Source organism: Macrosteles quadrilineatus, unplaced genomic scaffold, assembly GCF_028750875.1.
Source record: "Macrosteles quadrilineatus isolate MER2022 unplaced genomic scaffold, UCM_ALF_1.0 Scaffold_8__2_contigs__length_117827958, whole genome shotgun sequence".
In the NCBI taxonomy this organism is placed as follows: domain Eukaryota; kingdom Metazoa; phylum Arthropoda; class Insecta; order Hemiptera; family Cicadellidae; genus Macrosteles; species Macrosteles quadrilineatus.
In genome coordinates, this window is record NW_026542601.1 from 61,741,567 (window position 1) to 61,858,648 (window position 117,082).

The 117,082-nt window shown below is 36.4% G+C and overlaps 3 protein-coding genes across 3 annotated transcripts; 2 read left to right on the top strand and 1 right to left on the bottom strand.

Annotated features, from left to right (window-relative positions):
• The first annotated feature begins 8,251 nt into the window (after positions 1-8,251).
• Positions 8,252-21,957, top strand: LOC128999203 (multiple epidermal growth factor-like domains protein 10). Its single transcript, XM_054425591.1, has 7 exons — positions 8,252-8,294; positions 10,375-10,479; positions 11,241-11,379; positions 15,447-16,975; positions 18,193-18,275; positions 19,454-19,594; positions 21,772-21,957. The coding sequence occupies exons 1-7, from the start codon at positions 8,281-8,283 to the stop codon at positions 21,858-21,860; spliced, it is 2,100 nt and encodes a 699-aa protein (XP_054281566.1). The 5' UTR covers positions 8,252-8,280; the 3' UTR covers positions 21,861-21,957.
• Positions 21,958-28,983: 7,026 nt separating this feature from the next.
• On the top strand, positions 28,984-71,900 carry LOC128999209 (centromere protein S-like). Its single transcript, XM_054425600.1, has 3 exons — positions 28,984-29,037; positions 32,124-32,193; positions 70,645-71,900. The coding sequence occupies exon 3, from the start codon at positions 70,646-70,648 to the stop codon at positions 71,015-71,017; it is 372 nt and encodes a 123-aa protein (XP_054281575.1). The 5' UTR covers positions 28,984-29,037; positions 32,124-32,193; position 70,645; the 3' UTR covers positions 71,018-71,900.
• Positions 38,540-72,248, bottom strand: LOC128999205 (uncharacterized). The gene is made up of 5 exons (XM_054425594.1): positions 72,197-72,248; positions 66,966-67,554; positions 48,218-48,499; positions 42,759-42,890; positions 38,540-41,074 (listed from the first exon to the last, which is right to left on the bottom strand). Exons 2-5 carry the CDS (start codon positions 67,479-67,481, stop codon positions 40,859-40,861), a joined length of 1,146 nt encoding a protein of 381 aa, XP_054281569.1. The 5' UTR covers positions 67,482-67,554; positions 72,197-72,248; the 3' UTR covers positions 38,540-40,858.
• Positions 72,249-117,082: the final 44,834 nt, after the last annotated feature.

Consider the following 117,082-nt stretch of genomic DNA (forward strand, 5'->3'; position numbering starts at 1 on the left):
AAGGGATAATGGGAGACTGTGTGCATCGAGTTTTTCAACACTTGTGACATGTGATGCTGGGGACAAACACCTATATGGTGAAAAAATTTGTACTGTATGTGTCCAGTTGTCCATCACTTTGTGACACATAACCCTTCTTTCACACAAGTGTGGTCTGTAGATTGAACTGTTTTGACTCTTGAATCTTCTTGTGTGAGCTTTCAGACTAGTGCAGTTTTGCCCTGAGGAGCCTAAACCTCTGGGTGCAAAAACGCCTGTACAATCCTAAACTTCCAATGTGCGCCCGAATTTGAGGGCTAATTACTACATTAGTTCTTATATGTAAGAGCTTAAAAAAACAATTAAATTTAGTATATAAAAGTATTTTTATTCGGTTAATAGTAACGGAGAAAATTTAAAAAAAATTGTAAATTTAAAATTCCCATGTGATTGATTGATTGATTGTAAGAGGGTGGACTCATGGTCCAAGCACGTCAACCGAAGCTTATTGTGCATCCCGCTTGCCACTAACTGGGTAAGCCTATGCCTGTGTCCCTAACTAGGTGCAGGAGCTTTTGCCCAATGTTAGCGTCTGGTTCCTCACCTGGCTGCTTTAGACCAAACAGAGCCCTTCTCCTAGCCCGTAGTCCATCGCAGTCCAGAATAATGTGTTTTGCAGTCTCATCGGACTGGTTACAAAGTCGACACTCCTGCTTGTCATTGACAATTCCTAGAGTGTGGAGATGTTTCCTGAATCTGAAATGGCCGTGTCCAGTGATAAGAGCAAGTACCTGCTTGACCTGCCCTCTCCCCAGCTTTAGCAGCCAGCGAGTGAAGAGGGTGCTAGGTTCTGAGAGCAGTTTTTTGTCAAGTGATTGTCCAGGATAGTTACGCCAACGCTCAAGATGATGTCCCCTGGACCATTTGTTTATTACATGTTTAGCAGCCGCTTTGCTGATGCCACAAAATGGCTCTGGTCCAAAGAGTGGCATGCTCGCACCTTTTTTTGCCAGCTTGTCTGCACTCTCGTTGCCGCCAACGCCTCCATGGCCTGGGACCCAGCCGAGAGTTACAGAGTTCTGTGATGCAAGTCTGCAGAGGGTGTTGAAACACTCCCAGACCAGTTTTGAAGTGACTTCATTTGAGTCAAGAGCTTTGAGAGCAGCCTGACAATCAGATAAAATCACTATCCTTTTGTCTTGGTACCGTCTGGCTAGTCCTAGGTTGGCACAAGCCAAGATGCCATAGATTTCTGCCTGGAAGATGGTACAGTATTGTCCCAGACTTCCTGATAGTTCTGTTCTGGGTGATCGACAGTAAACCCCAAAACCAGATTTTCCATCGATTAGGGAGCCGTCTGTGTACCAGACGAAGCTCTCCATATCTTGGAGATGCCCTTCCTGATGTTTCCACTCATCCCTGGAGCGGAATTCAACATTAAAGGGTTTGGTGAAAACTGCTTCCTTGCTTAGGAAGTCCGGTCATGTCAAGCACAGGACACTCAGCCAAAGTCTTAGCAATGGCGCAGTGGCTTGCCCCTGACAGGCCTTCCCTCCACAGATTTGCAACCCTCAGACGGTAAGCTGCCTTGAGGGCCTCAGATCTGATGAAGATGTCCAGTGGTAGCAGCCCAAGAGCGACTTCTAGAGTAGCTGATGGACTGCTCCTGAAGGCTCCAGTGGCCTGTAGCGTGCCGAGCCTTTGCATGCTTTCTAGCTTGGCTATGACAGTTACCTGATTCACCTTTGTCCACCAGACTAGTGAACCATAGGTAATCTGAGGCCTGACCACAGCCTCGTATAGCCAGAGTGCTATGTGGGGTTTAATTCCCCAGGTGGTTCCTGCAAACCTCCTGGACGTCATGAGCGCCCATTTGGCCTTGTGCAGCGCGTTATTCAGGTGGCTGTTCCACGTCAGCTTGGAGTCAAGTGTCAGTCCTAAATACTTGACCGCACTCGACACTCCCAGCTGAGTAGTGCCAATTTTCAGCCTGGAAAGAGAATCCAGGTTCTTTTTCCTGGTGAAAGGAACAACGACTGTCTTAGAAGGATTAATGTTGAGTCCCTCTCTGAGACACCATTGTTTAACACATTGTAGGTTGCCGTTCATGACGTCAGCTACAATGTTTGTGAATTTTCCTTGTACCATGAGGACTACGTCATCTGCATAGCCCTGGACAAAGATGCCCTTGCTGGTGAGTTCAGTTAGAAGACCGTCCACCACAAGGTTCCACAGTAAGGGTGAAAGTACACCTCCCTGTGGACATCCTTTTGTGGGTGCGATCACAATTTTTTCACCAAGAAAGTCGGCTACGGTGTGTCTTGAGTTAAGCATAGACTCTGTCCATCTACACAGAGATTGCTCGAGTCCACGCTCACAAACTCCCCGCACCATTGCTCCGTATGTTACATTGTCAAAAGCTCCTTCAATGTCCATGAAGGTGCATAGGGCTATTTCCTTAGCAGCCAGGCTGTCCTCAATTCTGCTGACCAACTCGTGCAGAGCGGTTTCGCAGGACTTGCCTGGCTGGTAGGCGTGTTGATTGCGATGAAGAGGTGTGTTGAGAAGTACACCCTTTCTTATGTGCCTCTCCACCAGCCTTTCCAAGGTCTTGAGGAGAAATGAGGAAAGACTGATAGGACGGAATGATTTAGCATCAGAGTAGTCTGCTTTTCCTCTTTTGGGAAAGAAGACCACCCTGCTGAGACGCCAGGCCTGAGGGATGTACCCGTAGGCCAAGCTCGCTCGGAAGAGTTCACATAGGAGGAGCTTGAGGGCATCCGGTCCTTGCTGAAGCATGGCTGGATAGATGCCATCTCCCCCGGGAGACTTAAATGGACCAAACTTATTGATTGCCCATTTAACTTTAGAGAGAGTGACAACCCTTCTGGCTGTATTCCAGCTTTCACGATCAGTTCTCGGCCAAGAACTTGTATTCGTGCAACCGGACACTCCTGTGTCGTCACTCTCAAAAATGCAACCAGGGAAGTGAGTCTCAAGGAGAAGTTTGAGACTTCCTCCAACCCCAGTGGTATATTGCCCTCCTGGTACCTTAAGAGATCCCAAGAGTCCAATAGGTTTGGACGCTAGAACCCGCTGAAGGCGGGCCGCAGCACTGAGACTGTTTACCTCCTGTGTAAACTGTCTCCATGAATTTTGTTTAGCTTTTTTTATTGCAAGGCTGTATTCTGTAAGTGCCCTTCCATATGGTTCCCACATACGGCTCCGTTTGCATTGGTTGAATAGTTTCCTGACACCCGCCCTCATGCGAGTCAAATCCGCAGTCCACCATCTAGTGCTGGTACTGCGTTTTCTCTGTCCCAGAGGGCAGTTGTCATGGAAGCAAGTGATCATTGCGTCCTGTAAGTCGGTCGCAATTTGGTCAATGTCTGCAAAGCAGCTGACCCTCCTACTCACGGATCCCAACTGGAACTGTAGGTCAGAGTTATACTGTGACCAGTCTGTTCTCCTGGGATTACGGAAGGAGGATGTGACAGTGTCACTTAGCATGCTGAAGCAGATGTATTTGTGGTCAGATAACGAGGCCTCCTTACTTACGTGCCAGTTTTCTATGACTCTGTGAATGCGTTCCGTACTAACAGTAATGTCTATGACCTCCCGCCTTGTTCTTGTGACAAATGTCGGTTGGTTGCCCACATTACAGATATACAGATTGTTTGAAATTAGATATTGAAGGAGAGACTCACCTCTTGGATTGATGTCCGAGCTTCCCCATCCGTTGGCGTGGTGTGCCAGAGAATAAATTCCCATGTTATTCTTATGGAGAATATTGTCAAATGTTGTAGTTTGCTTGTTTATGGATATATTTTGTATTTTTATCAAATTTATTTATTTTGTACTAAGCTATCAATATTTTACAAAAAAACACACTTTATTAGTTTCCTTGTAGCAGCAAACCTAGGTACTCGTTAAACCTAATGTTATTAAAATATATTTAATTGGAAATCAATTAAGACAAATGGAAATTCGCTTAGTCGGCAGGTTTGCTGCGGCAGAGGTATTTTACAAAACGTATGAAAACTGTATGTAATAATAAAGAAACTAACATAGAGCACTTGATTAGTTTGGGGGCCTTAGCGATGTGGGACAATACCTCCCTGCAGCAAACTATTTTTATTTGCCTAGTTAAATTTTTACAAAAAATATTTCACTAAACATATCTTTGATTTATTCCATTTTAAATTACACAGTGGTGTGTTTAGAGTTGAGATTGCCATGGACATTCCACAGAAGTTTAAGATCTTTCTCTTCGTCACCCCACAGATGTCACCATAGCCTTAGAAAAAATGCATCCAATCGGCATCCAAATAACGTCTTTAAAACGAGAGCATTCTACTTTATTTTTGAATACAACTAGTAAAGCATAACCACTTTTCTTTTATTCCTTTCAATCACAAAGTCACTCAAAACTCACAACATTTCAGCCTGGAAATGCCTGTATACCGGCAGCTAATGTCATATGGCCTTCAGGACCATTTATTATGCAGGATCACACGGGCCCGCACCACACTGGTGTGAAAGAAGGCTAATAGTGACAAACTGTGTTGTCCAGTTGTCAGTTGTCCAACACTTTGTGACACATAAAGGTGACAATCTGTGAGCACATGAACCTAGGTATCTGTTTTATTTTGAGAAAATCCTATGCACAGTTTCTTTTTTTAATTAAAGGTTTTGAGTTGTTACTTGATGACATTTAAATTTTGTTCATTACTCTATTCCACTCTAGAATTTTATTTATATAGTTAAATATAGTTTTAGTTTTGTTAAGTCATTATAGTTATTTGCTTAGGTTAAATGTTGTTTGATGTTTTTATTAGGGATTTTTAAAGGTAAATTAAAAAGTTTGTTTTTAATTTCAGGGTTTCCAAACTCAAGCCCCGAAGAATCTTGATGTCGTACTTATTGGGATTGGTGTTGTGATCGATACTACTATAGTTCATATCAGTGTGTTAAGACACGAATAAATAGAAACTTTGTAATTGAAAATGAGATAAAAAATGTGTTATAATTTTGTTATAAATTTGTTATAAATTGCTATAAATTTGTTAAATCTTATTCTTACAATCTTAAATCTTGTTAACAATCTTGTCTTGTGTTGTTGTTTAATCTTGTTACAATCTTGTTAATCTTAATCTTATTCTGTGTGCACGTTTTACATATTTGATCTTGGTAGTCAGTTGAAACCTTATAATCACAACAGCAGTTGGTTTGCATATTTAGTGTGCATTTTTTTCTAGATATACAGGCAAATCTCTGTATACAGCACTTTTTAGGGTCTTTTCCAGGTTATCAAAACTCAAGTACAATTTGATACACACACATAGAATCTCCGGTTAACCACATGAATGATGCCTAGAAATTTAATTTAATTTACAGTTATCTATTATTGCACTTTCAATAAATTAAATCCGTTATGTAAGGCATAACGTTTTTAATCTTACTTAATTTGAGATTTTCTTACAAAACGTGATCGGAAATGGTTGCCGTATTTTGTAAACACCATTTAGTAAACATATCAGTGACAGCTAGAAAAATATACTTAATCCAAACAGCTGCTCATTATATCATAGAACGAATAAGAAAACTGAACTGACAGTACTGTACTGTTTCTTTCTTGAGTAATCTCAAGTTGTATCAGTCAGTGAATTTTCAAACAGTAAAAATCTTTTAATTAATTCAAATAAATCCAATTTTTTATCATTCAAAACCAAACAGGATAGATTAAAATTACAACCAAACATTCAGCTAGATGGATCAAAAATTATTCAAGTAAACCATACAAAATTCCTTGGATTGATTCTAGACGAGAATTTGAGTTGGGATAAGCATGTTGATCATGTAGTAAATAAAATGTCAACTGGCATACATGCTTTGAGACAAATGTCTCATGTATGCAATATTGATACTCTCAAATCAATCTATTTTGCCCTGATCAACTCGCATATGGCTTACGGTATTGCTATATATGGCGGGACTAGCAATAAAAACCTTAAAAAAATTCTGAAACAGCAAAAGAAAGCATTACGAATTATCTTTAATATAAAAAATAGAAAATCTACAAAACCATATTTTTCAAAATTAGGTATCATGACGGTTTATGACCTATATATTTGAAACCATAATGTAAAAAAATTAAACACACAAAAATACAGTCAAAAATCACATACATACAACCTGAGAAATAAAAGATATGTAGAACCACATAAATTACAGATTTTTGAAAATAAAACAACTTTTATTGGTACTAAATTTCTTTATAATCTGCCTAAGAATATTCTTTGTGAAGAAAAATATAACAGTTTCAAAATCCGCCTTAAAGAATACCTATTGACTCATCCTATCTTTTCAAGTAAAGATTTTTTTAATTTAAGGAATGTAAAATATAAAAAAAACTGTATTAGTGTCATTGTCATACAACAACAAAATACCCCCGCCGCAGCAAACCTGCAGACTAAGCGAATTTCCATTTGACTGATTGGATTTACACTGAAATGTCTACTTAAAAATATAACATTTATTCTTGATTTAAATAGAATTAGTTTAACAAGTACTTAGGTTTGCTGCATCAGGGAGGGTAAAACTTTTTTTTGTAAAATGTGAATAGGTAGTGAGAAATAAAAACATTCTCCAAATTTGATCAAAATATGTTCACAAACAAGCAAACTACAACAGTTTACTTATTCTCCATAAGAATAACATGGGAATTTTAAATTTACAATTTTTTGGAATTTTCTCCGTAACTATTAGGCGCATAATAACGCTTCAATATACTAAATTATTTGTATTTTTAAGCTCTACAAAATGGTTTGGAAAGAAATTGCTAAATTTTATGTTTTTTGGGTCATAAATAGGAAAAACCTATTTTTACCCCATAAAACCCCCCGTAAACCCCCGTTCCCATGGTCCGATCATGCTGGATCGCGAACTCATTCGAATAAACGTAGGTTTACACGTTTGTACCAAATTTCATCCAAATCGGATCATTTTTGCTCGAGTTATCGTGCTGACGGACACATATATATATATAAATATATAAATATATATATATATATATATGAATTTGAACGGATGGTGTTTTTGGCCTCTAGGGACCTCAAAACGAAAAAAAAATCGGTCCCGCGTCCAGGTCTTACCATGAGTACTACGGTAATAGCTTATTCCCTATATGGGAAATTCGCTAAAACTGGTCAAAGACATTTAATCTGTGTTCCCATTCAAATCAAGTGATTTTAGAAGAATAGGACTACATCCAAGAAAATTTAACAAAAACTTTGTTGAAGAATTCATTTATATAAAAAACGAATCACCCGAACAACATCAGACCTATTAATTTGCATTTTTACAGGTAAATATAATTGACGTCATTACATCAACTAACCAAAAGAATGCCATTTGAACCAATAAAATTGTGACAGACAGACTATGCAGGAAATTGGGTAGTATTTAAGTAATTTGAACAATTAAAAAAAATTATTAAAAAGTAAAAAATACTGGCGACAATGGTGGTACCATGTAGGCTACAGTATCAGTGACAAAGATAAACATAAACAACTTTATGCGGCTATGGGTAAGTCGGGAATCATTTTGGAAAACACTAAAAAAAAGGCCAGCTTCTGAAAAATGATAAAATATTTACGAGAAATCTTGATTAAGTTATATTGAACTGTTATGAACAGGGTGAGTTATTTCCATTTGTTGTCCATTAGTAAGTGGAGTCTTTTAAAATCTTTAAAAGTTATTAGTTTTAAAATAACTTCCTGTAATATCGTTACTTTTCAATTGCTCAATTTCGAGCAACAGGTACACTAGTTCGTACTAGTAAAATTAAATTGTTGGGCAGGTCATTCATCAATTGAGTCATAGAAACAAACTACTGTACATTTCTGGGAATTTGAAAATTTAGGAGTGTTCCTCAAGAATTTTATTCCCAGTATAAATTCCTGATTTTTCCTTCATAGTAAACTTTCTGGGAGCTTTACATCACAACTTCTAGGGGGTTATTTTATTTTTCTGTATAATTAATTGTTATGCCAATGTAACTTGATGAGATTTTAAAACCTTTGACATTCCTTATAATGAAGATTATAGATTTTGGTTCCTAATTACTAATCGACATGTAAAGGAGGCACCTTATAGACTTGAAATAGAAAATTCCACTGAAGTTATATCTCTGTATGATTTGGTCAGTTTCAGCAGGATGAGTGAGTGTCATCCAGGATACAGAGGAGATAGGATTAACTGTTATCTAAACATCATTTCACTGCTCTCCCACTCATCATCATGGGACCAACATCGTAAGTATCCACGTATTATTGCACCACATTCTTCCGATAAAAAGATCAATGATTTAGGGCTTGTCCTAAAAAATTTAATATTTTGTTGAAGGCATCTCATACACAAACTATAGTCTATAGGTCGTTGAATCATTCAAAGGGGGATGTTTTAATTTTTTACTTTTTGAATTTACAAAGCCAATATTTCGAGGCCTAATAGTATCCATAGTACACAGTTAAGTTGATTGTGTAAGGTGTAGGTGAGTGTAGCAGAGAATGACCGTTTCGTATAAAAACCGTCATATATGAAGTTTTCTGTTTTAAGTCTATCAAAAACTGTCTTAAAAGAAGCTTTGTAGCCTGATTGGATTGGCCCTGTTACTGATAAAACAAGAAGAACATTTTAGTGTTTCTTTTATAACACAACCAAAGTGTTCCATTCAGTTAAAAGCTTCTCACTACAGCTCTTGTACAAAAAAATGGTTTCTTGTACTTGTTATGGCTCTTGCATTATTGATTGAAACTGCAATGTATTATATGCAATTTCCAGTAAACATAATTAAGGTACAATTTTATACTCATTTGATCAAAATCCTAACAAACAATTATTTAAACAGTCCCTTAGTTTAAAATTTAACAGGTAAAAAAAATTGAAATAGGCAAACTTAACAAACTTAAATTATGAATAACAGTTTATTAAAAAAGGTTAACAATGTATATCACAGGTGTAACAATGAACATGGGACAAAATTTATATCCTTAAATCACAGATGGAAAAATTGTTAAAACCATATCAAAATAGCCCAAGCAAATTGGGAAAAATAGAGGAACAAATCTATGTATTCCCAATTTTTTCAAAAATGTGTCGGGGAGGGTCCCCTAATGAATATATGATAGGTGAGAATAAAATCACCCTGCCCTCTCTGGTGGTGGGAGGTGTAAATGTCCCAATTTGCGGTTTTTTGCTTATACCTTGAAAACGGCGCATCGTAGCTTAAATTGTTCACTGTAAAGGTTAAAGCTCATTAAATTTGCTACAACATTGATCATATACATTATTAGTGTATGACGCATAGTTTCTGAGATATCCGCGCTCAAAAAAAAAAAAAAAAAAAAATGTTAAAAAAATTTCATCTCAAATTTTTTGTTAAAATCTTGTTTGTTTCTCCTTCTCTGTTATTTTTCAGAAATATTGACGGAAAGAAGGTTGTACTAATGTTACCTTAGCCTTTGTTTTTGCAAGAACAAAGGCTCAGTCAACATTAGTTCCATAATTAAATATGAATTTATTTTGTATGTTTTAACTGTTTTAACTTGGATCATCAAAATAAATAGATAACTTTTTTATTTTGTCAAATTGTGATTTACATAACTATTACCAATTTTTTCCTTAAATATACTTATATATATGGCCTAAACAATTATCAGAAACCATACAAATCGTGCAATGATAAAAAATCAAAACTTTGCAACTATTTGTGTAGTTCATGAATTTCTCTTTTAATCTTAAAAACGCTGTAGCTTTATACCTACATATTATCTATTTACATTTTGTATATACTATTGAAGTAAATTTAATTATCTACAACCTTCTTTCCGTCAATATTTCTGAAAAATAACAAGGAAGGAGAAACAAATAAAATTTTACAAAAAATGTTATATGAAAATATTTTTTTGAACTTTATTATTATTATTTTTTTTTTGAGGGCGGATATCTCAGAAACTATGCGTCTTTCACTAATAATGTATATGATCAATGTTGTAGCAAATTTAATAAACTTTAACTTTTACATTGTACAATTTAAGCTAAGACACGCCGTTTTCAAGTTATAAGCAAAAAACCGCAAATTGGGGCATTTACACCTCCCACCACCAGAGAGCGGCAGGGTGATTTTACTCTCACCTATCATATATTCATTAGGGGACCCTCCCTGACACATTTTTAAAAAAATTGGGAATACATATATTTGTTCCTCTATTTTTCCTTATTTGGACTTATTTGCTTGAACTAACAGTGAACATGAAGATGAAATGTATGCAAATTAATAGTATTGCAAAATCTTACAATCCTTAATTTCTTATCAATAATCAATGATTTCAGGATTGGTTGGTTATCAGTGAGAGGAATAATCAGTATTTTTCTCTATTTTCTACTCACAAAAGATGCATCTGGGGAAACCAATGGCATTTGTACTAGGACTGAAGTGTAAGTAAAGTTACGATGTAAACATAAATCTTGACAATATAAATAGGTTACATACCTTACGTCGTCAATCCTAAAAGCGAAACTTTTTAAAAAAAGGTGTGTTTAGAGTTAAGATTGCCATGGACATTCCACAGAAGTTTAAGATCTTTCTCTTCGTCACCCCACAGATGTCACCATAGCCTTAGAAAAAATGCATCCAATCGGCATCCAAATAACGTCTTTAAAACGAGAGCATTCTACTTTATTTTTGAATACAACTAGTAAAGCATAACCACTTTTCTTTTATTCCTTTCAATCACAAAGTCACTCAAAACTCACAACATTTCAGCCTGGAAATGCCTGTATACCGGCAGCTAATGTCATATGGCCTTCAGGACCATTTATTATGCAGGATCACACGGGCCCGCACCACACTGGTGTGAAAGAAGGCTAATAGTGACAAACTGTGTTGTCCAGTTGTCAGTTGTCCAACACTTTGTGACACATAAAGGTGACAATCTGTGAGCACATGAACCTAGGTATCTGTTTTATTTTGAGAAAATCCTATGCACAGTTTCTTTTTTTAATTAAAGGTTTTGAGTTGTTACTTGATGACATTTAAATTTTGTTCATTACTCTATTCCACTCTAGAATTTTATTTATATAGTTAAATATAGTTTTAGTTTTGTCAAGTCATTATAGTTATTTGCTTAGGTATAATGTTGTTTGATGTTTTTATTAGTGATTCAAAGGTAAATTAAAAAGTTTGTTTTTAATTTCAGGGTTTCCAAACTCAAGCCCCGAAGAATCTTGAAATCGTACGAAGAAACTTATCGGGATTGGTGTCGTGATCGATACTACTATAGTTCATATCAGTGTGTTAAGACACGAATAAATAGACACTTTGTAATTGAAAATGAGGTAACAAAATGTGTTATAATTTTGTTATAATGTGCTATAAGTTTGTTTAATCTTATTCTTACACTAGCTGTGTACCCGTTCTACAGATGGGATCTTTGGTAGTCAGTTGAAACCTTATAATCACAACAGCAGTTGGTTTGCATATTTAGTGTGCATTTTTTTCTAGATATACAGGCAAATCTCTGTATACAGCACTTTTTTAGGGTCTTTTCCTGGTTATCAAAACTCAAGTACAATTTGATACACACACATAGAATCTCCGGTTAACCACATGAATGATGCCTAGAAATTTAATTTAATTTACAGTTATCCATTATTGCACTTACAATAAATTAAATCAGTTATGTAAGGCATAACGTTTTTAATCTTACTTAATTTGAGATTTTCTTACAAAACGTGATCGGAAATGGTTGCCGTATTTTGTAAACACCATTTAGTAAACATATCAGTGACAGCTAGAAAAACATACTTAATCCAAACAGCTGCTCATTATATCATAGATGTCGTATTCTCCAAACAGATGATTGGTATTTCATAAATGACGTATGTGGTAAACATTAGGAGAAAGCTTGACAAAAATTGGGGGTTTGAACGACCGTTATTTTATTTTGAAAAGTAGTGAGGTCGTATTTTAATGGCTAAAGACACTCTCGCCAATCCAGTGAATACAAAAAGACTATTTTTGAATCCCGATCGATGCTCTTGTTTTTCAGGAGAAGGCTGCGTAAAATGCTTTGTGGGCTGTGACAGACAGACAGACAAAAATTGAGATAAGACTTGTTTCGGCTTCTATAATGTATAAAACGTAAAAATAACCAAAAAAGTTTCTTATTCTGAGCAATGTACAGTCAAAAATCTAATTTTATTTAAATAGACTTATAGGTATGTTACTAATTTTACTAATATTATAAATGTGAAAGTTTGTGTGTTTGTTTGTTTGAAGTTCAATGACGCTTTAACTACTGGTTGGATTGGGCTGAAATTTGGTATGATAATAGCCCATATTCCCGATTAACATATACCAGTAGACATATTCTTATCTCAAAAATCCTTTCGGGCTCCGCCCCAGTGGCTCTGGAGTTTCCCATATGTTAACCTTAAAACCTTATGAGTATTCATTGAGCGAAGCTTTGGTATCAACTTCAATGCAATCTTTATAACACTTAAGCTCAATAACGGCTGAACATATTTTAGCCAAACTTACCGAGGTTGTTTTTTTCAAATGATTGGATGGTTTGGACGTAACCAATTTCAATTTTTGATAATCTATATTATTTTAACTCAAAGTTTTTAAATTTTAACATTGGCCTTATGGGTTGCTAGGATGGTTACAAAATAACGACATAAATGTAAACAAAACAAAGAATCATAGCATATGTTCAAATCAAGCCACGGCCTAAACACAGTACAAAGGAAAAAATCCGGATGATGACAACTGATCAAATAATACAGAAAATGTCTTAGGTTTACATTTTAACCGATTAAAATTAATAGAAAAAACACAAAAATATATGGGAAAGAAATTGTTTAATAAACTGCAACCAAAATATAAAGATTTAATAAACAAAACGTCTTTTAAAAGCAGCCTTGCCTCATTTCTTGTAAACAAAATATATTATAGTATTGACGAATTTTTGAATGATGGTAATTTTTTAAATTAGCAAATATTATGTTTTATAAAATAACCCAAATAATTATTTGTAAGAATCATTGTTCATTTTTTAGTATTTTAGGTACTTATTATGATATATGATTATATTGACAATGTCACCTGTTTTTGTAGCTTATGCTATGTAATCTGTAAAACGTTTATGTGACAATAAAGATATATTTATTTATTTATTTAAGTCGCAATTTGGCAACCACCACTGATCGAATAGACAGTCATAGATAAAACATTCTTTCTTAGTACAGTATTTAACAGATTTGATTTACGTAGCTAAATAAGGTTGAAACGAATAACATTTTATCTTAAACAATTAATTTGTCGGTAAATCACATTTATGGATCCATCTCATAAATGGCAATCTTTAACAGGTCCACAACGTAGGAAGTGGTGAAGGAAGAAGTAAAGGCGATAAATGTGGAGTGTGGAAAACTTTTGTGGCGTGGCAGTTACATAATTGTATCTAAAATACTAAAATACTATGGGAAGGGGGGAAACAAGTCCATGACGTAGGGAGTGGTGAAGGAAGTAGTAAAGGCTAAAGGTGCTGAGTGTGGGAATCGTTTGTGGCAGTTATTATTAATGTATCTGTAATCTTAAAATTCTGTAGGAAGGGAGGAAAACAAGTCCACGACGTAAAAGTGGTGAAGGAAAGTAGTAAAAGCAAAACATGCTGAGTGTGGGAAACCTTTGTGGCAATTAGACTAATGTATCGGCAATCCTAAAATGCTATGGGAAGGGAGGGAAACAGGTCCATGATGTAGGAAGTGGTGAAGGAAGTAGTAAAAGCTAGCAATGCAGAGTGTGGAAAAATTTGTATTTTGTATTATATCTATAAACATTTGTTCATTTATTATGGCTTTATTAAAACCATGAAACATGATTGCTCCGCTCAAATGGCTTTCACTGCTATGAAAGCAAACCTAGTATTTAATACCGCCGCCACAGCAAACCTGCAGACTAAGCGAATTTCCATTTGCCTGATTGGATTTAGACTAAAATGTCTCCTTAAAAATATCAAATTTATTCCCTGTTGAGATGGTCTACAAGCTAATAGCAATATTCTGTGTTAAGTGATAAATCAATTACCTGTCTGCTTTGATACTGCATTGGTTTTAATTAATATTTAACCCAATACACTAGTAAACTTTGGTGAGATGGTCCTGACTTCAACTATTTTCTTGGTTTCAAATTTGTATATCACATTATCTATTCTGTGTATATAGTCAATGTTTGAACCAAGCTGCAACAAAAAGCTGTGATGCACAATGAGAACTTAGGCTACGGGGAATAGAGGACATCCCCCACTCCTCACGGATCAAACTAGATGTTTCAAGTGACCCCATTTTCTACCTGCCAGATTTCTGGATCAGTTTGTATGATAAAGAACTACCCTCTGACCGCGAATCTTGGGACACACGTACTGTGCATTCATCCCACATTAAACGGTTCCAATTGTGAATGTCCAAAATCCGCTGACAAGAAAGGTGAAATTTGTTTCCTGAGGATCTATTGTAGCTTCTTTCCCTTTCAGATTATTTATATTCGCTTCAGAGGTCTTCCGCTTTTCATTCTTAATCTTGTAAATTAACCATGAAAACATTTAACAGTAATACTCGTATATTTCTAAAATAAACTGAATATAACTATTCTTTAAAACGCTTAGTCCAAACTAACCAATTCAGTTATTTTTGTTTACACGTACTGTAAATCAAAATTATGACAGTTAAAATAATCTATATCAGCTGTTTTTGTTAAGTTCAGCTACAAAATGGTAGCCTATTGACGATATCATGGGCACTTTCAAGGGCTGTAGGACGGAAACTGAATTTTCCCAGCCTTGTGACCAACACTAATCGATTTCTCGTGACCAAATATATAGACATTAAAAATCCTCGGACAGAAAAAAAGTTTGCTTGTACATGCGCTTGTTTTAGATTATAGGATACTGATAATAAAATTAAGTGCCAACGGAGATATTTCATTTAAAATATTTGTACAAAAATCAGACTATTCAAACAAAATATAGGATATAAATACACATTATCTATTTCAATTTTATTTGTTTATTTTACCGTTCAATCATTATAGAATCACGCTGTACCATTTGGCTTTATTTGATGTATTTTATATTAATGGTGTGCACATTAATTAGTTTATAGATTTATTAAATCAAGGTATCTTACTGTCATTGGTGTTCACTTTATTCCACGATCCTAGAGGTCCTCCACTTAGCAAGTAATTTACTTTTGAGCAAAATTTTACCTTTGAATTGTAACACTTTTGTTTGCTTAGTTACTCTTTACAATTTTTCTTTAACCTCTACAAATGAGGAAACAATGCGAAACTTTACAATGACAACAAATTTTGTGTGTGTATTAAACTGTAAATTTTGTTGCAGAGTTACACCGAGCTTGAAACAAAACACTTTTGCTGTCCTGGTTATTCTATTGAACAAGAATCACCACTCAGATGTGCCCCAGTTTGTGAATTTACCTGCTTAAACGGAAAATGCACTAGCCCAAATTATTGTGAATGTGATTCTGGTTATAAGAAAAACAACAATACGGAAAATATTTGTGAACCAGTTTGCAGTGAAGAGTGCAGCAACGGTTATTGCAGCAGCCCAGAACATTGTAAATGTGATTTGGGCTATGACCACATCCCAAGTGTATCAACGTCAAAGTTTGTTTGTTCTCCGGTTTGCTCAAATTCATGCATTAACGCAAACTGTGTCGCTCCTGATGTCTGCCTTTGCTTGCCAGGGTTTGCTAAGACTCTTGTAGACCCCTCCAAGTGTCACCCAGTATGTAACCCACCTTGTAAAAATGGAGTGTGCTCAGCCCCTGATGAATGCATTTGTTTTGAAGGGTACTCTCAGAGTGTACCGTGGTATGATTGCAATCCTGTTTGCACAGAATGTGTCAATGGAATATGTAGCGCTCCTGAACAGTGTTCTTGCCTCAATGGATTTCGAAAGGTCGCCAACGTCTGCGAGCCAATATGTTCCAACGGTTGTTCAAACGGAGATTGTATATTGCCAGACACATGCTCTTGTCTTCCAGGTTATGAAAATTCCTCTGACCCATTTTCATGTATCCCCATTTGTTTCCCAGAGTGTGTCAATGGCAACTGCATCAATCCTGACCAATGTGAGTGTTTTCCTGGTTTTGAAGAAAACGATAAAAACGTTTGTCAACCGTATTGCAACAGTTGTGAAAACGGGTTGTGTTCCGAACCTGAAGTTTGCTCATGTTTTTGGGGGTTTGAAAATGAGAATATATCTAGTTGTTCCCGTCAAAACATTAAACAAATTGATTGCACCTTTTCAAATATAATTACAAATTACAAATTTGACAAAAGCTGCTTTACACCAAATACAAGATTTCCAATGAAGATGGCAAACTGTGAGATTCTGCAATACTTGACAGTGTTGTATGAAAACGAGACTGTACTAGAACTGTTTTGTAAAGAGGTTTCAAATATAGAACTAGTGAATAATATTCTTTACCTTTCACTGGAATGTATGCTAGGGCTACAGAACATTGAGGAGACTTACACTGAAGAAATCTCGACATCATATGAATCCTCAAGTACGTCATCCACTCTCACCAACTATTCTGACACTGAGTCAACAATTGATTATAGCAGCTGGTCATCTGAGCATACATGGCCTACATCTGAGAGATCAACAGAATTTTCTGATTTGGATTATACAAGTGAAAATATAGAAAGTGAACCCGAATTTCACATAAAATATGACACAATAATGTCTAATGCAACTAAATTTACTGATTTACTGCTTGATGTAAATATAACTTTGAAATTCCTCCCTCTAATTGCAAAATCAAGGATTATGGAACACCAATTTGACAATATCACAGTTTCAGAGAAGGATTGGTGTCTTTGCCACAGAAATGAGGGCAATTGGTAAGTGATTTATAAAGTGCTGTTACATAGTAATAATAGGATATAGTGTCTATAGACTGGTTTGTTTTGTTGTCCAAGATAAATTATTTTCTGAGCTGTAACTTAACCTTGCTGACAAATTTCAATAGTGAACCATGACTGATACTGTAGGTGAACTTTATTCATTTCAACTTTTTAGGTTTCATCAGTCCTACGTTTCCATAAGTTAAAATAACGACATTCATATATTCCTCTTATTGAAAAATACAATTCGTAGAAGGCTTAGTTATTTGACCTAATGGACATAGAATGCAAGAGATTAGTATCTAATCAGATTAGTAAAACAGTACAAAACACCTGCCTCAGTGATCAAAAAGCTGTTTGAATCAAACATACTGGTACCTGGTACCGGTACAGTACTCTTCTAAGTGCTGTATGGGGACGTTGTTTGTCCTACCACCTGCACACATATGTAACTGCTACAAATTTCAGATTTATGCCCACTGTCAATGCTGAATTTGGATGTTTATTTTTCTTATTTGACAACAGCAGAAACTACCAGATCAATTGAGCTTAGCAATTCTTAGAATAGCAAAGAATGTTCCTTGGTTCGTTAGAAACAACCACATACACGAAGAGCTTTAAACAGAGTCTGTCTCGACCTTCATTGAAAAATCCTCCTTCAAATTTCTAAAATCTCTAGACAATGTTCCTGCCACTGGCATTCAATCTTGGCGAAACCACTGAAAGTAGAAGAATGCGCTGAAGGCTTCCCCAAGACTTCTTGTTGGACGAAGCCTAAAGAAAATTGATCATGTGACCTGCATCTAAATTTACTATGTTACTGGGTGTCTCAAGTTTGGTGAAGAGCAGCAAGTGCTGCTGTGAGCCCCTAGTATACTGAAAATTAGTAAGACTTTTGAAGGCGATTTGTGCTTATTTCATTAATCTGACATTTTTGAAATATTATTAGAAACAACTTTGTGTTTATTTCCAACCAACAATACAAAAATTATACAAACTTTTAGGTTCTAACTCTATGGTAGCAGTATCAGGCAGTATTCAAGACTTATGAAATACTTGGGCTAGTAATAAGTAATATTACTGTTCATGCTGTTTTGTAAGGTAAAATCTGTTGAGTGATTTCTAATAATTGTGTATTACAGTATCTAACTTTAACCTAAAATTAATCAACAATTTTGGTTGTAGTTTTGGCATTTTATAATGTTTTATTTCAGGAGCATCTGTGTCTCTTCGCCAGTGCAACTATACATGTGCCCATGTCCACCAACCTTTTCAGGGTTATCAGTAGAAGGTGAAGGTAGGCATTGTTAAGTACAAACAAAAACAAACCAACACATGTATACTTCTCATCTCATTGTAAATCTTGAAACTCGTTTTTATGTGTAAAGTTCATGTCCGGTGACACTATCGCTAGTGTCGACGAAATTTTGTTTCTATTATTTTAGGGTTCATTTTATAAATTTTGCTTTACTGTTTGGCTGTACTGTGTGCCGTTTATATAAATTGGTGACAATTTATGTTTATGATTTGTTTATATTTATGTTATGTTTTATTTGGTCAAACGAGGTTTTAAATAACTGAAGTAACAAGAAACAAATATCTTAACAAAACACAACCTCTACAGAGAGTACCGGACAGAACTAACTATAAAATTGGCTTCAACTGATCCTTAAGGATGAGAAATCTACTTAGGGAGTATGTTTTATCAATAGACAAACCATACTCCCTATTACATATAGTCATAGAAAAAAAGAATTAAATATAGACCGTCAGCCGTGCTGCGTTTACCATAGTTACCATGCATAGATTCTGGCGCACACTAATAATTAGATGATGACTAGTCTGGACACATCACATCAGTTATTGAAACACAATGCTTTATTTACACAAATTAAGGCTTATCATAAGGTAAGGAGTGCATTAGTGCATAGCCACTAATACTGTAATACTGACATATAGTTAAGTTAACATACAAAATACTTATTGTTTGTATTTGTAGATAAAGAAAAAAAGATATTGTTTGTACTTAATATTATAGCATAGACAAAAATAATTAAGTATAGACCGTCAGCCGTGCTGCGGTTAACATGGTTACCATAGATTCTGGCGCACACCACTGGGAGCACCGTGTAGTTTCCGTAGCGTGCACGCCGTATCTACATGCACTCACAGCAGTGTGCTCGCTACGTAACAAAATGACCCTTTTCAATAACAACATTTCAAAGTCCTATAACATTAACAAAAAAAATCGCAGGTGCATGGGACTTGCACTAAGTGATTCAGAATTTAATAAAGAATTCAAATATGTATATAACTCAAAATCGAAAATTCCCGACAAGAGGTCTCTATTCGCTTTCCACATCACATTTATGCTTTTTGTCCGTTTCTAGAGTATGTTTTAAAGCATGTGAAAGAAAACATTATTGTACCCTCAATTATGATACAATTTACATATGCCTAAATTATCTTTTACAGGATCAACATTGATTGGTGTATTGAAAAACTTGATATTGTTGGTGATATTTTTAATGGCAGCCCTAGCAGTGGTCTATATCCTTCATAAAAATAAAGACCAATCTGGATCTTACTCAACCTATGGACCAGAAAGAAAAACAGGTATATGAAAATGTCTCATTTATTAATTTATTTGTCTCCCTGAAATTCATTTATTAAGAGTGTGTTTTACTTCTGAGTTGAAATAGTACAATTTAACTCAGGGGAGGCTCTAGAGGGTAGGCCGGACATACCAGAAATTTTGATAGATATCTCAAAATTATAAATAAATAAAGACCTTTAATTATATGTGTAAATAAAGGGAAAGCATTAAAACTTCTTATTTTGCATTTCAATTTTGAAATCCCCCCTTTTTGCTGGGAAACTCCTCAAAACTCTCGTTCCCCAATCAAACTCACATGCATATGTGCATATGAGAAGGGTCCCATATACTTCACCCCATTGCCGGTTAAACGACACCCGGCACCCGACAGCCGGGTAGATGTGAAACATCCCATGCTACATTAGACCCACAATGCATGTATGAAAAACTTCTGTTTTGGCTGCACTATGACAAAATCTTATATATTTAAAAAAATTAGTTTTTCTTTTCTGAGTATGTTTCGCTTTTCCACCCGTCTAATTTTCATTATTGAGGTCAAGAATTGAAAGTATTCAAGCACAGATTTCACATCAAGTATCAGCATATATTTATCTACAGTCCCACTCGGCTTATACGTAAACAAATTTGCTACACCTGTATTTCTTATGGGAGTTAAATTTGGTCTTTTTTCTGAGTTCGTTTGGCTCTTCAACTCGATTGATTTTCATTATTGAGGTCTCAAATTGAAGGTATGCAGGCACAGATTTCACATCTAGCATCGATCGGCATATATATTTGTCTACAGTCCCACTTGGCTTATACATAAACAAAATTTGCTACACCTGTATTTCTTATGGGAGTTAAATTAGGCTTTTCTTTTCCAAGTTCGTTTGGCTCTTCTACCTGACCGATTTTCATGATTGTGGTCTCAAATTGAAGGTATTCACTCACAGATTTCACATCAAGCATCAGCATATATTTATCTACCGCATTACTCGACCAAAAAAAAAAATAAATATGATTAATTTTTTCATTCTTACTTCAGTTTAAGATGTATTTACCACGTTATAATTAATTATAGGTTTTAATTTGAGCTATTGATCGTTTGAATCAGTTAAATAAAATATACTGTATTACTCAATCAAAAATCTTAAATTTGATTATTTCTCTGATATGATATTTATTTTAACACTGCGGGGCTGCATGGGTCCTAATAATATATAATATATAATAATATATAATTGCCTCTAGTAATATATAATTTCATCTCTAGGGCACAAAATGACACTTTTCGACCCGATTTCATGTTTTACGAATAAGGAAGGGAAAATGAGGAAGGTTTGAAAGGACACTTATTGTCCGTGTGATGAAATATTTTTTATGTTAATGCTCATATTGCACCATTATTTAAGCAAACTTAGTTAGAAAATGACAAAACTTTTCATATAAAGATAAAACTCTCATTACAACTTCTAACCAATTTAGGCTAGCTGATACAAGCAGATGTTATATTACATTACAAGTCATTCAATCATTTTGATTATTTTAGTATACATATTTTTTGACTAAAAATGTTTTTTGCTACACAACTGTGAAATGACCTGTTTTCGACATGTTGAACACCTGCGAAAATTCATCATTACATTGTTTATTACGACAATGTTTACTATGCAAAAGTAAATGTCTACTATCTTTTTGAATTTTGCCGACGTACAAACAAAGATTTGTTATTGTTTTGTCATCTGTTTCAAATTTCAACAACAAAATCTGTACAACCCAAGTAAATATTATTAAATTTAAATTGAAAGCAAAACCTAAACAAATTATATGAGTTTTGTAATGTTCCTAACTGTAATAAAGAATTATCCAATGTCTGTTTTAATCGAGAAAGTAATTAGTCTTTGTGGTGTAGGGAAAAGTAACGTTCAAAACACAAGTGAAAGTAGGTCTATACATATTCTCGACCATTTTAAGGTGCTCGATAAATCTCATACCACTTCAAACATGGTCTCAAATATGTAATGACTCACTTTCTACTCTTGTTATGAAATATACTATTTCGTCATATGCATGCGTTTGCGTTGCGGGTCTAAAGTAGCATTTTACAGCCTTGGTAGTAAAAATAAACATACAACAACGCTTCAATATACCTACTAAATTATTTTTGTTTATTTGATGTCAACAAATGTCTTTTTAGATGAAAGTTCCAGCACACCACTGCCAATAGACTTAGTAGTCTTAGATGGAATCCCAGAGGACAACACTCAACGGTTGTGTGAAGAATAATTATCATTATCAAAAGTTGGAGAAGAAGGATTCGGTTTTTTTTCTACTTCACATTTGTCACATGATTGCCTACTGATTAAAGATTGAATTTCATAAAAAAAAATTTCTGTAACACAATTCACATCATTTAAATTTTGTGATATTAGTTGTTCTTGCCTGCGCTTTTGTTTTTAACCCAAATATAAGTGCAGTGGTGGTCCAAGGATTTCATTTCAGGGGGGATGATCGATGATCACCGGGGGGTCATCCCTGAAAAATGTGGAATCTAAAGCCTAAAAACGTATGGGTAGACTTCCGTATCTCTTGGTACAAACAACCGAATGAAAATATTGATTAATTGATTGTTTCATTTGATATATGGTTTAGTTAGTTATGTTAGGTTAACCTTACCTAACTAACCAAACCATATCTATCAATATTTTCATTCGGTTGTTTGTGCCAACAGATACGGTCTATCCAAAAGTATTTTTATACGTATTTGAGCTCTAAAATATGCTCAAGCCAATCCTAAATCTACTATGAGCAATGTTTGCTTGTATGTATGTATGCTTGTTTGCTTTGCTTGCACAAAGATCTCAAGACAAAAACGGTTTCAACAATTTTCTTCAAATGTTGTAAATAGTTTATTTCTGGCCTAAAAACAAGTTAACTGCAGTTAGAAATGCCAACAAAAATCTAATTACGTAGAAAAATGAAACTCAAAGTCACATTTTAATTGAGCAAAGATTATACTGAAAATTACTTGATACATTGTAGTAAAGACTAGCAGTGCGGAGTGTGGGAAGCGATCTGTGGCAGTTGGCTTAATGTATCTAGAATACTAAAATGCTATGGGAAGGAAGAGGAACAGATATGCAACGTAGGAAGTGGTGAAGGAAGTAGTAAAGGCGAGTAGTCCAGAGTGTGGGAACTGTTTATGGCTATTAGATTAAGATATCTTCTATCCTTAAAGCAGTTTTAAGCTGCACCGAAAAGTAAGTGAGTCGGTGGCTCAGTCGGTAGCGTCGCGGATTTCAGGCCCAAGGCAGCGATGTTGTGGGTTCGGATCCTGGGCACTGCCGAAAACATTTTATCAGTACAGATCACCTTTATACTGTACCGGCTCATTCCTTGCTTTGATGTATATGATCCACGCACGGGCAGTTATAGTGTGGACGGGTAAATGCAAGGTTAAAAGAGCCCACCATAACCTCTTTAAAAAAATAATAAAATCCTAAAATGCTATGGGAAGGGAGGAAAACAGGTCCGCAACGAAGTGGTGAAGGAAGTAGTCAAGACGAGCTGTCCTGAGTTTGGGAATAGTTTATGGCGATTAGATTAAGGTATCTCCTAAAATGCTATGGGAAGGGAGGGAAACAGGTCCGCGACGTAGGAAGTGGTGAGGGAAGTAGTAAATGCGAGCAGTCCGGAGTGTGGGAACTGTTTATGATGATTAGATTAAGGTATCTGCAATCCTACAGTGGTAGCAAAACGGGAGTGCCTATGGAGACCAGGTCAAGTCCCTTTAAATGCACGCACCCCCACAGGTCTCCATCGGCACTCCCATTTTGCTACCACTATAAAATGCTATGGGAAGGGAGGAAAACAGGTCTGAAACGTAGGAAGTGGTGAAGGAAGTAGTCAAGGTGAGCTGTCCGGAGTGTGGGAATTGTTTATGAGGATTAGATTGTGGTATCTTTAATCTTAAAATGCTTTGGGAAAGGAGGAAACAGATCGGCAATGTAGGAAGAGGTGAATGAGGTAGTATAAAGGCGAGCAGTGTGGAGTGTGAGAACTGTAAACCGTTTGTAGCAGTTAGATTAATGTATCTGCAACACTGAAATGCTATGTGAAGGGATGGAAACATGTACTTTATTACGTTTCATTGAAATGGCGACCATATACAAAGTATAGGTATATTAAGCCAAGTATGAATGGAGATGAGTGTCCACAACATAGGAAATGGTGAAAGAAGTAGTAAAAGGCTAGCAGTGCAAAGTGTGGGGAATGTTTATGGCAATTAGATTAATGTATCTAAAATACTAAATGCTATGGGTAGTGATGAAAACTGGTTCACAAATCACAACGTAGGAAGTGGCGTAGGAAGTAGTTTAGCATTGCAGAGTGAGGGAACCATCTGTGGCAGTTAGATTAAAGTATTTTCAACCCTAAATTGCTATGAGAAGGGAAGGAAACAGGCCTACAAGTGGTGAGGGAAGTAGTAAAGGCTAACAGTGCAGAGTATTAAAGTATTAAATTATTAAAGTAGTGGGACCGTTTGTGGCAGTTAGATTGATGTATCTGTACTACTTAAATGCTATTAGAAGGGAAGGAAACAGGTCCATGACGTAGGAAATGGTGAAGGAAGTAGTAGGCTAGCAGTGCAGAGTGTATGGAACTCTTTGTCTGTATGGCAATTTCATTAATGTATCTTCAATCCTAAAATGCTATGGGAAGGGAGGGAAATAGGTCCAGACGTATAGGGAGTTGTGAAGGAAGTAGTAAAGGCGAGCAGTGTGTGGAGTGTGGGAATGTAATGTATCTGCAATATTAAGACTGCTTTCAGAGTAAACTATAATGATTTTCCCTGAACAAAGCTTGGTCCTCAGGTACTAGTATTTATGTTAGCTAATAAAATATAAAATAAACGGGGGTTGATATATCCCCCATCCCCCCCCTTGGACCGCCAGCAATGTATAAGTGTAAAGGTGGTGACCCCTGTCTGCACCGAGGCCTTATCCAATCAGACGTAATGCTACGTCTGTCTGGAGTATGCAGAGTCTGTCTGCGGGCGGTGGGGTCACTTTCCATTTGAAACAACGATATAATAAGCGATCTGATAAGAAAGCAGTCTGGAGGGTAACTTATAATGTTACAGCACAGATAGGCCAGTCAAATTAGATAAAAATAATACATTTTGAGGAATTAATTCCCAGCAAGCTGGAAATCGTTTTAATACCTTCATTTGGTCCCAAATAAGTGTAATCTGAGTTTGCACCGTCCTATGAGGTGAGCTTACATTATGGCAGCCTAAAATAAACTAAATTTTAGCACTTTTTTCAGTTTTTTCCGAGTAGCTCAAAAACAGTGTGTCGGACGCAAACGACGTGCTTTTAATATCAAAGAGGATTAAATTCTGCGTAAAATGAGTATATAAATATCCAAATTCGGTTAAGTAGTATAGCCAAAATCTTAAGTTTTAAATTTATATTTTTTTTCGTTTCATTGCATTTTACATTTTGTGACTTTCCAGAACCCCATACTATCTTTGAATGAAACACACCCCTGACTATTTCCTTCTTCATACGAAGTAAGAGTGGGGAAAACAGCTGATCAAGTATTCCCAGCTGTTTGTAGTTGTATAGTACAACAATATCATTGCTCAATGGCTGTCATCAGTTACTTTAGCAGTGATGTTGGTTGAGTATACGTAGTTTAAAAATAATTGAGGGCGTTTACCAATATTTGTATTCGTTCAAGAAATTGTTAAACCGTAGTGATCTGTCATCTTTATGATGTTAAGTTGTGTGTTCAACATGTTCAGACATGAACGATACTGAGTATTTAATCTGTTTAATTTTAACCAAAAATTAGTACACCAGACACATATATATATTCAAATCCGGTACAGTAGCATAGCCAATATCTTTGTTAAGAAGTAGATAATTTTTTCATGTGTTTGTAAACCACATTTAGCCCTGGAAAGTCGACACCCCAACATACCACTGACCCCCATAAGGAAAAAATCTATAGAATGAAAGTTGTTGAGAGTATATAACACGTTAAAAAAGCATTTCTAATGAAAATTTCCCTCATTTTGAAAGACTTAGGCAATAATTTTGCATAAACCTTAAAATCGGGTTCCGTGAACTTTCCTCTTATGGCTGCACATCCTCCGTAATTGTGAGGATTTATCTTAAGCTGCGGTCTAAGAGACTGTCCTCACCTGGTTCTGCTCCTACGTTGTTCGGTATGTGGGACACACCCTCATCTTCAAACAGCTGAATTTGAGCATGACTGAACATGACAGCTAAGGCAAATTGTTGAGCATTCCATGTCTACTTTACGGCAGCTGCACTTTCCTGTACACCCTTTTGTACACCTGCATGACACTATATTGAGGATTTAAGTTAAAGCTGAATTCTTTGTGTTTATGGCTGGGAGTAAGCCATGTTCCGTCATCCTCCTACCCCAGTTGAATGGATCCACTGGTCTATCATACCAGATCTGTATTTGATGGTAGACTCGTAGAATGTGTTGGGCAACGTGTTCTTCTCGAGGAGTTTTGTAATCTTCAACTTCACTTGGCGATAGAATGCAGATGGTATTTCACCCACTGATTGCATATAGGAACGGAAGGTACTCTTTGACAGGAGAAGAGAAGTTGAAATGCCTGGGAGAGTAGAACATGTTCTAAGAGGTCCTCTTTCCAGTTTTCCTGAGGTAAAGGTTTGAGGAATTTGGTGCTTTGGTGGTTAATAGGACCAATAGATCTGTGTCCTTTCCATTTATTATAGCTTTCGCAAAGCTCTAAGCCATTTGAATGGCATTGTTGACTATGAGAATATCAGCATCCTCAAGAGCTTGTCTGACTTGAAACCCCTGGTGCACTAATTTCTCACTCAGCATGGAGATAAGCCGTCCTTTGTTGTTGTAGTTAGAGAGAAATTGTTCTTTCGGCATGGTTGCAGTCAACGTTTTAGTGAAAATTACATTTGCCAAGGATTGCTTGCTTATTATTATTATTATTATTCCTTGTTTTTTCACAGAAGTTGAGGCCTCAACATGTAACGGTCTATCACAGATAAAGTACTCATGATCATTCATGTCTGAACATGTTAAACACACTTAATATCATAAAGATAACAGATCACTACGTCATAGCACTTGCTTGAACGAATACAAATATTGGTAAACACCCTCAATTATTTTTAAACAAGTCGTATACACAACCAACATCACTGCCAAAGTAACTTATGACAGCCATTGAGCAATTTATTCATTTATTTATTTATTTACGGTTACACCATTTTTACAGGGTTGACATGCTGATGATACAATTACAATATTGAAAGATTGAGATGATTTACAAAAAGCAATAATGAATGCAAGTGAAATGTTAAATAAACGTGAAAGGAGCATAACTACTTGCCTAATTAAATTTGCTTCCCTTCTGCCTTTTCTCATGCTCTTTTACTTTTTTTTTATTTTGCAGAATTTCTTGAAAGGCAGATAAGGGACTAACATCATGCTAATAGAAAAGACATGGTTGAATAGGAAGCACAACAATAGATAGAAATTTGGCAACAATAACAATCGATAATATACTACAAGAAAACATGCGACTAGATAACAAACAAAGATATACATACATCAATAATACATGCAATAGCAATACACCAGTAAAAGCCGACAATATATATAGCAATGATATTGTTGTACTATTCAACTGCAAACAGCTGGGAGTACTTGATCAGCTGTTCTCCCCACTCTTACTTTGTATGCAGAAGGAAATAGTCACGGGTGTGTTTCATTCAAAGATAGTATGGGGTTCTGGAAAGTCACAAAATGTAAAATGCAATGAAACGAAAAAAATTATATATTTAAAACTTAAGATTTTGGCTATACTACTTAACCGAATTTGGATATTTATATACTCATTTTACGCAGAATTTAATCCTCTTTGATATTAAAAGCACGTCGTTTGCGTCCGACACACTGTTTTTGAGCTACTCGGAAAAAACTGAAAAAAGTGCTAAAATTTAGTTTATTTTAGGCTGCCATAATGCAAGCTCACCTCATAGGATGGTGCAAACTCAGATTACACTTATTTGGTACCAAATGAAGGTATTAAAACGATTTCCAGCTTGCTGAGAATTAATTCCTCAAAAATTCTTATTTGACTGGCCTAAGATGGGTGTACACCGCCTTGAAGGATTAGTGTACAAAGAAGAGAGTATGATTTGTAGCTGTTTCTGACTAATAGACCAGCTGTTTCAATATCCAGGACCATTTATTAAAAGCCCAATGATCAAGAAATTTTGGGTGCAGTTTTGATACCATCATAAAGCTATACAGTAAATAGTTTTCTCGGGATTGAACCGACCTTTTTGAATACTAGGTGAGCACTATAACCACTCAGATACCCAGCTAGTACAATTAAACCACTTTATTCAGGTTAAGTAGAGACTAAAGTCTGCGTTGCTGTATAAACAATTAAATTGAATAAAGAAATTAAAAGTTTATACATAATTGATCGTTGAACTTTATGAATGACTATGGAAACTTACTTCCCAATAAATGAGTGGTTGCTGATGAACCGATTAAGTGACTTTAGTAGAAGTTGTGTGAGCCAGTCACAGATTGCGAGTGTCTAAAACTCTATTTTGTACCTTATTTTTCGTTACTGACATAGTTGGTGGGTCACAACAGTTGCTATAGCTCATAATAAGTCATTCCATCAGTTTGACTTGGTAAAAACCATCATGTAATCGGCAGAAATCAGTAATTTAGATCAGCGCAATCTGTAGGTGGCTCACATCAACTGAAACAAATTTTATTAAAAACCTGGCTACAACTTTGTAATACCATTGACTTCATATTGGCAACACGTCAATAATAATTCGGGAACAGCTGTTTTACCAATTGTGTTTGAAGAATAAGAATAAACAATGCCTTAATGATTGATTATTTGACTTGGCTTCCAGCTGTTTTGTGGCTACATGCATTTTCCTAAATCCTAACCTATAACGAAAAATGATGTAATTTTGATAAAAAAAAGGAGAGGGAATCTTAATCTTACTGTAAAACAAACAATAATATTAGGCTAATAATTCTTCCATTCTCTTATTTTGTTGTTATTTTAATTTTAATTCTGATTTATGATTTATGTCTGTTCCTGTTCTGTTCTTGTTCGAAATATTGTAATCTGATCCGAAACCAATTCCTGGATTGAGTAACTTATTTTACACATTTACTAAGTTTAGGCCTACCTATTTTATTTTGTATTAAGTTATTAATGTGCTATTGTGCAATTGACTGAAGAAAAGACTCTGATGAGATGTGAACATGTGATGTGAATTCAATTGAATTGAATTAATTCCCTCCCTCCCTCAGCAGAGTTTCGAAAACGTTTGCTTTAACTGTCACTGGATGCTAATGTACTGATACATTTCTGATGAATTGCTACTAAGTAACGGTAAGTAACTTCAATTTTTTAATTAAATTTAGGCTACCTTGTTTAAGAGGAACCTTGCTTGTAGCTAGGCCTAACTTAGGCTATTAAATAACTTAGGCATTTTCTTAGAAACTATTACCGTGTAGAACTAGGCCTGTAACTACTGTAGTGGGCAAAGTAGCACTTTACTGCACTTGAGAGGGGTACACTTCCGTATCTGTTGGCACAAACAACCGGATGAGTAATATTGATTAGGCTATTCGATTGTTTCGATATATCGTTCGGTTAGTTAGGTTAGGTTAACCTTACCTAACTAACCAAACGATATATCGAATAATTGTAATTATTAAACCAAATCAGATGTTTTCAAACATCAAAATCTACACATTTCGAAGACCAGCCAACATCAACAGTTCACTAACACTTACTCCTTTAACAATCAAGACAACATAGCGTGTATTTATGACAAGAAGTGGTGGATTGGCAGAATACAAGACAAGAATGAAGACAAAAAGGACGTCCTGGTTCACTTTTTTCATCCACCAGGACCCAAAACATCGTTTAAACTCTTAACAAATGACACTGTTTGGGTTCCAGTTAAAAGAGTTCTACGGAAAACTAACTCCATTAGAGTTATCGACCACATCTGGAAGAAATTTCAATATTTCACAAAAACTGTACAATGAGATTTCAACTTTATTCAACTCTTTGATTAAATATTGAATCAATACTGTATAAGGGAATGTGATCCCTATTACATTTTGTACACTCTGTTTAATGTCTTATAAGAAACGGTTAAACGTTTTTAATCCATACGTTTCTTGAAAAAGTGTCAATAAAACCAAGATGAACATGAAAGTTTATTGTGTAAGTCTCCATTTAATCTAATAAAGTTTTATTTACGTGTGTAGGCCTATATGATTGTAACATAGTAACATACCCTTTCAAAACAAGTAAATATAATTAGCTTAGTCGACTACTTGTTCTAACGCTACTTGTTGTGACGCTATTTTCGCACAACTTTGATGTTGCATATCTTCTAAACTAGTTGAGTCTCAGTGATCAAACTTCTACATCATAATTACAACAACTACAAGTACTTATGACAGAAATTTGATTGATTTTGGTTTGGTCCCTTTTGTGATATAAGATCTTGAAAAATGGCGGAAATCGGATAATCCACCATATTTATAGACCTATAAAGAAAAAAGGATAAGACTGTAATAGCCCAAACTTGAGATTTAGACTACCCTATCTCATATGCCAACTTTAAAATACAAAAAATATTAAAGATGAGTTTAATTACTTTTTCTTATGGAAATATTGCAGGAAAAATGACATTTTCACTGCTGAAATCTGAAAAAAAAACATTTTTAACACTTGCATGTCAATTGTATTGATACAGTTAACATTTTATGAAAGTTTCATAAAAATTATAAATGTTGAGCAACTATGCCTGTATGACTTGAAATGGATTAATTGACCCAGTGCTGCGGTTTGCATAAGTTCTGGCGTCCTTTGCTAGGAGTGCCATTTACCTAGTAACTTAGCGTGTGCGCCTTAACTACACGGCAATCCTAGCGGTGGACGCCAGAACTTATGCTAACCGCAGCTTTTCTGTTGGTCTATATTTTATTCTTTTTGTCTATGATAGTATTAACACCTTAAGTTAACACATTCACTGCTAATGATATGTAATACTTTTATAAATGGCTAAAAAACATAAACATTAACATGATCATGTTAATTGAGTGACAATATATCTTTAATTAAATAAATGTTATACTATAAATTGTGGATTAAAATATATTATGTAATTATATACATCATGTATTATATATCTGCTAATATACTTATGACGCACAAGTGCGTCATTAGCAGTGAACGTGTTAAGGAAGAGAAGAACACAGGGTGGGGGGGTATATTCCATTCTGTAGGTACGAGTACAGTATGCAATATGTACTGGTATCGGGTCATTAGACTTTCAAAAATTAAATGATAAAATAGGGGAATTGGCTGGATTTTAGGATAAAATGGTTTAAATGCGAGTCGGGAGCAAGTTGCTAATAAAAACATTACAGGATGGGTTAAAAGTTAACCATTCAGACATTGTGGGGCTAGCAGTTTTGACAATAAGGTTAATTAATTTACAGTTTGTGCACAATCTGTAGGATTTACAAGTTTCGCAACTATCCTATACTTAACTGTTAACTTACAAAACGGCCTATATTCAAGTCAGACAGTATAGAATTTACAACTCAAAATTTGTGTACCGGTATTAAATTACTTCAAAATCAATAACTAGGCCTAATTAAAATTCATTAAAAACTAAATTCAAAATCTTTAATACCATAGCCTCTGCATACTTTCTGAGGTGATAAGAGCCACCCGAGGACAAGGCACTAGACAAGCATGTTAGGAATTTGTTTGTTTCTTACCTTGCATTATAAAACAGTAGGCTATTCATGTAACAGTCTGTAGAATTCTCAATTTTAGTACGGTACTTGAGATTAAAGGGTTATGGGCTATACCTGGGTCAAATGCAGTTTCAGTTGGTTGTGATTTTATGTAGGCACAATCTGGAAGGTTCATCTGAAGGATCTTCCATAAGTTGGTCAATCTCATAGATGCCCTACCAGGCATGGAAGAGATCTTCGTGTACTCCATGTCACCCTCTGACACACTTTAGAAGGAATGCAAGTACTGGACCCTTCTTCTATAAGAAAGCTTCCTGTGGAGTTCAAAGTTGGATTCTAAAGGTTTTGATAAAGAGCTTTAAAAATATCCAGTGGAAGGAGAGTTTTACACCATCCAGGAAATCCTGTCTGCCAGATTAAGATTTCATTAAGCATGTTATTATTATTTATTTGTTTTCATCTTTTATAGAATACATCAGCTAACTAATTAATTTTTTTTTTAGTCTACTAGACTACTATATGTACTGTCTTTGACAATGAGATGTGCATTGTACTTGTACTTTATTTGTGAATAAAAAATGTCTATCTCTACACCTTTGGTTTCTAATTCCTAAAATTTGATTTTGCAGGAACACTGATCCTGCATTATATTGTGTATGTCTACTATATCCTTTGAATGTATTGTTCCAGAATTTGAACTGAGGATTGTTAATGATCAGTGAAAAATTCTGAGGACTACTGAAGTTACAAATCTACAAAGGCAAGTAAACTATACTTATCTCTTTGTCCTTATTTTTAATTTAAATTATACTTTCAAAGTAATATCGTAGTAGCTTCGTTGGTACATTTGTCAATAGCAAACTCACGAGCAAAAGAAGTCAATCTATATGGGTTAAGTTTATACAAAAAATCATCTTTCTCAACCGCTATGAATGAGTACATGTTATTAATTTCCTCTTATTGGCTTCTGTAGTTCTAGGGGTGGGAATCACTGAATGAAAATAACCGAATCAATTGGTTATTGATGCCAAACAGACTAATTCGGTTATTTTTTCCTGATTCGGTTAAATTAGTCTAACCCAGCAATTCGGTGATTTATAAAAAAAATGAAATTTACTCTTGTAATGTGAAGAATAATTTGTATAACAAGAACAAGAACGATTTAATAATTCACCTAGCAACTAGCAGTTCAAATATTATTGATATCCAACTTACCTACTTGCTACCCGCTACACAACCTAGCTACACTCACTTCCGCCATATCTTTATCCTGCTCTTTGTCTGACATCCTGTTCTCGGTGCTGGTGCTTGTGAAAAATCAACAAGAAAACAAGGTTTATAATAATTATCGCATTTGTACTATATTTTTGCCCCTTCCCCATAAAAAATAATTTTGTAAAATATCACAATCATTTTTGACGATGTGAACGATTATTTGTCATAAAGTAGGTACTATAATTTTTGGTGCCAAGAAAAATAAACTATATAGATTCATACTGTATACATTTAAAAACGTTTGCCACTTGTAATCTGAAGAAAAACGCTAACATCGCTTCGTTGCTGTTTGATCTGGCAACCTTGCAAAGGCATCAGCTATGTAGAGAGGAGGGTCCACTGAGCTAGAGGTACAACTGGAGGTAGTATTTAACGAGAGAATTCAATTGAGTGACTTTGGCCGCCATTTGTACTAGGGGTAGAGTACTTAGTAAACTAGTCCATAGGAATTTGGAAATAGAGGATTAGGGGATTCTGGTTTTGTAATAAAGCCATTAGCCAATGAGCAGGTTGATTATTTTAGTTGGTACCAAAATAAATAAATTTTACAGCTTTTCGACTATCTAGCAGAGATGCAGAGTCAAAAAGTGCTACCTTTGGTAGTATTTCTTGCTCAGTGGTAGACTGGTAGAGCCAAAGCGGTGAGTGGCAGAGACAAAGAGTCAAATTCCGGTTATTTCATCTCCGACTTACGTTTAAATCACGTTTTAAATCATAATTATAAAATATCTTACGTGTACAATAATTTTGCCCAAATACGATCATTTTAGACTGCTTGTACGATCATTTATGCTGGTCAATCTGGCAACACTAAATCACTGACTGAGAGACTGGAGACTGGACTGACCCAATCTTTATTGCACACACAGAGCTATTACACAGTGCGAGTGGATTGTATCACTTCGTATAGCAATAAATCACGTTAGCACAAAACTATAGTAGTTGATTTTAAAATGCAAAGAAAAAGTTTGTAAATTTAATTTTTCTAATGTTTTTTTTTGTTTTTGCCTTTTTGATGTTATACATACATAATTTATAACAAATTGTGAGATTTCTAACCATATAATTGATACATTAAATTAAAATATTACTTTTATAAATGGAGCAGACTAGTCGAAAACAGTTTAAAGAGGTGGGTATTGACTAAATGTTATTCGGTTTATCTACACATCATCAGGTAAAATTAGGGGAACAGAGAATAAAAATAAAAATTGATTTGACGAATTGTTTGACTAAAAATCACTGATTTGTACTTACTATATGACTAAATGCTATTCAGTTTCTCATAAGATAAAAATTAGTTGTGGTTTGGGTCAGTAAATAAATTATTAAAATTGATTCGGTGATTAATTCAACTAAAAACAACCAAATTTAAACATCTTTGCTACCAAGACTGATATTCGAATATACAGGGTGTTTTTTTTAAGTGTGCCACCATTGGAATCTCAGTAACTAATGCTTTTACAGCAAACTTTAAATAGGGAACATTCCCTTGTTTTTAAAGAGGTTCAAAAATAATTAAATAAAATTTTTGTAAATGGCCGCCATTTTCCAATATGGCGGTCAACTTTGAAATTTCTTATGAAACACCCTATATTTTATAATGTTTTCGGATAGAACATGCAATTTAAAAACTTTTTTATTCTTGACATTTTTTCGATAAACCCACTCGTTTAGGAGTTACAGCTTATGGAAAAATGACTTCCGGTGTACATTTTACATCATGTAGCTCCTAAACAAGTAGGTTTATAGCGAAAATGCGAAGAGTAAATAAATCAAATAAGTCTTAAAATTGCATCCACATTCTATAAAGACCATAAAATACACAGTTTTCCACTTTTCAAGTTTGCCACCATTTTGGAAAATGGCCGCCATTTTTGAAATAATAGAATTAATATTTTTAACGAACTTTATGGTCTTTTTGGAATGAGGATGCAATTTTAAGACTTATTTGACTTATTTTTACTCTTCGCATTTTCGCTATAAACCTACTTGTTTAGGAGCTACATGATGTAAAATGTACACCGGAAGTCATTTTTCCATAGGCTGTAACTCCTAAACGAGTGGGTTTATCAAAGAAATGTCAAGAATAAAAAAGTTTTTAAATTGCATGTTCTATCCGAAAACATTATAAAATATAAGGTGTTCCATAAGAAATTTTAAAGTTGACCGCCATATTGGAAAATGACGGCCATTTACAAAAATTGTATTTAATTATTTTTGAACCTCTTTAAAAACAAGGGAATGTTCCCCATTTAAAGTTTGCTGTAAAAACATTAGTTACTGAGATCCCAATGGTGGCACACTTAAAAAAAAACACCCTGAAAAATAGGTTACGTACCTTGTTCCGTCTTCAGTCTTAACTTAGTCTATGGATGACTAGTTTCGGGTACAAAGACCCATTATCAAATCCTTATTTAAAACATCATATTGAATATATCGTAAATGTATTTGTAACTTTTGTTTTTTAAATGTGTAAACTTTATGTGTTGTCGACCTGCATGTATACATTGATGAAGACTTACGTCGGATATTTGACCATATTCAATATGATGTTTTAAATAAGGATTTGATAATGGGTCTTTGTACCCGAAACTAGTCATCCATAGACTAAGTTAAGACTGAAGACGGAGCAAGGTACGTAACCTATTATATAAAAACAACCAATTTGACACTACAAATAACTGACCAATTATTCGGTTATGGAAACCATTCGGTTATCCCATCACTATGTAATTCAATAGTTATCATCGTCATTCATAAACCCAGGTTGCATTTCATCGTCAGGCTACAAACAAGAATGTAACATTATAATTTGTAGAGAACTCATTAAAGTTCTGATAAGTTCATTTAATGTCAAATAAAAAAAAATCATTCATTAAATATTTTGTAAAGTTTTTGTTTTAGCCTTGATGACTAAACTCCCCTCGTGTCAAGTTTATCAATTTTCTTGTAGATACATAGGAAAGACAGAATTTCCTTACTGTTTTGTACACTCACTACAAAATTACTCTACACAGCTCTTCGGTAGGGTTTTATCATTAACTATTGGATAGTCAAAGGGTTTTTAGCTAAAATCTGACTACACAATTGACTTGGTTCAACTTGACGATAAAAATTATATTAAGTAACATGGACTTGTGTGTTCTATTTGCATGTTTGTGAAGTTATGGCTATAACACCAATAGCAAATGACATTCTTTTGTTGGTTTAAATGTTCATGGGGTTCAATGCATCCATGAGGTTTCCTGCTTTTATAAACATAATGTTCTTAACACAATGTATTACTCATGAAGGCCCTAGTTTATAATAATAGTAATTTTTATCAAAATAATTTTTGACTAATTAATTGTTTGTGTCAAGGCATTAATTAAGTAACTTTTTACAGTTTTTGAAAAAAAAGGTTGAATATAAACCATGTTGGCAAAGAAAACTTCAGGAATAAAAGATGTTAATCTGCCTCTTCTAAGATCAGTTTTTCCAAAAAGTCATCTGAACCAAGCCATATTTGGAGCCTTAGAGATTCTTGTATCAGCTATTTATGACGATAGAAAAAGTTACAAAAGCAAAGTTCAAGCGCTTATGTCAGTTTTGGAGTGTTTGTTGGCAGATTGTTTGACAAGAATCTCTCCTGAAGTGACCTCAGTGGTGTGTGAGATACTACTTAAATATACCTTAATGTTGGTACTCCACGGTAACTGGATGAACAATAAAGTGATTGCATCACACTTGCAATTGCTTTTAAACAAACTCAAACTTAGAGCAGAGAAAAAGAAACTTTTTCATGTTGTCAGCAACATAGATTATCTTTTAGAGTTAATGGAAAATGATCCGTGGGGTAGTATTGTTGCAACAATTTTGGAGGGTGGAAGAATGACTGATGAAGAACTTTTGGATTTTGTGAGGAATGAATTAGGATTGTTTTTAAGAGTTCGTGTAGAAGTATTAGTCTATGCTAAGTGTGAGGTCGAAGCGTCGGTTATTGTGAAAAAATGTCTCGATTGTATTTCTAAAGCTAGTAATAGTGAGTGGCTTGGGTCTTCAAATCAGGAAGTTACAGATCTGAAAGATTTATACTTGCTTATCCTTCACATGAAAAAGGACATTGATCAATTTAAAATTGAAATAGAAAAAATGGGATTCTATCAATGTTTGAGATTTGTCAAGCAGTGTCAAAAAGGTGAGCTGCCTGTGGAAAGTGTTTTGAAAAAAACCATCAATAGTGTGGTAACTGTGGCATTCAATGTGATTAGAGAAGATACAAATGAACAATCTATTCGGGAATTGATTCAACTGTGGCTTGATGTTTTTAGAGATGATAATTTATTTGAAAAGGTAGAATATTTAGTGTCCAACACGACATGTCCTAGGTATATTTACTTGGTGGGCGAAGAACTGATAAAAAGAGTATGCCTAGTGCCAAATAAGGGGGAGTTTTGTTTTGGGGTCTTTATCAGGGGACTAACTCTTCATGTGAATGAAATAAAGATGTGTGAAATCAACAATGATCAAGTCAAACTGAAAGAACTCAAAGTGCAATTTGCCAATGCAATCTTACAGCTAGCAAAGTACTTTAAGAGTGATTCCTTGCTGTACAGGGAATTTGTTCTGACAGCATTTTCACTTTCCCCATCACAGAATGGGCTGGACATGATCAGAGCTGTGGGGCAGAACAAAGAGAGTGTTGACAAAAGTGAGTCAGTGGAATTGTTTCACAGTGAATTTTACTTGTCTGGTAAAACTCAACTTGACAGTAATCTAAATCTCGCAACCATCTATGATTTTTCTTTGCCGCAGATCCTAAATCTTTCATTGAAAGAAAATTTTACATACAATGGAATTCCCGGTCAAGAATTGAACCCAACAATTTCACAGTGTTTTCAAGTGTATGACTCCAACAGAATCGGGATACCTCAAAGTATGTGTGATGATTTGTCAATAGTAGTTAACTGTCTGAAGAACCAAACACTGTCTTGGGAACTAGACTGTTCGGAACTTTTGGAAAGGTGTGAGAAGTACTTACTATATGAGAGTGATACGAGAGCTTACCAAAATTCTAATATAATGGAAAATCAAGAAGAAAATATTCGTCTCCATCTTGGTAAAGCTCATTCTAAATCATTAAAACGAAAACGCAAGCATTGATATTTATAATGCACTAAAGTGTAGTGTACAATGAACTTGTGAAACATTTTAAAGGAAACTTGCTATAGGCTAATCATTTTTTAGTGTTAAGGTTTAATAATGTTGTAATGTATATTAATGCATTTTTAAGAGGACATATTTGTAATATTATAGAGCAACTGTTATCTTCAGATGTAGGCCTAATTAATTTTATTGTTGCGTTATCTGTTTAAAACTTTTTTAAATCTACTAGTATTTTCTAGGTTTATGTGATATTTGATGTTTTTATTTTTATTTGTTATAAATGGACTCGTTCTTAGCATAATTCTTTTTTACTGTTTTAAAGTAAAACGTTGACTTACTGCCTAGAATATGGTGGAAGTCATAAAGGTGGTAGTAGGTAGTAGACTAACTGATCTTTCTTTATCATCACACTGTTGGTTATTATTTTTGTCACTTCTCTTTAAATGGCGAACCATTTGTTATAAGTGCCTTTTTTAGTTAAACTTTATGACAATCAGTTATCTATAAATATTAATAATTGCCGCTACAAAATAATTTCATGCTTCCAGAAATGATTATGATATTGAAATACTATCAAAGTAATAACCTTATTATTATAAGGTCAACTAATTTATTTTATTTTAAATTAGTTATAATCACAAATAAGGGTTTAAATTAAGAAGAAGCAATCATTTTATATAATTTATTTACAAAATAATGTACAAAATATATGAAAAAAACCATTTTAGCTGGCTTTAAGCTGAATTTGATCAAATACGAGTATGAAGTGTTATAGATTTTCACCTTAATTTCTCTGTTTAAAATGTAAAAAGAAAACTATTAAAAGTAATAGTTGGTTTCTATATGCTAAACTATTAACTTAAAGCCAACTCAATAGCTGTTAACGTGATGTACTATAGTCGAATGTTAGTTATGTTAGTGCTAATTCTTAGGTAACATTCATTAAATTACAGTACTTGGAAATACTTTACACATACAACAGGTTGAGCACTTGTTAAATAACATTTTTTACAAATATTGTAAAATTGAGCAACATTGTCATTGGTCAAACAAAGGAACCTACATAATAGTGTGATATTCCTTGTTTAAATAGCTATGAAGGGAGAAAGTTATATGCAATTTTTGGACTCTGTCATTCAGAAATAAAAAAATATTTTTATTTAAATAAGTATCACATTTAAGTTTCAGAAATAATTTGCATTTGTTAATGTATACATATAGTATAGTTCAGGGATGCATAACTGTTGAGACTGACGTGGCCACAGTTGAAACATTTTATATGTTGGTACGGCAGACACGTGTTGATAAGTATAAAACACACTTTAGTGGTACGAGTGCCTTAGTTTCCCGATACAACTTTTGCCGGAGGATTTTCACATCCTTTGTTCGACAGAGCATTCTTGGTAGTATAAACATAGGTATTACTTAACACACCTATTAAACCAATCTTTAAACAATAAATCTCCCACTGCTGGCTGATCTGGAAGTGAGGGTGAAAACATAGTGGAGCAGCGAGGCTAGATTGTGGAGGAGAGCTTAGCTGAAAGTTTTTTTACCCCCGATGGTAGCGGCGCTGCACATGCACATAGTGGAGCGGCGACAGTAGCGAGTCAAGAGGCTGAATTACATACAGTATTACAGTACTTTGGAATATACTTTAAAACCTAATTTATCTATACTATCATGAGGGTAAAATGTACTAATTTTGTAAAGAAATAAATGAATGAATGGTGAAAATAGTAAAACACAGCAAAGTGGCAATTCGTTGAAAAACTGACTACATATTTCAAATAATAAAAATTGCCACGATATATTTATAGAAACATGTATAAAAAAGTAAAAAAAAACTTCAGGATAAATTATTGTAAATTAAACATGTGACTTAATGGGAAAATAGTACCTTTTAAACAAGAATAATTACACGATATCATTTCATGCATTGTAATGAAATTATTCCTGGTCCCAAACAGGACTGCGTTCACGAACGGACAAAATAAAACTACATTTTAGTCGGTTTGACCACTGAGCATGACCCTCGAGGTAAAGAAATTGGGGTAGAATATTGGAGCGGAGAGGTTAGTGTGTTGGCGCGGGTACATGTATGATTTAAAACCCGCTTAGCTACGCCTCGCCGCTATACTATGTTGTCACCCAAACAATAAATGACTCATGACATTTCCTAAAATTATGTATGTACCCTGTCTGGTTAAGGTCTTCAAGGAGCTCCAATTGCAGCCAATAGGGTGATAATACTATTGAAATTAATGTCCAATTGATAGACAAGTATAGAGAAAATTGTATGGACGTGAAAAGTGTTGAAATATGTCTAAGTGGTTTTGGAAGTTTGTAAAAGACCATACATATTGGCACGGTGTAAGCCATCAGTTCCCATCGACTCAGTGATTAAAGTTTATGGATAATCATCAGACTACTTAGAGTTAGACACCAAACCGTTATCCACATGCATATTTTCTGTGTGTATGATCACCAACTCAAACAATTACTAGCGGCCAACATTGTGCAAGCAAACACCCACCTCTCACATTTTCTACATCAAAACACGTTTTCTCTGTCACATTTGTTAACTTTAACAAGGGTTGACCTTCTAGACCTAAGAAAATTAATTATAAAAGCAAATCATATAATGATTTATTTCACATAATTAATAGGCCTATGTGAATGCTTATTAACAACTTTTGCAATGATTATTAAGGAGTTAATACTCAGAGAAGTAAAGAGCACAGTGTCGTTAGATTTTTGATTGTAGCTTGCTGGGCTGTGACTGGGGCTTGTTGAAAACCTTAATTCAAAGCAACACTAATCTTTGCCCTCTTTACTAGAGCTCTTACTTGATCGCACAATCATCTGTAAGTCCAGGATTTTCTCTCCGTTCCTTTCTTTGACAAATATTTATTATCCGTTTAGATTGTCTACTAAGAAACTTAGGACAGAATGTTTCACACTTCTGCAGTGCTTTCACAGATATGGCACCAAGAATGTTTTCACCGAGGCGCTATACAATCAATCACTTTGTCCCTGTTGGGCCTAAGCCCTCTTGATGAGGAATTCTGTGAGTTGGTCATCGCTATTGAGATAAACTCCTCCGCTATTTCTCTGTCCAGTCCTGTGTATGTCTTCTCTAGCTGTTCGTCTGTTATCTCTCGCTTTTCTTTCTCCCGTTTCTCTGGTCGCCTACTCCGTTTTGTGCTGTCTGGTGTCTGGAAACATTTAATTAGTACTTTAAAAATTAACAATTTTAAGATATTACAAGATTGATGAAGTTAAATATAGGTATTATAAATTCATTCACAATATTTGCATTATGAAGATTTTGATTATTTCTGCAATAATCAAATGCTAGACCACACATTGGTTGGAACACAATAAAATCAGGAGAACAAGACACCAGGATCAGAGGAGGAAAGATGAAGGTTAGGGAAGCCTTGGATTCAAATGTTGCAATTGAAAAACCAGCTTGAAAAAGTATACAGAAGTAGGTTTATACATTTCATAAAATGAACAGTAAGTACTTTTACTAGTGTTTTATACATGAGGGCGAGGGGGGCAGTGTTTTACATTGCCCTAGATACAAGCTCTAGTGATAGACACCACTAAGTGATTGAATGTTTCCTCTGTACCTTTTCTCTGTGGGCATGCACACTAGCCTCTGTTGCAACTGTGCATTTTTTGTTTGTTTTGGGTTTTCATTCGTGCAATGGGCTGTACAATGAGGCAAATGCATTATTTCCCATACATAAACATTTGACTAATAAATAAAAATTCATATTATTAATAATGATAAATGATCTAATGGAAACACTACCTAATCATGGCAAGACTAGCAGTGAGAGTCACAAGGATCTCATCCCATGATTACATTATCAAATTACCAATTAAGATGGGGATGCCACATAGGTAGATGTTTATTTTTACCCAAATGCCTCGTGTAGCTTTGGTACTGACTAAGACCAGCTGATACATTTCAGTAGCTAGCAAGGACCATTTTGTTAAAAGCCTAATGATCAAAGATAACTGGGTACAGTTTCAAAACATCATAAAGCTAACCTTTCTCATGTCCAAATCGGCAACCTTTTAATTACCAGGCGAAGGCGAGCACTATAACCACTAAGCTATCTAGCTACAGTATCAGTATGGCATTGGGTGTTCACTTAAAAGGCCTTTTCACACCGGCGTACTGGACGTACTGTACGTTTGGTACGGCCAGTTCGTACAGTACGCGGTCCTTTCACACCGCACAGAAACTTCCAAAACGTACACTTGTTCGTTTGCAGTCAGACAAGTAACACTGGCTGAGCGCGTGGTTTTGGTGTGACCACTGCGCATGCGCGAGCTCGCGTACGCCTCGTACGATTTAGAAAAATCGCTCTCCGAGCGATTCTCACAAAACCATCGCGTACGTACTGTACGTACAGTACGTTCTGTACGCGCGGTGTGAACGAGCCCATATGATAACATGGACAGCGATTTGTTGAAAAAAACGTACCAAACGTACAGTACGTCCAGTACGCCGGTGTGAAAAGGCCTTTACTCTACATGATTCTTTTAGTAACCTCTATGGATTCCTACACAAGTATTGACAATATTGCCATGCTAGATGTGGTAGTGTGGTCATTAATTTTCTTTTGTATCCAAATTTACTTTAGTACAATACAACTTTTAACAAATTAGTATACTTGTTACAGAAACACCCCGTAAGTTATTTGGGATATTTTAGGAAGTTGCTGAGAGTAATGCTATGTATCAAATAAAGAAGGCCCTCAATTCCTGTAATTTTGAACTTCTTGGGTTGTTTCTAGGACTAGGTGTCGGATCTATATATATAGTGCTATTTTAGACGGCTTGATCCCTTTTTCAGTATAGCCTTACATTATGCTTACATACCACAGAGTGTCTCCCACGGTGAGGGTGAGGAGATCTCCTCCTCTGCATGTAGGGGTTGTTGGGTAATGGACTGATGCATTGTGGGTATCCCACTGAACTAGGCGGCACTGTATATAGCCCACTGCCTTCCATCTAAAAAGTAAACTGTATCAGGAAAGGTCTGCACTATTGCTCTCAACTCTGTTTGAAACCTTAAAGTTGTCTGTACATATGCTGCTAACATTGTAATTTTATCCATTTAAAAAAATGGACAACAATAATATTTGATAGTCCATGTGGTTATCAACGTATCAATAAATCATTTTATTGATGTATATCCACACTGCAGTGTCTGACCTCTGTAAGTATTCGTATAAATGTTAAACAGTTAGTTTTATAAAGCATTGGAACACATAAGCATATTTCGACTATAAACTTAAATCTCAAACATTTTACCAAAAACAATAAACTACTTGACGTTTTTCATCAATCGGAGACAAAGTAACGGACAGTACAATATAAGGAAATCCATAATTACATTGTAAACAATCGAAGGCTCGTTTCAAGAAGCCCGCGACTATTAAAATTTGCCCTTTGCAAGGGAAGCTTGATGAAAATGAGGTTAGGTAGGGTTTTGTTAGGTTACACTATGGTAAAGGTCGGATTCTAAGCCCAGACACATCCCTTACCAATCAACGTGCGTGAATAACGTGAGTTTAGGCATAGACTAAGGAAACAAAAGTCTTATTTCCTTACTCTATGGTTTAGGTTTAGCTTAGGTTCACGAAGTGTAAGTAAAAACTGTCAATGTATTAACATGAATAAATTTACTATTTCTCATTTACTGTACCACACCCTAATTTGCTTAGGGCAGATTTCAATAGTGGAGGCCTCCTTCACGACAAAGACCTCAATCAAATGACCAATACACAGTAATGGGTGATGACTGTGACTGGTTTGCCCTTGCCACAACCGGTTGCGCCCCAGAGATGGAAAGTAAGCGGCGAGAGCCGGGAAAGCAAGCTCAAGTTATGTTTTAATGTTCGCCCCTGCGCCGCGGGGGATACCACTTTCGATTTTCTGCCCACACCGACCACCGACACCGCTTTGGTTTCACTTTCTTCTTGGTCGACTAGTAATCATGTGCGTGTGCGTGTTTCCTTGCCGATGGTTGTATTTAAGCAATAATTTATTTTACTCGTTTAACGTAATTAGATAGTCCTATCATAGACAAAAAGATTTTCTATGGTCCTATAGACAAAATTTCGTTATCTGGTGCAACGACAACGGCTAGCATACCGTTTTAAGTCAGTAAGTTTAAAAATATTCAACCAACGGAGGTTAAAGCAGATATTCCTTGAGCTATACAAAGCAACGAAACATTATTCCGTTATTTTCTTACTATACATATTATGAGACATCTGATTTAAATGCGTATACCTATATATTTTAATTGTTAATGTATTATACCACCTTGCGAAATAAATAGATCGACGTTGGATAGTAATAGTACCCACCTTCCCTTTTTATTTAGTTAAGAATAAATTCCTTCTAGAAAATAAATGGACACTAACAATTCACGTAAATGTAATGAAAACCCCTCAATAAAGTAAATCCTCTTGGATTTCCATAGTTGTCTAATTGATTCAGGGCCATAGTTCTCACTTAGCACCGTAGCCACATGGCTAAAGACATTGACTCTACATCATTCTGTAAAGTCAAAATTATTGTTTTTTTGTATATTATAATTTATAAAATATTCACTTAACTGGATTAACCCAGCCCTAACTTGGTCAAAGAAAATCACGTAATGCTTGAAATAAATAGTAGGTCACATCCCATGCAGTTTTATAGTCATGAAAGTAGATTACATTTGGAAACAAGTAGGCTAAACCTAGTATAGGCTAATAAAAGCGAAACGTACAATCACCACAATCACACGTAGTTTGGTCGGAAACGTGCTCGAAAAGAGCATCATGAAACTGTATACGTTAGCTGTGGGAAAGAACGGTGGCCAGTACATTTGAATACTGTAACAGAAATAGGCTGGCGTTATTGCGCTGCAAACATCTCCGTTCGTGGGAAACTCCGCGGTTGTAGAATTGGTTACACTATTGTTTGCATGTGCTCGTTTCTTTTCGTTTATTCATTATAGCCGTTCTTTGACCAGTAGTGGAACTAGGTTTTGGCTGTGAAATGAATTTTTCGCATTTTTTACATGATTTGAAGTATTTTGTATTGTTTTTTGGATTTTCAACAGATTTGGTTCAGAATTTGGTTGATGCAATACGTTTGACTACCATACAGCAAGATTAATTGCTCTGCTCTCTCAGTAAAGATGTAAATACACAAAGGGACAATCTTGCAACCACGTGATACACACGTAGACAGGGCAATGTAATCAAAATAGAAAAAAATGTAACAGTAATGGTTAACTATCACATTAATTTAGGATGCTGTGAAAAGTTGCAGTTGCCCTTCTGCCGATTACATTCACCCGATACCCAATCAACCGTGACTATACACCGGCTCGTGTGGAAACAGCGGGAAATTCCTTAACAGCTGATCGATTCCCGCCATAATGTCACACTCAGGTAGACATAAAGGGCGCGGCATTTGGTTGGCATTTGGACCACGGTATGAGGCCAGTAAACCCGCAGCGATGTATTGAAATATACAGTTGCCCAATCAGTTTTCATTGTTGTTTGTGGTGCAAACAAGTGTTATATGGAATAACAATGATTTTATCACCTTGTTCACATAACGCGTATAATAATATATTGCTATGCTTTTTTGTACAGTACATTTGTTGCGATATGACATTTAAAGAGGTTTTTGCGGGCGTTCCACCACGATTAGTAAATAACAGTAATAAATAAGTTTTGGCGATGTTTCGAAATCCGAAATCTGATTTAGTATGCGTCCTCAGGTGATAAAGCACCTAAAACATAATAAGAATTGTAAACAAACCAAGCCTAAATTGGAAAAGAAAAAAGAAAACCAAGACATAGTATTAGTTTTATAGTTATAACAGGAGTTTTTTAAATAATAATTGGTAAAATTGAAATGTAAATCTCGCGTTAAAGGGCTGAAATTAGATGGTAGCTCAAACAAAACAAGACTTGCAGATCTCTGTGCTTCTCGATGTTGGTGTTTTAATTTATAGCTTTGGCGTAACGTCCTGAAACCCTTCTTTGCTAATCGTGATTGGTCTTCTACAACTCAACAAAGGACAAGTTTTTAATTTAATAACTCAGCTAACATCTACCAGGAAATCTCATCAAAAAGACGTGGGTACAACCAGCGAAATCCGCCGAATTAAAACGTCGCGCGACCTGGTTTTGACGACAGATGGACACAGATATGGGATAATTACCCTCCTTGGAGACAAACTACCCAGGACCGTTGTACATATTGTACTTGTACGACACGGGCGCCGCTATCATAACGGGAGGCGCCGGCGGTATTGTGGTGGGACGCTGTAGATTTCCTTGTGCGATTCCAGGGTTTGGGAGACTGAAGTACAAAGCGTCGATACCTTGACATTAACAAGCTGTTAATCGCTTTGGAATATTCAAATGTTATCTTGTCCCCTTTCCAAATATATCTTTAATATTATTTTACGGGTTGGCACTATTGTAAGAATTTAATTCAATACGTTTTCGAACACTGATCGACCGAGCGATAAATAAATCAAACATCATGTTAAATAAACGTGTAGATATATTAAATGGTTTTGGTGCATTTTGTTATTCGCCTATATTATTATACCATACATTCTATAAAAACACACAATATACAGTATTTCATTACTTCACAACGCCAACTTAAAGGAAACTATGACCCAGTTCAGTTAAGGCAAAGTATTCAATATTAGAACTAATAGAAAACCTGTGTTCAAAGTTTTGTTCGACTGTTTTACTTGGAATCTGTTTGGACCCCTAAAACACGAAATTTCCCAATTTCTCTCCAGACCTTCTAAAGAGCTTAAAAAACCCCAAATAATTTAGTATATCAAAGTGTTATTTTACGGTCATTGGTTACGGAGAAAATTAAAAAATTTCATTTAAAATTCCCTTGTTATTTTATAGAGAATATTGTAAAATGTTGCAGTTTGCTTGTCTATTATATATTTTGATCAAACTTTACAAATTTATTTAAGTAAACTAAGCTATTATTATTATTTTACCAAACAACACACTTTATTAGTTTTTCTGCAGCAGCAAATCTAGGTAATCGTTAAACCTAAATGTTAATTTAATTGAAAATCAATTTACGTGAATAGGAATTCGCTTAGTCGGCAGGTTTGCTGCGGCGGGGGTATTTTATCTACACCGTATAACCGCGGCCACCTTTAACTCCGGTGGCAGTGATACAACTGGACAAAGTTCAAACATTTGTCACTAGCATACGTTGCATTCCTGTTCTCGTTTTATGATCACTATACAAATATTAAAAAATATGTATAAAACATGTATATCTCACGAGAAACCGGTTCATAATCACTAGTAAGATTTAATAATCTTGATAATCTTAGGAGCAATAAGCACTTCTTAACATTGATCTGAGTAACCGGGCTCAGTTTGTTGCGTAAGACAATACTGTGTAGTATGAATTACAAAACCCAGCTAATAAGCGCTCATTCACACGGACATTCCCATGTCGCCCATTAGGACGAACTGTGCTAATTGTGAAGGTGTATCTGCATTCTGTAGTTTACTAATTGGTGATTTATCTTGTTGTTAGACGATTAGTAGAGATGATTGAGTTATGTTGATATAGATGGGGTGCTCAATTGAGCAATTATTTTCTTTTGAGCTCAATTGTTGTAACGATTAACAAAAATGAAACTATGGTTCGTAAAGTATGATTTATAATAGTGTCAAGTAAACCTATGTGCCTATGGAAACCCCAGAAGTACGTCTCGAAAATGTGCAGATATGAATACAGTACCCAAGAACTCTAGGTTATAAATACAGTATATCGTTTATATCTCCGATCTCCGATCGCAACTTTACACAGGTTAAAGCAGTCCCATCTTTCATCTACAGAAATGGATACAGATTTTCAATGCGAAACAAAACATATATAGTAAAGAATTAATCCTTAGTGTAACATGATCAAACTTTTGACTTATTGGATAATAAATTCGACATCCCATCTATATGGACCATTTATAAACAATTAGGATTACTACTAGAAAATAGTTGGAATAACGGAATGCTCTGTCGAAATTATATTATATCTCTTATTCGATTATTCAATCATGAAAGTGACATAAAAATGCTTTAGTTTAGAGGGAGTTGTTCTATAGGATTGGCTTACTTATTTAGTTAGCGGATTAAGAAAAGTAATCTGTAATTGACATTAAATACACTACGTCACTACAGTGAATTTGACTACAGTACATCCGCTTACATTCTATAACCAACTACAACTTTTATATGGGAATGTGCTGTCTAGTAATAAATAAAACGTACCATAAGAGGTGGCGGGTAGACCAGCAGCGGCTGTGGGGGGGCTGCTGGGTACAGTACAGGAGGCAATGTCCCCTGGGGTGGCAACCCTAGCCACGAGTGTACCAACCCCTGCTTGCCCAGTGGCGGGGACTCCAGGAGACGATGGGGCGGAGGCCTGGTGCAGGGACAGACCCGGCGGTACACTCGTAGCGACGCGGCCACCAGGGAGGCGGCTAGGAGGACGGAGGCTAACAGGAGACCGAGGGAGGTCAGGACAGGCGCCCACGCTGTCAGGTCCACGTCCTGGAACAAGAGAACAAGTTGAAGAATCACTGGGAAATCTACAGAAGCTAGAGGAACGCGCCAAGATCTGACGTCCCGGCCCTCGGACTATTGCTCTGACTTGAATGGTGTTTATGGGAGGCTTCGACTTCGGAGCACTTTGTCCAACCCATTACCTCTTCCCTTCGAGTCAGAACAATAGTCCTCCGGCCGTGACTCCAAGACTTCAGAACTTCACGACAACGGAAGATTTTTCCATTTCATCAAGTCTACAACACCAGAAAAAAAATATTTTTTTAAACTAGCATTATTATTATCATTATCAATGGAGATGGGGACGCCACCTAGGTATGTATTTTCACCCAAATATAATTGAAGGATGAATGTAGAATAGAGTGAGCAAATCCGTATGGTTTTGTTACTCACTAAGATCAGCTGTTTCATTAGTGATCGAGGACAGCTAGGCCCAATTTCGAACCATCAAAAAGTTACACGATTTTTCTGATGATTGAAAAACACCTTTTGACCTTTGGATTACTAGATTCGACAGTAAACATTTAGGGTTTGTGTTTGCAATTCAGCTACTAACTAATGAAATATGGTATTAAAAGGGAGTATGTTTTATCTATGGTATCATGTTACTAGTCCGGGATAAGGGTGTTTTTCGGACGAGTATGGTTGTTCCATACGGGATTATGATACGAGTACGGTAAAAACTTGTTATACAAGTACAATATTTTTCACCATACTACACTAATCTAACAAATCAACAAAACAATCTGTCTGCACAATCACACTCATAGAGTGTATTTGTTTTAGGCTCTGAGAGGTTATTTTTTTTATAACCACTCAATGTCAAAAGATTGATTATAGGCCTACGAATTTGATTATGTTTACGAAATATACGTGGTTTTCAAAGCTACAATAGTACAATAGTTGCATTTGTACGTAATAAAATCCCAAATCAAGGAGGCGGCAAACGACTATTCCATTAAAACAGAGTAGTATGGAGAAAATGCAATTGTTCAATAATCACATTAATTTGTTAGCACGCATATTCTGGGCTAGTAATGTAATATACCATTACGTTGTAGATTTTATGACATACAAAACGATATCAGGTCAAATTAACTTATCATGCGGCTTTTCTTAATTGATTTTGTATTTACCATTGGCGTGATAAAGTCTGTTGAATATTCTTGTTATTTATTCCAACTAATAATTTCAATAAAAATAATACATGAATGTCGTATGCGTATAATACAAAAGATAATGAGCCTTGAAACAACAACAGCTACAAACTCAATATAACAGTAAAATAACAAAGTGCATTTAACTACATGGCATTTTCGAGGGGTTATGACTATAAAAGAATTACTGTATTTTGATTTTAAATTTTATCGTTTGAGTTGTTGCAATAATAAAGTTTTATAAAAAATCCTTAATCTTAAATGATCATAATCATACATAACACATAATTCAGTATGCAAATGCAATATACATCATCGCAAATCATATGACCTAACTCATTCAAAAACCGATTAAAAGAATATTTGGATGAGTTTTGAGTTCTTTGCTACAAACGATTGTTTCTTGTACATTGTTTATATTTGGATGGTTTTTAAGATTGTTTTATAGATTATTTTTATATATTGCTTTTATAGATTTCTTTTATACATAGTTTATATTGATTGTTTTTACAATGTATCACCACAGAGGTTGTTTTCGAAGATTGATTATATATATTGTTTTTAGATTGTTTGATAGATTTTTTTATTTATAGTTTAGGTAGGTTAGTAACACGAGTTGTTTTGTAAAGCAGAATTGTAAATATCTGAAAAACGCTTACTGAATAAAGACCATTTATTATTATCATCGTCGAATTTAAATAGCATGTGGTTGAAATGCATACGATTACGTTCATGCATGTATTTATTTTACTTGACCTGAACTATTTCTACGTTAGAACCTGGGTTGGAACGTCACGAAGATCGAACGAGAACCACCACTTTCCTTTCACCAGTAATATCACTTAAGGCGCAAGTAGGCAATATAGCTACTCGGATTGTGTAGGCATATTGCCTAGCAAACGCCGCGCCCGCCGTCACGTTGAAAGATATATATATACATATAAAAAAAATATTGGTTTTCTTTTCCAAACCGGTTAGGCTCTTCTATCCGGCCGATTTTCGTAATTTTGGTCTTTAATTAAAAGTAAGCAGGCACAGATTTGCCTTCAAGCGTCGGTAAAAATTTATCCGACGTATATTTCGAGTTACGCACAAAAACAACATCATCCTAGTAAATTTCTTATGGGTATAAGTCGACCAAAACCATAAATTTATTTTTTCCCGAATCCTTACATACTTCACCAGTTTTAATTACATTAACCTAGATGTTTTGGTTTAAGAACATTCAGCGAAATACCAGGTTTCATTTGAGCTATTATGCCTAATTATTAAGATCTGATGTACCTGAAGCACGCTGCTGAATCACGAATCAACAATAATTATAATTATTTTAGGGCTTATCTACAATCAATGCTACGTTACTCCATTCTTTTTTTAGTAGTTTTATATGTCTTAAAATACCCATAGACCTTAAAATACCATATGACCTTAAATACTGATAGGAATGAAGGCTTCTTTTGAGATATTAATAGTTTAATCAGTTAAGTTCAAGATAAGGCCCTACAGTATTACTCAATAAAAAAAAAATGGATTATTCTTTTATATGGAATTTAATTTTAGATATATTTACTCTATTCTAATCACGTTATTCTATATGTTTTTATCTAAGAATCTTCAGTGACATACGAGCTTTCGTTTGATAGATTATAAAGATAGGACGTACTAAGCACGTTGCTGAATCACGAACAACCTAAATAATTGTACAAAAATTGAGTTATTCATAATCTATTGATAGTTTTTGCTTGAAACTCCAACAGTAGCGTAACCGTCGATTTCGTCGGGGTTCACCTAGTATTTCTTAATAAATTATCTCTCGGGTATTTTATTATGACGTGTCACGATTTTGACCGCGTATGAAGTTATTGTTTGTTTTTCTTAGTCCTGCCTATGCCGGATCTGCATCTAATATATGTCTTGTCCAAGGTTATCAGTAGCTGGGCCAGGTTGGTAGCCCTGATCGGTCTCTCTGATTGTTGGTAGCCATGACCCTTGGGTCACCCTTACATATATATCGCATTAACGCTATTGTCCATACACGTTGTTTTGCTTCTATTGTCTGTTGCGGTCCAAACGATTAAATAAGCGAAGGTCACGATCACAACAGCGCGGCGCTCGATAAAATTCGTTGATTTATTTTTTTTGCGTTGAACGGTTGAACTTGAATTATTACAATACTAAAATGCCTGTTTTATCTCTCGCTTGAAATAAAAGATAAAACCCCATATCTGTGACCAGATTTACATATACTGTATGTGTATAACTTCAGGACTTATTAACACTCAGGATATTTAGTGCCAATGATGAGGTAAAGTATTTAAAAAATGTAAGTTTTGACCCTTTCTAGGACTAGCGGTCATCAAATCAAATTGGTAATCCAAACCTATTGGACGAACTCGAACACGTTAAAGATGTATCCAGTGCAAGCCAAAAATGGATTATTCTTAGCAGGGCTTTCCATGCATTGATATCTCGCTAAGTGAACGATATAGTCATCGCCTGTTTACACAACGTTCTCGATTCTACCCTGAAAAGTCAGATTTTTTAATGTTTCGAAACTGAAACCAACTTTTGTTGGTCTTTGGGCTTTACTACAAGCGCCTCGGTTTGTCGGCGACGAAAAAATATTCTTAAATATATGCAACAGTTTAAAATAACATCAGTTTTTCGCCGTTCAGTTGGGGCGGTCCATGTTATCCATCTTGTTGCATGAGAATTGCAAGCGTAAACGACAATTTCTTCTATGCATTGACAAGCAAATAACCTTTTAACGCTTTTAGTCATGTCATTGTAAAAAAATACTTGTCCTACATGAGATTTCATGTAAGGTAAAAAATCTGTTATCTTGAAATAATTTGCCATTTAAAAACTAAAACTAGTTAAATCATTATGCACACAAATAGAAACCCGGCGCCGACTGACTAGTTCTCTTTTGCGTCACGTATTCTCCAAAGTTACGGCCGTTTTATAACGCCGCTGCGTTAACGTCGCACATAAAGTTACGCCACCCTGGATCCTGAACCGGAGCGTTGAAAGACGAAAGCTATAGAAGAGTCAGTGAACCATTTTCATTGCTACCAACCTGACCAGACCACTTTCCCCCCAAGTGTGCGCAGGCTTCCGGTTTTTTACCGCGTCGTCATCTTCGGCAAAACCTCGTATCACTTCCGGACTCGTCGTCGCGTCGTGGAAGAACAAAGTCAAAGTAGGAATCAGATGACTTTGGGATTGGATGCTCTCTGGTGTTCATCAGATTGTTAGCAACTATGATTTTGGCACTGAGCAATCAAGCCACTTTTAACGTTTGAATTAATTGTATTTTGTGTTTATCTAAGCTTTGTTACTATTTAATGTTGACCGCTTGTTGGACAGCATCATAAATTTGTAGCCCTTTGATAAAAATGGTATCAGAGAGAGTTTAGAAACTTTCTCGCTTGGGATCGAACCAGCCACCTGCAGATTTGAGGGTTACACAATAACACTGGCTACCCAGGCAGTTTCTGCATATCGCCATCGACGAAGGCTTAGTATTAAGAACAACATGTATCCACACATTTTAAAGTGCTCTTGAGGATAAAAAAATAACAATCTTAGCCATGCTAGCAATGTTTGGGGCTCTATTTGCGTAGTTAATTATTTTGACTAAGTTCAATGTTCATATCCTCTATACAGTATTAATAGACAAGCATGTTTCTTGAAAACCTTTTTTTCTTAGCTTGTGTGCATCGCAGGAAATATCTACGCATATATTTTCCTGTAGATGTGCAGAATCCCTTTATAAATTAAAATATGCTAAAAAATAACCATTTTAAGTATACGTGCCTCTTCTTGTCATGCCTATTCGTAATAGAAAAATGATCCTTCCATTTATTTATGGTATTAATTTATTTTCTTGATTTGGTCTTGAGCTTAGAATGTGTAATGTGTTTAAATTCTATAGAGTTTGCATGAAAGGAGCACGCTGGAGATTCTCAAGGGGTCATACCGGCATCTTGTTACCAGGTGTTGGGGAAGACCCTACTGCAAGAACATGTTTAATATAAAACATATATCTGTGAGATTTATAAAAGCCAGGCTTCTTACTCAAAGGTGTTCACAATATACTCTTTGTCTCTTTGCAATGTTTATTAAAATTAAATTATTTATTTTTGGCCAAAAGCCATGGCTCCCTCTCTTGTGTGGGTACCAATGGACTAGTAAGAGTTTGGTGTACTTTTTTCTCATACTTTATTTATTGAAAACATTATTATATTTTTGACGTGACGACGATCTTACGTTGTAAAACAATGCTGCGTTCAAAAGGCGGCAACGTTTTGCAATCGGGCTGTTGAAAGCATTTCCAAGGCAGTGTTTTGTTTAAAATATGACATATAGATCGAGGATATCTTGCAGCGATGACGGAGCGTTGACACGAGACATGTATTTCGTTGCGGTACAACGGTATTGCTCTCGCCTGTTCTTCTGATTTTGATGTTTTTGTCACCGATACACTGGCTGGGAACTAACCGCTGAACGGATTTTTTCCGTCGCTTTTCCGCCACGGTACCTACCTTGTCCTTGCTATTTACCGTCTCAGTTCTTCTTCTCACGTTTTTTAAGCGTAAGAAATATCTCGAGTTGATGAAAATGTAACCATTTGATCTTTTATTTTCTTACCACTGACTGTTTTGTTTCCTTAATAATATAACTCGAAATCAATTAACGCTGCAATCCAGTGCCGCCGCAAAGATAAGGCGTGTTTATCTTCTTCCAAAGAAATTGGGTCATTACTAGCCCAGTTAATTTCGTAATGGAAAGAAGGCAAAACCCTTCCCAGGAATACATATAGCCTAACAATGACAAAAAGTTTCGCTGGCTCTTTGATAATAGATACAGTATACATTCCATGCATTGTTTAAATGCAGATAAGCAGTTCGGGATGTACATTATAAACTTTACCTTCATACATAAAATGTTTATAAATTTGGCCTTTCAGAAAGAATAAGTAGATAAACATGTTAATAGCTAACAATGACTTCTAACCAATTATTGGTAATAGGCCCTAAACGATAAATTTTAATAGAAACGCTAACAAAGCACAGTTAAAAGAAATGTTATTTGAACTAAACTTGGTCACCTCTGTAAATACCACAGGTGTTGCTCAGTTACGCTTGACCTCTGGCGGTAAAACACCATAAAATCGCCAATGAAGGCGGAGCGTGTTGCATTTCAAGCGTTTCAACCGAGAAATAACAGAACACTGAAGAGTCATAACAATGCGCGGGTAAAGCTGTAAAAGTAGAAAAAAATGCTAATGTCTAATGAAATTCGGTGTATTCAATTGAGAGTGTAATTGTGGTTGTTTGGACCGTAAACTCATAGGATGAAATTTCAAGTGTCCGCAGATTTGACTCTGTGTGATAACGCCAATATCATAGTCTTTACCGTTTAGAACAGGGTGCGGACAGTTCCCTACAGAAACGTAAAAATGTCAACAACGTTAAACAAGTACAGTGATAATCTGGCACACTATACTGCAACATTTGGAAAGTTGCCTGATGAAAGATTGTAAATATATCATCGCTTGTAACTGAACTCTAACCTGTGTATGAGTAACATCACATCCAACACCAGGTATGTTTATGTAATTTGGTTTTGGAACAAAACATGTCTAGATTTTAGTTTCAACAGCAATGACATAGGAGGTAAATTGCGTTATGTTTAAATTAGAGCAATGAAAGTTAAATCGGGTCTAATTTTATGACATCTTGCAACTAATTTTTATTGGTTTCACTCAGTCTTTTGTTTAGCTCAATGATGTTGAAGATCCTCTCTTTCAACTTTACTAAGCCCCAAACTATAGAGTGAAATTTGAACTTTGAAAAAGCTCTTAACCTTTTTGCCATTAATTCTATTGTATTACCATATTATTTATCTTGAGAATTTAAGTGGGGTCCCATTCGTGATTAAAAAAATTTAACTTACTGAGCACATGTATGATTGAGTTAATGTGTTTTTACAAACTCACAGACACTGCATGCTGCTCGTTAGTCAAGCCCAGATAGTCAATGATTATCTGTCCCGTGCTCTGTGGCGACTTTCCCGCCACGCCGCTTTCCCCGATAATGTCTCAGCGGGTCTCGCCTGGTATTCTTCTTGTGCCATTTTCCTGCTCAAATTCTTGACTCTCCTCATACTATCACGTCGTATACTGGCTCATATGCATGTATGTCAACTTCATATGATTCTATCCCTTTGTATTTACATCACAACGTTTTCATGAGGATTCAACGTACTACAGATTCTAGGTAGTGCCCTAAAACTGTATGGACACCTTCACCCTTCAAGCTTGTGACTTGTAGTTTTTAAAATATTGATGAAAGATCAATTAATTCTATGAGAGTTATATCAAACGTCAAAATGTTTTATTAAACAGAATTAGTAGAAATTGCGTGTTGTAACACGAATGTTGTTGCCATATTCGTCCATAAGGCACATTTTACGCTTAACGCATCTTTTCTAGGTCAAACCTCCCAAAGACTTAACAGTACCCCTTTCATCCAGTTCAGTCCAGCATCCTGGCAACAAAAGATCAGCTGACATTGCAGCTGAATGCAACAATCAAAACTTCATGTTCCGCATTCCCAGCTGATGTGAAATTAATGTTCTTTCTTGTCAGGTGATCCACTTCTATATTTCCGTCTTGTCATCCCCTTTTGTCAGGAATTCAGTGGTTTTACTGGAATGTGAAGATCTTGATGGAAATTAAATCTTCACTCTCACGAGGATTTCATTTCACCGTGGTAGCTGCCTACTTCTGTATATACTGCTAAGTTGTTTTAAATAAGGTGTTTTACCCTCAAGATGCAGGCTTTTACCCCCATTTTCAATGTACGTAGCGCTAAGTATTTGCATTTAATTGAAATAGTCAAAGTTGATTGAATTCTAAATATTATGAAAACTCCTTTAGAGGGTCATCGATTTTGAACCGGTTGTGCTTATTACTCATTCAGCGAGCCTTCTGTAGTCACTGCCAGAAATACTATGGACAGTCTAAACCGATCGTGGTAGTCATCGACAGAAACAAAACCCCTTACATTCTCTCCGTGGCAAGTATTTCTTTCAACAGTGTTTCATGGTGATTATTTTGCAATTACACATAAATAATATACTTATACGGTCGAGTGCCTTCATACAAAGGAGAGCAGGGCTGGTCCGTTCACTTGACCTTGAGAGGTCGAGGATCAAGGTCACTCAGCTGATACCCTTGATAACGTCTCTGACCTTGGGTCGGGCGTATTGGAATGCGTAACTATGTTTTAAGATTAAAGCTATGCTAAGTGTTTTAGGCGGTTTCAGTTTTATGGTACTTCAAGTGACGACTTGTATGCAAAATGCACATAAAGATTTAAAGTGTGAGATAGGAGTGGGAAATCGTCCATTGACCGTAAAGCAATATTACTGTTCAGGGATCGTTTGTTTTGTAGTTATTTAATTTAGCTGGGTAAACATTTTGTAGTTGTGTTTGGTTTTGTCGGTTTTGTCGCTTGGATTAATCTTGATTGACTTTAATTCTTCGCCTTTTATACAGCCACAAAATTAGGTCGTGCATTAATTGCCCCAAGCCCTCAAAGGGTCCCAAAAAATATCCCTTAGTAGCGCCAAGCCCTAGGTGGGGGTGAGTTGCCGGCGGAAGGAATACTCTTGATTACGTGTCATCCTAACCTAACCTAGCCTTACCTAACCTACTCAATTATACAGTCAAATAGAGCCGTCATTTATTTGGTGCAATTCAGGAAGACCCGACTACCTAACTCAGGTCAGTTGGCACGATTAATTCCCGCCCCCAAATTACATAATGAAAAGGATTCATAATGGAAATATTACTACTCGACCCTGTTTCTTCAGTACAATATATAACGGTACGCACTTTAAAAAAATTCGACTTGCGGTTCAGCTAGCGACAAAGATTTTTTATTTATTTGGACTATTACAGGCCGATGTGCGTTTCTGTACTACTGGAGTACTGCAACCACATCACGTCCATTTAAATCAGCTTCAGTTACAATATTTAACCATGCGTTGATATTTAGGAAAACAATCCAATATGTTTGTTGGAATAAATAACCATCCAAAGGATAAACATATCTATTCGCTAACGTTAGCACTCGAAATGGGCACAATTCTTATCCTAACGTTTACAAACTCGATGTTGCTATGCGACACACGAAGAATACCTCATGCAACGAAGGCTTCAATCATCAACTTTGCCATTCTCCATACTTACGTCATCTGTGTGGCAATATTCCTTGATTACCAGGAGCAATATGGTCTATCTGTTATATAAATGTGCAAAGGAATTGCCGACACGTACACAGTGGTTGTAATGCTCTGGGAGAAAGTTGGAATTTGTCTATAAAAAATATTTCGTAATAATGTCCAGTAATTTCGGATTCCGGACGGAAGTTTTGACGTTTTGATTGTCTACGCTTAAAACAACATTAACCACAAAACCTCGCCTCGACGCGTTTCAAACTACAGGACTACCGAAGTTTTCATTGCGTAACTGTATTTTTTTGGTTAGTCGTTTGTGAGAGATCGTTCCTCGTCGAGGCAGTGCAGTAATAAACCGACAGATTTCACTCATAAAACCTCTCGTGTAACACGTATCACCGTCTAAACTGTAACTGTGTAAACGAAACTGCGGAACTTGTATCATTCAAAGGTGGTTCGATATAAGCCTTACAAAATGTTGACCGTGTAAATAATCGACTTGTCCCTTTCTGATTTCAATGCGAAAACCAATTATTGAGTTGATAATCGAACGAGTATAAGTGAATGTCATGTCAGATAATATTTTATTGTTGTATTGAAGCGTCTCAAAATATATCTAGATGGCCATGGGACAGCTGATAGGGTAGGTAAGCCAACGTTAATGGAGTCCAGTATTATCATAATTTTAGTACTGTACATGCATTATTTGTAGCCGGCTCGCGGCTTGTTCATCGGTAAAGAGTGTGACTTATGTTCTATTAGTTCTGGTTCGATCCTGCCGAATCGACAGAGCAATTTGCTGTTTGTTAACACGACAGTCTGGTGGTTCGATCGTTGTACACATTTTATACAAAATACATAAATCTTGGGTAAAGATTGATAAATGTGTTTTGTAGATATCCCAACAAAAATCCATTGGTAATACCTTAACCTTTTTAGTAATTATTTGCTCGAAGCCAAATTATATCCTAACCACAACCATTAAAATCTCTGTGAGTACTTCCCGAAAATCCACTCAGGTGTAATGTTTTCCTAAACTGCTTTCTATCCTGTCTGAACAGTAAACAAATTAAAACTCTCCCTAACGAGTTAGTCACCAGAGTTCAAACACCTCCATAACGTAACTCCAAAACACACCTGTTTAGAGAGTGGACGGAGTTGTCTCGTGAGAGTATCAAACCTGTAACATGTAACCGGACCTGACCGTCCTGACCGTCCCAGCCACTTTCAATGTCGTCGCACGAAAGTCGCACAAATCACAAGGCAACTGGTTTTTAGATCCCCCTAATAAGGGGGGGGGGTGGCGGGGGGGGGATAAAACTGGGCATCTATTGGTATTGGTAAACGGGCACTTCGTGCACTCACGTCATCAGAGGTATTCTTAGTGACAGTTCGAGGGCTAGAAAAGAAGAACATTTTAGTTCCAAAAGAGAGTAATCTTTATCTAAATGTCACAATTTGTGTGCATATCTTTCGTTAATTACATGTAAAATGTTTGTGTGATAGTACAAAATGTTCTGTATATACTGGAGACATTCGAAGTGTTAAAAAGTAGGATTATTACTTCTTTTGATATACGGCTAGTGCCTGAACTCTTAGATTCTCAATATTAGGTGCAATGTGCTGAAACCTCTGTTACAAAATGAGAGGAATTTCTTATTTTCTTTAACGTATTGTGGTACCATAGAATGATTAAACTGTTAGTTACAGTAGTATATGGTGGTACTAACTACAGAGAAGTTGAGTACGCTTAACCTTTGTAGACTTGCCTATTTCCAAAAGAGTCTGAGGGATAATTCTGTATGACATTCTGTCTATTAGGTGTGTAAAAACTATAGACATATGGATGTTAAGTAACTCAAGTATGTTAGTCAAATTCAGAATCGTTTTAAGCAGATGTCGTGACCTATGTTTTACCTTGAACTATAAATTTCTCCCGTAATTTATGTCATACCTTTCCTTATAATCTTCAGTTTCAACTCATTGAATCGCCAACAAGCAAATATGTTATCACATCTGATAATGCAAACATTCGTGATAAGCCAATACACTACCAAGGCCATCAAATAAGAACGCAATTGAGTCGCTCACGCTTCGCGAAAGTCAACATGTTTGCAAGTTTGGCAGGCAAACCAGTGGTTTGTCGAATAACTGTTATGCCATCCTTGGATTACGTTATGACATCTAAAATTACCTGGCTGAAGATGGTAGGTCTGTCGTACTAGGGCTAAATTATCTGCGCAACCGGCGATTAAGTGTTGTGTTGTGGAAAGTATGTGCAATGTGTTTATGCTCGGAGATTCATATGTGTCCTGTTCTTCGTTGTGCTTTACAGTATTCAATTTCTTTATAATACTAGTACTGTACTAGTACAGTAAAAGTGCATTGAAACTTCAATACAAATAATATGCATTGTATATAATTTTCCAACTCTCAGGAATCGGAACCATTGAGTAATGATGCCTATAAGTGGTAGAAGGCTATGATTCCGGTTGGCTATTAGCCGCCGTTTCCTCCAGGTTCTTTGACCCTTCAACTTCCCACGGCAGGTGTTTTGATAGTGTTGTTGTACCCAGTTGTACCTCTTACAGTTAACATTCATTCTCACTTTCAAGTGAACTCAACGGAACAAAAATAAAGTGTCTTGTAAAACCTGGCATTCCGCTAAAACTTTACGCCCCACTCTATAAAACGACACTATAATCAAGATGTATTAAAATTAATACTAGTGTGCCTGTTGCTCGAAATCGAGCAATTGTCAAGTACCGGTATTATACCGGAGTTATTAAAAGAACAACAGTCATCTTCTATGAGTGCTTAAAATCGAGCAATTAATTGTCAAGTACCGTTATTATGCAGGCGTTATTTAAAACTACTGCAGTAATAACAGTCATAATTTTCGATTTCGATAAGTTTAAAAGACTCAAAGCTTATGTAACTAATTGAAATACTCACTCTATTAATAACAGGTTGAAAAAATAAACTTTTATTGTAAAAATATTTTTTCACTTTTTAGAAGCAGGCCTTATTTTTTAGTGTTTTATACAAATTTTTCTCGACTTATAGCTGTTACCAGTAAACCTTGCATTTATTCATTTGATCTGACATTAGGTAGGTTTTCTTTACCATTGTGACAACATGATTTGTATATTCTTCGTGATTTTTTTACTTGCAAAATAAGTTGCAGAGCAGAACTGGTAAAAATGATTCATCTCTCCAAGTGATTGTGTATCTGGACTCCTTACTGTTAGACCAGGCCTCTCTTCCACTCTTCTCATACGTATAAGATTGCCTCCTAACCTCCTCCTGTTTTCAATATTTTTCTTCTTTAAACTCAAGAAATTTTCTGTTCTTCCCAACAAAACTGATTGGATTGGTCTATAACCTCCTGAATATTACAAACATTAATATTTACTCCCAAGAAACTAGTGAGTTTCTTTTTATATACAGCGGTTTTTGTTTTTAAATTTGTTCAATGTAATTCTTATGGGTGAAACCCCGACCTTTGAAAGGGTCCCATGCCCTTAAGGGTAGGAACTTTAAAATTCTAAAACCTTAATGCAAAACTACGAATTGGGCCGATTCTTTTGACACCTTAAACGTTGAAAGTAGTCCACAAATAACGGAGGAGTAGTGTTCACAGAGAGATATTTTCCAATCTAATGTTCTATTCTAATAGTACAGTGCAATTAGCTTAAAAAAAGAGCAAACCGGGACATCCAAAAAAAAAGTTTCAAACCAGCGCCAAATTGTTGAATACACTTCCCTCAATATGTAAAAAAAAGTTACACTGATTTGAGTGTCGGGTTTGGGGGGGAGGGGGTGAAAATGGGGTGAAAATAGGACTTTTTTTACTTTTTTGCAAATACCTCAAAAACGGTGAGTTTTTCTTAAAATACAATGAATTACAAAAATAATCTAAATTAAATTTCGAACAAAATGATACCATACAATACCTATCTACAATGAACGGTTCAGGAGATATTGGGGAGTAAATGTGATTTTTTCTTAAAATTCTAAAATATATTGTTTTTAAATGGAGAAAACCCATGGACACTCATAAAAAAAGTATCTAATGAGTGCCAAATTGTTCAATATACCTCCCTTAATATGTGTAAAAAAGTTACACTGATTTGAGTATCGGGTTTGGGGGGGAGGGGGTGAAAATGGGGTGAAAATAGGTCTTTTTTTTACTTTTTTGCAAATACCTCAAAAACGGTGAGTTTTTCTTAAAATACAATGAATTACAAAAATAATCTACATTAAATTTTGAACAAAATGATACCATACAATACCTATCTACAATGAACGGTTCAGGAGATATTGAGGGGTAAATGTGATTTTCTTCTTTTAATTCTAAAAAAGTTTTTTTTTAATTCATAAAAACTATGGATACCCATAAAAATTTCCTAATGAGTGATAAATTATTCAATAGACCTCCCTTAATATGTGTAATAAAGTTACACTGATTTGAGTCTCTGATTTGGTAGGAGGGCTTTTCAAAAAGGGAGGCTCGTAAAGGGTGCTTTTTTATATAATGAATTACAAAAAATAATCTTTATTGAATTTCAAACACAATCATATTTACAATACCTATCAACTATGAACGGTTGTAAAAATTGCAACTAAATTCTAATAAAATAATAAAATACGATAAAAATATTGATTTCCTTCTAAAAAAAAAATGGCCACCATTTTCCAAAATGGCAGCTAACTTTAATATCGGAACCTTCTGTATTTCATGGTCTGTTTAAGATATAAATGTGATTTTAACTCTTTATGTTTTTTGCATTTTCTCTATAAACTTATTCGTATATGAGCTACAGGATGCGGAATGTATACAGCAAGTGTTGGATATAGTATACAAACATTTGATTTAAATAATCTATGGTTTATATTTTGTATTGTCTTTTCCAGCTGCTATGAAAATATGAACTTTTATAATTTTGACACACATGAATTTTTGATTAATTGTTATGTTATTATAACAGTATATAGTTTGGTAGCATTTTACTTAAATTGAGTAACTTTTCTTTGTGAATATTTAAATTATTTTCTGCTCAGTATCGAGTCTATTTTCTCTCCATTTTTGACTTTTAACAGCAAGCCTTTTTTCCATAAGTGTAACACGTTACGTTGTAACTCCTAAGTGAGTAGTTTTTAAGAGAAAATGTCAAAATTAAAAATGTTTTAAAATTGCATTTGAATTATAAAACAATCATAAACCCCAGGGTATTCCATAAGAAATAACAAAGTTGTCAGCCATATTGGAAAACATATTTTTAAAATTGGAAATCATCCCAAAAAACATCTAAAAAGTAAAGGGGAGTGCTCCATAAGAAGTCAACTCTATAACTCATAATAAAAAAGTTGAGATTCAACGCTATTGGTTCACTTTACGTGAGACATCCTACAGGGTGTCCCGTAAGAACAGCCAAACTCCAGAAAAAGGTTCTATGGGTCAAAATATTAAGAAAATCAAGAATAAATTATTTCCCAAAATTACTTCGTTAACCAGATATTTGCCATTTTGTTTTTTTACACATAAACATTATTTTATCTTTGAATTTTTTAACCGATCATTATGTAACTTGGTATGTATGTTGAGGTAAAATAGACTCTCGTTAGAAAAAGAATGATCTTAATCCAATTAAAAATTTCAAAATGGCGGCCATTAAATTTTTTTTTTAATTGAAATTGCAAAAAATTACTAATTTTATGAGAAAATGTGAATAAAAATTTCATTTAGCTTTTAAAATGATGAAAATAATAAAAAAAATAAATGAAATATCACGATATTTAGTTGTAAAATGATGCAAACCTGAATAGCGAAGCCTTGATCTTAATAATTTTACAACTAAAAATCGTAATTATTTAGTTATTTTTATTTAATCTTTTTGAGCTTGGTGTCGTTTGATAGGGAATTTTAAAACCTAAATAAAAGTTTTCATTACGTTTTTCATAAAATTAGCCTTTTTTGCAATTTAAATTTAAAATATTTAACTGGCCACCATTTTAAAATTCTTTATTGGATTAAGATAATTTATGGGTGTCCATGGGTTTTCTCCATTTAAAAAACAATTTTTTTTAGAATTAAAAGAAGAAAATCACATTTACCCCTCAATATCTCCTGAACCGTTCATTGTAGATAGGTATTGTATGGTATCATTTTGTTCGAAATTTAATGTAGATTATTTTTGTAATTCATTGTATTTTAAGAACAACTCGCCGTTTTTGAGGTATTTGCAAAAAAGTTAAAAGAGTCCTATTTTCACCCCATTTTCTTTAAACCCTACTTCCCAAATCCGACACTCAAATCAGTGTAACTTTTTTACACATATTAAGGGGGGTATATTGAACAATTTGGCACTCAATAGAAACTTTTTTTATGGGTGTCCATGGGTTTTCTCCATTTAAAAAACAATTTTTTTTAGAATTTTAAGAAAAAATCACATTTACCCCTCAATATCTCCTGAACCGTTCATTGTAGATAGGTATTGTATGGTACGGTATCATTTTATTCGAAATTTAATGTAGATTATTTTTGTAATTCATTGTATATTAAGAAAAACTCACCGTTTTTTAGGTATTTGCAAAAAAAGTAAAAAAAGTCATATTTCCACCCCATTTTCACCCCCTCCCCCCCAAACCCGACACTCAAATCAGTGTAACTTTTTTTTACATATTGAGGGAAGTGTATTCAACAATTTGGCGCTGGTTTGAAACTTTTTATTTTGATGTCCCGGTTAAGATCTAATTGCACCGTACTATAAACAAACACACGATTCATCGTTTTGAAAGATTTTAATTTGTAGATTTAAGATTTCGGTTGAACTGTGTAAATGTATTCGTGTCCTGTATAATTAATTCAAATTATGTTTTAAATGTTCGTATGAAACCCACTTACACATATTCAAACCTTACGATTTTACGTAGCCAAATAAAAGGTTTCGTTTTGTCTTGATTAGTCATTTGGGCTATGAATTAATGATGGCATCTAACAAAAAGCTCGACGTTAGATAGCAACAAGATCAGGGTTTGGACCGTCCCCGTTCAAAACACACAAACACAAAAACGCAAACAATCCATCCTGCCATAGTAACACTTATCGTAAGATTTCCCTTGAAGACTTTTCATTCCAAACCAAGATTGTGTTTAAAAACGGAACGATTCAGTTTATAACTGCATTATAATAGTCTTTTGACGGTTCAAAACCAAAGAGGCATTAATTTTCAGCCTTATCGAACGTTGTTAGTTAGCCTACACAGTTTCACTAAGCGATTCCGGTGGTTAGGAGCTAAACGACTGATCAAATAGTGTCAACCCAGTTACTCGACGTTTCCCCAGTGTTCTACACTTCTCTTGGATCCAGCTGTTCTTACCAGGAGAACCATCAGCTTATTTGACCAAGCGCGCGGGAACACCTGAGTAAAATGGCGGGAAACTGCCGGAAGTCCCAGGATTAGGAGCTGAATTGATTTGCCTCGCTCAAAGATGACGGTTGGAATACAAAAAGTGATGGAATGAACGGACCGTTCGTTTGTATGGAGAATGAGATCGCCTTTCATAGCTTGAAGTAGAGGGGAAGACGACAAATTGTTATGCATTCTTCTGAGGATGTCGAGATTGTTTTTGGCTCTCAAAACAGATCGGAAATGTCAACGCTTCAATAGGTCCTTGGCTTAGTGAGTAGCTAAAAGGGAAATAGGGCTTAGCGTTGGAGGTGAAAAAATAACAAGTTTTAATGCCACAAAAGATTGCCATTATGATTCGTAGTGTGTAGTGATTCTCGAAGGTTCCTCTTGGGGACGTATGTAGGCGTAGGCCTACTATTTGCGTAATAGTGGTATAGAACCTACTAGAAGGCAATTTGGAAAAAAGTAAACGCCTGCAGTTGTTTATGATGAAATAAAAGTCAAACATATTCCTTGTGATTTCTAGAACATGCAAAGCATTCATAACCATTCCTAAACAATCTCAAGAAATTATGATGATGTTTTGATTCGAATGATTGAGGACCGACAGACAGAAAAGTCGGTGTCCTTCGCCCTTAAGTTTAGTGTTTGCAAACTACAATCTCTTCTGTGGCCCAATCACGTGAATGAGCTACATGAAGGTATGCAGAGGCCTCGTGCTTGATCAAGGTAAACGAAACTATCTTCCCAAATGGATTCTCAAAATTGGTTTCGCAATCAAAGATCCATTTACATAGATTATTCGGTTCAAAACAGCACTTGCTTGAAGGTCGTGTTGTGTTCAAGGGATCTTACGTTGTTTGGGTGTCTAACATTTATTAACATTTAGGGTTGTAATTGTAATAGCGGTTTAAATGAATGAACTATAGGCTTTAAAATGTATGCTTGTTTATTGTTTAATAAAGTCATAGCCGCGTTAAGAATGTTGTTTAAACAATACTGACTAGTGTTTTCCGAGTAACAGTGTTTATAATGAAGTTATGGTACGATACCTACATAGCTTGCCCTTGTGTCAAAATTATCTCGTAGGCCTATTCTATGTGTTTGAATTGGGAATTTGGTAAGGAAAGTGTTGACATAGTTGTCCCCTAGGCTTATTTAGTTTTTGCTCAAATTATAAACGTTTCAGTCATCATTATTTGTGCTTCTTATGCCGCGCACCTCCCAAGTGATCACTAATTACCTTAATCCGATTTCAAGCATAAGAATTTATTTTACTTTGAGCATGTGAATGCATTTGAATCGTCATATATACCGTAATGGTAGTATATAGTGTTATCGTTTCGTTTTCTTCTTGGTGGCATTTATACATAGGTTGAGGTTTTATATCATAATGGAATTATTTGTTGCCGGTGTTCGATTTGTAGCATATTAATATTCGTGATTGGTCTATTGGTAGGCTTTTACGTTCACAGTAAACCGTCCAGTCTTGGTCATTATTTAAAGATCAAGATTCGACATTGTCCAGGGCTAGAATGTGTATAGTTTTGGTTTTATTTGCAGAACTTTATGATTCCTAGTCTTGTATATAGATTTAAGTCTAAGTGCCACTATAAGTATGACGTCACTCACCTCGTCCAGCACCGGTCTGTGAAGATCCCTCAGCAGCCCCGTGCTAGTCACGACGATGGCTAATGTAGTGGTGGCTAGTGAAACCAAACACAGTGCCAAGTACACAGTCACCCCGGTGCTACTGAGGGGCTCGCCGGGGTTATAGTAGCCCCGTAACCCTGCCATGAGCCCCGCTAGCCCTGTAGTCGCCGCAGCCCCACCGCCCCACAGTCCCGCGCCCCACTGTCCCATGGACGCCTTGTGCACCAACGTCAGCACTCCGAGCACCAACATCAACACTCCGCATACCATCTGTAGTCCGCCGTACTGCAGCACTCGCACTGTGTCCGTGTCTCTTCGCGGGGTTTCTTCACTGCTGGACTGTAAAGTTCCTACTTTGGTGGGAGTTGATGACTCCGGAGGACTCTTGGCTACCAGGTCTCCCGCGGGTTTGTCCGGGAGAGGAGGTAACGGCGGGGGAGGCACCGGACTTGTCAGCTGTTTAGGCTTTTTCGTCACTGAACCGCTCTTCTCCATTTTGTCACTTTTCACTTTGCACTTTGGTCACTATTTCACTTACATCGTTTGTTGGCTTGGCTGGTAGATTTGTCTGTAACAGAAATATGAATGACAGTATTATCATGGACAGAGCTGATCTTGGAAGTGTTACGTATCAACTCTGTTATTTATGGTTTACAGTTAGGTAAACTCCTAACTGTACAACTACTATGACGTATTACTTTCACTAAAATATGTACAAGTCGTCCCCAAAATAACTGTATAAATTTTTTAATGAACCAACATTTTGTCATCACCCATTAGTTGTTTCCGCAAAGAATGATGTTTTACCACCCTAACCAAGCTTAACTTCATTACTATCACAATTCAAACCAGAGAGCACAGAATAGAAATATATTCTGTGCTCGCTGAATTCAAACGTTTAAAATATGATCGATTCATAGATAGCTTATAATGTAGTAGTCGTACTGTGATACAAAACTATCTATACAATAAAATTCCTGAATCCCTCTATTAAACAATGAATGCTATAAACGTTTAATAACTACCTAAACCTAATAAATGTTCCTTAAATTAAACGATCCAATGATTTTGAAAGCTTTGTTTGGGTAAACACTGCCCTTGAGCGACGCAAGCCCAAACCAAATCGACGGTATAGAATTAACACTTATTAACACTATTATCACACTTAAACCGCAATAAAAGTGTCAAATTGAGACATTAAGTTGATACCAATTGCCACGTTAGTTATAAGCCACTTAATCCTCAGACTGGCATATCACCAGCTGGGAACGTCGCACCGCGCCGCGCCGTGCTGCGCCGTTCTCACGACCTACTTGCGCAATGAGTGCTCATCTTCGTGCGCCGTGCTCTATGCGCCTCTCCGCCTCTCATGTTTCGCGAATTATTCGAGAGTGCTCTGTGTGTTTTGCACTCTACGCGCCGCTCTCGACATGCTCTGTGCAATATCTGCGAGTATCGTGTTTTTCTGTGCTAATAAGCTGGCCTGATTTGTGGAAAGTTTGTGTATATACCCATGATCCATAGAGTATAGAGTAAACAATAAGTCTGGACGTCTCGTATTATTGCGCGAAATTGTCTGCTGAGGATACAAACAGACTGAAATATCATGCAAGCTCCATGGTTTGAATTCGATTTTTTTACTCGGGTTGAACATATTTTATCTTAAGGGTCAAAGTTTAGAAAACCAGTGAATTTGTTCTCGAACAGTTAAATAGGAAATAGTTTAAACGCTCTTATACATATTTTCCACTGTTAGTGTGTGGACAATAATTTGGTGCTGTCATAAAAGATCCAGGAGGTACTCACGCGTCTATTTGTGTTTACTCGTAATAATAATTCCACAAAACAGCAAATTTCTGTATGCTCACAAGAGTTATTGGACGCGAAAAACGATTCTATTACAGTCAAGAGTTAATCTCCATTTAAATACGGTTTACGTGTGTATTTAGCGAGTGCTCCGTTAAGAAAATCTGTTATAACTTACTTCGTTGAAAAACTAAAAAATCTGTTATACCTTGGTTGGAAAACAGTAAATTAGTTTAGCTGAATTGTTTTACTGGTAAGTTGTTATTAGTCGTATAAGTTGTTGTAATTTGTTATTGTTGGCTAGACATGTGGGTTGTGCATGCCATGTGTTATCTGGATATATAAATAAAAAAATAAAAAACTGAAATAAAATATTGCATAGAAGATTAAGTAATTACTAAGTTTTTAATTCACATATTGAAAAGATTACCTATTCTTTATTTTCACCAGCTAAATCCCTTCGCAAATATAAAGTTTGACCTTTGGAAAAACAATCAATGTATATTTAATTTTTGAAATGACCAGTGGCTTTATCGCTGAGCATTTTCCAGGTATACAACTGTATTTTTCGTGATCACAGTTGGCCTTATCTTGTGTCAACTGAATTGAAATTTCCCTCCAATTCAACCGAAGTCGATTTGAAATGGCTGTAGGTATCTTTATAAGCAACAATAAATGTTAAGTTCGGAAATAATTTTGTACAATACAAGGTCGAAGCAGTTGCTTCATTTCAGAGGCTGGGTAGCAAAATATAGCGAAAGCTTTCTTAACGTTTCCAGGATTTATAATCTAGTCTTGTTTACTTAATACTTTCCCACGAATGTCAACTATTCATCGTAAATAATATTTTCATGCGATGATTAACGTTAAGTTAGTAACTTTAAGAAGTAAATATTTAGATGATAGTTTCTAACTTATAAATAAGCCAGTTGCATAGAAAGCGTGGGTGTAGTCGTGTATATGCCCGACGGGTCTGTAGTTGTAATTTTTACCCGACCTCTCTTACCGCGGGAAAGTACAATTTGTGCTCACAGCCGAGAAAGGCAAATTGCAGAAAAGAACAATAATTCTGCACTGTTTATTACTGTAGAGGTATGGTGGTGTATTGTTAGACCAGAATAAAAGAAACTCGACCAATACTATGTCGATGGGTTGTGCAATGCTACTTTTGCAAACATAGCTAATTGGATAAAGCATGGGCAATGGGAATGTATTGTTTTACTATGCTTTATCTAGATTTCAAATTCAACTTACTACGTATTAATAAAGTAGTAAAATAAAATAAGAACAACAAAAAATAATCCAAATGAGGTATTTTCATGTGTGGCGAATCCTATTAAATGAGTACGAGCACAACGCTAATATAATCTCAACACATTACATTTAATACTACTAATGAACATGAGGCTGTCAACGAAATAATAAATTTCCAGTAGTTATACTGTATACTGAAAAGTTAGTTTCGAGTTAGGTTTGTTGCTTTCAACGTAGGTAGGAGACAACATGTGATCACTTTTAAATACTGAAAAATCTTGGTTAGTTTGGACTATTTTCATTCTTTTACTGAATATATCCAAACTACTTGGTACGAAATAAAACCTATCCATATTGCCTTAGGGCTTCGCCCTGGTGGCTTACTGAGTTTCCACTTCTATATAACATTGGTATTTAACTTTCACATATTTAAACCTAGTAAATGGACTACAGTTATGTTTATTTATATTTTATCAATTTATTGTCTTTCTACAAGTTTTAAATTTTACCATCAATAAGCTAGAGTACCATGCTGTATTTTGAGTTACACTTGAAATGAAAAAAATATTTGTTAAATAATTTGAAAACAATTTTCCAGAATGAGTACAGAGACGAGCACGGAAGAAAAACTCAAGTTGGCGTGCTACTTTGAGGTATCTAAAATCTCCAAGTTCGTCTGCGAGAACAACACGCTGCTGGGTGAACTGGAGATGGACAAAAATGCCAAACAGCTGATTGCGGAACTTGTCTGGAAGAAGCTACAAGTGTACGCGGAGGATTTGGAGGCGTTTGCCAAACACGCCAAGAGATCCAGCATCAACACTGAGGATGTCAAACTGTTGGTGAGAAGAAACCCTTCACTGGTGGAACATGTGACCAAGATGGCTGAAGATCTGGTGTCTTCTAAGGAGACCAAGAAGAAGAAAAAGAAGATTGAGGCAAAGGAAGTGAAGGAGGTTGATCTTGAGTGATGCAATATTCTGCTGAAGACACCAAGACGGTTGAAGATTTGGTGTCTCCTTAGACAAAAAGGAATAAGATGGAGGAGTTGGAATGAGTAAAGAAGTGTTCTGATGAAGAGTATTTGATCGTCAAAACAGTTCAAGATGAAAAAGGCCTGAAAGAGAATATAACATATTTATTTGAATACGTGTTAAGCCAATAAGTGCCTAAAACCTCGCTAGACAAGTTTTGATCTAGGAATGTCTAAGATAGGGTGTGGACAAGTTCTTTAGGTGAATTGAATTTGGGAAGAACCCTGTTTGCATTATTTGTTCAGTACAGAAGTTTCAAGTTATTGATGTTACTTTGTATATAAATGTAAAATAATTGTTATTTTATGATTCGGAAAATATATGTTCAGTCATACAACAATGCATAGGTAACAATGATTTTGAATTGCAGGAAGGACAGATTTGTAACATACACTCTAAAAAGAGTAAAATATATATACATTACGAGATTTATTTACGATGTTCATTAAATTAGTGTCAATTTTGGATACATTACTGTAATTGCCGTAGATGGTAGAAACTATTAAACTTATATCACTTATGCTAATGTTTTGCCCTAAAAGGTATTTCAAAATAAAGTGCAATGTCAAAAAACCCGTAGAGTATTGAGGATTAATTAATAGCTGGCAACACTAACTTTTCAACTCATAAATCTGCATAGCAAAGCAGGGAACGTTCATTGTGAAGGTACACATAGTTAATTAATTATATTGATCAAGAAAACATTTGATGTGAAATGTTTGTAAATAGTTGAGTGCAACAGTTGTCTTCAAACACTGACATTCTATAAGTTATTTTATCTAGGTTCATTGTAATAATAATCTTGTTTTAATTAAATATATTTTTGTTCAGTAATTGCATATAGTTATTTAGAGGTTACCATCGACGTAGATTATCATTTACATTACTTAAATCGTCATAACATTAATTTACGTTTGACGTTGTTTGACAATTCATTGTTTGACGTTTCAAATAAAGTTGATCTAAAGTTGTAGAATTAAGGACTGATTAAAAATATATTTATTATTAGCTAAACAAAAATATGTTAAAAAGTGCAATAAATATAGCTATAAATTCAAGAAAGAATATTAAAGTAAAATTGCTCTACATTCCAAATATTTACGCGATATAACTTACGTGAGAGAATCCTGACAGCACGTGTTTACTCTACGACACACAACACAACACTGACTGAAGAAACTGAGAATAGAAGCGCCAGCGCCCCCCTCTCGATCGGTCCTCTTTACCCCTCCCCACAAAGGGAGAAGATGTGGAAGGAATTTGAGTTGGAGGTGTTTATGTTTATGTGCACTTTGTTTTATGACACGTTGATTTGTTGTGTTGTTAGTCTTTTGTCAACCCATTCGTTAAAGTCTTTTAGGTGCTACAAGAGCTGACGCAACTTATGAGGCGTTCAAAACCCATTTGAGGTTTTTTTATTACAGAGTTTTCCATTGCGATTCGAATTTTAGTGTTTGGTAGGTGTTATTTTTTAGCGAATTTACCATTTAGGGAATAAGCTATTGGTAAGACCTAGACCCGGGACTGATTTACTTTTTCGTTTTGAGGTCCCCAGAGACCAAAAACACCGTCCGTTAGCACGATAACTCGAACAAAAAAGATTCGATTTCGATTAAATTTGGCGCAAACTTGTAAACCTACGTTTATTTTGGTTCGTACGAGTTCGCGAACCAGCATGATCGGACCATGGGAACGAGGTTTTATGGGAGGATTTATGGGGTGAATTTGGGTTTTCTCGGTTTTGACCCTCAAAACCTAAAATTTCCCAAGTTTTCTCTAGACTATTCTGAAGAGCTTAAAAGCAAATAATTTAGTATATTGAAGTGTTTTTATATGTTTATTGGTTACGGAGAAAATTGTAAATTAAAAGCTCCCATGTTATTCTTATGGAGAATAAGTAAACTGTAGTTTGCTTGTTTATGGGTATATTTGGATCAAACTTGGCAAATCTATTTATTTTATACTAAGCTATTAATATTTTACTAAAAAGAACCTTTATTACCCTCCCTGTATGCAGCAAACCTAGGCACTTGTTAAATCTAATGTTATTTGAGTAGTTGAAAATCAAATCAGACAAATGGAATTCGCTTAGTCTACAGGTTTGCTGCGGCGGGGGTATTTTAAATAATCTACATGATCTACCCAAATTAATTATACGCGAAAATACTTCCTATTTTTTCTAATTGTTATACTTTCACGTGGGAAAATCAATAAGCCACTTTAAAATGTAATTTATAATTAAAATATTCTTATGAAAATACCTCGATTCCTGGACCTGTACACTTAATATGTTTTTAATATCATTACGAATCCTCGTTGAGAGGAGTGGTTGGTATCTTATTTTGCGATAAATATTTCACTTGATACTAGCTTGATCATAAACATTTAATCCACTTGTTGTCATCCCTCTCCCTTTCCATCTGGCTCAACATGAAGGTCTGTGTTTCCCTATTTCTGACAGAATTACAAAGTGTATTTTTTTCAATCACACCTTACAGCCATTCATAATGTACAAGTAATTGTTGATTTTATATTAACTAGCAAACATATAATCCATAATGAGGAATAGTACTTTAGTATTCTCCGTCTACTCGCCTTATTTAGCTGATAACCCATATTTGTTCTCTAAACTTTTGTTTTAGTTCTCTGATGCTAATTTCAAGTTCACGATAGCTGGGCAGCTAAGTGGTGACAACAGCCGCCTATCTTATCTTATCTTATCTAACAGGGGCAGGTCGAGACCTTAAAGCACTTCATCCGAAATCGAATTATTGCGCACCCCAGATACTTAATTGCTTTCTTGTTGACCTACAAGTTGAGGCGCCCAATGAATGCCTGTAGCTTCCCAATTAGTTCATCCTCAGGAAGAAATCTACCTCTAGCCATATTTCCAAGAGTTATCGATCTAGCGTCAGAGAGCTCATTACAATCAAAGAGTAAGTGATCAGCTGTCTCTTCTGACCTATCACAGTACCTACAGATCGGTTCACCATCATATAAGCCCATCCGTTGTAGATGTTTCCTGAATCTTCCATGACCAGTTATCAGTTCAACAATTAATTTAATTCTACGTCTGTCTAGTCTCAAGAGGTCACAGGCAACCTTTTTGGAAGGCCTAAACAGAGTAAGCTTGCTGACCCTAAGAAGGGGAACATCGACCCAGCGTTTGCGATGCTTTTCCTTGGCCCATGACGCAATCGCAGAACATACACTGTTTCGTGAGATGCCACAGAAGGGTTGCGGGCCTAACAATGTTGTCGCAGAGGCAGTGTTTGCCAATCTGTCTGCAGCTTCATTTCCCTTAATGCCTGAGTGTCCTGGTACCCAGCAAAGCGTAAGGTCATTTCTCCTACCCAACTCAGACACAGAAGCAAGACAATCCCACACGAGCCTGGAGTTGAATTCGTAAGAGTTTAATGCTTTTAAGGTCGCTTGACTATCAGTAAAGATATTAATTGTTTTGTCTCTGATATCTTTGTTAAGATGTTCTTGAGCACAAACTAGAATGGCAGTGACCTCCGCTTGAAAGACAGTTGGGTACACCCCCATTGGAAGACAAATACCAGTGCCTCCATTCATCCAATGCACACCTGCTCCACTGCCCCCATTTTTGATCTTAGAACCATCAGTATAGCATTCTAAGTCACCTGTGGGTATGGGTCCTTTTCCGCCAGACCAATCCTTCCTATCTGGTATTAGTACTTTGAAAGGCTTTCCAAAGGAGTATTTTTTGGACATGTGATCTGAAGGTAAGTCCAATTCATCATTATGTACCACCTGAACAATTTTAGAGTGCCCTTTATTGTTCCCTGAGGCTATCCATAAGTTTTCGCATCTAAGGCGTTGGGCTGTTTTACTTGCTACCACCTTAATGTAAATGTCAATAGGTAGCATGTCAAGTAGACAGTCAAGTGCCGCTCCAGGACAGCTACTTACTGCCCCAGTTATCATAATAAGAGCAAGCCTCTGAACTCCTGCTAAAGCTTTAACAGCTATAGTTGATTCCATCTTTGGCCACCACACAAGCGAACCATATGTAAGGGCGGGTCGAACAACAGATACATACAGCCAGTGCATAATTTTTGGCTGTAACCCCCATGTGCCACTTACCATCCGCCTGCATGCCATAAGGGACCATTTGCCACGCTCAATGACTTTTTGAAGGTGTGGTCCCCAGTGAAGTGATCTATCCAAAATTACACCAAGATACTTCACCTGATTCTGCAGCTCTATTACAGTACCTTGCAGTCTTAGTGGGCCGATCCCATCCAGTTTCCTCCTTCTTGTGAAGGGTACCATTACAACTTTCCTGGGATTTATAGAGAGCCCAACTTCCTGGCACCAACGGTCCACTACCCTTAAAGCTCTATTCATAAGGTCAGTTATGGTTCCGTGGAACTTTCCAACCACAAGGATTGCAACATCATCAGCATAACCTAAGGCGAAAACCCCACTTTCGTTGAGGGTCCTTATAAGGTCGTCTGCTACCAAATTCCAAAGTAGAGGAGAAAGAACCCCCCCCCTGAGGACATCCTCGAGTAGTTCTTGCCTCGATCGTATCATTGTGGAGTGAGAGCCTAACCTTCCTACTGAGAAGCAAGGATTCAATCCATCTACATATTATACCGTGAAAACCTCTTGCTCTCACCGCATTAAGAATCGCTGGAGTACCAGTATTGTCAAAAGCACCTTGAATATCGAGAAAGGCACCCAGGGCCACTTCACTGCTCTCTAGAGCTTTCTCAATCTTGCTTACAAGTTGGTGCAACGCAGTCTCGCATGATCTTCCTGAGACATACGCATGCTGATTAATATGTAAAGGATGTGTCCTAAGAGCTGTATCCATCATATATCTTGAGACCAACTTTTCTAGGATCTTAAGAAAGAAAGAAGATAGAGAAATGGGTCTGAATGACTTAGGGTCAGTGTAACTATCCCTTCCTGGTTTAGGAATAAATGCGATACGCGAATTACACCACCCTAAGGGAATATGTCCTAAGGCTAAGCTGGCTCTGAAAAGTTTACAGAGTGGGTGTATAATTGTATCAAGACCCTCCTGCAAACAAACAGGTCTTACCTCATCAGGACCCGGCGATTTGAAGGGTCGTAATAAGCCAACAGCCCATCTTACCTTGCTGAAGGTGACTATGCGGCAAGCAGTGCTCCACATAGAATGAGTGGCACGACGGCCCAGGTTAGGCCGCTCTGGACTCACCTCCTCCTGCTGCACTTCAGAAACAATACAACCAGGGAAATGAGTTTTTACCATAACCTTTAGTATTTCGGTAGGTTCAAAAGCCATTACACCATCCGGTCCCTCAACGGCACCCAAAGTAACATGCCTGTCTCTAACAAGTACCTTATGTATTCTAGAAGTATCCTTGATACTCTCTAAATTTCCACAAACATTTTTCCATGAAAGCCTTTTGGCCTTACGTACTGCATGGTTATATTCTGTCAGAGTTGTATGGTATATATCCCAATTATTGGTTATCTTTGCTCGCCTAAATTGGGCCCTTACTCTCTTCCTAAGAGAGGCAAGTTCAGGACCCCACCAACTAGCCCTGTTGCTCTTTCCCTTGCTCAAAGGACAATTATCCTCAAAGGATGTAACTATGCACCTAGTTAGACGATCTGCCGCCTCGTCAAGCGCATCAACTGTGTTTATAGGAGATGTGTTAAGGTTCGAGGCAATTCTGCCCCGAAGATCCGCTCTGAAGGATGCCCAGTCGGTTTTAACTGGGCTCCTGAATAAGCGAACCTCGCCGCAGAAATTCCCCAACCCGAAGACAATGTGCCTATGATCAGACAGGGATGGCTCAAGGGACACTGACCAGTCAATAATCCTGTCAGCCATACCCGCCGAACACAGGGTAAGATCAATTACTGATTGGCCTATCCTGCTTAAAAAAGTTGGTTCTGAGCCTACATTTGCAACAAGTAGGCCGCAGGAAGCTATGTATTCTAGAAGTGACCTACCTCGGTTGTTAGTGTCCCTGCATCCCCAGGCCGTATTATGGGCATTGGAGTCGCAGCCTATCACGAGTTCGGATCCAGACTCGTGTGCGAGGTCGACCAATCTTCTGACCTCGGCCGATGGGAACAGTCCATCGTCGCCCTGTGGCATGTAAACAGAGGCCAGCAGCAGTTTTATGTTGGATTTAGTACATACAGTCTTAATTACTGTTACGTCCCTCGAACAAAGCTCTAGAACTGGATTACATTTTAGCCCCTCTTTAACCCAAATGCAAGTTCTAGGGTGTGGTAACAGCCGCCTAAAGTTTATACTTAAGAAGGTCTCTGCTTAGACTCTGAGACGATGGCAGTAGCTTTTAGAAGAATTAAAACGACCCAGCTGGCATTGATAATTTGGCTTTTAACGAGTGTTTCGACCAAAAAAACTTATCTTAGCCAAAAAATACGAAAAGCATCTCACTCTACAAATACCCATCTATTACTCGTATTCGGGTTTCAATTATGACTATTTACTATGTAGACGTGTGCCTAAGGACGGCTCACTAGTAGCATTATTTCTGATGTATTAATTCGAACATTGGCAAAAATAATTTTATGTTAAAGTATATCAAAAACGGTTAAAAGTTAGTTCAAAATGCGGTAGTTCCAGACACACTAAACCCTTTAGCGAATGAACAGTCATATTCAATGCAAGGACATTCCTAATGTCATTTTGGTTAGAAATCTTCAACCCGTTTGCTAAAATATGATATTCGCAAGAAAACACCTCCAGGACCAAACATCTGCAGGATTATCATACATCCTCCGCTGCAGTTCGTGACGAGCATCCTCCTCATCCTCTCCTTGGCATTTCACTTTCACATCCTCAGTCCTCACTGCCTGGAGGTCAAACATGAAGCTGTGGCAGTTGGTCTCACAACTTATCGGGGCTGAAATGTGTTTTGGCTTCATGCAAATGGAGGGGTTTATAAAACATGGAAAATAAAATTCCAGAATCTCACGTGGGATCTAGAATGAGTAGGCTACCAAATGCTCTTATGAAAGTGGGCAGGAAAAATGATCACGTTAGGATGAAATGAAATGAAAATCCTTCTTTATTTATGTTATTGTTTGAGTATTCTTTATTGAGGACGTTATTTTGAATACTGTACAATTACACTGAACAACATGATATCGTCCACGGCTGATATCCTCCTGTTAAAGACAACTCTTCAAATAATGTATTATTGTTTGATGTAACCTTTATTCATACAGTTTCACAAAAATGAAAATATGTACACTAAGGTTCACGACCAGTAAGATACCATCAGCTTAGCAAGTACTTGAGCTAGTTTAGTTTGGTAAAAGTCAACCATGCAATAAGGACCATAAACATGCAATATATTAGTTTATTAACCATTAGGATAACATTGGTGACAACCTTCGGCTTCTAGCCCTTAAAATATTTTGTCGTAGGCAACCAGTAGGCTATGAATAATAATGTAGGCCGATAATAATAACTAATTGTGTTTGTAAGGAAAACTGAAAGGGAAAATATTCATGACTATGTTGAGTAAAAATTCCCAAAAAATATTTTGTTGTGACCCCCCCACCTATAACCTATATACATATACATAACATATCTGCATGTACAACTAACTATTTAAACAAATGGTGATTTTGTTTTCTTAGAGTACAAGCTAGTGGAAAGCTAGTGGTCTTAGAGATAGGCTGCGAATAGAAATCCCGTAGAGTAATTAGCATACAGCTATCTAATCTAAAAAAATATGAAAGAAAAGTTAAATATCCTGTTGAAGAGGCGCAAGATTTACAACACTAGCTTTTCTACTAGATGGCTAGAGTGAGTAACGTCATCATCTTCAGAGGGTGTTGTTAGAAGCTATATCAGTTAAGATGCCATCTAAATTACTCATTATATGACATCTTCTTTCTAGTTCGTCCAGACGCGATGTGTTTTAAACAGTAGTTTTTCATGTTATGGACATCTAGATACAAGATTAACCGTCACAACAATGTAATCGACCAGGTATTTAATTCCAACTTGTTTGTCAACCTTAGATTTCAGGCTAATCATTTTTTTAGATCAACTAACCAACTGAAACCACTTTTAATTATGTTGTCATTACATTATATATTTATAATATGTACTGAAGGTAAAGTAGTGTTTATGTTCAACGATTTTGTATCCAGTATTTCAAAAATTGAAAATAAATACAGCATATGTGTTCTTAAGTCACAATTAAAATGCTATTCACATTTAAAAAATTAGACCTTCACACATAACACTTGTTCTTAATGTTCGTAGGTAGTGAGCAAAATTGCGATATCACTCAAAACGTCTGATGTTATAATAAAAAAGAAACGGTATACCAAGCTCTATATTGGGTTTTTTTATTAGTAGTACAGTAGTAGTAAATTATTTGTTCATTTTATATTCCTTAATACTTTTAACATTTTATACAGAATAAACTTTTACATCAACCATTAATTAACATCTTGTAATTAATACAATCTGAAAACCCCTTACAAATACGACAGCTTCGTATATCTCCAATAGCTGATATACTGGAAATCTGTGGCCCGTTTCATAACAATACTAATATTATTAGTAAAAAAATACTTGTAAAATTATGAAAATACACAAATATTTTGTAATTTACAACTTGTAACTTGTAAATTAGTATTTTCCTTTTATGAAACAGTTTTAAAAATGACAAGACCAATATTATTAGTTTGTATTTTGTTATGAAACAGGCCCTTGTTGTACATTTAAGTAACTCGAGTGTTCATCGATTCAACCACTGTCTTCCTCAATTCCTTGTTTCCAACTGCAGCTATGGAAGGAAACAATTACGTCTTAACCAGTTAGGCTTTCTCTTAACTAGTTACATCAGCTGATAAGCCAGGTATGACGTCATGTTGTAAGTTGATCAACAATTAATCTTCTTGAGTATTGGTGGTAGATGGATGGATGTCAGATTTCTTAGTTATTAATCAAAGCACGACTATTTTCTTAACATTTACCAAATTAATTTTAATGTAATGTTTAATTTAATACATGAAATCGTTCCAATACCAGGATACTGTGAATAAAGGATTATTTGACCATTATCGTACTGACATGATTAATTTACTAATACTAACCACTAACCAAGTAGTGTTATCAATAACAAAATTATTATTTATGCCAACAATACTAGTAGAGTGTTTGTGTGTTATATCTTTGACTATTAATACAATAGTCAATGGTTATATATAGATACAAAATGAGACGAATCAAGTCTGAACGGAATGGGAAACGCTACACCAGCTGATCGTAGTCGTAATATCTTTCAGTGTTGCCATCTAATTTTCAAGCGTACACGGATTACGTGCATAATAAAAACACGCTGTTTTGTGTTGTTTCGTTGGAATACTGGTGTGCGCCAAAGTAAGGCTTTCTGTACTATAATCTGTGCAAAGAAGCCCACTTTTAACCGACTACAGTACTTGATTCCCGTACGTAGGACGGGCCAACAGCTAGTATTAGTTTAAATGTTTAATTTTATTCAGGCTAATAGAAAAGATTAACTAATAGAACTGAACAATACAGTACTAAACATGAATTATGTACAACTGATAATATATTTTACAGAATATATTTTGCCAAAAATATTTCGACTGGAAATTTGCCTGTGGGGTTTGTACGACGTGCTACTTCGTTCTGTAAAAACCAAGATACCAATTATCCTTGAGCATAGTCGATTTTTTTTTTAGTATTGCTCTAAATTTTATAACAATTCTGAATCTTGTATAACGCGAACTTAGGCTAATACTTATTGTTGCATTGAAAGGGTGCTCCACGGTAGTAATAGTCCAGATGGCAAATTAACCTCAAGATGCAATAGGTTATCCACAATTTTATTGACATTTTTGCAAAAGGGGGCCATCAGTAGATGAATTGTACTAGATATCCTTAACCTGCACGTTAATAGCGGTCATGAGAGAAAAACTCCAAAAGTGTAATGCGTTATCCTCTTAATCGCCGCTAAACGAAATTAAAATCCCATCACGAACGAGAGAAAGTTAAACGACACAAGTCCCTCTCTCGACGCGCACCTGTCATAAGTGTTGTACAGCTGTGCATGCCAAAGCAGCTTAATGGTGCGTTATGTATAATGGTCACGACTATATTTGCATTTGCGCACCTTTCACTCTCAGAAGAAGAAGAAGGAAATCGTCAACTATTGTGGTGACAAGGACTACTCTTATGTTTTGTTATGTCCCAGCATCAAATCTAAGGACGCTGAGTTCTAGCCCGGAACAATTTTCTACATTACTTCCGTCTAGCATATTGGCCGGGTCGCCGGATTTCTACCCCCGGATATTTACCCCCATGAAAAAACGCCTACGTCATTTTGACGTCACGAGGGGCGGGGCTTATACATGGTCGAGAAACAGCCCGCGACTGGAAATCTACCCCCGGACATCTACCCCCAGACATCTACCCCCGGACATCTACCCCCGGAAATCTACCCCCAGTGGTCAGCTCTGCCACGTATCGGCCAATATTCATTGTTGTAATTGATTTTATTAATTGTTTTATGTAAATCAACGTCTCTTCGGTTAATCATTACCCTCTAATATCTAGTATTAAGCATGTGATATGTCATTGCCTTGTTTAACATTATCTATCTTCCTAATAAAATAAGTTGTAACAGCCCTTTTTCACCCGAACTACTTCACTGATTTATGATTGAGGTCTAATTTTAAATCTTAAGATTCAGCTCAACGCAAAATGGTATTTAAAACCATATGTTGATAAAGGGCTTCAAAAGTGTGACCCTTAAGCATTTGATTCATTTCCAGACAGTGATTTAAATGGTTGACAAACTTTCACATACAGTAACAGCTAACAGCGCATGCATGAGCGCGGATCGGAAGTGTTTATCACAAAAGATTGACCAATACGATTTTAATACTATTTAAAGGTTCTTCCAAAAGAAGAGAAACCGGTTAACATTGTAATAATAACTGTTATGACGTACGGTATGGGAAATATTTTATTCATTGAATGATCAACCATATTTTGTAACTAACGCAATAGTCATTATTGCTTTTACACTTATTACTCATCAAAAAAGCTAAAGAGCTAAATGCTCAAAATTTGTATTACTTCAATCTATTTATCGCAGTTATAAAATGAATTAGCATAAGCCTTGAAAGTAACCGTCAGTGTCGACGGGTTTAACCTAATTCTGTTCTGTATACTACCTTAAAATGCCTCATTTTAAAATTTTACTAACAGGAAACCTGCTTATTCACTTCCTATTTGGTATTCTTATGAATGAATCTTTTGAACACTTATTTATGGACATAAGTTGACAAGTTTTGTTTTAAGGCAGGATTTTCCAATAAGACTTTATACATGCTCTGAATATGCGAATGTGCTGCAATGGGGGTATTTAGGCGTATATATATATATTAAAAGATGTTAGGCTATGCTTAAAAAATTGAATGTGGCCATTATTTTGAATTTGAATAATTGTCTTATTTTAGGTATTTAAGAGAACATACTTTAAAATCCTTTCTTAGTACGCATCTAAAATCTTAGAAACTAAATTTTTTTACTACTAGGTGATATGAAAAATTTACCATTATACACCTGACTTTTTATTGATCCTCTTTCTCAATTTAACAGTTTACAACTGAATTGTCTTATTTTAGGTATTTAAGAGAAAATACTTTAAATCCTTTCTTAGTACGCATTTAAATCTTAGAAACTATTTTTTTTACTAGATGATATGAAAAATTTACCATTATACACCTGACTTTTATTGATCCTCTTTCTCAATTTAACAGTTTACAACTGAGTTTTGTTTTACTAAACAATTATTCCTACTAGGCCTACATTGAATAAACCGGAAGGTCACCACAGTTTATTCACTTTATCCTTTAAGAAATGTGTGTAAAAACAATGGTTCAGTACGATGTAACACTTGACCATGTGAAAAGTGCGCAATATAATATTATTTTCATAACTTTTTCATCTCCTGTTTAAAGTTGCAGACGATCATTCATGTTTTCACAACCTGACTTAAAAATTGATCTGATGAGTACTCCTCACATTTCACTTTTAAACTGTTACTGTATAGTGTAAAAGTTGGTCAACCATTGGAAGCACCTTCTAGGAATAAATCAAAGGCTTAGGGGTCAACATTTTGAAGCCATAATCGAAATATCCTTTTAATTACCATTTTGTGCTGCGCTAGATCTTAAGCTTTTAAAAGACACCTCAATCGTAAAAATCAGTGAAGTAGGTCGGGTTGAAAAGGACTGTTACAACTTATTGAATTATAAATATGGATAATGTTAAAACAGACATCGACATATCGCATGTTTACTGCTGGATATAAGAAGGTAAAGCAATTTATAAAATCAATTATACAACACAATGAATATTGGCCGATACGCGGCAGAGCTGACCAATGGGGGTAGATTTCCGGGGGTAGATGTCCGGGGGTAGATGTCTGGGGGTAGATGTCCGGGGGTAGATGTCCGGGGGTAGATTTCCAGTCGCGGGCTGTTTCTCCCCTGTTCTGTATAAGCCCCGCCCCTCGTGACGTCAAAATGACGTAGGCGTTTTTTCATGGGGGTAAATATCCGGGGGTAGAAATCCGCTACCCCCATATTGGCACAGAAAACATATTGGGCACTTATCATTTAGATGACATCCATTGGTGATAAGCAGGATATGAACCCGGGACCGATATCTCGCGCTCTAACAGCTGAGAGAGACTACATCAGTACTGCGTAAATAATAAAGGAATTGAATAAGAGTAAAGGAAAGGAGTTGATTAGCAACTTAAAAATTGGCATAACCTATTTCTATTTTCGTAGGAAACGACGTGGTTTGGATCTAAATACGTGCTTATGATAATTAATTGTATTTTTATTTTGTATTTTTTTTTATTTTGAAGGCATGAGTCTCTCAACCGTATAGTACAAAATGTTAATAAATAATGTAAATGTATACGTAAATATTTCTTTGCCTCTTCTATAGACGGAACAGACGTCTAAGGATTGAGTCCCAACCAAAAATCTTATCTGGGTACGCTACTGGCCAGCATTAAGGCAGACGAATGAAAGCGGAGAGATGGAAATTTCGTATTTCTGCGACAAAAACACGCAACGGCAATTAAATTAACAGAGGAGACAGTCGGGATGCTTTTATTATGCGGAGATTCGTCACGAAGACGACCGGAGAAAATCGAAGGCTGCTAGCGGAAAAGCGGGAATCCGTGAAAAATGGCGGGAATTCCGAGAATCCCGCGGGAGACAGTGGTAGCATTCCTTCTCAAGTTCAAATCTACTGTAAATAGTTTTAAATTAAATTAATAATTGTAAAATAAACTGAAAGGGTATTCGTGAGAAAGATTACAATCGTTCAATGATTTGTCACTGATTAAATACAGCCATCGTGTTTTTATGATCTAAATTATTTAATAATTGCTTTAGTGATCACTTACTGTATCCTACGCATGCACATTGTACAGCAGAGGGCAAATTAGGATAGCTATGGCGGCGAAAATTCGTTATTAGATTTAGCTTTAAGTTCAGTAACATATTTATGTTTCCGTAGCTGAATAATTTAGTGTTTACCATAAATGTCTTTATCATACTGCATTGCCGACAGCAACCTCTTACGTAAACGTAGACCACTAAACACCATCATTGAAATGCCCAATCTGCCCAGCAATCCAGCTTCTATAGCCTCTTTATCATTCCTGTGGTGAGTGTGATTTGTGTTGTGCAACCTATTGAGGTGACATATGACATTTGAGCACCAATGGCAGTTGCTGAACCACCGACACCATTCCAATGGGCTATTATCACTATTAGCTGTATCCTTGAGGAACATTTCTTCCCGAACAAGTGGGTAGTTTGCTTGCAATACGTGTTTGTATCCTATCCTTTATAGACAGGCGCTGTACTCTCTATTTTGGAACGGTATAGTTGGCTATACAGTATAATCAAGCATGCTCCTAGTGTTTGTAAACTGACAGTAGTGACAGTATCCATTCTTCCAGTATTTCCGAAAACTTGGTTCGGATTTTATTACTTTGTCTGTGTTAAACTGTCTCTTTATAGAAGGGATAGTGAGATAAATGCTACATTTAGTAATCAATTCGCCAGGTCCTTGATTCAAACATTGAATATTCAAAATCAGCCACTTACATAAAAACTAAGGCACAATAAAGTTGATAAATTGTGCAGCGTTTTTTTTTAACATGGAAATAATGAAGATGTACTAAAAAATCTTCTTGGACCAGAATTATGAAGAAAAGCATCTCCCATCTTTCTATTGATACAAAAGAAGCCGTCCCATTTTAATCTTGTAAATCGGGAATTTGTATAAGAACTATGTAAATTGATAAGCACTTTCCTTGGGTCTAATTGCTGCGACATGGCTTAACCTTATGGAAAATTAAGACCATCACAAATCATAACCTTTCGAAGGTTCCTCTAATTAATACATCGATGGACGATGGTCCATCTACTTTGGTAGATACTTTGGAGCGATGACCACCATAACGTTTACATAATGTTCGATGAAGAAATTAGCGTTTATTCTTGATGTGCGAAAATCGTTTAGTCCTATACATTTAATTGAAACAGTTAGATTGCGAGAAAAGTGGGGAAGGAGAGTGGCGTGGCCCACGATACAAATACATACCATAATGTAACGCATACTCCACAGACTACTTCTTAGGAAAAGTAGCTCTGCTACTCACAAGTTACAGAATAAGTAGCAGTAGCACGTCACATTAGCGTGTCCAAGTACCGCATGACTCTGACACCAACATAGCTCATAAGCTACTTCAGCTTATTCATGCAATTGTTTATTGATCTTCACCGATTCTAATTTTTTTAGACCTGACATCAATTTTTCAGAAGCTGTTAAAAGATTCGGCCAAACTAATACCCAGTAAAAACTAAAAACCAGTCAGCCATTTCAACCCATCATTTGTTTGTAGTTGGGTTGCAAACTCAACAGGACAATCTTTATTAGATTGTCTATTCAGTCAATTTGCCATAATAATTTGTTTTTGGATGTTGAAATTGGGTCCTTAGCCCTACCACCTTTTTGGTCATCGAATTACCAGGTTTGTCCTACGCCAAGGAAGTACTAGAGGGTTGCGTGAGAAAAACTCGAATCTCTCACAAAACTTACTGATTTTGGGACTTTTCAAAAGAGTACTGCCACTACTTAAACTTACGCTATGCAAATCTAAGTAATCTAAATTTGAAATATGCAGTCTATTTACATCAACTTAACGTAAACGATTCGTTTTCCTTACATCTCGTACTAATCAAACCAATTGCCCTAGAAACCTATTTGGACAATATGCTATGGCAAATCATATTATTGAATAATAATAATAATATTGAGGTTGCCTCGTAAGTACTTTGAACTCGTTATTTTATATCGGCATCATTTTCATAGTACAAGACAGATGTTTATAGTGGCGCCCCTGTCTCGAATGAAACCCTAATGCTATCATTCCATACAAACCATTTTGACTGTGGTTGAAATGTCGCACTTGGGGTCAATACCCTGGCACTGATCTCTAAACACCCTGACGGCCACTTGGCGAATTTGCCGCACAATCTTGTTCATACACGTCCGACGGGCTTAGATGATGACAGGGGTTGTGGATAATGGCATAGGAGACTGAAGACTGAAGAGTCAAGAATGAAGAGTGGCGTAGATTGCGATAGTTGAGGTTATGTCTGACACCGCACCGCAGGTCACGACATGACGAGCCGCCATCTTGGATCAGCTGATTGTTATGACGCATGCACATTGTACAGGAGTGGATCATGGTGATTTTAAATACCATAGTACGAAAATAATCCGTTTGTCGTTACTTTTGTTTGTCTTAATGGATCAAAAATATTCAGAGCCAACTCCGGACGTGTTCGTCTGACAATCTAAAGGTCATCGGTTCGATCCTGATAAAAGGCTGTGACATTTTGATAGTTCGGAACTAGGCCCTTGTTTTGGGGATTTTAATAAATTATAGAATCTTAAGAAAGAGTTGGTCTTAGATTATTTATATTTGATTTAGAATACTCTCAGCTGCGCCCCAATCTGAGTCATTGGAGCTTAGACTTTCTAACTCGTAAAACAATTAGAAAACTACAAAGTAAATGTCTAATCTCACAGTTTACTAGATATTCAAATTGCAATCACTCTGGTGCTTGAAAAAATATTTTAAAATGGTAATAACTCTTCAGCGGCTGTTTGAAATTACCCAAGATGGCCACCAGCCTACAAGGACTCTTAGAAAAGAATTGGTAGAGGGACCTGGCCGCCTGGTAAGCCTTCCACCATGTTGTTATATTGTCGCATTTCCCATTCTCTGTGTCAGCAGAAATGGAAATTAAAACTCAATCAAGTATAGAAAATATGAGTTTGATCAATGGCAATACATACAAATAAGTACTTTGGAATATGCGAACGTTGCATACTGCTTTTATACGCCACAAATTGTGTAACCAAGTCAGTGTTTTGTAAATTCTTGTACACCTTATGTGTATAACCCTACCAGCTGAACTGGCTGGCAAGGACCTTCACTAGGGCAGCATCATATGTACACTAGAGACGAAGGCAGAGATTGTACGACCTTCTCTCGATCATTATCATCAGTTAGTTATTGCAGACAGGTACAGCTTCAGAACGTCCTTGAGATGATAACGGCTTCTGGACTACGTTATCCTCCTCGCGGATCCTTAATCGCTCTTCGGATATGATAGACCTAGTTTTTTGTTGTGTTTGGTGATTTTTGATGTTGTGCAATGCCCTAACTTCAAATTGTAGGACGATAGGTTCTTGTCACAGTCCAGACTCCAGAGCAACTCTACACACCACGTCAGGCTAGGCATTCAGTTCACGGCATCACATAGCTTTCGCGGTCAATGGGATTTGAACCTGGGAGCGATCACCCGCCCTCTACTACGTAAATAAAGAAATAGAGACATTTTTTTTCTTCAGGGTCATTAAAAGCTTTCTATTAGGATTGCCAAGAACATCAATATACATTCACCGAAATTACGTTAAGTATATATGTTGACGAAGGTTGACGTTGCCGCATGTTTTACGCGAAACCCAGCAATTTACCCCGTTAGCGTGAGTCGATCCTTGCCAGGTATCATGAAAGTACCACTTACATCGTATTTTACTATATTAGACCATGCATTTAACTTATTCAAATTACTACTTTAAAATATCTTTATCGTCATCAATAATGATACTGTATACTCCGCGATGATTATGTGTTGTGTAAGACTACTTTACTATCAGATACCAAGTAAGTTATTTACTCTACTGTAATATTTTGTGAAATTTAAAATCTCCTTGCTAGTTTGCTGACATAATTTGAAAACTTCTGAAAAAGATACAAAATCTTACCACATAATCATGAACGAGCCACAAAACAAAAATGATGAACACCCACAGCAGCCCCGCACAACAGCTTAACACTAAACAACCAACAGCGTTGGTCATAAGTTTAGTCAGGTTAGCCAACACAAACAGTAACCATACACAAAGAATAACTGTTATAAACTAAAACGGTACTATATAATGATAAGAGTGACATAATAATGTAATGTTCTTGCCTCTCAGGGCTAGTTAATCTCGAGTTCCAGAAAAAAAAACAGCTAACATCCTCTTATAAATTTTCTTTGCAGCATCCCAATGATATGCAATCGCAATCTTTGCAGTTTTTTTTCTATTTCAAATGACAAATGACCGTCGTTCTTCATTGCTGTAATTCAGAAATCAACTACATTCCGTAAATCCTTTATGATTTGTATGGTGTGGGTAAAAAGTTCATCAGGAAGTGTTTATTTTAGGTGACATCTTTTAGATACCCAATATTCACGATTGAGTCTTCTTTACATTTTCGTGTTTTGATTTTCATGCCGGGTAACACCTTTCTCAAATGTGGAATGGCAAATAAGTTTATCGATTAAATTAAATCTAATCCGTGATGAAACTAAGCTATTACGACGATGGAATGTTGGAAGCATTGTTTGCAAATGTTGCCCATAAACCTTCAAACCAAGGAGACAAGCGAAGAGAAAGGTCAAAAGTTTCTGATGTATGAAGACACTTTGTCAAAGGTGAAGACTCAATAGAGCTCATGAATGAACTAACAGACTTCGGTAGAATCTTTTGATCTTTCGTTTAATGAATTATTTTAACTGTTTGATACGCATGACGGTCTTTAATTCAATAAACCACCTGGAAGTACTATTCTCAAGCAACCACTTTTATTGCACACTCGGATTATCATAAATATTACAATATGCCTTTGCACGAGTATAGAATGATGGTTAAAATTCAGTTACCTATCACAATGTGTATGTGAAAAAATGTGATTGTAGCTGCAGTTGTAGATTAGAATTGCATAACTGGTATTCAAAGACCATTTACATAAATCTTAAATATCAGTATTAATATGTAAGATAATTAAACTATGTTAAAAATAGTATAGGCTATTGCAACATAATACATTCAAAACAAAGATGTTTAAAATGAGTACGTCTGCCATCAAATCGTTTTGATTATTAATTAGCTGTACTGCATATCCTACTCTATTCAGCTATTAAATTAATACTAAAATAATGTCAATGGGTTCTTGCAATGTGAATTTATATTAGACAAAAAGTAAACAAAAGAACTAAATGTTGAAATTAAAAATGCCGTTAAATCGAAGATTGCCGGTTAGATTCTAGATTCAAAAGTCCTATCAATTGATGACTATGTAAATGTAACAAAAGATTGACGTTAAACATTACCATGCCAATATTTGAACTTTCCCCTTACAAACAAACTTAAAAAAGCGGATGACGCATAAAAACACGAATAAAGTCATTTAAAACAATTCTAACTCAGTTTCGTCATCGATAAATAAGCAAAGACGTACAATACAATACAATTGTATAAAATTGTACAATTTGTTATAGCTAGGCGTAGGCTTAGGTTTTGCTATAATTCCGATTAATTATATAAAGAACAACTGGGTTGCGATTTTGCTCTTATAAGGAGCTGGGAAATAGTTATTTGAAAACAAAAACAAACCTTGCAAGTGATTGGCAACAAACCGTTGGAATGTACGATGCTGTCCTCAGACTCTCCCAAGGAGTCGCTCCTGATAAAGGACCTGCTCTCCTTGACTCGAGGTAACTGTGGCAGGATAACAGGTATTTGTAACAGGTTGATGTAATAGGTAGTTGTAACAAGTATTTGTAATAGGTGTCATACGGAAATATCTGTGAAGAGGGATCGCAACCATGGATGCATTATGCAATAGTTTTGGATTTTCAATGGGTTAAATTATTTAAATTTTAATCAAAGCCTAATAAATATTTTGAAGTGTTTCATTTACTTTACGCAATACATGTACTTATATGATATTATATTCATCCTTGATAGATAAGTAGATAATATGACACCCACTCCCCTGGTAAGATCTGTGTTGAATAATGTGATAGTTTTGTCAATAAGATCAGCTGATTCTTTGTATAGAACCACCCACAGAAAGCTCAACAATCAATTAAGGGAATATAGTACAGGGTAAAATTATACTAAAAAACCAGTAGAAAACATAAAAATTAGTCCATTCATGAAACTTTCAGGAAACATAGTAATTACCATTAGGTATTGGAATCCAAAGAGTCCCTAGTGATTGTGGGGGTGGAAGTACCATTTTATGGGGTTTTAAGTTTATGGGGGTAGTGATTTTGAGAAAATTTTTATTTATGGGATCCAAGCAAGTGGGGTGTCGTTTTCTATGTTTCTTAGGATGCAGAATCGAAAAAGAACATAATAAAAGCAATAAAACCGACAGTTTATCAGAAAAAGACTAATTTATTAAAGAAAAACTAAATATGACAAATTAGTTAAGGTAAAATAATCCAGTTAATTAATATCAATCACCTATTACAAAATTGATCATGAGTCTGTGTCACATGTTAAAGTTGTGAGGAAAATTAACCAAGAAACTGGTAGTTACGACCCTTTAACCATCACGTGTCATATTGTTCATCAGCTACTGATGTATCATCACCTTCCATGGAATCGTCAGGGACTCTAACTCGTTTGTTCTCCATCATCGTTTTGACTTAACACTGACAGCTTAGTAGTGGGGATGGGCAGCAGAAACATATTTCAGTTCTGGCGATGATCCTGCAACTAAGAAGATAATATATAAGACCAAGTATGTAAAACCGCCCAGGCCCGAATTTTTAAGGACCTTGGTTGCCCGTAATGACGTCATAAATATGGTGCTCGTAAGAGGATGCTGGGTCGCTATGAATTGGTTACCATACCAAAATGCCTGAACCGATTTTAATGAAATTTGAAATACAAGTGCTTGAATACTATATCTAATCCCAGTTTGTCAATGGTCGAATTTGGTTAGGTCATTTCAAAATGGCGGTCGTTAATAATTAAAATAATAAAACATTTTTTAATGTTTTGTTTTTTCAACTCTCTCCAGAAATCTTTCATTTTCCTTGCAATCACAGGTTGTGATGCCATCTCTGCATTTCATGGAATAGGCAAAATACCCCCACCGCAGCAAACCTGCAGATTAAGTGAGTTTCCATTTGATTTTCAATTAAATCCATTTCAATAACATTATTTTTAGTGTTAACTAGATTTGCTGCTACGGGGAGGGTAATTAAGTGTGTTTTTTTATTAAAATATGAATATGTTAAATAAATTCGCCAAGTTTTACCAAAATATAACCATAAACTAGCAAAATAACTAATCAGGGTATTCAAAATAGTTTAGAGAGAAATTTGAAAATTTTACGTTTCTGCAAACATGAGAAAACCCAATTATTACCCCATAAATACCCCAGGACACCCCGTTCTTATGGTCCGATTATGCTGGTTCGCGAACTCGTTCGAGTAAACGTAGATTTACTCGTTTTTACCAAATTTCGTCAACATTGGGTAATTTTTGCTTGAGTTATTACTTGAGTTGTGAGTTGTGTGTTCTTTAAAAAATACACGTCTACAGTCATTAACGCCGTTAAAGTTTGATGTTATATCATATAGAAAAGTACAACAAATCTTTGGATTGATTCTAACGAGTTCGCAATCCAGCATGATCAGACCATGGGAACGGGGTTTTTTGGGGGATTTATGAGGTCAAAATTGGGTTTTGTCATGTTTAACCCACTATAACATTTTCCAATTTCTCTCTAAGCCATTTTGGATACCATGATGAATTTGAATACCTTAAAAACCAAATAATTTTTTTTATTGAAGTTTTTTTGTACGGATATTGGTTACCTACCGAGAAAATTCCAAAATTGTAAAATTTATCATTCACATTTTATTCTAATGGAGAATAAGTAAACTGTTGTAGTTTACTAGTTTATGGATATATTTTGATAAAACTTGGCAAATTTATTTATTTTGACCTAAGCTATAATGTTTTAATTAAAAAAAAAAAACACACTTTATTATCCTCTCCGTAGCAGTAAACCTAGGTACTATTTAAACTTAATGTTATCGAAATAGATTTAATTGAAAATCAAATCAGGCAAATGGAAACTCACTTAATCTGCAGGTTTGCTGCGGTGGGGGTATTTTGCCTATTCCAAGAAATGCAGAGATGGCATCACAACCTGTGATTGCAAGGAAAATGAAACATCGCTGCAGATTTCTGGAGAGAGTTGAAAAAAACATTAAACAATTTTTAATTATTTTAATTATTAACGGCCGCCATTTTGAAATGACCTAACCAAACTCGACCATTGACAAACTGGGATTAGATATACTATTCAAGCACTTGTATTTCAAATTTCATTAAAATCGGTTCAGGCATTTTGGTATAGTAACCAATTCATAGCGACCCAGCATCCTCTTACGAGCACCATATTGATGACGTCATTACGGGCGACCATGGTCCTTAAAAATTCGGGTCTGGGCGGTTTTACATACTTGGTCTTAAATATTATCTTCACCCTAAGTTGCAGGATCATCGCCAGAACTGATATATGTTTCTGCTACCCATCCCCACTACTAAGCTGTCAGTGACAAGTCAAGACGATGATGGAGAAGAACGAGTTAGAGACCCTGACGATTCCATGGAAGGTGATGATGGGGTCGCCGGAATTCTACCCCCGGATATTTACCCCCATGAAAAAACGCCTACGTCATTTTGACGTCACGAGGGGCGGGGCCTATACACGGTCGAGAAACAGCCCGCGACTGGAAATCTACCCCCGGACATCTACCCCCGGACATCTACCCCCAGACATCTACCCCCGGACATCTACCCCCGGACATCTACCCTCGGAAATCTACTCCCGGACATCTACCCCCGGACATCTACCCCCGGACATCTACCCCCGGAAATCTACTCCCATGGTCAGCTACGCTACGTATCGGCCAAGATGCATTGTTGTTATTGATTTCATTAATTGGTTTATGTAAGTCAACGGCTCTTCGGTTATTCATTAGCTTATTATGCAAATTATTTTTTTTCTTGTAAAACGAAAACTCAAAAAATACTTAATTCTTCTTGGGCTATAATATACCCCAAGTCGTTGCCAACACAACAGTCAACGCAACAGGTGTGTCACCAAAATGATGATATCATCAAAAATATTTTAAAGTAAATAATAAGAAAGCATATTCATAATAGCATATTTAGATAATTTATTTTTGTAAAAAATACAACCAACTTCAAACGCTTTAAAAAGAATGAAATAATTTCAATAAAGTAAACTTTTGTATTAGGCAAGCTCACGTATTTTAAGACGGCGCGGCTCTATGATGATTTTTGATACAAAATTGAAAGAGGGTGTCCATATTGCAGGTGACTATCTATAACTAAAGGTGTTAATCTGCATGTCTTTTTCATAGTTATGCGTTAAGTGTTATTTTATTACCGTAATCGGAGATCGGCATTATAGTGGTATTAACGAGTATCTTTTAAAAGATTATAACGCATTTAAATGTTTCTAACTTGGAAAAGTAACGTTTTAATACTAAACTAGCTTCTTTTCCCTATCATAATATCAAACTAAAGTATTTTCCTATTCATCTAGAACATTTGTGTGTGTTATTTTCATAATGCATTTATTCTGAAGTAAACATAAAATACAAGAAAATATTTCCTTTAATATATAAACAAAACAGTTCAGTATGTTTTTTTTTTTATATTTATGTTATCCAGCTACAGTTTATTGATTTTCAAAATACACACACAATATATAATTTCAATCATATTTGCAGTTTGAGCCGCGAAATACGTGAGCTTGCCTAATACAAAAGTTTACTTTATTGAAATTATTTCATTCTTTTTAGAGCGTTTGAAGTCGGTTGTATTTCTTTACAAAAATAAATTATTTCATTATTTTTAGTGACCGTATAATTTTTATATATTAATTACTTGAGGATTTTTGATAAGCAAAACTGTTTGAAACAATCAAAAGTTCCACAGAACAATCATTATTTTAAAACTGCTTGAGTCACCTGTTCAGGTTACATAATCAATGGGTATGGAAATAAACATCTTTAGATATTCCTTAAGAAAGAAAGAGTTGTCCATTACATTAGGCCTAATGAAAAACTAATTGTCCTTTCTAGATACATTGAAATGTCAGACATCATCGTTTCCTGCAATCGGTGTACTTCTACATTATAATACCCCCGCCGCAGCAAACCTGCAGACTAAGCGAATTTCCATTTCCCTGAATGGATTTACACTAAAATGTCTCCTTAAAATTATCACATTTATTCCCTATTTAAATAGAATCAGTTTAAAACATACTTAGGTTTGCTGCAACAGGGAGGGTAAAAGTGTTTTTTATGTAAAATGTTAATAGTTAGTAAGAAATAAAAACATTTTCCAAATTTGGGCAAAATATGTTTATAAACAAGCAAACTACAACAGTTTACTTATTCTCCATAAGAATAACATGGGAATTTTAAATTTACAATTTTTTGGAATTTTCTCCGTAACCATTAGGCGCATTATAACGCTTCAATATACTAAATTATTTGTTTTTTTAAGCTCTACAAAATAGTTTCAAAAGAAATTGCAAAATTTTATGTTTTTTGGGTCAAAAATGGGAAAAACCCATTTTTTCCCCATAAAAGCCCCCATAAACCCCCGTTCCCATGGTCCGATCATGCTGGATCGCGAACTCGTTCGAATAAACGTAGGTTTACACGTTTGTACAAAATTTCATCAAAATCGGATCATTTTTGCTCGAGTTATCGCGCTAACGGACACATATATATATATATATATATATATATATAAATAAATAAATATATATATATATATATAAATATATATATATATATATATATATATATATATATATATATATATGAATTTGAACGGATGGTGTTTTTGACCTCTAGGGACCTCAAAACGAAAAAAAATCGGTCCCGGGTCCAGGTCTTACCGTGAGTACTACGGTAATAGCTTATTCCCTATATGGGAAATTCGCTAAAAAGAAATACAATAACGTCTCAAGCCTTTTGGAACAATATGAAAGTTGTTGTGCTACCAGCACTAAAAAATCTCTCAAAAGTGGAAAATTGGTCGTTAACACCATAGTACCTTTCGTATAGTACCTTTGGAAAATATTATATGAAAGATTGGTTCAGCTAAAAGTGGTGTAAGTCATGTAGGGGGTTTTGTTTGCTCAAGATATAGCCTAGTCGAAATTGCAAATCATCTTCCTCTAGGACTTTCCGAAGCAGGCATAATAGTATTGATATGTTATAGTAACTGGGTAGAGAATATTAATAAACATTCCACATCTGCAAATGCATGTTTAGTAATTAAAATATTTAACACTTTTAAGACAATTGACGATTATGCACTGTCACACTTCATAGGTCGTGTAAGGAATAATTGCATTTGATTTATATTTAGACCTGTTTTACGAATGCTTTGGTTTTCACAATACACCTTTATTTGTGAATATCAAACAGCTATTCACTGAAACATATATGTTTTTGTAAGTCAGAATATTCAATACTAAAAACAGAATTACTGTGTACACAAATCAGGCCAAACGTTAAAATACATTTTTTATAGTAACCAAAACAAAATGCATATTCTCTGGTGCATTTTCTCAATGTAATTCATTTAGGCTCCATGGCAAGAAATAGTTAATTGATCAATATGAAGCAACTGTTTCATGAAGAATTGTCTGTAGCTTCATTTAAATGGTTTCAACTAACAGCTGTAGGAATGTTATTATTATTTATTGCCTTCTCTGCACAAATGTAAACAATCTGCACAAATGTAAACAAAATAAATGTTGAATATTTAAGGTTATCAGAATTTTTCACCGAAACAAATATTATACTTAAACATAATATATAAGGTACCAAATAGAAACTCTCCTGGTTATTTTGGTGGTGGAACCACACTGGTCGGTAAAAGAATCACAGAGAAATTGGTGAACATACATAGAAAAAAAAACATCGCCACAAACAAATTGAGAACCTCCTCCTTTTGTTGATAGTGGGGAAGTCGGTTAAAAAAAATATTGATTTCAGAATACCTAGTTTTTTTTAAACTGCATAATCTTGTAGTTGTTTTAATTCCAATAACATAAGATAAATGTTATTTGTTATAACCTTATTTAGCTACCTAAATCAAATATGTAAAATACTGTAGGCCTACCATTCGATGTACATGTTAAACATGACAACAACATATCGCATGCTTTATTATGGATATTAGAAGCTAATGAATAACCGAAGAGCCGTTATTTATTTACATAAACCAATTAATAAAATCAATTACAACAATGCATCTTGGCCGATACGTAGCGTAGCTGACCATGGGGGTAGATTTCCGGGGGTAGATGTCCGGGGGTAGATGTCCGGGGGTAGATTTCCGGGGGTAGATGTCCGGGGGTAGATTTCCGGGGGTAGATGTCCGGGGGTAGATGTCCGGGGGTAGATGTCTGGGGGTAGATGTCCGGGGGTAGATTTCCAGTCGCGGGCTGTTTCTCGATCGTGTATAGGCCCCGCCCCTCGTGACGTCAAAATGACGTAGGCGTTTTTTCATGGGGGTAAATATCCGGGGGTAGAAATCCGCTACCCCGATGATGCATCAGTAGCTGATGAACAATATGACACGTGGTGGTTTAAGAGTCGTAACTACCAGTTTCTTGGTTAATTTTCCTCACAACTTTAACATGTGACACAGACTCATGATCAATTTTGTAAATAGGTGATTGATATTAATTAACTGGATTATTTTACCTTAATTAATTTGTTATATTTAGTTTTTTTATTAATAAGTTAGTCTTTTTCTGATTAACTGTTGGTTTTATCGCTTTTATTATGTTCTTTTTCGATTCTGCATCCTAAGAAACATAGAAAACGACACCCCACTTGCTTGGATCCCATAAATAAAAATTTTCTCAAAATCACTACCCCCATAAACTTAAAACCCCATAAAATGGTACTTCCACCCCCACAATCACTAGGGACTCTTTGGATTCCAATACCTAATGGTAATTACTACGTTTCCTGAAAGTTTCATGAATGGACTAATTTTTATGTTTTCTTAAGTGAGTTTTACCTGTACTAATATGTTTTCATCCACCTAATAGTACCTACTACTATTCCTTGTATTGAGCCTGTGGACCTCGTACTAACCCTTACTAGGACTTTAGCTAGTAAGGTCAAACTCTACGTATAAAAGGAAGTACAGTTTATATATTGTTAACATAAACTTTGAATCCACCTTTAATAAATACCTCAACTTGTAGCTACAGTTTGCTCTCGATTCTGTGTGTTTTTTTTTTATTGTGTAACTAAAATATTTTTGCTTTTATGATTTTACTAGCAGAGTACCCGTCCTTCGTACGGGGTTGGAATAAAAGTATAAAAGGCTTATTGCAGTTATACTCAAGCTTTGCGATTGCAATGGGTGGAGGACACAGTTTGATAAAATTTGCTTTTTTAAATTTACAGTATTCTATCGTATTACACATCTACCATAGCCATAATGTTCTACCATTTTACCTAAACAGTAGAGAAAAATAAATTATCAATTCGCAAAATATCACAAATTATTCATGAAATGAAAAACATATACATAACTGTAAACAATCCTACTTTGACAGTTCTCATTGTGAATCACAGTTTTTTGTTGCTGCTTAGTTCAAATTAGCTGTTTTCATAAATGCAAAAAAAATATAGTGCTGCACCCTGTTGGTAAATCTTATAACTTTTTAATGCTTTTTCATATCATAGAACCAACTTTTTTAGTTGAAACAGCTGACTAAATTCTTTAATTCCCTTTAAATATGAATACTCATAAGGTTAACATGGGGAATTACAGAGCCACTGGGGCGGAGCCCGAAAGGATTTTTGAGATAAGAATATGCCTATATGTTAATCGGGAATGTAAGCTATCATCATGCCAAATTTCAGCCCAATCCGTCCAGTGGTTTATGCGTGATTGAACTTCAAACAAACAAACAAACAAACAAACAAACACACAAACTTTCACATTTATAATATTAGTAAGATTTTCACGAAACATTAGCTGAGGCGTTCAGTAGTCAATCTGACTAAGTCCAATTTTTTTTCAAATCGAGTTTATAACATGGTTAGATTGCTTTTATAAAGAATTTTCAGTGGCCAAGATGACTAACTCCATAGTTCATTAGTTTGCCACTAAAATGCGTTACATGTTTTACCAACTGAATCTTTCCCCAGCTGTTTCGGAGGCCAGTTTGATTAACTCCATGTTTCCATAACAACTGTCAACTAACAGATGTTTCATGTTGAACTGTCATTGTAAAAGGTTATGATTTGCTAAGTTGTTGTGCTAAGAGCTTTATAGTGCTTTTGTATGATGAGTTCTTTCATATCTTGCAAGGCGAAGTTGAGAGTGACGACGATTGCATTACCTACACAGAATTAAGCTGCTTGTATTGGATGGAAACCCATATTTATGTTTTATTAAATGCCAGAATTTGTATTTAAATGATTTGCAATAATACTTTGTTATTTTTTATTTGATTGAGCTTTACTTTTTGTGTATTTGTTAAATAAAGTAATCTTTATACAAACCACTCAGAATGTTTTGTTGAATCTTTTCTGTTGGCAATGCGACTAACTCCATTAAAAGTGACTATTTTTTTAAATTTAAAGAAATTTGAATTTTATAATAATGTAAATATAGGTTAAAAAGTTGGCCATTATTGTAAGACATTTGTTGAGGCTAATACAAATTTGCTAAGAATTTCTCAGAATTTTCCATTCAATGATAACTTTAGTTCTCTATACTGAACATTTTCATTGATAGGACTTAGTCGGATTGACTTCTGAACGCCTCAGCTATATCTCAGAGTAATAAAACAAAATGTTTTGTTTTAATACTCTGAGGCTATATCGAAGAATTAGTTATGTTATTATCCACTATATGGTTTAGCTGCCAGCGCTTTATGGTTCAGTATCAATAGGAATCCTAACGTCTCGCGTCTGTGAGGTTAAGAGAGAAAATTAATTTTACAAAAATAAAAAGGCCAATAAGATATAAGGCTTTCACCACGTACTCGCCACAAACCACGAAGTTTCATTGTTAAATTAGCAGTCAGTGACTTTCTCCGCTCTACAAAGAGTATACATAGTTGCAATTGCTTATTGGTCGTAAATTGGGCTTATTTTAATTTTGACTAACTAGCCTAGAAACCCATTTTAAGAAAAATCTAAATATTTATTGACTCGCCCGCTAGCGAAAATTGGCAAGTATATTAACAGGTGGTCGGTTGGTCATATTGCCGAGGGAAATATTGCAAAACAACATTCCACGCATGGAAACAGCTGATTGTTAGTTTATCAGCTGTGAATAATGAGATACTGTGAGCGATTCGTGGTCTTTTGGGATATATCACGATCGACATACTCTTAAGCCGGGTTTACACGCTCCAATAAAACATAACGACTTGTCTGCAACGACTAATCGTTACGTTTTGTCGTAGGTTGAGCGGACCATTTACACGTTCCGTCTTTTTCTCTAACTTTGGCTCTCAAACCACACCCAGATGTATGTTGTTGTGAAGTAGTTAATAGGCTCCCTGTATATTTGACGATGGATGAGTTATTGTTATGGTCTGTTTACATTATTTCTGTTGCAACAAGTATTAAGAGGGAAAGAAAACCTAGAAGTAAGTGGTGTCGGCATTGGCTACTGAAAAAACAGTTATCTCTTGTGGAGTTGCTAAAGGAGTTGAGGAACGAACCCTCTGACTGGAGGAACTACTTAAGAATGACTCTCCACATATAAAAAAAAAACACACACCATAATCAGAAAGGCAGTATCTCCCCATGAAAGACTCAGTGCAACTTTACGATTCCTTGCAACTGGTAGAAGTTTCAAAGACTTGGAATTCACAACACTCATTTCTAAAACATCCCTCTGCAAAATAATACCTGAAACATGCATCCTTAATTTATTAGCTATTACACACTACCTGATTTCGTAAACGGGAAAGCAGTCCATATATTATATTTATAACTTACCCAGCTGGTGACGATCGATATATCCTCTTGCCTACGACCGTTTTTTAAAGTAGCCGTTTCAGTTCAGTTCTTAGAGTTGAAAAGTTTCTCATAACAGCATTGTTTACTTTCATAACAGCATAGTTTTACTCATAACAACACGGGTAACTGACCAATGAGGTTTAACGATTGAGAGAGAAGAAGTAAAATTATTGTAATGATTCGAACCAGACCAATTTAATTTTTGAGTGGTGCAATTAGTGTTTGGTACAATGTTTCGTTGCATCACTGCCAATAGCAATGATAGGTTATAAACGAAAACATAACCTCTCTTAGAAGTTGTGAGTAGTGGTTTTTAGTAATTAAAACGCTGTCGTAGGTAAAGTAGTGTATGCAACTCGCGTAAAAGGTCACGAGTAGAAGTTTTTAAGGCACTCGCCAAGGCCTTAAATTTTCTACTCGTGTCGTTATCTTTACGCAGTCGTTGCGTAAACTACTATTAATGACTCATTGGTATTATTATTATTATTTACAGTTCTATACAATTGTTTGTATTTTTTTATGTATTATTTACTGATTGAGATGGGGATGCCACCTATATGAGTGTAAAATGTAGTGAGAATGCCTTGTCTTGTATAGCGTTTTACTGACTAAGACCAGCTGTTTCATTAGCCAGGACTATTTTTGAAAACCAAGGATCAAGGACAGCTGGGTGCAGTTTCGGATTATTACATAGCTACAAACTTCTCCCCGGTTCGAACCGGCGACCTTTTGATTGCTAGACGCTATATACTAATTGTTGAAGATTCATGACCATTATTAAGGATACTTTATGTTCAAACTATATCACTATGAATGTCCAAATTAATCACTAGGTTACACAAATACATTGCATTATGTATTTTGACTTTAGAGATTTCCTTAACATTATAGTAGTCATACCCCTACATTTTTCGAATTCGGGTTTTAATTAATACTGTGCACAAAGTTTCCTTTTACAGTAAGATAGATAGGGAGGACTTCTAAGATATATCAGTTTTATTGATAACTAATACTAAAAGTATAAAATTATTTGTTCGTATTTTTTTGTAATTTTACTTTTTATAGTGGTTTGAAATTAAAAATGAATAGTCGTCAATGTTTTAGGAAGTAATTTTTATATTTATTTTGTTATTTACAAACAATATGGATAAAAAGTCTAAAAATTAACATTGAAGAAAATTGCACTCGACTTTTTAGGAACAGTGTTTACCAACCTCAAAACTTTCCCTAGCTCGGCATGCATAGCTAAAAGCATTTGCATAATCAAAACGAAAGTTAATTGCGACCACTGCTACTGCTACCAACAAAACAGTCCCGTTCTCTCTAATTATCATTGAAATGTAGACAGGGAAGTTATGTTCTGCTAGGTTGGCTTATGCGTGCACAGCTGATTGAGGTTATGTTCTGCTAGGTTGGTGCACCTGCGAACAGATGATTGCTCAATGGATCAGCTGATTTCATAACCTGTGCTCTATATGGAGCATTGACCGTAATTAAAGCCCCCCACACACTACCAGACCAGACCTCCAGACCAGACCGTCTGGCTGCAACCAGACCGTCTTGGACGGCTCTACACACTCCCAGACCAGACGGTCCTAATTCGTAATTGAGAGACCGTGATGAGAACTCCAACAAATGGATGAAGATTGGCACGATGGTCGACCGTCTGACAGACAGCGCTACACACTCACAGACCAGACAAAAATAGTGGTGGGGGAACCTCAGACCGTCTGTGGTCTGAGGGTTCAACCATCAGACACGCAGACAGTCTGGTCCGAGAAAATCGGTCTGCAGACAGCCCCACACACGATAAGACAAGTGCCAGACGCCAGACCAGACGGTCTGGTCTGGAGGTCTGGTCTGGTAGTGTGTGGGGGGCTTAAGTAATGCAGTGTTTACACGCTCGAGTGAACAATTTGTAAATCAATGGTAGTGACGTATAGAACAATTGTGTTTCATTTTTGGTTATATTACAGTGTACTCTATTCGTAAATACTAACAGTTTTATACTGTCAGATACAGTACTGTCATGGTGTGTATATAAAATTAAAATTATTTATATGGAAGCAGCTCTTGGCAAAACTATTGACGGTGTTGACACTGCACCTCTTAGTAAAAAAATGGCATTTGTCCTGGCTATAAGTTCTTTAAGCAAAACTCGGGGTTTCAATCTTATTATGCACATGAAAGTGGAGGGTAAGTGTGTCTCCCGTTGAATTATTCTATGCAATTGTTTTCCCACTTTATAGCTGACTGGATAAACTGTGATTATTTCTACTGTGATTTTTTTTATTACATTTACTTTCAATCCATCCTGATCAAAGTATTCATCTGTCGTCCATTATTTTGATACCAAACTCAATAATTTACTATGTTATTATTTGCCGGAAGTTAGATTCGTCTCCTTAGTGCATCTCAGCTCCGCCCTTTTCTGATCTCCTTTTTCTTAGAAACTAGGCTAATATTTATATTTTTCTCTCCTGTTCTCTGGTTACGTATTTAATTGTCCCAAAAACTATTACCACGACACTGAAGGCGAACTGGGCATTTTCTTTATTAATGTGATTATTCCATATTTTTTTGCTTTATAACGTTATGTGTATGACAAGTTGCAGAAACACAGCAAACGTCGTATTTCGTGACAAAATATAAGTACAATATTGATATAATACAACAACAGTAGACATATAATACAACAACAGATATAATATAACAATATTATAGTTTCCCGCCATATTCACCGCCCCCGCCGTCCGGTCGCGCATCTCCAAGGTCTGCCTGCTATTGTAATATTGTAAGGGCGAGAATATGAGGGGGCGCGACTCTTGTGACATCCCCGCCTTGGACGGATAAAAGACAATGCCTATTGCATTGCGAGTGTAACATTGATGATGGACTTATATGGTTTTGGTTCGGAACTTACCATGTCACAACTTACATGTCGCATTTTTAAACAATAAATTGTTCTCGGACCCTTCATAGATCAGTTACGTAATTGTTGCTTGTAAATCTTTGATTCAGAAGTACATAACCTAAATTGCAAACGAAACATTTCTGAGTGGAAAATCTAGACTCGGAAGATTTTTACTTCTTTTAATAAGTACTATCACATAATAAAGACTAGTACCACTAGTAATGTGGCTTGGTTTTTATACTGTACAATAATACATTCTAAATTTATGTTTTTATTTTTTTTACCCAAGTGGCGTTTTTTACGTTTTGAAATGGAACGGTCCAAAGCCCAGTCTTCTTACTACCTAACATCGACCTTTTTCTTAGATAGCATCATTAATTCATAGCCCAATGACAAATAAATGGCATCTGTTGGTCCAATTCAGTTAGCATTGCTAAAATAAAAGTACCCCACTGTCTTGAATTATTTTGAGTGTATTGGTGTTTACCACAATTTTTCCATAATAAGTCAAATACGTAAATCATTAGTTTGTTATTAAAAGAAAAATGGAGGAGCATCGTGGGTGGCCAGACCAAAGACCTTCGTAGATTTTAGTGGTCAAGGTGATAGGTACAAATCGCTAACAGAATTCTTGCAACAATATTATAAATACAAAATCTCTCAAACTTAGATTTCCAAGTGACTGGAACATGTTGTTGAAATTATTGTTTGTATGTTTCAATGTAGGGTATAACTCTATGTATATGTTTACCAACACGCAAGTTTAGAGTCGACTGCCGCCAAATCCTGGTAGTGTACGTGATATGGCGGGAGTTTCACATCCTACAACTACTTGTTGAGGTCAGTGGATCATACTACTTGGACTTGGCTTGTCTGTTTGGCTTTATCGGGAATTCTTCTTCCTATCGTTTCACTGTTTATAAAATATTAAGATTGGCCTGGCATCACAAAAAAAAAACATGAACAAACTTCATATGCTCTTATAAAATTTCTGTGAATAAGATAGCATTTTATGATATGGGACAAACATAGCATTTGCTTACAACTTGCTATTTGCTTGTACTTGAGCGTAACAGGACTTTGGTCCTGTGAGCGTAAAGGTGCAAAAGCTCATAAAGTGCTCATTTGAAACTCTATCTAAAGCCTGAACATTTTCATTTTCTACTTTTATACGCTACGTACTTTTATACGTTCTTTTAACCACAAAAAAAGAAAATAAAAGAACTCTGTTCAAGTATTCGTGGTTAAAACTAATCTAATCTTTAAGCTACGCAAACTTTGATGCATAATATTTTAAATTGAGTATGAATGAATGAAAGGTGAGTGTAGAATGTAGAATGTGCCAGGTGTTCTACATAACATTTCCAGATTAATTAATTTCAATTAACAAACTGTTTGACATTCACAATATCGTTAATTATGAAAATAGAAAATATCACCATTGTAAAGTTGGTTAAATTGCAATCCATTTTTTTTATAGTAAACGTTTTGAGAAATTAGTTTCTTAAAACACATAACAATTTTTGCTCTTAATTCATAAGGTCAATAAATTCTAAACATGTAGTTTCCTCCAACACTGTCTAGTTTGTGCTGTTATAGTCTGTTCTTACTTTAAGGAGGTTTGAGGTGAAGTTCTAGTACTACATTTTTCGATTAATTTTTACAGTATGTTGCAGCTGATTGACGTTTTGGCAAACCTCAGCTGTTAATTGCTATTGTTTAATTAGTGTTGCCTTGGTTGAGGGGATGGATTTCTTCCCTTAAAACTGCCTAAGCTTTGTGGGCGGAGAAGCCTATAATTCATCCATTGACATTTAATCTCGTCTATTGACATTTGAATACCGAAATATACAATAGATCTCTTTATATGGACCAGATATAGCTGATTGTTTATTTGAAAAGATCATAGTTGAATAAGCCACTGATATATGGCGCAGTTGTCGAAATTCTATCATCTCCTTTAGTTTTTGACACTATGATACATTTTATGTAAATAAATCTCAAAACGTCTCATAGAATAAAAGATTATGCGGTGTACAAACAATTGCAGTTATATGTTGGCGAAATCAGAATCAGTAATTTACATCTGCCCACTTTGTTGGCTAGATGCAATTACTTCCATATTTTTATTTTAAATCTTGCTACAACCTAATATTGAAAACGGGCCCGTCAATTTCTATCAATAACCGAAATACCATCTCGCTAAAATGATGAAAATCTTCGTGACATTCGTTGTCTAAGTGAGCAGAAGACCTCTACGGCGGTTCTAGAGAATAGATCATCTCAGTTTTCACCAGCATGGAGAATATCAAAACTAAACCCATCGCTGTCTCCAAGGACGTCAGACATTGTCAGAGTCTCATTGATGTCAACGTCCGCCGCAGTAGGTCATGCTGCGGCGTCCAGCAGTATGGAGCGGCAAGAACACTTTCGCCAGACAGGTCGGACTAGGGTGTGGCCGGATTAGGCCAACTCTCGATTTTAACTCGAGTACACTGACAGAATTTTGATTACAGAGCTGATTTTATCACACTGCAGGTTGGTCAGAGTTCACAACGTGGAAAATCCTTTCAGCATTGTCGAATTTTGTAAACACAGTACTTCGGGTTGTTGTTTTTCACTTTTCAAATAGTTAAAATGTAGTGTTATGGTGAAATAACTCAGCCTAATGTACTTGTTGAGTTTTGGATACTGACATTCCATTTATATAAGATGCAGCACATATAAAAGGATAGAATAGTTTAGTACATTCACATAGCTTAATACAAAATTAAAATACTAAATTTTCCCTGATTTTTTTATTGAGATAGTTTATGTGACATTAAATATGCTTTAGTTAGTAGTAACTTTGTATTATTAGTTTGGTAAACTTATTTGACATAAATAAATCATTTACATTGCTCAGTTCAACTACAGTGTACGTTCATTTTTACTTTAAAACTGGCTTTTACTTTATTATGGTAATGGGATATTTGTTTTTAACATAGTCCACGGTACCATATGTTGTATTCTACTCGGATAGATTGTCGTGGTTATTTTTTAACATGCCCAAATTGTTAGCTGAAATGAAAATAACATGGCAAACAAGGTGTGCATAGAGTTCAAGTCAAGAAGTCATTCTAATGTTTCCTAGGTCTATTGCTAAATGCTAAATGTGAAGACAGATTTTTTTTATCTTTTAATAATGTGCCAAACCTTTTACAATACGATTTTGTGTTATAAACATGACTTTAAACTATTTAAGTGAAGCAGACCTATTTATTGAAATCGCATGTGTCACTAATACTATTATATCAACGCTTTAACAAGTTACCTAAGGCGCCAATCGTTTTATACTTCATTAAAATTCCCTTCAATAGATTATATCAACATTTATGTATATATTACATGACATTGAACGTAAAATTAGCCAGACAAATGTCACGGACATCGGCTCGCCTGAGTGTCGCCGAAACTGCTGGTTAACAACATCGGTGTACTTGTAGTAATTTGTAATAACAGCTGATAAATATTCATCAGCTGATTGCGGAAACTTCTGACACGTGTAGTTAGTCACGTGACTGATATAACAATACTGTACCATTTCGGAAAAGGTTGACCAGATTTGCTCTGCATTTATTTGTAAAGGTGAACATTTGCGATATTGCAAGATTGCGATATTGCAGTAATCTGTTTTGGGTGATTGGTAACTTGCGTAGACATGTCATAAGGAACAAATTAATGGAATTGGTAAACAATACACAATTGACAGTTTGGCTGGGTCCCCCGCCAATCCCGGCTCAATGTTGAGAAAGGTCTGAGGGGTTTTCATGGTTCGAAAATAGTATTTTATCATTGAAATTTAATAATTGGACCGGGCTACCTCTGATCTTAGTCGTTCACAAAGATATCATTTCATTCATTCAACATTCGTAATTCCCTCATCATCACCGTAAATTTTGCATCTCATTGTTTTGGCGATATAAATATCATTATCTGTACTTCAAAAAGTTTTTTGATGACATCTTTTGCATCTCAACAAAATCACAACTTGTATCACCTGTAATTTCCATAATTAAAATTATTACAAGTTCCACTAATAAACGAATTACGTCTTCCTCTTCTTTCCGCCACGGCAATTACAGTCAGATCAGATACAGTTCTGAGTTCTGGCGGGAGTCGCACTGGAATGCGCGGGAAAGGACGAAAGCGCGACGCTAACTGCTGATGTTACGTGATAACAGCTGATCTGCTTTTGTCGGAATCAGCTGATTTAATAACAGCTGGTGTAATCGCCGCGCTTCCTGCACTGGTCTGCACTTATGGAGGGAAAGTAGTCAATGCATGGTAGTTACTTGTTACAGGTTGGGATTTACTTTCTCCGAGTATTAGAACAGTTAATGGTTAAAACTGTGAAAGATTTTGCAAATAAAAAAAGAATCAATAACTTTGTGTGTAATTTTGCAACAAAAGAATTCACAAAACTGGCATGGACCCACCAATACATAGAAGGGTAAACTAAACGTTTGACTTTGACATACCGTACTACTGTAATTACGACTCTTATATACGACTCTCATATAATTTACCTTCTCTTAGTAAATTTTCAGCAAAACGTAAATGGGAATGCCTCTGGAAACGTTGGATTGTGGGATAACTATACCTAGTGCAGCAGGCATCACTATTGAGAAACTCTAAAATGTCTTATTTCGTTGTAAAGAACAAGCATTTTATAATTGTGGTTTGGTATATGGGCTCGAAGGTTCAACCTCACAACCAGATTCCATCTATTTCAAGATTTCATAGAACGAGAAACATTTTGTACGTGAAAGGAAAGCACTTGTTTCACAACGCTTTTTCATTCCGTCCACTAACATTCCACCGAGTACGGTAACGATCGTACCAGGAATGTAGAAAGGGGAATGATGAATGAGCAGGAATGTATAGGAAAGGAATGCAACCCAAGGGCGTGGTTCTTGGTTGGCTTTGTTGTGGTGTAGAAACTCATAATGTAATCAAGGATTCAGGTGGATGAAATATAACAGTCTTGTGTCTTGATAAACGTCCTTGAACTCTAAGGTGTGGTGTAGGCCTTGACGTGCTCGGTGAGCTACAGGTCTCGGGTAGGCAAACACGTGCAAGAACACACCGTAGGCCTAATGGGCCTTTGTGTCAACTGCAGTGGGCGGTGTGCCATTCATCCTGACTAATTGTGTTTTGTTTTCATCGATGATGTTGCAAATGAATGATCGTCCACTTCAAAATGATCGTTTCTGAATACAAACCACAAGATATGTTGCATAAGTGAGATGATTGATATGCTGATACTATAGCCAACCACCAGAGATTAATCAAATAATGATTCACCTATACAGTGCACTTACACTTATGTCTTAGCCAAACAAGAGGAAAATCATCTTCCCCTTCACAAAGTTGATTCAAATGCCGAAGCCATGAATAAGTTCAGCTTCACTCATATTATGAAGACTGGACAATCCATGTGAAAGGACAATATTGACTACACTATTCATAGTGTCACACTTTGCATCACTTTTTAGATAATTTTTGCCAATAATTGTTCTATAATACTTATCTCAGGAAAACTGTTGAATTCATCCACCTACCCCTGATTGTCATTGACAAACAATCATCGGACACTGATTTTAGAGTAATGACTTAAGTAGCAAGAGTTTATTTTGGCCTTGAAAAGATTTCCTGAAGGAAGACCATTCCCTTCAAGAGAGAATTCTGTCATCCAAGCAGAGAGACCATCTGCGATATGGGAGAGGCTCAACTTCAAACAACATTCTTCCTGTGGAATTAATTAGACATGGATTGATGGATGGATAACTGAGGAGTAGGCTATATTTATAATAATGCTTCTTTGTGTCTAGTGTCAGGTGGACAAAATCTCACGCCAGAATGTATACATTACAGTTCCGCTCCAACTATTTACCTTTAAAGACATATTCATTTGAACTCCGATCTTATGAAGTCAAGATTTGTGATTTGTTAAACTATTTAGCTTCAGTTAGTAGCAGAGTAAACAAGATGAAAAATGTTGTTCCCATTTGTAGCTAAATGTCTAAGAGTAGGTACTTTTGTTCCTTGGATAGTGCCAACGTTTTAATCCTTGGATCTGAACAATGACTAAGGTGGCTGGACTATCTTGGAAACTTGTGATCAATACTGGTCTGCTCTTGTTATGTGGCTACTGAGGTAGCCATAACTGAGAAATACAAATTAATTAACGTTTTTCATGTTCAGCTGTTTCATTCTTTCACTTCTTAGAGATACAACTTAACGATCATGAGAACTTTCTTACAAATGCCTTCAAAATAAACTAAAAACTAACCATGTTAATAATCTATATATTTAATAGGCGAACATGAATTTTGTAATAATTGTTTTATAACTGTCATGCATCCAATGACCATGTTTAAGGTGTCATTGGATAGGTCGTGTCATGTAGATTTGCCACCAAACAATAAATGTTTGAAATTCCACCAGGGCTCTGCCCCAGTGGCCTTCAAAGTTCCCATGTTATTCTTGGGGAGAAAAACTGTTGACATTTGCACAGATGAATGATGAATACACTAATATTTGAAACAGCTAGTTACTATTGTTACGGGCTTAACAGGTTCTTTACAATAAAAACTTGGCGATTTTATTATAACTATTTATTTACACTAATTATTCTATATTTACAGATATTACAGTTACCTAACGCCTAACTAACCCTATCTAACCTAGCTAAAGCCTATTCTAATTTACAAAGATTCTACTTACAGCTAACCTTTACAGGATTTATCACTACTCTGTCACTACACTGTCACTAGTGTCACTACACTGTTACTCTCACTGTCACTAGCACTGTCACTGCCACTAGCACTGGTCACTCACACCGGTGTGCCGTCGCTTCGATGATTCTCGGAAGACTTAACTCAACTCAACTGCCGTGTGCCGGAAGACGGTCCCTTATATAAGCTTTCCGTAGAACATTCTAGAGACTACTCGTAGGCTAGACAAAGGTGTTTACAGATCGCCGTGGAAGCTTCTGGAGATGTCAAACCCCCTATTGACGTAGTCCGTTGACATGGGTCTATTGTCTATCACTGGCGCGTTCGGAGAAACCGTGTAAACAAACAACCCTTTTGAGACGGCGCCTGGCTATTGTTGCGCGGGGCTCCTGACTTGTAACACTACCCCTCCTTAAGACTGTTCTGTCCCAGAACAGATTTCCCATGAAGCTTGACTTCTGGTCCACCGGAGGCTCCCCATGGGTTGTATACGCAGACCACAATTTCGATGCCAGTGTCCTTAAAAAGTTCCTGTACCATTTTTCTCACAATCCTCCATTCCAGACCGTCATAACCACATCCCAGCCTGGGAATAGCAAGCTTTTTGATTCCAATCCGAAGAAGTGTGTCTCGCAGGTCTTTCAGGCTTTTCTTCAACGATTCGTAGGAGGGCTTCTGGCTTGACGCTTCCTTCGTAACGAGGTAGAACAAATGCTGTCCATTGCGCTTCAGGTGAAGGGTGGTGCCAATGGCGGGTCTCTGACGCTCAAGATCTTCAGTCCCTCCAAACTTTTTCCTGAAGACTGTGGATAAACCTCGCGACGCTCTCAGGTCTTCCGCTACGCAGTGGGCCAAGGCATAATCCACTGGCAAGGTGAAGAGGTCCTTATATAACAGTTTCAATTCCGCCTTTCCACGTTCTTCGGGCACGACGTCTCTTGGTTCGGTTGAGATGTAGCGAACTTGTTGTTCATCTTGTTGGCCGTGATCTCCTTTGTAGGGTGCAAGCCTGTTGAAATGGACTATTTTGGGTTTGCCATTTGGTTGCTTCTTAATCCGGTAGATGACGTCATTTAGACGGGAAATAACTTCATAAGGTCCTTCCCACGAGTTCTGGAGTTTTGGTGAATATCCACGACGCCTTCGAGGATTGTGTAGCCACACGAGGTCTCCAGGTGTGAACCCTCCTTTCTCGGCCTTCACGTCGTACCTCTCCTTCATCCTGTCGCTTGCTCCAGATATGTTGCGACGGACTTTCTCATGTATCTCGTCCATCCTCTTCCGTAGATCAGATACGTAGTCCTCGCCAACTACACATTCATCTGGCTTCAAGCCATACTGCAGGTCGCATGGAAGACGGAGCTCTCGGCCGAAAACTACGTTGGCTGGAGTCTGGCCGGTGGTTTCGTTGACAGAACTCCTATACGCAAGTAGAAACAGGTGCAGGTATTGGTCCCAGTCCCGCTGATGTTCGGAGACAACTTTTGACAGATATCTTCCCATCGTCCTGTTCATGCGTTCTACCATGCCATCTGACTGTGGGTGCAGAGGTGTTGTTCGAGTCTTCCGGATACCAAGAACTTCACACATTCTGGAGAATACTGCTGACTCAAAATTTCTTCCTTGGTCAGAATGAAGTTCGAGCGGGACGCCAAATCTGCTCACCATTTCCTTGATTAATATATCTGCAACTGTTACCGCTTCCTGGTTAGGCAATGCATAGGCCTCTACCCATTTGCTGAAGTAATCCATTGCAACCAAAATAAATCTATTTCCAGAATCAGACATGGGGAACGGTCCTGCTACGTCAATGGCGATGCGCTCAAACGGGGCACCCACGTTGTATTTCCTCATTGGGGCTTTTCGTTTGTTGACAGGGCCATTTGATGCTGCGCATGTCGCACACCTTCTGCACCAGTCTATGACGTCGTCTTTCTGATTAGCCCAGTAGAAGCGCTCCCTTACTTTCACCAGTGTACGATGTACCCCTAGATGGCCTCCAGAAATTCCATCGTGCACTTCCCTTAGCACTTCAGGAACCCTCTTCCTTGGAATTATTAGTTGGAGTTTTCGGTGCTCCCCTTCCTCCGATTCGACGACTCGCTTCAAAACTCCTTCTTCCATTAAAATCGAGTTCCACTGCGCCCAGTAGGTTTTGACGTTCTTAGACAATGGAGCAATATCCTGCCACGATGGTCTTCCTTTATTGTCCATCTTCCACTGCATGACGTGTCTTAGGTCTGGGTCTTCCTTCTGGTCCTCTGACAGTTTCTTACTGTCCCATTCGTCGTCAACGGCGGTCACGCGATGAACTGATGCACTTTTGTCTTCCTTGCGTGTGCAGTGCGCGCAGCTGTCCCCGCATGGTCTTCTAGATAGTGCATCTGCATTCCTGTGGCTTGGCCCCGCACGATGGATTGATTCGAAGTCATACTCCTGTAATCTTTCTAACCATCTCGCAACCTGTCCTTCAGGAGACTTGAATCTTAGCAACCACATCAGTGCGGCATGGTCGGTTCTCAGGAGAAACCTTCTTCCATACAGGTACTTATGAAAGTGTTCTATAGACTTAACCACTGCGAGAAGCTCCCTCCTGGTGACACAGTAATTACGCTCAGGCGCTGACAGGACCTTACTGAAGTATCCGATCACATGTTCTTCTCCATCTTGAAGCTGGGAAAGGACTCCTCCAATGGCTGTATTGCTGGCGTCCGTGTCTAGTATGAACTTTCCGTCTGATCGTGGGTAGCTCAATATGGGTGCACTGCATAATTTAGTCTTCAGCTCTTCGAAAGCTTTTTTGCAGTCGTTATCCCAAACAAAGGTCCTCTTGTCTTCGGTCAACTTGGTTAGCGGTTTGGCAATATTAGCGAATCCCTTAACAAATTTCCTGTAGTAAGCGCACAGCCCAAGGAAGCTTCTAACTTGGTGTTTATCCTGTGGTATTGGCCAATCGGTGATAGCTCTGATCTTCTCCGGATCCACAGACACTCCCTTGTCTGATACGACATGGCCGAGGTAATTGACCTGTTTGCGGAATAAGTTGCACTTCTTTGGGTTCAACTTCAGATTAGCCATCCGCAGTCGCATGAAGACATTCTCCAGGTTCTTCAGGTGGTCTTCGAAGGATTTGCCTAGGACGATAATATCATCCAAGTAAACCAAGCATGTCTCCCATGACAATCCCCTGAGGACGTTCTCCATAAGCCTTTCAAAAGTAGCAGGGGCGTTACAAAGTCCGAAAGGCAGCACAGTGAATTGCCAAAGTCCTGTCCCAATAGAGAACGCTGTCTTCTCCTTGTCCTCAGGAGCGAGCCCGACCTGCCAGTAGCCACTTCTGAGATCTAAAGTAGAGAATATTTGACATCCTCCCAGAGTGTCGAGTGTGTCATCAATCCTGGGGAGAGGGTAACTGTCTTTCTTGGTGACATTGTTGAGAAGGCGATAGTCTACGCAAAATCTGGTTGAGCCGTCCTTCTTCTTCACTAGTACCACAGGTGACACCCAAGGGCTGCTAGAAGGCTCGATGACACCATCCGCTTCCATCTCTTTTATAATTTTCTCAGCTTCGTCACGTTTTGCTAGCGGGAGTCGTCTAGGAGCCTGACGTATGGGTTTTGCATCTCCGGTGTCTATCTTGTGCTGTACTATGTTTGTTCTTCCTCTAGGTCCGCTTCCGTATTCGAAGACATCTTGCCATCTGGTAATGAAGCCCCTTATTTTCGCACTTTGTTGACGCGTCAGATCCTGACAGGTGCTCTCCACGAAATTTTCCAGCTCCTTCGGCAATCCATTTGGGGATGGTGGACATGATTTTAGTTGACGTACCACTGAGTTAACAGCCACGCACGTTCCGATCTTCACTCCTCTTTTTATCGCCACAGGGAAACCATTCAAGTTCATCAGTCGCACCGGATTTTCGTGTCCTAAGTTAAATAAGGATCTGGCGACAAAGACACCACGTCCAAGCTGGGTTTCACTGTCACTTCCTGGCTCCAGTAGAACACTTTGCCCACTAGTCCAATCTCCTTCGACAGTAGTTCGGACGATGACTTGGCTGCGTGCTGGTAGCGTTGTGTCTTCCAGTAGAAGTACGCGTGCAGCGATATCCTTCCCACGCCGAAGTATGACATCTTCATCTCCGAGAGTCACTAGTCCTCTTGACATGTCCAACTTCAGTCCGTACTTCACCATTATGTCGGTTCCTAAAATCACGTCCTCGTCTATGTCGGCAACTAGTGCGCAATGTTTAAATACGCAGCCGCCGATGTGGAAGGTAGCAACCGTCTGCCCATAGACCTGAGCCAGCTGACCTGTAGCTGTACGTAGAGACCATGATGTTGGTGAAATATCTTCAGTCGACACAGTGTTGGGATTCAGGATGGTCATAGTCGCCCCGGTGTCCAGAAGACAGCTTTGGAGACGCCCGTTCACCTTTCCATCTATGTAGAAACTGCTTGACTGACTTCCAAGTGAAGCAACTTTAACACTTTTCCTCGGGGCTTTCAAATCGCGGGCTGACGGTTGCCCCTTTCCATCAACCCTCCTTAGTTTTCCTGTTCCGGTTCTGATGTGGTTGAAGGACATTTACTCCTGGGATGTCCCGTCTGTCCACAGCTCCAACAGCGTATCTGCCGGCGACGTGTTTTTAGCGCCTCCAGAACTCTTTTCACCAGCTCCTCGATGTCAAGTGGAGATGTAGTTTCTGCGTCTGCCACACGGACTCGGGCCTGACCTCTCACCGACTGCCGTACAGCCTCGAACTCCAGTGCCTGTGTCAGTGCGTCACTCAGGGTCTTTGGTCTGGCGAGCTTCACTGCCTGTTGAGTCTCAGGTTCACGTAGACCGTCGAGGAATTTATCCACCGCCAAACTCTCGTAGACATCATCCGTGACCGATGGATAGGCGTTTCTCACCAGGCGAGCAATGTCGGCTTCAAACTCCTGAAGTGACTCGCTGGGTTTCTGGATCCGGTTCCGCAGTTGAGATCGGTAAAGCTGGTCCATGTGTCGATGCCCAAAGCGCATGTCCAATCTCCTCACTAGTTCTGGGAAATTCTTCCGCTCCGCCATTGGCATAGCATGCAGAACTGCTAACGCATCGCCCCGTAGTGCAAGGCACAGTGCTGAAGCCTTTGTCTCCTCTGTCCACCCATGGACCATAGCCGCTGTCTCGAAGAGAAGCATGTAGTCCTCCCAGGGGGTTTTGCCATCGAAATGAGGAACGATGTTCTGAGGGACAGCGGCAGCAATGGTGGGCGCTGGCTTGGAGATCGTTTCTGGGGCGTTATCCTGCCGAAGTTCGTCAGTGCTAGCTGAGGACGAAGGTGTGAAGCTCCCCGATGCAGCCATCTCCTGCCTAAGCTTATCAACTAACCTATCTTCTAGATTCTTTTCTATACAGTTAACTTTCTCTTCAATTTCATTTATCCTACTTTCTAAACCATCAACTTTGCTAGAATATTCACCTAATTTGTTCAGCATTTTTGATTCTACATTTGACATTTTTGTCTCAATGCTAGCTTCTAAGTTTTTGTTATTTTCTGACATTTTTGCCTCAATATTAGCTTCTAGGCTTTCTAACGTTTTACTAGTTTCTGACATTTTTGATTCTAGTGTTTTAGTATTTTCAGAAATTTTTGACTCCAAGTTCTTAAGCATTTTATTGAAATCAGATGTTTCAAATAAAACGTTATCTGGGTCCTCACATGCATCAATTAAAGCTTGTTTAAGTCGTGCCTGAAGGGCTGATTTAGTTCCACTAGTATCTAGATCTCGTTCTTCTAATTCTCTCCTAAGATCAGCTACTTTTAACTCATCAAGTTTCACACCTTTGAAAGCCATTTTTATGCCAAACAATAAAAAAAAAAAAATTTACAATAAATGATTCTATTTTTGACAACTCAAGTTTAACAAAAACAATCAATTGAATTTTACTTTGTAAACAAAATTACGACACAAATTACTAATATTTAATACAACTAAACTGTAACTCAATACTTTACAATAAAAATCGCCAAAATAATGCCGCTTTCTGACACCAATTGTTACGGGCTTAACAGGTTCTTTACAATAAAAACTTGGCGATTTTATTATAACTATTTATTTACACTAATTATTCTATATTTACAGATATTACAGTTACCTAACGCCTAACTAACCCTATCTAACCTAGCTAAAGCCTATTCTAATTTACAAAGATTCTACTTACAGCTAACCTTTACAGGATTTATCACTACTCTGTCACTACACTGTCACTAGTGTCACTACACTGTTACTCTCACTGTCACTAGCACTGTCACTGCCACTAGCACTGGTCACTCACACCGGTGTGCCGTCGCTTCGATGATTCTCGGAAGACTTAACTCAACTCAACTGCCGTGTGCCGGAAGACGGTCCCTTATATAAGCTTTCCGTAGAACATTCTAGAGACTACTCGTAGGCTAGACAAAGGTGTTTACAGATCGCCGTGGAAGCTTCTGGAGATGTCAAACCCCCTATTGACGTAGTCCGTTGACATGGGTCTATTGTCTATCACTGGCGCGTTCGGAGAAACCGTGTAAACAAACAACCCTTTTGAGACGGCGCCTGGCTATTGTTGCGCGGGGCTCCTGACTTGTAACACTATTATTGCTCTACCTGGAATTTGAGGACTTTCACAAACTATTAACACTTCTAACCACAATCCCCGTAGTTCATCCAGTTCCCCCTGAACCATCACAATAAA

What these genes read in the sequence shown, in the direction of transcription:
- LOC128999203 (XM_054425591.1), top strand. An exon ending in ATTTGTACTAGGACTGAAGT is followed by an intron (nt 10,480 to 11,240) that starts GTAAGTAAAGTT and finishes TTTTAATTTCAG; the next exon opens with GGTTTCCAAACTCAAGCCCC. An exon ending in CACAGAAATGAGGGCAATTG is followed by an intron (nt 16,976 to 18,192) that starts GTAAGTGATTTA and finishes GTTTTATTTCAG; the next exon opens with GAGCATCTGTGTCTCTTCGC.
- LOC128999205 (XM_054425594.1), bottom strand. Translation starts at nt 67,481, where the DNA reads ATGGAGAAGAGCGGTTCAGTGACGAAAAAGCCTAAACAGCTGACAAGT. An exon ending in ACAGACCGGTGCTGGACGAG is followed by an intron (nt 48,500 to 66,965) that starts GTGAGTGACGTC and finishes CTCTTGTTCCAG; the next exon opens with GACGTGGACCTGACAGCGTG. An exon ending in ACCGTGGGAGACACTCTGTG is followed by an intron (nt 41,075 to 42,758) that starts GTATGTAAGCAT and finishes AAATGTTTCCAG; the next exon opens with ACACCAGACAGCACAAAACG.
- LOC128999209 (XM_054425600.1), top strand. Translation starts at nt 70,646, where the DNA reads ATGAGTACAGAGACGAGCACGGAAGAAAAACTCAAGTTGGCGTGCTAC.